Source organism: Acaromyces ingoldii (assembly GCF_003144295.1).
Source record: "Acaromyces ingoldii strain MCA 4198 unplaced genomic scaffold FA10scaffold_2, whole genome shotgun sequence".
Taxonomy (NCBI): domain Eukaryota; kingdom Fungi; phylum Basidiomycota; class Exobasidiomycetes; order Exobasidiales; family Cryptobasidiaceae; genus Acaromyces; species Acaromyces ingoldii.
Genome location: NW_020290248.1, coordinates 1,763,312 through 1,881,687, shown reverse-complemented (window position 1 = coordinate 1,881,687; position 118,376 = coordinate 1,763,312). Strand labels below are relative to the sequence as shown.

The 118,376-nt window shown below is 57.5% G+C and overlaps 49 protein-coding genes across 49 annotated transcripts in view; 24 read left to right on the top strand and 25 right to left on the bottom strand.

The window, feature by feature from the left end:
• Positions 1–1,099, bottom strand: part of FA10DRAFT_300386 (hypothetical protein) — a 2,537-nt gene extending 1,438 nt beyond the window's left edge. Inside the window, exons 1-2 of the mRNA XM_025524836.1 lie at positions 620–1,099; positions 1–542 (exon numbers count right to left, since the gene is read on the bottom strand). The exon at positions 1–542 is cut by the window's left edge and continues 1,438 nt beyond it. Coding sequence (XP_025379006.1) covers positions 1–542; positions 620–724 — 647 coding nt within the window. The 5' untranslated portion in view covers positions 725–1,099. The remainder of the gene's footprint in view (positions 543–619) is intronic.
• FA10DRAFT_250050 (hypothetical protein) lies at positions 950–4,235 on the top strand. Its single transcript, XM_025519554.1, has 3 exons — positions 950–2,291; positions 2,359–2,634; positions 2,704–4,235. Exons 1-3 carry the CDS (start codon positions 1,439–1,441, stop codon positions 4,002–4,004), a joined length of 2,430 nt encoding a protein of 809 aa, XP_025379005.1. The 5' UTR covers positions 950–1,438; the 3' UTR covers positions 4,005–4,235.
• A 65-nt stretch (positions 4,236–4,300) lies between these two features.
• Positions 4,301–6,723, top strand: FA10DRAFT_265644 (hypothetical protein). Its single transcript, XM_025521146.1, has 2 exons — positions 4,301–4,729; positions 4,798–6,723. Exons 1-2 carry the CDS (start codon positions 4,387–4,389, stop codon positions 6,621–6,623), a joined length of 2,169 nt encoding a protein of 722 aa, XP_025379004.1. The 5' UTR covers positions 4,301–4,386; the 3' UTR covers positions 6,624–6,723.
• An 878-nt stretch (positions 6,724–7,601) lies between these two features.
• Positions 7,602–8,683, top strand: FA10DRAFT_75690 (hypothetical protein). The gene is made up of 4 exons (XM_025525684.1): positions 7,602–7,668; positions 7,724–8,011; positions 8,070–8,311; positions 8,382–8,683. The coding sequence occupies exons 2-4, from the start codon at positions 7,822–7,824 to the stop codon at positions 8,604–8,606; spliced, it is 657 nt and encodes a 218-aa protein (XP_025379003.1). The 5' UTR covers positions 7,602–7,668; positions 7,724–7,821; the 3' UTR covers positions 8,607–8,683.
• A 508-nt stretch (positions 8,684–9,191) lies between these two features.
• On the bottom strand, positions 9,192–12,079 carry FA10DRAFT_75681 (hypothetical protein). Its single transcript, XM_025525683.1, has 3 exons — positions 10,186–12,079; positions 9,348–10,120; positions 9,192–9,288 (listed from the first exon to the last, which is right to left on the bottom strand). The coding sequence occupies exons 1-3, from the start codon at positions 11,971–11,973 to the stop codon at positions 9,225–9,227; spliced, it is 2,625 nt and encodes an 874-aa protein (XP_025379002.1). The 5' UTR covers positions 11,974–12,079; the 3' UTR covers positions 9,192–9,224.
• Positions 12,080–12,567: 488 nt separating this feature from the next.
• On the bottom strand, positions 12,568–14,729 carry FA10DRAFT_250048 (MFS general substrate transporter; the record flags this gene model as incomplete). The annotated part of the gene is made up of 3 exons (XM_025519553.1): positions 14,026–14,729; positions 12,719–13,959; positions 12,568–12,642 (listed from the first exon to the last, which is right to left on the bottom strand). Exons 1-3 carry the CDS (start codon positions 14,435–14,437, stop codon positions 12,568–12,570), a joined length of 1,728 nt encoding a protein of 575 aa, XP_025379001.1. The 5' UTR covers positions 14,438–14,729.
• Positions 14,730–16,939: 2,210 nt separating this feature from the next.
• FA10DRAFT_300381 (Cloroperoxidase) lies at positions 16,940–18,333 on the top strand (the record flags this gene model as incomplete). The annotated part of the gene is made up of 3 exons (XM_025524835.1): positions 16,940–17,266; positions 17,322–17,586; positions 17,652–18,333. 3 exons carry the CDS (start codon positions 16,940–16,942, stop codon positions 18,293–18,295), a joined length of 1,236 nt encoding a protein of 411 aa, XP_025379000.1. The 3' UTR covers positions 18,296–18,333.
• A 91-nt stretch (positions 18,334–18,424) lies between these two features.
• FA10DRAFT_250045 (cytochrome C oxidase copper chaperone) lies at positions 18,425–19,060 on the bottom strand. Its single transcript, XM_025519552.1, has 3 exons — positions 18,963–19,060; positions 18,661–18,893; positions 18,425–18,586 (listed from the first exon to the last, which is right to left on the bottom strand). The coding sequence occupies exons 1-2, from the start codon at positions 19,040–19,042 to the stop codon at positions 18,740–18,742; spliced, it is 234 nt and encodes a 77-aa protein (XP_025378999.1). The 5' UTR covers positions 19,043–19,060; the 3' UTR covers positions 18,425–18,586; positions 18,661–18,739.
• A 301-nt stretch (positions 19,061–19,361) lies between these two features.
• Positions 19,362–20,249, top strand: FA10DRAFT_250044 (ribosomal protein 60S; the record flags this gene model as incomplete). The annotated part of the gene is made up of 3 exons (XM_025519551.1): positions 19,362–19,430; positions 19,684–19,924; positions 19,995–20,249. The coding sequence occupies 3 exons, from the start codon at positions 19,362–19,364 to the stop codon at positions 20,021–20,023; spliced, it is 339 nt and encodes a 112-aa protein (XP_025378998.1). The 3' UTR covers positions 20,024–20,249.
• FA10DRAFT_300378 (alpha/beta-hydrolase) lies at positions 20,220–21,939 on the bottom strand. Its single transcript, XM_025524834.1, has 4 exons — positions 21,852–21,939; positions 21,476–21,788; positions 21,052–21,402; positions 20,220–20,957 (listed from the first exon to the last, which is right to left on the bottom strand). The coding sequence occupies exons 1-4, from the start codon at positions 21,894–21,896 to the stop codon at positions 20,362–20,364; spliced, it is 1,305 nt and encodes a 434-aa protein (XP_025378997.1). The 5' UTR covers positions 21,897–21,939; the 3' UTR covers positions 20,220–20,361.
• Positions 21,940–22,246: 307 nt separating this feature from the next.
• Positions 22,247–23,190, bottom strand: FA10DRAFT_284720 (hypothetical protein; the record flags this gene model as incomplete). Its single annotated transcript, XM_025523946.1, has 3 exons — positions 22,247–22,320; positions 22,390–22,600; positions 22,678–23,190. 3 exons carry the CDS (start codon positions 23,188–23,190, stop codon positions 22,247–22,249), a joined length of 798 nt encoding a protein of 265 aa, XP_025378996.1.
• A 205-nt stretch (positions 23,191–23,395) lies between these two features.
• Positions 23,396–24,599, bottom strand: FA10DRAFT_284719 (GroES-like protein; the record flags this gene model as incomplete). The annotated part of the gene is made up of 3 exons (XM_025523945.1): positions 23,396–23,639; positions 23,704–24,203; positions 24,267–24,599. 3 exons carry the CDS (start codon positions 24,597–24,599, stop codon positions 23,396–23,398), a joined length of 1,077 nt encoding a protein of 358 aa, XP_025378995.1.
• A 468-nt stretch (positions 24,600–25,067) lies between these two features.
• FA10DRAFT_239313 (putative endoplasmic reticulum calcium transporter) lies at positions 25,068–28,442 on the top strand. Its single transcript, XM_025519178.1, has 3 exons — positions 25,068–25,473; positions 25,538–28,063; positions 28,134–28,442. The coding sequence occupies exons 1-3, from the start codon at positions 25,123–25,125 to the stop codon at positions 28,329–28,331; spliced, it is 3,075 nt and encodes a 1,024-aa protein (XP_025378994.1). The 5' UTR covers positions 25,068–25,122; the 3' UTR covers positions 28,332–28,442.
• Positions 28,443–29,017: 575 nt separating this feature from the next.
• Positions 29,018–30,661, top strand: FA10DRAFT_265634 (lipase A). The gene is made up of 2 exons (XM_025521145.1): positions 29,018–29,616; positions 29,682–30,661. Exons 1-2 carry the CDS (start codon positions 29,136–29,138, stop codon positions 30,566–30,568), a joined length of 1,368 nt encoding a protein of 455 aa, XP_025378993.1. The 5' UTR covers positions 29,018–29,135; the 3' UTR covers positions 30,569–30,661.
• A 1,582-nt stretch (positions 30,662–32,243) lies between these two features.
• Positions 32,244–34,041, top strand: FA10DRAFT_265633 (hypothetical protein). Its single transcript, XM_025521144.1, has one exon. It carries the CDS (start codon positions 32,501–32,503, stop codon positions 33,830–33,832), a length of 1,332 nt encoding a protein of 443 aa, XP_025378992.1. The 5' UTR covers positions 32,244–32,500; the 3' UTR covers positions 33,833–34,041.
• An 846-nt stretch (positions 34,042–34,887) lies between these two features.
• Positions 34,888–36,545, bottom strand: FA10DRAFT_228150 (FMN-linked oxidoreductase; the record flags this gene model as incomplete). The annotated part of the gene is made up of 2 exons (XM_025518741.1): positions 34,888–35,286; positions 35,352–36,545. 2 exons carry the CDS (start codon positions 36,543–36,545, stop codon positions 34,888–34,890), a joined length of 1,593 nt encoding a protein of 530 aa, XP_025378991.1.
• A 345-nt stretch (positions 36,546–36,890) lies between these two features.
• On the top strand, positions 36,891–37,411 carry FA10DRAFT_284714 (14 kDa subunit of cytochrome bd ubiquinol oxidase; the record flags this gene model as incomplete). Its single annotated transcript, XM_025523944.1, has 3 exons — positions 36,891–36,905; positions 36,963–37,118; positions 37,190–37,411. The coding sequence occupies 3 exons, from the start codon at positions 36,891–36,893 to the stop codon at positions 37,409–37,411; spliced, it is 393 nt and encodes a 130-aa protein (XP_025378990.1).
• A 140-nt stretch (positions 37,412–37,551) lies between these two features.
• FA10DRAFT_75444 (hypothetical protein) lies at positions 37,552–38,642 on the top strand. The gene has a single exon (XM_025525682.1). It carries the CDS (start codon positions 37,695–37,697, stop codon positions 38,352–38,354), a length of 660 nt encoding a protein of 219 aa, XP_025378989.1. The 5' UTR covers positions 37,552–37,694; the 3' UTR covers positions 38,355–38,642.
• Positions 38,643–39,210: 568 nt separating this feature from the next.
• FA10DRAFT_278517 (hypothetical protein) lies at positions 39,211–40,673 on the top strand (the record flags this gene model as incomplete). The annotated part of the gene is made up of 4 exons (XM_025523464.1): positions 39,211–39,780; positions 39,854–39,882; positions 39,923–40,075; positions 40,611–40,673. The coding sequence occupies exons 1-4, from the start codon at positions 39,246–39,248 to the stop codon at positions 40,671–40,673; spliced, it is 780 nt and encodes a 259-aa protein (XP_025378988.1). The 5' UTR covers positions 39,211–39,245.
• Positions 40,674–41,658: 985 nt separating this feature from the next.
• Positions 41,659–42,544, top strand: FA10DRAFT_259106 (hypothetical protein; the record flags this gene model as incomplete). Its single annotated transcript, XM_025519948.1, has 3 exons — positions 41,659–41,818; positions 41,908–42,194; positions 42,275–42,544. The coding sequence occupies 3 exons, from the start codon at positions 41,659–41,661 to the stop codon at positions 42,542–42,544; spliced, it is 717 nt and encodes a 238-aa protein (XP_025378987.1).
• A 1,322-nt stretch (positions 42,545–43,866) lies between these two features.
• FA10DRAFT_292593 (hypothetical protein) lies at positions 43,867–44,663 on the top strand (the record flags this gene model as incomplete). The annotated part of the gene is made up of 2 exons (XM_025524401.1): positions 43,867–44,165; positions 44,209–44,663. The coding sequence occupies exons 1-2, from the start codon at positions 43,880–43,882 to the stop codon at positions 44,661–44,663; spliced, it is 741 nt and encodes a 246-aa protein (XP_025378986.1). The 5' UTR covers positions 43,867–43,879.
• Positions 44,664–46,163: 1,500 nt separating this feature from the next.
• FA10DRAFT_259104 (hypothetical protein) lies at positions 46,164–46,689 on the top strand (the record flags this gene model as incomplete). The annotated part of the gene is made up of 3 exons (XM_025519947.1): positions 46,164–46,320; positions 46,397–46,474; positions 46,562–46,689. 3 exons carry the CDS (start codon positions 46,164–46,166, stop codon positions 46,687–46,689), a joined length of 363 nt encoding a protein of 120 aa, XP_025378985.1.
• A 928-nt stretch (positions 46,690–47,617) lies between these two features.
• Positions 47,618–48,285, top strand: FA10DRAFT_265631 (hypothetical protein). The gene has a single exon (XM_025521143.1). It carries the CDS (start codon positions 47,868–47,870, stop codon positions 48,099–48,101), a length of 234 nt encoding a protein of 77 aa, XP_025378984.1. The 5' UTR covers positions 47,618–47,867; the 3' UTR covers positions 48,102–48,285.
• Positions 48,286–48,555: 270 nt separating this feature from the next.
• Positions 48,556–51,419, bottom strand: FA10DRAFT_265630 (hypothetical protein). Its single transcript, XM_025521142.1, has 3 exons — positions 50,818–51,419; positions 50,439–50,724; positions 48,556–50,368 (listed from the first exon to the last, which is right to left on the bottom strand). Exons 1-3 carry the CDS (start codon positions 51,327–51,329, stop codon positions 48,605–48,607), a joined length of 2,562 nt encoding a protein of 853 aa, XP_025378983.1. The 5' UTR covers positions 51,330–51,419; the 3' UTR covers positions 48,556–48,604.
• Positions 51,420–51,611: 192 nt separating this feature from the next.
• On the bottom strand, positions 51,612–52,567 carry FA10DRAFT_284709 (hypothetical protein; the record flags this gene model as incomplete). The annotated part of the gene is made up of 2 exons (XM_025523943.1): positions 51,612–52,206; positions 52,266–52,567. 2 exons carry the CDS (start codon positions 52,565–52,567, stop codon positions 51,612–51,614), a joined length of 897 nt encoding a protein of 298 aa, XP_025378982.1.
• A 958-nt stretch (positions 52,568–53,525) lies between these two features.
• On the bottom strand, positions 53,526–54,941 carry FA10DRAFT_265628 (alpha/beta-hydrolase). The gene is made up of 2 exons (XM_025521141.1): positions 53,867–54,941; positions 53,526–53,770 (listed from the first exon to the last, which is right to left on the bottom strand). The coding sequence occupies exons 1-2, from the start codon at positions 54,594–54,596 to the stop codon at positions 53,649–53,651; spliced, it is 852 nt and encodes a 283-aa protein (XP_025378981.1). The 5' UTR covers positions 54,597–54,941; the 3' UTR covers positions 53,526–53,648.
• Positions 54,942–55,002: 61 nt separating this feature from the next.
• FA10DRAFT_278514 (hypothetical protein) lies at positions 55,003–55,822 on the top strand. The gene is made up of 2 exons (XM_025523463.1): positions 55,003–55,540; positions 55,606–55,822. The coding sequence occupies exons 1-2, from the start codon at positions 55,306–55,308 to the stop codon at positions 55,701–55,703; spliced, it is 333 nt and encodes a 110-aa protein (XP_025378980.1). The 5' UTR covers positions 55,003–55,305; the 3' UTR covers positions 55,704–55,822.
• Positions 55,823–56,540: 718 nt separating this feature from the next.
• FA10DRAFT_284706 (alpha/beta-hydrolase) lies at positions 56,541–57,995 on the top strand (the record flags this gene model as incomplete). The annotated part of the gene is made up of 1 exon (XM_025523942.1): positions 56,541–57,995. The coding sequence occupies one exon, from the start codon at positions 56,541–56,543 to the stop codon at positions 57,993–57,995; it is 1,455 nt and encodes a 484-aa protein (XP_025378979.1).
• A 31-nt stretch (positions 57,996–58,026) lies between these two features.
• On the bottom strand, positions 58,027–58,596 carry FA10DRAFT_75325 (hypothetical protein). The gene has a single exon (XM_025525681.1). The coding sequence runs from the start codon at positions 58,451–58,453 to the stop codon at positions 58,058–58,060; it is 396 nt and encodes a 131-aa protein (XP_025378978.1). The 5' UTR covers positions 58,454–58,596; the 3' UTR covers positions 58,027–58,057.
• A 79-nt stretch (positions 58,597–58,675) lies between these two features.
• On the top strand, positions 58,676–63,275 carry FA10DRAFT_284705 (hypothetical protein; the record flags this gene model as incomplete). The annotated part of the gene is made up of 2 exons (XM_025523941.1): positions 58,676–59,613; positions 59,819–63,275. The coding sequence occupies 2 exons, from the start codon at positions 58,676–58,678 to the stop codon at positions 63,273–63,275; spliced, it is 4,395 nt and encodes a 1,464-aa protein (XP_025378977.1).
• A 198-nt stretch (positions 63,276–63,473) lies between these two features.
• On the bottom strand, positions 63,474–65,370 carry FA10DRAFT_265625 (hypothetical protein). The gene is made up of 3 exons (XM_025521140.1): positions 64,941–65,370; positions 64,742–64,859; positions 63,474–64,667 (listed from the first exon to the last, which is right to left on the bottom strand). Exons 1-3 carry the CDS (start codon positions 65,160–65,162, stop codon positions 63,598–63,600), a joined length of 1,410 nt encoding a protein of 469 aa, XP_025378976.1. The 5' UTR covers positions 65,163–65,370; the 3' UTR covers positions 63,474–63,597.
• Positions 65,371–65,844: 474 nt separating this feature from the next.
• Positions 65,845–67,793, top strand: FA10DRAFT_278511 (hypothetical protein; the record flags this gene model as incomplete). Its single annotated transcript, XM_025523462.1, has 4 exons — positions 65,845–65,924; positions 66,012–66,853; positions 66,935–67,235; positions 67,283–67,793. 4 exons carry the CDS (start codon positions 65,845–65,847, stop codon positions 67,431–67,433), a joined length of 1,374 nt encoding a protein of 457 aa, XP_025378975.1. The 3' UTR covers positions 67,434–67,793.
• Positions 67,745–75,207, bottom strand: FA10DRAFT_300360 (hypothetical protein). The gene is made up of 3 exons (XM_025524833.1): positions 74,853–75,207; positions 70,241–74,777; positions 67,745–70,099 (listed from the first exon to the last, which is right to left on the bottom strand). The coding sequence occupies exons 1-3, from the start codon at positions 75,004–75,006 to the stop codon at positions 67,801–67,803; spliced, it is 6,990 nt and encodes a 2,329-aa protein (XP_025378974.1). The 5' UTR covers positions 75,007–75,207; the 3' UTR covers positions 67,745–67,800.
• A 2,626-nt stretch (positions 75,208–77,833) lies between these two features.
• FA10DRAFT_223439 (RNA-binding domain-containing protein) lies at positions 77,834–79,168 on the bottom strand (the record flags this gene model as incomplete). The annotated part of the gene is made up of 3 exons (XM_025518580.1): positions 77,834–78,018; positions 78,507–78,662; positions 78,919–79,168. Coding segments are annotated over 3 exons (591 nt in total), but the record flags the coding sequence as incomplete, so codon positions are not given.
• A 2,191-nt stretch (positions 79,169–81,359) lies between these two features.
• Positions 81,360–83,609, top strand: FA10DRAFT_265615 (PR-1-like protein). Its single transcript, XM_025521139.1, has 8 exons — positions 81,360–81,856; positions 81,917–82,087; positions 82,159–82,354; positions 82,427–82,445; positions 82,502–82,552; positions 82,615–82,730; positions 82,804–82,826; positions 82,888–83,609. The coding sequence occupies exons 1-8, from the start codon at positions 81,774–81,776 to the stop codon at positions 83,189–83,191; spliced, it is 963 nt and encodes a 320-aa protein (XP_025378972.1). The 5' UTR covers positions 81,360–81,773; the 3' UTR covers positions 83,192–83,609.
• A 47-nt stretch (positions 83,610–83,656) lies between these two features.
• FA10DRAFT_300357 (hypothetical protein) lies at positions 83,657–85,253 on the bottom strand. The gene is made up of 3 exons (XM_025524832.1): positions 84,474–85,253; positions 84,123–84,402; positions 83,657–84,050 (listed from the first exon to the last, which is right to left on the bottom strand). Exons 1-3 carry the CDS (start codon positions 85,125–85,127, stop codon positions 83,677–83,679), a joined length of 1,308 nt encoding a protein of 435 aa, XP_025378971.1. The 5' UTR covers positions 85,128–85,253; the 3' UTR covers positions 83,657–83,676.
• A 263-nt stretch (positions 85,254–85,516) lies between these two features.
• Positions 85,517–87,549, bottom strand: FA10DRAFT_250029 (MFS general substrate transporter; the record flags this gene model as incomplete). Its single annotated transcript, XM_025519550.1, has 6 exons — positions 87,150–87,549; positions 86,894–86,988; positions 86,674–86,830; positions 86,409–86,615; positions 85,781–86,353; positions 85,517–85,724 (listed from the first exon to the last, which is right to left on the bottom strand). Exons 1-6 carry the CDS (start codon positions 87,536–87,538, stop codon positions 85,517–85,519), a joined length of 1,629 nt encoding a protein of 542 aa, XP_025378970.1. The 5' UTR covers positions 87,539–87,549.
• A 220-nt stretch (positions 87,550–87,769) lies between these two features.
• Positions 87,770–89,901, bottom strand: FA10DRAFT_265614 (MFS general substrate transporter). Its single transcript, XM_025521138.1, has 4 exons — positions 88,899–89,901; positions 88,771–88,835; positions 88,457–88,709; positions 87,770–88,393 (listed from the first exon to the last, which is right to left on the bottom strand). The coding sequence occupies exons 1-4, from the start codon at positions 89,890–89,892 to the stop codon at positions 88,053–88,055; spliced, it is 1,653 nt and encodes a 550-aa protein (XP_025378969.1). The 5' UTR covers positions 89,893–89,901; the 3' UTR covers positions 87,770–88,052.
• Positions 89,902–90,899: 998 nt separating this feature from the next.
• FA10DRAFT_284695 (UBC-like protein) lies at positions 90,900–92,202 on the top strand (the record flags this gene model as incomplete). Its single annotated transcript, XM_025523940.1, has 3 exons — positions 90,900–90,919; positions 90,980–91,268; positions 91,333–92,202. 3 exons carry the CDS (start codon positions 90,900–90,902, stop codon positions 92,200–92,202), a joined length of 1,179 nt encoding a protein of 392 aa, XP_025378968.1.
• Positions 92,203–92,259: 57 nt separating this feature from the next.
• On the bottom strand, positions 92,260–95,060 carry FA10DRAFT_300354 (RNI-like protein). The gene is made up of 2 exons (XM_025524831.1): positions 94,733–95,060; positions 92,260–94,650 (listed from the first exon to the last, which is right to left on the bottom strand). The coding sequence occupies exons 1-2, from the start codon at positions 94,934–94,936 to the stop codon at positions 92,419–92,421; spliced, it is 2,436 nt and encodes an 811-aa protein (XP_025378967.1). The 5' UTR covers positions 94,937–95,060; the 3' UTR covers positions 92,260–92,418.
• Positions 95,061–95,258: 198 nt separating this feature from the next.
• Positions 95,259–98,797, bottom strand: FA10DRAFT_300353 (hypothetical protein). The gene is made up of 6 exons (XM_025524830.1): positions 98,222–98,797; positions 97,851–98,153; positions 96,529–97,741; positions 96,250–96,471; positions 95,556–96,187; positions 95,259–95,478 (listed from the first exon to the last, which is right to left on the bottom strand). Exons 1-6 carry the CDS (start codon positions 98,790–98,792, stop codon positions 95,375–95,377), a joined length of 3,045 nt encoding a protein of 1,014 aa, XP_025378966.1. The 5' UTR covers positions 98,793–98,797; the 3' UTR covers positions 95,259–95,374.
• A 250-nt stretch (positions 98,798–99,047) lies between these two features.
• FA10DRAFT_228137 (glycoside hydrolase) lies at positions 99,048–100,475 on the bottom strand (the record flags this gene model as incomplete). The annotated part of the gene is made up of 4 exons (XM_025518740.1): positions 99,048–99,451; positions 99,512–99,680; positions 99,754–100,044; positions 100,107–100,475. The coding sequence occupies 4 exons, from the start codon at positions 100,473–100,475 to the stop codon at positions 99,048–99,050; spliced, it is 1,233 nt and encodes a 410-aa protein (XP_025378965.1).
• A 617-nt stretch (positions 100,476–101,092) lies between these two features.
• On the bottom strand, positions 101,093–102,901 carry FA10DRAFT_75036 (ABC superfamily ATP binding cassette transporter permease). Its single transcript, XM_025525679.1, has one exon. It carries the CDS (start codon positions 102,787–102,789, stop codon positions 101,491–101,493), a length of 1,299 nt encoding a protein of 432 aa, XP_025378964.1. The 5' UTR covers positions 102,790–102,901; the 3' UTR covers positions 101,093–101,490.
• Positions 102,902–103,060: 159 nt separating this feature from the next.
• Positions 103,061–104,177, top strand: FA10DRAFT_284690 (hypothetical protein; the record flags this gene model as incomplete). The annotated part of the gene is made up of 4 exons (XM_025523939.1): positions 103,061–103,309; positions 103,405–103,723; positions 103,788–103,871; positions 103,951–104,177. 4 exons carry the CDS (start codon positions 103,061–103,063, stop codon positions 104,175–104,177), a joined length of 879 nt encoding a protein of 292 aa, XP_025378963.1.
• On the bottom strand, positions 104,171–106,323 carry FA10DRAFT_265607 (WD40 repeat-like protein). Its single transcript, XM_025521137.1, has 2 exons — positions 104,510–106,323; positions 104,171–104,407 (listed from the first exon to the last, which is right to left on the bottom strand). Exons 1-2 carry the CDS (start codon positions 106,268–106,270, stop codon positions 104,231–104,233), a joined length of 1,938 nt encoding a protein of 645 aa, XP_025378962.1. The 5' UTR covers positions 106,271–106,323; the 3' UTR covers positions 104,171–104,230.
• Positions 106,324–106,419: 96 nt separating this feature from the next.
• Positions 106,420–108,430, top strand: FA10DRAFT_300348 (hypothetical protein). The gene is made up of 2 exons (XM_025524829.1): positions 106,420–106,785; positions 106,855–108,430. The coding sequence occupies exons 1-2, from the start codon at positions 106,480–106,482 to the stop codon at positions 108,373–108,375; spliced, it is 1,827 nt and encodes a 608-aa protein (XP_025378961.1). The 5' UTR covers positions 106,420–106,479; the 3' UTR covers positions 108,376–108,430.
• A 38-nt stretch (positions 108,431–108,468) lies between these two features.
• FA10DRAFT_265604 (60s ribosomal protein l34-b) lies at positions 108,469–109,461 on the bottom strand. Its single transcript, XM_025521136.1, has 3 exons — positions 109,428–109,461; positions 108,812–109,074; positions 108,469–108,737 (listed from the first exon to the last, which is right to left on the bottom strand). The coding sequence occupies exons 2-3, from the start codon at positions 109,072–109,074 to the stop codon at positions 108,671–108,673; spliced, it is 330 nt and encodes a 109-aa protein (XP_025378960.1). The 5' UTR covers positions 109,428–109,461; the 3' UTR covers positions 108,469–108,670.
• Positions 109,462–110,286: 825 nt separating this feature from the next.
• FA10DRAFT_265602 (acetate--CoA ligase) lies at positions 110,287–113,103 on the top strand. Its single transcript, XM_025521135.1, has 4 exons — positions 110,287–110,676; positions 110,936–111,085; positions 111,164–111,779; positions 111,845–113,103. The coding sequence occupies exons 1-4, from the start codon at positions 110,539–110,541 to the stop codon at positions 112,918–112,920; spliced, it is 1,980 nt and encodes a 659-aa protein (XP_025378959.1). The 5' UTR covers positions 110,287–110,538; the 3' UTR covers positions 112,921–113,103.
• Positions 113,104–113,387: 284 nt separating this feature from the next.
• FA10DRAFT_284685 (hypothetical protein) lies at positions 113,388–117,870 on the bottom strand (the record flags this gene model as incomplete). Its single annotated transcript, XM_025523938.1, has 2 exons — positions 113,388–113,466; positions 113,537–117,870. The coding sequence occupies 2 exons, from the start codon at positions 117,868–117,870 to the stop codon at positions 113,388–113,390; spliced, it is 4,413 nt and encodes a 1,470-aa protein (XP_025378958.1).
• Between the last annotated feature and the right edge of the window lie 506 nt (positions 117,871–118,376).

Here is a 118,376-nt window from a genome sequence, read left to right as displayed (position 1 = left end):
GCCTGACCCTTGAGCTTCTCCTCGGCTTCGCTGATTGACTTCTTGACCTTGCCAACGAGGTCCTCTGCCTTCTTCTCCAGGTCCTTTGCCACGCCCTCGCCCTGCTCCTTTGCCTGCTCAGCCGTTTCCTTCGTTTTGGTGCCAACCCGGAGGGTGGTCTCCTTTGCCTGCCTGCTCGACTGCTCCAGTCGCTCGCCCGCCGTCTTTCGTGCCTCCTGGGCCTCTCCACCCAGGGTCTCGGCCTTGTCTTGGACCTGGCCGGACACGCGCGAGACGGCCTCGGACACGCGCTGGTAGCCCGACGTGGCCGTTTCAAAGACCCTCTGCGAGTAGCCGCTGGCCTGGTTCGCACCTCCGCCGTCGATAAAGTCGAGCAGGCGCTCCCCACCAGGCACATACTCGCTAAACAAGTCAGCGTACCGTTCGTTTTGCTGCGCGTAATAGGCCGAGCCTCCGTAGAAGAGCGATGCAGTGAGCGTCGTCAGCACGAGAAAGCGTCGGAAGGGTGACCTTGAAGTCGGCTCAGCCTCTGATGCAAAAGTCTTTGGCAAAGAGGCATCAATGTCAGTCTCGAAGCTCCTGCGTTCAAAAGGGTCAGCGTTGAGGTTTTGAGACTTACCCTCGCTTGCAGGCCCTGGGCCCTCGCTGTCGCTACGAGCGGCCTCGACGACAGGCCAGCGGCGCGCCTCGAAGGGGCGAGGGCAGCAGCGGGAAGCCTGTTCATGATGGCTGGCTGGCTGGACACAGACTAGCAGGAGCTCGATCTGGAGCCGAAATGGAGATGTGCGAAGATTGGACTTGGAACAGCGTCGGCTTCTTCCGGTGCGTTCAAAACACGTGGCCCCATTGTCAATTTATTGGAGCGCTCTGCCCCGTCCAGTAGTAGTAGAGGGGCGACGTACGCCAAGCCATATATGGCACTAGTCTGACTGGAATCATTTTAAGGGGCGGGTCCATCCAACTGCTCCTACTTTTAGAAGCTAGGTCATCTTCGAGCCCTGACCCTCTCCCCGACATCCTTATCTTGGCCAGGTGTCGTCCCCCCGCTGCATCGCCGTCTTCTCTGCACCACCTACTCGCACTTACCGTCAATGTGTCATTGAGTTCGCAGGACGTTGCTACCAAACTCCACCAGGCCCACCAAACTGCAATTGTAATTCGGGCCAGGCACAGCCCCGGTAGCACTTGACGCCTGAGCGGCACGCGAGCCAGAACGCGCGCGAATCGCCTTGTCTCGACCGCCTCTACCACTACTGCCACAACTATTTTTGCTACTCAACTCCCTGGCGATAGACACACAGCCACTTTCCTTCCCTCGCTCGACACCCCACGAGCGCCTTCGTCTTTTCTTCGCTTCGCCCTCTACTCATCGACATCCGTGAATCCTCTGTCTGGTGTTCCTCGTTGAGTGGGGAGAGAACAAGCGGGATAGGAAAGTATGGCAAATCCCTTCTACCCGCCCAAGGGTGCTCGCCCGGACCGCGGCGACGCCTCGAGGGGCAGCATAGGTCACGGCGCCGACGAGGCACCTCTCCCGTTCGACCCCGATCGGAGGGGACTCTGGAACGGCGAGCAAGCAGGGATTCGAGGGCGGCGGCAGGATTCGAGCATGGCCTTTGAGGATCGCAATCATGCTCGCAATGGAACAGAAGGTCCCGGCGGGGCGGCTGCCTTCTACGTGCAGGATGACATCTACAGCGGCGGTCCTCGAGCCGGGGCAGCGCAACCAGGCCTGTCTTATCAGCCCCATCCCCACCACCCGGGCGCCTTTGATAATGCGCGCTACCCGCCAGTACTTCGAAGTGAGGGCCCCTCCCTGTCTTCATCACCGAGGGGACCCAACGCCACTTTGCTCCCGCATGGCCAGTACAACGGCTACGCCAATGGAGGTGGCTCTTCTCCGCAGAGGTATCCCGAGGCTCGTTACGCCTACGAGGACGATGAGGAAGACGACGACGACGACGCGTTCAGGGCAAAAGAGGCGCAAAGGAAGCGTGCAGCAGCAGCTGGCGGGTTGGGCGCTGGCCAGTCTGGCTTCACCGCCTCGAGCCTGGCACTAGACACGGCGAGGCTGAACCAATATCCACCACCGTCCGTGCACGACATCAATAGGCCGGGGACGCCAGGCATTTATCTCGATCGGCCGCCGAGGAAAGAGGCTCTCAACGAGAAGCAGAGGGAAATCTTGGCCACCTTCCCCGAAGATCTCGACGAGGAAAAAGGTGGACTGCTGACCAGCGCAAAGAAGATGGCAAAGAACTGGCGTGAATGGGTCCGATGGAAGTATGCGCGTAAGTGTCTTCTCTCCAAAGCTCGTTGTCTCCTTCAGAATTTGTGCTGATGACGCTGCCGTGACAGACTACTACATCATTCTCGTTTTCATCTGCGTGCTCGTCGCCCTCATGACCATCTATCACCGCCAGATCATCGACTGGCTCACGCCCGTCTCAAAGAAGATCAACAGCGTCTCGTGGGGCTGGGTCATTCCCGTCGCCATCCTCTTTGTCATTTCCTTCCCGCCGCTCTTCGGCCACGAAATCGTCGGCATCCTCTGTGGTGTCGTCTACGGTCTCTGGATTGGCTTTGGCATCCTCAGTCTTGGCACCCTGCTGGGAGAGATTGGCAACTTCTATGGTGGGTCACCAAATCCCCCTCTTCTTTACCTCTTGAGGCGCCACTGACCTTTTCATCCGCTCACCCTAGCATTCAAGTGGTTCCTCAAGAAGCACGGCGAAAGATATGAGCGGAAGTCGCTAAACTACGCATGCATGGCACACATTGTCCGAGAGGGAGGCTTCATGGTCGTTCTTCTCGCTCGCTTGTCGGCCATCCCCGGCCACTTCACCACGGCCGTCTTTGCCACGGTAGGCATGAACATCTTCGTTTTCACCATCGCCGCCGTCCTCTCGCTGCCCAAGCAGCTTGTCGTCGTGTACCTTGGTGTGGCCATCGAGCAATCCGGCTCGGGCCAGGAATCGACACAATCCAAAGTCATCAAGTGGGTCGTCTTGATTATCTCCTTTGCCGTCACCATCGTCGTCGCAATCTACCTCTACGACAAGATGAACAAGGCCAGGCCTCTCGTCCAGTCGCGCCTACGACAGCGACGATACACACTTCTCAGCGAAGCAGCACCGCCTAAGGAGCACGATTCTACGTCGGGCCCATACCCTCGCCAAGGCCAGGGCCATGCTGGCTCAGAGTCTCTGGGCGTCGACGACATGGCAGAGACGAAGATTGACATGTATGGCAACGGCGACCCGACGAGGAGGACACAGGACGCTCGCGAGGAAGACGATATGCAAAGAACACCGACAATCAAGTTTACTCAACAAGGTGGTTGGAGATACCGTGACCAGCAAAGACAGCAAGGAGTGGCACCTCTTCAGGCGACCCAATCGATTCTGCGAAAACCAGAGCAGAGGGCAGAGAGTCCGCCGAGTGGGGAGAGCGTCAGCTCACACAACCATTCTCCCACAAGGCCGCTCAACTACCAGCAGCATTCTCCTGCGGTGGATTACGACCCTGAGGCTACGATCCGCGTCGTGAATGGAGGCGCGTGGGACCATCGCTATTCGTCACCCACCCATAGCCAAGATCAGCATGTCTCCCCTCGCTTCGCGAATCCATACGATTCGGTTCCTCAGCGACAGCAGCAGCAACAACAACAACGACAGCAGCAACAACGACAGCAACAGCAGAACAACCTCAAGCCCAAAGAGCCAGCTCACTACCAAAGGGTCAGCGGGGTGGGCTCGGTGTACGAGCTGCCGCCGCTCGAGGTGGGCCTAGCAGATGGCAGCAGAAGAGCGCAAGACGACGGTGAGACATCACCCAATCGACCGCCGAGCTACCACACCGATACGGATCCAGGCCATCGGTCAGAGGATCAACATCAGCAGCAGCAGCAGCAGCAGCAGCAGCAATACCATCAACAGCAGCGCAACCAGATGCAGCAGGGCACTGCCTCGACTGCATCGTGGAATGGCGGATTGGCTCTTTGAGCATGGTCTCGCTCGCATGGTCTCGCAGGTCCAGCTAGGGGTGATTGTAACTTCTTCCTTTCCTTTCTTTTCAGCCCACGCTCTCCGTTTGTACTCTTTTCGGCCTCCCTTTTGTTATTACCCTCCTCTTCTCGGCAATGACGACGTTGCGACGATGGCCTTTGATGGCATTTCACGAAGGACCTTTGTTTTCAATTCAATGTTTCCAGGCGCGAGTCGTCTCCTAGCTCTGCGTTTTGTTTTTTTGACGCGTTGCTCTCGAGTGCCTCCACGCGCGACTTGCGAGAGAACAACACTTTGTGTTTCTTTTCTCTCCAGCAATAAGTTCACTCCGGTCCAGGACTTCCTGCGGTCCGCCAAGACGTGAGGAAGGGAAGCAGGCATGTCGCGCCGTGCGCTCCGCAACTTCCACGAGCCCGGATTGGGCAGTCGAACGGGTCTGCGAATCAGCACGAGCGTGCGACCAGACGATGTGCAGGCGTACTACGAGGCGGGCAAGCGCTTCATGGAGCCGCCGGAACCGACGCCGCCAAGCCGACTCGGCACGCCCTCCTCGCTCTTGTACGATTGCGACGAGGGCGACGAGGGCGACAATGGCGAGAATGAGCACAATGGGCGCATTCAGCCGCCGCTGACATTTGAGCAGGCCATGGAGCTCGATGCGCATCGGCCGCCGGTTGGTGAGCGGTCCTTTGTGGGCGTCTCTCTGATGGACATACAGACAAGTGAGAGTCAGATGCACTTAATAACCCGGTCTGAGGCTGATGAGTGGCTACTTCCGATACATATTAAGGCTCGTATTTGTCGCCAAGAGCCGCGCTCGATGCACAGAGAAGGTACCTGCAAGAAAAGCAGCAGCAGCAGCAGCTGGAGATGCAGACGAGCCGCGACGCCAGGCCGCTAGGAGAGATAGCGCTGAACGGGAACGGGGGCCAAGACAGGTTTGGATTCGAGTCTTCGACGTACATGTCGACTTCTTCCAGCTCGCCCGCTCGGAGGAAGGAGAAGCGGAGTGGGAGGACAAGCAGCCGGAGACTGACGGGATGGGGAGCAGCAGACGAGCTGCCCAAGTCAAGCGGATCGAGGCGAACGAGCTCGGTAGGAGCGAGGCAGTCTATTTCTTGTAGCAAGACGAGGGACGTGACAGTTGCCGGACGAGATTCTAAGATATTCATCGATGAGCAGCTGGAACAGCGGGGACAGTGGGACGAGGAGGTGGACATGTCGATCGATGTGGCCGACGAAGAACAGGATGCGATCTATGACTCTGTGGCGCCACATGATGATGGAGACGAATCCCCTTCACGCCTGGACTCACTGGCTGCAGAGAATTACTATCCTGACTTTGGAGGCGACGACGACGATGGACAAGGCCAGGGCATACCCGAGCTTATGCGTAAAGGGAGCAATGACCCGAGCGAGGAGCCCAACGACGACGCGGTGTCGAACATCTTGGCAGCAAAACCTTTGGCGTCAGTGGCCATTGAAGGGAACAGGGCAGGAAAGGCCGGGAAGAGCATCCAAAGAAAGGGAAAGTCAGGCCGATCGAAAGCTCCCAAGGAGACAGGGAGGCAGGGAAAGGCAAAGCAGAGGATGGCAGACCTGCAGAGCATCGATGAAGAAGGTCCTGACGAAGAGGTGGCTCGTCGTCGAGAGAGGTCCGCCAGTGTCCAGCGCGTGGTCCACAAGGTGCCCCGCGGGCAATCAGTCGAGACGATGACGCCTGGTGACGGCGTCAGACGCAGCTCACGGTACCGATACGCACCTCTGCAGTATTGGCGGGGCGAGACGGCTAGGTTTGGACGGCCCTCGCTTCCGGGCCCTCCAAGACAAAAGAGCGCAAGCGTGTCCACGACGGGCGAAGATGAGGAACACGTCGACGAGAATACCTTTGAGGATGCGCCGGGAGCTGCTCAGCCTCCTGTGCCCGTGCTCAAGGAGATTGTCACTGTTCCACGAGCAGAGGGTGAGGGTACCTTCACGGGCATGTGGCTCCCATCGTCGACGTCAGTCAGAGGACACAAGCGATCTGCCACTGTTCGCACGGGGACCGGAACGAGATCGGCAAAGACAAAAAGGCAGCCCAAAGGCAAAGAAGCTGGAGAGGACAACGACTTGGACCCGATGCAGCCGACGCAACATCCCGAGGACAGGTGGGACGACGGCATGCCTCGGATGGGCATCATCTTCAACAGCGACACCCACGAAGAGGAAGAGGCTGAGATCCTGTGTCCCTCGACACACTCGCGCCTTCGTCCGACAGCCAATGCCTCATTTGCCTTTTCAAAGACGTTTGCCATTGACGGTCTTGCCGCCTTTGGATACCTCGAGCTCGACGTGGGACAGACGAAGCCAACAAAACCAAGTCGGGACAACAACTACTGCTTCTTTGTCTTTGAGGGCGCCGTCAAGGCCCAGGTGCATCGATCCAACTTTCTCGTGGCGCCAAATGGAAGCTTCTTTGTGCCCAAGGGCAACACCTACTCGATTGAGAATGTAAGCGAACGAAAGGCGAGGCTGTTCTTTAGCCAGGTCAGGCACCCAGATGGCGACGAGGCCGCCATGGTGGCCGATGCAACAATGGGAGCCTGTACGACGACTGCCGATGTGTCTCGATAACAAGGGAATTGTTCGAAGCGTTCCTGAAGCCATCATTGATTAACTTGCTTCGCTCGTCCTGCTTTGTTTGTCACCTTGTGCTGTACAGTACCATCTGCTCTGTCAAATGCGACGTGATCCTGTCGTACTGCCGTGGCTTGTGCGAGCAATTCTCACCAGCAACCGTTTCTGTGATGATAAACACGGCCGAGAAAGCTGCCAGAGCACGCACGGAGCAGGTTGGCCCCGCCAGTAGTGTTTCTCGTAAACAGTGAGCGGGAGAGCCATTGCAGGGCAAAGGTGGCGTGATTCCTTTTTTTTGATCAGGCTGGAATCGGAGTAGGGGCTCCGATTCGAGCAGTAACAGAGGAGGACAGGGGTGGGACTCGGAGGAGCGATTACTGGACCACTCTCTCACCAAGCCTCTTGCATGCGTGTCTTTGGCGCGGCGTATCTTCTGTGTGCGCAGGCCCCAGGTCTCCGCCCTCTCGTTACAAGGAGCTCCGCCGTATTCTTTTCTTTTCTTTCTCTTTTTCGGCGCCGCTTCAAAGCAGATCAGGGCGCCGCTTTTAATGACAGTCACTCTACGCTGCGCACTTGTCCTGCCCGCGGATCGACGAAGCCGAAGCGGTGCTCCTCGTCTCCTTTGAGTACGAAAATACAGTGGCGCATGGTGGTCCCATTCTTTTGCTGATCTGAGGAAAGTGTATTACGAGACTTTTCTCTCCCGTCGCCCCTCTTCCTTCACTCAAGCGGTGGCGCACAGAGCAAAAGGTCCGTGTCCCTGTGTTCCTGGATCATTTGCTGACTGAGAAAGCATCTTGCAACTGAGAAAGCATCTTGCAACAAATGATGAGCAGCGGTCAAGAATGTTCTTGATTACTTGCGCGGACATAGCTGACTGTCACAACAGCATCAGTATGCTCGTGGAATCCCAGGCGCGCGCGCAGTCCCGTCTAGCCGCCCGGCGCACTCGCCCCGGCACGCCCACCGTCCTCTCCCAGCTCTACATCCCCGTCCTACGTGTTTGCGTTCAGGACAGAGAGACACTGCGCGTGAACTTCTCGTAAGGGAACGGTCGGCTTGGTCCAGCAATTCAAAGTCTAATCTGAGTGCTTCAGAGGTCTACAATGTCCCCCTGAAGCCTGCACTCGACACGTTTGACTTGGGCACAATTCTTGCAAAGGCATTGCAAGGGTCGGGGCGGGCGACACAAGAGATGAATCTACGAGGGCTTGCTGTGCAATCCAGAAAAGTCCGACACGGAGAGGACAGAGGCGGACGGGTCAATGGCGACAGCGGAGTCGCCTCAGCAACCACGGGCTTCCTTGTCCTCGCCTCGCTTAGCAAGAAAGGACGGACAAGCGTACTGAGCACCTCTCAAAGACAAGCTAGGCTCAAAGCTATAAATGAGTGACTCCTAGTCGAGGTCCTCCTTCTCTCTTCATCCCTCACATCCCCTCACACGTCTACCACAGCCCCAATCTTCAATCGGCCAGACCAAGTCCCTCCTTCTTTGGTTGACACTATCTATCAAGATGAAGACCTCTGCCTTCGCCTCTCTCGTCGCAGTCGCCTCCGTTGCACTGTTCATTTCACCCGGCCATGCCGCCTCAATCGCCCCTCGTGCCGATGTCAATACCGAGGAGTTCGCTGCTGTCCCATCCGGCGGTATTGCCTACACAAGTTCGAACGCTGAGGGCTCCAAAGTGAAGGTCGATGGTACAGCTGCTGCCCAAGACCTGTACGGTACGAGTTTGGCAAAAGGCGGGGCCAAAGGAGAAGACAAGGACAAAAATATTTTCCCTTTCGGCTATGGCCCCTACTTTCGCCCTTCGATCCTTGGCAATCCGACAGGGATCCCACAATCTCTCGAAAACCTTGACCAACTCACTGACCCTACCCAAGACAACCCATTCGCTAGCCCGGATCAGACTCTGCCCTGGCGTCGCACCGAGGCCTAGACAGCGACGTACACCAGCGCCCGATGGCTCGAACGCCTGACGTGGGCAAAGAAAGGCTTCGCGAGGCGCCCACCGCTCAGGCCCCTCTCCGATTCCTTCATCACCATAGCCACCCCTCCCCCTCCCCCCTCCCTGCCCTTGTCCACCTGATTGTCTAATACACGAACAATCTTTTCTCTTTTCAATCCATCCCTTACTCCAGCTCCATCTTTAAACGTTCCAATCTCCTTCTGCCCACTCCTGACTCGATGTAATCATCTCTTCTCGAGTTAGAGAATGTCAACAATCTTTTCTTTCCCCCCTTTAGTGTTTGCTCTCTGCACGAGACGAGGGATATGCTCGTTGGGCTTTTTCAAGCCACTGAACATATGAAAGCGCAGGCTCTCCGATTCGTGTGTGAACCGGTAACCGTTGCTTGCCAGTCGCGCGAGTCACCTCCAATTCGACACAGGTGCAGAGTAGCAAGAAAAGGTGCCAAGACTGTGATTTCCAGCTCAAGAGAAAGACCGGAGAAGATAATTACAAACAGAGTCGAAGAACAAAGAAGGAAGATGCAAGAGTGTGAGACGAAAGATAAGGTGCTGAAGGAGTAATGGAAACATGCTTTGGTCTTACAAGGCCGGAGAGTGGCAAGGGGGACGATAGAGCAGTGGCAGGGCTAGCGAAGCTCAAAGGAGGAGGAGGAACGTTCAGGTTGATGCTGGAGCGTGAGTTGTTGATAGCTGTAGGGGACCGTGTGAGCACCCATGAAGTCAGGAGACGGCCAAGTTCAGTAACTTACGGCTCGGAATGTTCGTGGAAGTAGAAGCCGCTCATCCTTCCGCTCGTCAGGCCTCCAAAGTCAAGCTGCTGCTGCTGTTGTTGCTGCTGTTGCTGCCATGTGAGGGTCTCGCCAGCAGTGGCCGATACTGCCTCGTCGACATCCATGCCAACAAGCGAGTTTGACAGGTCGTCGTTGTAAGACGGTTGTCGTTCGCGCGAGACCGAGGTTCGACCAGCCGTCGAGCTGCCTGTCCTTCTCCAGGTCGCAGTCCTTGCTCGGCCATATGTCGATATAGGCGCGTTCATCATCACAGGACCCGTGTTTGTCGACGAAGGTAGCGGGGGTGACAGAGGCGGTGAAGAAGGCGACAATGGCCTCGTCAGCGACTCGCCTCGTCTCCTCGAAGAGTCTGGCCCTCCTGCGGCGATACTCTGATCGCCAAGCTCTACGCAGACGTAGTAGAAGCCCGCGAAGCTGGCTCCAGTGATATCTCGAACCCTGTGGTCAGGAACCAAGAAGCGCTCTTTCCAGCGCATGAAGATGAAAGGCTTATTCATGTGGTTGAACTTGAGCCCGGGCTTCGTCAGGCTCGATCGTAGCGGTCGAAAGGGTGTAAATCGGCTCCAGTGCTTCATGTCCTCGGCTTCTGTGGCGCCCCATTTTCCTGTGACGAAGCCGTATTTGGAGCCAATGATCTCGGCATCGAAATACGTCGTCAGCTCTGGCCAATCGTCTGTGAGGCCGCGGATGTTGAGGTAGCCGCACAGGTGTGAAGCGGCTAAATCGACATTCTTTGAGGGTCGAACTTCCAGTGAGTATTTGACTGCAAGAATATTGATCGGATGGCAATACTCACTACAATTTGCACAGTCACGTCGTAGCTGTTTCTGCCGCTCTTCTGGATGCCGTTGAAGGTTGCACCGGGATAGAGGCAGCCTCTTCCTCTGCCAATGCACCGCAGCCTCGAGATGTCGGCTTTTGGGTCGGGTCTGGTCGCGTCAAACCATCGCAACCGGTCCATCTCTTCCTTCTTGTCCCCTTCTTCATCTACTCGTCTTCCCATCTCGACCAAATACGGCTGCTCGAATCTACTCGCGAGCATGGTGGAGAGCAGCGGTGCTGCAGGTTGAATGTCTGCAGTGACGAGATCTCCCAGCCTCGGCCTCGTCATCGTCTCTGGTCCGAACGGGTTCTCTGCGATGGAGGCTGTCGTCGAGAGGGCATCGCTGCCGCTGCCAGCATCAATGAGATCCGCAAACGAGATCGCCGTCGGCCCTTGAGACGAGCTCGAGCGACTCAAGCGGCGTGCATTGGACGGCCTTCGTGGTCTCGATGGAGACAGTGCGGTATTGCTGCTACCGTTTGCTACGCCACTTGTCGAGCTTGATGAGCTCCCGGCGCGTGCTCGTCCTCGAGAAGGGAATGACACGACTGGAGAAGCAGGCCGGCCGGATTCGACGACGAAGCCATTACCGGTGTTCGACTGGCTCCGAGTGAAGCTCGACTGTCTACCCAGCATTGGCCCTCCAGATGATGCATGTCCTCCGGGGGAGGTAGGATGGTCTCCCCGTCCACGTATGGTCGAGGGCAATGGAACACGAGGCGATGTAGCGGTGGGAGAGGAAAGAGACTGCGAGAGGGGTGGAAAGTCGCCCTCATCAGGCGTCGAAATAATGTCAGCGTCGCCTCCTGCTCCGATGTTGGCGACCGAGATGGATAAGGGCGTGGAGCTACCTTCGCTGGAGAGGGATCTGCTGCCTTGGCCAAGGATGCGAGACCAAGGCCCAGCTCTTCTCCAGGGATGACCACTCGAGGGTGTGGTGGTCGCAGTGTTGCTGTTGATGGTGGTGGTGGTGTTGGTAGTCGTTGAAGGGATTGTGTTGGCATTCGCTGCGCCGATAGAATCACTTGAAGGGGCGATCAATTCCCTTCGTTCGTCCGTCTGCGGTGCTTGTTCAAGACCCTGTCGACTCTGCATTCCTGCCGTCGGTGTGACAGAGTCACCATCTCCGTGGACAACATCTCCATCTGCGTCTCTCTCCACCGCCTCGCCCCTTGCCTGTCCTTCCGCGGCATGCTGGGCTTGGGTATATACATCGTCGGATGTCTCTACGGCGGCAGACGATGCCATAGCACTGGTGAGGCACGCGTGGCATACCTGATGGCTGTCCTCTTCAAGCGAGAGGGAGGCGGCAGTTAAGACCGATGGCGGCGGTTGCAGACCACTGTTGTCCGTCAAGAGCGCATGGTGCGGCAGCATCTGGACCGACGCGTTGCCAGTCCGACGGGAGGGCAGGGCTGCAGTGTGGACCGACGTGTCCACTCCCTCGCCTCCCATTCCACCGCCTGAAGCAGCCTCGAGAATGCGACCGCATCGCGTGCACGTCTTGATTCCTCCTGCCGCTGATCCTGAATCTGATGTGGAAGGCGTCCTCTGGTCCGCGCCTGCAGAAGCCCCTGCAGTCGAGGAGGAACCAAGGGGTGCGGACGAGTCGGCACTCAACACATAGTCCATCGTGCGGTAGCCGCTTGCAGCCTGTCCAGGCTGTTGTGCCTCTGACACGGACGTCTGCGCTCCCGCCGAAGAAGACGACGGTGAGGTCGTGGTCGGGGCTGGTGTGGAGAATCCTGGTGCAGGCGCCATCGTGACCGGAGTAGGCTGGACGGTGCGCTTGGTGATGAGACCGGACTTGCTGACGCTGGAGAGGAGACGATGAGGCGTATCAAGCCGTGCAAGGTGCGTGCATGTTGGAGCAGACGAGGACGGCGATGTTGACGAACGAGTCGGTGCGTGTGAGGGGCCGCCCTAGATCTTGAATCGAAAGAAATGCCAGTGCGTCCTATCTTCCTTTTCCTTGGCCCTTACAAGCTTACAAGGCGTCGTATAGCCAGACGGTGCAGCGGGGGTCCGGTCGGTGATGCGGAGGTCAGAGCGAAGAGCTCTTCCGATCGAGCAAGTCGAGCGCGTCAGAATGAGGGGGCTGGGGACGGCTTGTCAGATAGATCTCGCGACCTGTCGCCTCGCCCGGCAGGGCACTTGTGATCTCGACTCTATGCGTGGCACGTGGCAATTTTAGATTCTGTCATTTGCGTGGTGGGACTCGGACGTAGAGTTGTAGAAACATTGCAGTAGTACTCTATGACCATTGCAGCTGCAGCAAACATCTCGAGCTCGAATAGTTATGGAAAAGGTAGATGTACAGGAAAAGAAGATATCTTTTGACTCGTCGTGAGGACTCTAGTTGGCGTCACCAAGAGGAACAGCAGCGAAGGGAAGGATGATCGCGGTGTTGAAAATACCGGCAATCCAGAACTGTAAATTGTGACGAGGGGTGGTGAGCTACGACTGACACAAATTCACTTTTTCTCGAGTCAAAGACCCAACTCACCTTGCGGCCTAGCGTCCTGTTGGCCTTCAAACCGGGCTGGTACTTGTAGATGAGGGTGAACCAGAGGCCACCGATGTTGCCAAACCCGCCGACCATGCCCGCGACCACTCCGATGTTTTTGGGACGGAGGTGACCGTAGACTGCATACGCGGCACCGTTGGCAGCGAAGCCCGTCGTAGCCAGGGCCACCATGAAGCCAATGACGCCTCCAAGGTTGGCCTTGCCCGAATCGACGTAGAAACCGAGGCCGATCATGAGGACGCCTTGTGCCACGGCGGTGGCAATCAGAAAGATGACCTTGGCGCGGACACCGAGACCTCTGTGCCGGAAACGATGGTAGAGAAGGTCGCAGATGATACCACCAAGTGGTCGAGCATACAAGTTGCAGAGTCCGTATGTTGAGGCGACAAAGGCGGCATCGACGGCGGTGAAAGTCGGCGAAGCAAAAAGACCGTTGATGAGCTGGGGCAGGGCAGCGTCGAGGGAGGTCTCAAGGCCAAAGGTCGTCATGTAGCACAGCGCCACCATCCAGACTCTCAGATCAGTGATGATGGCCACAAACGACTTCATGGTCAGGGGCTCGCTGACTGAGGTGTCAACCGTTGTGACTTGTTGATTGCCGGTCTCCCTGAAGTCAGCGCCTTTCGCAGGTCCCTTTTCCATGCGTCCCGACTGGCTCTGCTCATACTCGCGCGCCTCGGAAGAGTCGAGATGGACGTCTCCTCCTTGGGCGACCTCTACAGCCGTTCCCGGCAACTGGTGGCGCTGAGACCACTTGCCAGCTGGGTGGTCCTTGCCGATAATCATCATGGTGAGGGCAATGAGGAAGAGGAGGGGCACGGGAAGAACGAGGAAGCAGATTCGCCACGCCAAGTGAGGCGAGAGACCGGCCTTGTGAAGGCGCTCGTAGAGGCCGATCATGACCGAGGGCGTCACGCCACCGCCAAGGTTACCCCAACCGCCCGAGAGGGCGTTTGCCGTACCAACGATTGTCTTGTCGAAAAAGGTGGTGGTCCAAGCCTGTGTAGGCACGAACGTGCCGCCGAGGATCGAGATGAAGAACCGAATAGTCTCGAGGCCGCCAATGTTGGAAATTGTCGGCACAAGCGCAGAAGGAATAGCACCAAGGCAGAGGAGCACCGCCATGACTTTCCGCGGTCCGTAGCGATCGACGGCCGTGCCAGCTGCAAATCGTACCAGGGCCGTGCCACCCAGCGACGCCAGATTGGAGTTTGTGATCTCTGTTTCGCTGCTGAGTGAGCAACGAGACGAGCGCGACGAGACAGGTCTGGACGCGGTCTACTCACGGTCCTGGGTCAGTTTCAGGTCCACCTTGACGGCTTCAGTGACGAGGGGAGCAAAGGCAAACCACGAAAAGAAGGCGCTGAAGAAGCCCAAAGTGGCCATCCAAAAGGCCACCGAGTAAGGGTCCCAGATTCGGAAGAGGGGCAACGTGTAGCTCTTGCCGTTGAGCGGGTTCACCACGGCCGGTTCCCACAGAGAAGCCCATCGGAAATTGAACTGCCCGGCTTGAGCGGCCCTCTGGGCCTCGCTTACAAACTCCTCCGTGGCAACGTGTCCGCCCGTCGTCACTGCAGGGGCTGGTGTGATCTCGTCATGGACCGAGGCTTTCTCCTCGTGACGCAACGATGAGCTTTGCGAGTTCGAGTGCAACGCCGCCTGCGCATCGCCGTGATACTCTGGCGGACCGGCAGACATTGCGGTGATGGCGTACGTGGGTCAACGAGGAAAGGGGATAAGGGAGATGGGAGATGGGAGTAGATAGGCTGATATGAGGCGAGGAGGAGGAAGAAGAAGAAGAAGAAGAAGATGAAGTTGGTTGTGTTAGGTGATCCTGAGAAGGTTGTGAACTAGATCCTTTTTATCTTCGTCGTTTTCCCTCTCCATCGAGGTACCTGAACCAATTGCCAGGGTCGTCGAGCGCGAAATTATGCCCTGGATAGCCAACTGTACCTTCCCCTTCTTGAGAATCGCTTCGACAACGATTTGTGCGTCGCGGTGGCTGAAAAAATCTACTCTCTCTCCACGAAGGGTGAAACCCTCGAGTCAGGTCCGCCATTTACAAATTCAGACCGGCTGAGATGAGGAGAGCAAGCGTTTGAGCATCTCGGCTCGCTCCTTTCTCGCATGCAACTTGCTATCGACCTGAGAGATAGCGATAAGCTGAAAGCACCGGCAGAACAAACGTCAGCACATCGAGCCAAGATAACAGATGTAGCCAATCACACGCGACTACAGTCCTTCTGATAAGAAACACGTGGTCCATACCAAAGCGCAGGCCCGATCTTTTCTCGAGATCTGAGGCCAATGAAGTGAAAGCGCGGATAAGGACGCGCCAATCCTAATCCGCTGCGCCACAATCGAAAAAGCTGACGACTGTGATTGCGAGACGAGAAGCGTTGCCGTCTCGAGATTAAGTCTAGCTCCTTGCTGTGCGACAGCGCAGAAGACGGCTTTTGCTGGCTAGCAAGTAGCCGGCAAGCAGCCACGCGGGACAGTTGCGGAGAGGGCAATGATCTTGCAGCTCATAATCTTATCAGTGAAAAAGGGTACCCGACGATATTAGGCCAGACCTCCTCCCACGTTTCTGACCAACATCTGTCAGGCCGAGGCCTTGTTCTGACGCTTCTGGCAGCTACCAAGGCACGGTCCCCCTGCTTGTGCACAGCGTGTGATCTACCTACTTCATCTAAATGATGCTAGCTTGATTGAGCGACCACCACATCGCTGCAATCTTATCTGCACCATGGTTTTGTGATAAGGATGAACGAATCACACGAGCCCATATCGTAAGGCGTTCCCGTTTCAATCAGTCGAGAAAGCTTTTCGATACCCGATCCTGTGCGCTAGACAGAATCACTCCGGGGCTTTGACTGTAGGACAAGAGGAGCAGCAAAACATTCGTCTGGCTAACTTGAAATACTCAATTGTGAACGGGACCATGTCGGAAGCACATCCTCTTTGTACTCTCTTTTTGCGTTTGTAGCCAGTACTTTGGCAGGCCCTTCTCGAGGAGGATGACTTTCCTGCCCTGCCCATCGTTCTCCATGATTCACACCGTCATCTAGGCCGCGTTTGACGGACGGAAGGGTCAACCATCCTCCGCTGATAGCACTGGCGCTTCTTCCCATAGACTAGTCTCGGGACAATTTATTAAATTAAGCTCACCATGACTGGCGCAATCGTTGAGCCTCCTTGGCAGGACCTGGGGAGAAGGAGAAGAGGATATAAATGAAAAATGGCCTGATTCTATCCGTCCCAAAAGGGTGTTCCAGAAGAAGATAAGAGTGTGTTGTGTGTCTCACCCCGAGTTGACAGGCAGGGAAAATTAAAGTAAGGGCCTCTAGCGTCCCCGTTACAGCGTTAGCATGGTCTACACATTCTCTCCTTTGGTCACAAAAATACACAGGTTGCAAACTACCGATGAAGATGGAAGGCGGTCAGTGCTGAATAGGCAGTATTCGTTGCCTTGAGGCAATTGCCCAAATCTCGCATATCTTCTGCACGGTGCTTCAACGTAGGTCTGTATCGCACAATGCCACTGATATATCGCCGGCATTTATGACCGACGGCGCATTGATAACATCATCGTCTTCGTCGAACGTTTCCATCCACCGACCTTTAGCGCTGTCCTTGGTGCTTCTCGAAACACTTTATCATCGTGCAGCTGTTATCTAGAGTGTTGCTTCCTGCTTAAGGGTACCGACGACAAACGCTCCAATCATCTTCTCTCAAAGAATTCTCCATCTTTGATTGTGTCTCTAATCTCTCCGGGTACCGTAAGGTTCGCCCGACGCCGTCGGACTGCAGGGCCATCGAGAGTGATCCGCCAATCAGAATTGTTGCATTTCGCTGTAGCAGTCAAGATAGCGGTCCATTGACTGCCTTCCGCATCCTATCGCAGTCGGCTATACTCTCGAGATGACGCTGTGTATCCTTATCGCGACCGTTGAAGGTGCCGGGAGGTTACTTTTCGCATTCGACGAGGCCTAATGAGGTATGGGATAAACAAGATTGTGACCATCAAGGATAGAGGAGAAGGGTATAAGAAGAGGTCCCACCGTAAGATCTTGTCGCACCCCCCATCAATCCCCGCACAACCACTTTCCCCTCTCCTCACTCCCCCTTCTCCGACTTCTCAGCTCCTCTCTCTCCTCTGAATCTACGACAATCGTTTTCTTACTCCCAGAACGCCTCACAATGAAGCTCACTGCCACGCTCTTGGCCCTCGCGGCCGGCCTGCAAGTGACATCTGCCTTTCCTCATTTTGCCACCGAGGAAAACTATCAGAAGCTCGCAGCACGCGGCATGGTCAAGCAGCGCGCCCCCTCCAACAATCCTGCTCGAAAGCTCGAAGTTCGCGATCTTATTGGAGGTCTCCTTCAGCCGCTCACCGGAGTTTTGGCCGCCATCGATCTTCCCACGCCTCAGAATCAGGTTCTGGAGCTCGTCCCTGATGCAGCTCATCCTTATAAAGCTCCTGGACCCACCGACATCCGTGGTCTCTGCCCAACAATGAACACTATGGTGAGCTGGCAATAAAGCTACCGTGGGGAGCCGGAAATTGACGAAGAATGTACAGGCCAACCACGGCTATATTTCCCGCAACGGAATCACCACCTTTGCCGAGGCCGCGAATGGTTGCCAGCAGGCGTATGGCTTTGGCTATGACCTCTGCACCTTCCTCTCGGCCCTCGGTCTCCTTGCTGGTGGTGACCTGGTCACGGGCAAGATGTCCATCTCGGGACCCGATGCTCGTGTTCCAAACACCTTGGGTCCAGCAAAGGGCCTCGACAACCACGGCCCTTTTGAGATCGACGGTTCCATGTCTCGAAATGACACCTACTGTGAGTCCTTCCATTTGCCCGAGAGTATCAAGTAGATGTCGCTGACCGTAACTCCAATTCTGCAGTCGGTGACAACCACTCGTTCCTGATGGAGCGGTGGAACACCATCAGAGACTTTGCCAAGAAGTACGACAACGGTAACTTTGGTAACGCCATGTGGAAGAAAGAGCGCAAGGCCACCTATGACAAAGCTGTCGCCACCAACCCGGAGTTCTACGCCGGTGCCAAGTACATTGCCGTCTCTATCGCCGAACGCGCCTTCATCCCTCGCGCCCTGCCTACCTTCAAGGGCGGACCCAGCCCTGGTATCCCTGATGCCTTCAACGTTGAGCCCTTCTTCCTCAATGAGACGTTCCCGGCCAACTGGTTCAAGCGTGGCGATCCATACGGCCTCGTCGGCCTCGCTGGTGACGTTGTTGATTACGTCACCGACCTCGACACTTTCACCAAACCTGGCCAGAACCAGGGCATCGGTAACTTTGTCCCCTTTAGCCTGGATCTGCCGACGGAGCCCTATGCTGCAGGCTGCTTCCTCTTCACGACCCTTGCCGACGTTGGTGCCGGCGGTCTCGAGGGAGAGGCTGTTCACGCCATTGGCCAGGTTGTGGAGCAGATCATGGCTCCCCTGTTTAAGGGCGCCTTCAACTGCGACTTTTCCGGTACCAACACGCCCTCGAGCGGCTCCGGCTCGGGCGTGAACGGCGGCTGATTTGTTCAAGAGCCCCTCTTCGATGTCCTGTAGCCCCCTACTCTCCTCCCCCAGCTCCCCTCCCCCCTCCTCCCCTCCCTCTCGAGCTCCGTCCCCTTCCCTTAAGTGGAACCTCAAGTTCTTCTCTATCCCACCCCAGTGTCAGGAGATCTCCGCTGTAGATTCTCTGTGGAACTTGCAACGTGATCGATCTAGCCCCTTCATCCTACAGACTGTCGCGGACACTTTCGGCGCAATGGTTTCGTAAGAGTGGTGGTGTTATTACAGCGTGCAGAGACAGAAGAGTTGGGTCTGATAAGGGACGAGAGATAAGTCTCTAGTGGCTCTTTGATGCGAACAGACCCTCGATAAGAAGATACACTTACTGACGGGCTAGCGAGATGTAGGGATAACTTTAAGATAGGTGATCAGAGGGAGTTTGGCAAGGGAGATGCAATGGGGGAGCTAGACCTTGAAGCCGAGCGAGGCCATGCATTCACGATGTTGCCTGACGAGGTCCTCGCACTTCTTTGCCGACTCTCCATGCTCCTCTACCGAGTGTCCGAATTTGAGAAAGCAATCATCCCGCGCCTGTTTCGTGTCTGGGCAGGCACAGCATCTAAGTCGGCAGAGGCGAGGAGGAAAATCAGCCTTGCGCAAAACCATGGACGTTGACGGTTGAGCTCACGGTTTGATTCCCTTGGGATTAAGCGGGTTGACAGCCTTTGGCGATGTCTGCGCATCGGGCGCTGCGATGGCGACCGGCATCTCTGCTAAGGAGGTGGGCTGACAGGCAAAGTCGTCGTCGTACTGCTTCCAACGCTGATGACCACCGGCGTTTACCTCATAAGAAAATCTGGTCGCGCCATCTCGGGCCTAACGTCCGATTTCCGAGGCCTCAAGAATTTCCACGCGAGCTCGCCGGACATGAACTTGGTTCTTCATTTGTCTAATTTTCCCGCGTGGCTCAGAACAGTCGGCCGAAATTAGCTGCGGCCCCTCGTCCTCCAGGCGCCGGTCATCTGAAGAACGAGCACGCACCTCCCTGAACGACAAGTCTTTCACCAGCATCAAAACCTGACCGAAAATGGCCTCGCCCGACCTTGCCGCTACTTACGCTTCGCTCATCCTCGCCGATGAGGGCCTCGAGATCACCGTGAGTATTGCGCAGGGAAGCGTGCGGTGGGCGTGGACACGCGAAGGATGGGATGGACGAGCGCGGAGGGGACGGGTAGCTGGAGAGAGGGCGTGTGACGTGGGAGAGTTGCTGGCTTGAATGAGCAAAGTGTAAGGGCGCCGATGATAGAGCCAGTAGGGCGGGAAGAGAGGGAGAGGCGGCTGGCGCGCTGGAGGGGAACCGAGGATGAAGAATAGCCGATACTGACCAAAGCATCTCACACCTCACACAGTCGGAGAAGATCGTCCAGCTGACGACGGCCGCTGGTGTCCCCGTTGAGCCCATCTGGGCCACGCTCATGGCCAAGGCCCTTGACGGCAAGAACGTCAAGGAGATGCTCACCAACGTCGGCTCGGGCTCTGGTGGTGCTGCTGTTGCCGCTGCCCCCGCCGCTGCCGCCGCTGCCGGTGGTGACGCCCCCGCTGAGGCAAAGGAGGAGAAGAAGAAGGAGGAGGAGAAGGAGGAGAGCGACGGTGAGCTGCTCTTTTGCTGCTTCTGCAAACCTGGCATATGGCTGACGTTCTCAACATCATACTTCGACAGACGACATGGGCTTCGGTCTCTTCGACTAAACGTTTCACTCGCTTCGATGTCTCGTCTACTCATCTTCTCAGCAACCAATTCATCTATCTTGGCCTACATCCCATTCGCCATTTGTAAAATGTTTCTTCACCGACCGACCCACATCATCTTTTGAGGCCTGCTCCGCGATTCGTCGTCGGCGCGACTTTGGAATCTACCAAAAGCGATCCCTATGCAATATGCATCCCTATTCGTGGCCCTCAGGTTTGGGTTTGTTGATTGATCCAACGGCAGTCTTTGGTACAGGAGGGTGGAGAAGGGGACAGAAGGCAGTCTCTATCTAGCCTCTTAGGGAGGAAAGGGGAGAGGGGCGGGCGGGAAGAATGACCTATGGTCGCAGGCTAACCAAGCGGGCCCAAGCCTCGATGGTGCTTTCTGGCACACCATTGTGACCGCCTTGCTTGTTGCGTATGAGGGCGCTCTTTCTGCCCGACTCGTCCGTCGTAGAGTAGATGTGACCCCAAGAAGTTTCTTGGACCGTGACGTCTTCTTCACTCTGACCTGCAGCGACGCGGGCTGTGTTGAAGAGAGAACGGCCATGGGTGTGAGGAATGACTGGGTCGTCGTCTGCATGCGCAACAATGATGTGAGGTCGCTTTCTGGCGAAGGCGCCCTCTATGTGCGTCTCTTGCTCTTCGTCCAGTCCGAACTGCGACTTGAGCGTCTCAACGTCGAGTGTGTGGGGCAGCGCCTCGAGCTGGAGCTGCTGAAGTTTTCCATGGCGCGGTGAAATGGCAAAGAGATTGCGGATGGCCTTGTCGGACTCGAATCGCGTGGTCAGGCTTCGGTCAGCCAGGTCAGAGAGGTACTGCCAGACGTTGAGGGGCCAGAGGATGGGGATCAAGCCGCCGAGCTTGTACGACGACAGGAGGGCAAAGATGGACGTGTAGGGTGCGACGAGGAAGATTGCCTCGGGCGGACGATCTTTTTTAATGCTTTTGTGTCAGCGGAAAGAGACGAGACATAGATGCAGAGAAAGCAGGGGATTTGCGGTCCGCGGGACAATAGCCGGACTTACCAACTCTGGCAAGGTCGAGCATCAGTCGACTGGCAATGCCGGTGCCAAGGCTCTGACCGACGAGATAGATGCCTCCTCCCTGCTCAAGAAAGCTCACGGGTGTCGTTGCACGGGCCGCCAGCTGATTTCTCTGCAGGGCGAGTCTGCGCCTGTGCATGACCCATCGCCAAGCAGCGCGTGCATCGCAGAGCACGCCCTGCTCGGTCGGGTGGCCCGTGGAGTCGCCAAAACCACGGTAGTCGATGGCAACGACGTTGAGACCACCTTGCGACGACACACTTGAGTTGGTGAGCTGACCGTATGCCTCCACTCGGAAGGGCGCGGCGCGATTCATGGCGTTGCCATGGAAATCTGTGGAGTGAATGAGGACAACGCGGCCAGTGAGAAGCGGCCAAGAGTAATTCAGAGGTACAGAGATGCTCACACAAGACAGTCGGCCTGGCGAGCAGGGCCTGATCGAACTCCTCCTCTTCGCTGCGCTCCTCGGATCTGGCCGTTTCCGTCTTCTTCTTCCAAAGATCCTTTGGTAAGAGGTGCCACGCTCCAATCTCTACGCCATCCGAAGACTTTATCCGAACATTTCGAGCTTGGCCAGGTGAGATACCTTTGGTCTCGGAAGGGTCCTCGAGGTTAGAGAAGGGCCAATTGATAGTGTGCAAAAAGACATTGTGCGCCTGGAACGAGGGTTGTGTCAGGAGGGCAACAAAGAGGATGTAGAAGCTGACGATGGCGATGGGCTGCAAGTCAGGGTAAGCTTTCGTGCTGACAGACAAAATCCGAGTCTATCAAGGGCTACTCACGATCAGGTTGGCCCTCCAGAGGAAAGACGAGGTCGAGGATGACATCGTGTCGTCTTTCGACAAACCCCCTAGAAGAAGAAGAGCAACGAGAAGGTTGTGAAATTGGCCAAGTGGAGCGAACGAGCACACGTGCACAAAGCTAGAACGACTTCCAGCTTTGTCTCAGAAGGAAGGCGGAGCGGCCAGGGGACAGAGGATGTCGGACAGGAGCTCACATCTATCCAGTAGCTTGCGTACGGCGCAAATACACTTGTGGCGTCTGGAACAGGCAAAAGAATGTGCGTGGAGGAGTTGAATGTGAACCTTGAAGGGGAGCAAGAGAGAGGGGTATATTGAAGGATGCAATGCACATGAGTACGGAAGGGGGTTCGTCAACCCAAGCCAGCTACGGTCTATCATGGTGAGACCACCATGATCGGAGAGGCGCCGCGCTGCCTCCTCCACCAATTGGTACGCTTAAGGACATCACCTGTGCCCCGCAATGCGGTCTCGACGGTCAATTCAAAATTGGCGCGAGTTCAAGCCAGGCCACACTCACCGTCAAAGAGAAAGGGAAATTTGCTGACGAAGTCTTCGTTGACCTCGTACGCCTCCGGATCGAAAGGATCATCACCATAAACAAGGTAGGGTGCATCTTCTGCGTGGTTGCCTGGCCGGTTGTTGCGGCAAAAGGCCTCGCGATTCAGCTTCCCACAGGCGAAGTGAGCAAAGATCCTTTCCCGCACGGTGGGCCAGGGAAATGCGAGATCCTGGAGAAATTCAGTCAAGTCAGTGAGCTGACTTGGTACGGGCGCATGCCGTCTTCATCCGTAGATGTGAAACCCACAATACATGGATGATGATCGATACGGGTCGCAAGCTGCGTGGGCTGTAGGTTACTCGGAAGCTTCTCCCAGTCGAACTGTTCCTGGCTCTTTGTGAAGATGGACCGGCAAGACCAGCAAGATGAGCCCAAAGGGCATGGTCTAAGAAGTTGCATTCCAGACTCCTTTAGGAGACGCTCGCACATCCCGTCAAAGTACTGCCGAGACGCGCCCAATCTCGTTGCGGCTTCGGCAAGGACCCGGATGAGGTCCCATCGAGGCTGCAAGACCACCTGTCGGCGCACGTCGTACAGCTGACACAACGGTACCAGAGAAAAAGATTGAGCCAGGCGGGCGTAGAAGTCGACGGCCGCCGTTGTTGTGGATTCTGTGACATCCTGCGAGCCACTGTCTTCTCCAGCAATTGTCGCAGCCAAGCTCGCGGGTGTAGAAGAGCCAGTGCGGTGTTGGCGCTTGCGCTCACGCCATCGCTGCTGCGCTATCCGGTTCTGCTCTCGTCTTCTCTCGCTCGGCATGGCCACCTTAGGGGGGGATCCTTGTTCTCGTTGCTGATTTATGTATGTGGGTGAGTGTCAACAATAGGGTTGGGTGCCTGGGTCCGTAGTTCCGTATGGACAGAGATCCTGCCCTAATCGCCGACGACAGGCACTAGCGCCGGCATCAAATAAAGTAAAGATTACAGCGTAAATTTCAGAAGAGAAGGGACCTATTCACTCGGGCTCAAGGGACTGCTACCACAATTCGTTCCCCGCTGACACCAGCATTGAGGGTTTCGAGAGCCTCGTTGAGCCGTTCAGCGAGCGAGGTCTTGGAATCCTTTTGGCCGACGAGCCGATATGGCATGCCTGAGAAAGCAAAACGGGGAACCATCTCGGGCTGCACCGTGAGCTTGTATTCTTCGTCATGGTGGTATTGATGTGTGCGCACGCCGATCAATGTCACGCCTTCGGGCACCTTGAGAGGGCTTCGGTGGGGCATTGTGTCAGTCGGACGAGCTTGTATCTGCATAGGCAGAGGAAGAAACTTACATTTCCGCCACGTCCATGAATACAGCTTGGGAGCCGGCGCCGGCGCCGGCACCGCCGGTGCGCCTGACGTAGGGCAACATTGCTGCGACGATGCCGCCCGGCCTGACAAGCCTCAGCGACGGCTGCAGCGAAGCGTCGACGTCTCCAATGCAATCTAGCACAGCTTCGAATCCCTTGCCGTCTGTAGCAGCCATGAGCAAGGTCGAAGCGTCGGCGCTATTGTAGTCGATGACGTCGAACGCGCCTAAACTCTTCATTCGGGCCACATGGCGCTGCGACGAGGTCGTGTAGACTCTTTCGTATCCTTGCAGCTTGAGCAGCTGGAGGGCATTTTGGCCAACAGAGGATGATCCGCCCCACACGAGGATGGGCTTGAGCCTGTCTCCTGCTCGAAAATCAAAGAGGGGCAGCCTGATGCCGCCATGGGTCAGCGACCAGACAGCTGTGACGAGGTTGTCGTTGATCGTTGAGGCTGCTGCAAGGTCGGCCTTTTCCTCGAGCTATTGTGGCATACGACTGAGCAACTACTCGACCATTTCCATGGACAAGATCCGCAGACACACCTTCGAGAGGCACCACCAAGGAACCACGACATACTGCTGGTGTGCACCTATGCCGAGATGCCCAGAAAAGCACGAGACAGCGACTCCAACAGCGAGATCGTGCCTGTCTACTACCTTTGGCCCAAGCGCAGCAACACGACCCGAGAATGCGCCTCCGAGAATCTTGGGAGTCTCGGTGAGCAGGCCTTGCTTTGAGCGCCAGATGTCTAGAGGAGACAGGCAGATGTACTGTACTTCGACCAGGACCTCGTCCTCCCCGAGCTTAGGCGTGGGAACCGTCACGTCCTCTAGGGGAGCACCGACTTTGGTCAGGACTGCAGCCTTGTGCGACATCTTAGATGGGAAAGAGAGACCAGAAGTTGAGGTAATGGTTGGTCTCTCTCTTGCGGTATGGATTGGCGCGCTTCTTATACCATCGCGGTCCACGGTCATAAGACCGAGCAGTTGAGGTAAGGCGAGACGCGCGCAAAGGCCGAATAAGCAGGCGTAAGCAGGCTAAGTAAGCCATTGATTGCTTTCCGAATCTGAAGTCATCGATACGGCCGTTCTACGCGGAGCCCGGAATCAGTCGTCCTCAATTTGGGAGAGGCTTGGCTCCATGGCCGGTCCGATTCCACCACCGCCCGACCTTCGCTTGCCACAACGACATGTTGCACTTTCCTCGCATGGTTCCACGTCATCAACCCGCGAATCGAAGTCTGTACTAAGCGGATGAACCAAGTTTTAAATTTTTTGTGGCTTACACGTGTGCGTAAGTGAGAACAAATCTGCGCTTGAGGGGGTCGAGGAACTTCTTCGTCCCTTGGCAAGAACCACTATCACCCCTGCCGTTGCTCGTATTGACGCTCTACAAGACATGGACGAGGCGTGGACAAAGTCGGCAGACGACGTCCTTTCGCACCTCCAGGTGGACGCCAGCAAGGGTCTGAGCCGCGCCCAAGTTGAAGAGCGGCGGGCAAAGTACGGAAGCAATGAGCTGTCTGAGCAACCCCCCACGCCCCTCTGGCGACTTATCCTCGACCAGTTCAAAGACCAACTCGTCCTCATCCTTCTTGCCTCTGCCGTCATATCGTTTGTGTTGGCCTTGCTAGAGGACAACGAGAGCCTGGGTACAGCACTCGTGGAGCCGACAGTCATCTTTCTCATCCTCATTGCAAACGCCACTGTTGGCGTGGTCCAGGAGCGTAACGCAGACCAGGCTATTGAGGTGGGTTCAATTTAGGGTCTACAGTGATACATGGCGACAGAGAAGCTAACGGCACCATCAACAGGCACTCAAAGAGTACTCTCCCGACACCACATCGCTCGTCCGAGATGGAAAGGCGATTCGCGTGCGCGCCGCCGAGGTGGTCCCCGGCGATATTGTCAGAGTAGCTGTGGGCGACAAGGTGCCCGCAGACTGCAGACTGGTCAGCGTCTCGTCTAGCTCATTCAGAATGGACCAGGCCATCCTTACCGGCGAGTCGGTCTCGGTCAACAAGGACGTCGACGTTGTCAAGGACGCGAGGGCTGTCAAGCAGGACATGACCAATATGCTCTTTTCCGGCACAACGGTAACGAATGGACAAGGAATTGCTGTCGCGGTGCTCACAGGAAGTAAAACTGCCATCGGCGACATCCATACAGCCATTTCATCCGAGGAAGACGAAAAGACACCCCTGAAGCAGAAGCTTGATGACTTTGGCGACATGCTCGCAAAGGTCATTTCGGTTATTTGCATCCTCGTCTGGCTCATCAACATTCGCCACTTCAACGATCCCAGCCACGGAGGCCTGCTCAAGGGTGCCATCTACTACTTCAAGATTGCCGTCGCTCTCGCTGTGGCTGCGATCCCCGAGGGATTGGCGGCCGTCATCACCGCTTGCCTGGCGCTGGGCACCAAGAAGATGGCAAAGAAGAATGCAATCGTTCGGCACCTGCCCTCGGTCGAGACGCTCGGCTCGACCAATGTCATTTGCTCCGACAAGACGGGCACCCTCACAACGAATCAAATGAGCGTCACCCGTCTGTTGACCTTTGGTGCTCACGCCCACGACATCGACGAGTACAAGGTTGAAGGAACTAGCTTTGCGCCGACTGGAACCGTCTCGAATCTCTCTGGCGAGTCCCTCACCGGTGTGCTTAACCACCCAGGCTCCAACATCAATGCCGTGGCCGAAGTGTGCGCCCTCTGTAATGACTCCAAGGTTGCTGTCGATGACTCCGGCAACTATTCTGCCATTGGCCAACCCACAGAGGCTGCTCTGAAGGTCCTCGTCGAGAAGCTACGCCACCATGACTCGAACATCAACCAGACTCTGTCCGACCTTTCGGTCAGCCAGCGCGCGACAGCCGTCTCGGACGCCTACGAAAGACAGTACCCCCGCTTGCTCACATTTGAATTTTCGCGCGATCGCAAGTCGATGTCGACGCTCATCAAGCGGGCAAATGGGTCCGCATCCTTGCTGGTCAAGGGCGCCCCGGACACGATGCTGGAGCGATGCTCCGTGGTCAAGCTCGACAATGGTCACACAGCGCCTCTGACCAATGACATGCGGCGTCTGATCACCGACAAGGTCTTGGACTATAGCAACCAAGGTCTGCGATGCCTGGCCCTGGCCGTTGTCGACGATGAACAGGTGGACGTGAGCAAATATCGGAGCCGGAATCCTAGCGAATATGTCAAGTTCGAGCAAAACATGACCTTTGTCGGTCTCGTCGGCATGCTCGATCCACCTCGACCGGAGGTGAGGGGCGCCATTGCAAAGTGCCGAAGCGCAGGTATCCGTGTCATTGTCATCACGGGCGACAACAAGAACACAGCTGAAACCATCTGCCGCTCGATTGGCGTGTTTGGAGCGAACGAGGACCTCATGGGAAAGAGCTTCACCGGTCGCGAATTCGACGACCTGACCGAGGAGCAGAAGCAGAAAGCCGTCCTGGACGCCAGCCTCTTTTCGCGAACCGAACCGAACCACAAGAGCGAGCTCGTCGACCTGCTGCAGCGGCAAGGCCTGGTCGTCGCCATGACGGGCGATGGTGTCAACGATGCGCCCGCCCTCAAGCGTGCCGACATCGGCATTGCCATGGGCACGGGCACCGATGTGGCCAAACTCGCCGCCGACATGGTCCTTGCCGATGACAACTTTGCTACGATCGAGTCGGCGGTCGAAGAGGGCCGCTCCATCTTCAACAACACCCAAGCCTTTATCCGCTACCTCATCTCGTCCAACATCGGCGAGGTTGTCTCCATCTTCCTCACCGTCCTCCTGGGCATGCCCGAGGCTCTGATTCCCGTCCAGCTCCTTTGGGTCAACCTCGTCACCGACGGTCTGCCTGCAACTGCCCTTGGCTTCAACCCGCCGGACCATGAAATCATGCGTCACAAACCTCGTCGTCGAGACGAACCTCTAGTGGGCAAGTGGCTCTTTGCCCGATATATGATCGTCGGCATCTACGTCGGTGCAGCCACCGTAGCAGGCTACGCGTGGTGGTTCATGTATTACGAGGGCGGGCCCCACATCACCTTTGAGCAGCTTACGCACTTCCACCAGTGCACCAACAGCTCGACGCTGGGTAGTCTCCTCGGCAAGGAGGGCTCGTCGCTTTTCCGCGGCATCGACTGCACTATGTTCACCGACGTCCGGGCAAAGGCAGCGACGACCGTCAGTCTCTCGATCGTCGTCCTCGTCGAGATGGCGAATGCCCTCAATGCTCTTTCGGAGGTTGACAGCCTGTTGATCCAGCCTCCGACCAAGAACCCCTTCCTCATCTTTGCCATTGCTCTCTCGGTCGCGCTCCACTTCATGATCCTCTACGTGAGTCTTGTCGACCTAGCCATCTTTGTTCTTGACTGGTTCTTTGCTGACTCTTCTGTTCGCGACACAGGTGCCTTTCCTGCGCGACCTCTTTGTCGTGACGCCCCTCAACTGGGAGGAGTGGAAGGGCGTTTTGGCCTTTTCGCTTCCCGTCGTCATCATCGACGAGGTGTGCAAATGGGCCACCAGGACGTTTGTCAACCCACCCGATGCGCCCGGCCTCATCGAAGAGCGCGCTGCCGTCAACGGCGAAAAGAAAAAGCAGTAATCATAGAGTATCATAGAAGGATGCTCTAATGTAAAGAGAGTGTTGCTCCACCATTGAAAGAAAAGAAATACTTTGTATTCATCAAAGTAGCAACAAAGGACACTGGTTGACATCGAATAGGGTCGCGACGAACTGTGCATGGTTCGGAGATGGTAGCCGAGGACAGGACACATGTCCGAGCAGGAACCGTCAGGGTGCTCTCAGAACGGACATCTGCGCATGCTAAGCTAAGTCTGAGGGCTCACTGCATTAATCAAGAGGGATCTCTTTCCGCGGAGATGCTTCTCCCCACAAAATCATTGACGCGGAAAGAGCAAAAGACGAGACGGAAGCGGACTTCGGAAAAAGACCGCGTTAGCGCGTCTTCTGAAAGCGGCTAGTTGCCTTTTCGTCTTTGCTGAAGGTTCCTGGCCCTGCCTTTTTTCCGTGCTGCGCTCAGGCCGCGCGTGCCCTCATCTTCTTCAGCTGCAGTAGAGATCTTTCATGTTGTGGAGCGACGGGAAATCTTCTGACAAAGTTTGATTGGAGCGGGGTGGGGTGATGATCACACATGACGAAGGAGCGACCGCGCGGGTGCTGCAACGGATGCCTCTCTAGACGCACTTTAGCGTATTGATTGCGTAGATGACAGTGATAAGCACGCTTCTTCTATTCGGTTCCCAGCTTCTCTTCTTAAATTGACCGGTCTTGCATCCGGAAAGAGCAGATGTCTCGAACATAAAAGTGGCCGCTCTTGTATCTCATCTCCTCTTGTTGGCGCCATCCCCTCTCTTTCTCAGAACACCCCCCCCCCTCTTTCTCGTCATGCTACCTTCGCTCCTCACGCTCGTTGCTCTGCTCTCGACTGCCGTGGTCGGCGTGCCTCTTGAGCCGCGACAGACCGCGGCAGCCTTTCCGGACCCTACCGTCGATCCTTTCTACAAGGCGCCAGCGAACCTCTCGTCCTACAAGCCTGGTGACGTGATCCGCAGCCGAAGCGTGCAAACTGTGGTCAATGGGCCAGACGTTGGTGCGAGCTACCAGCTCTACTACCGATCCAAGACGACCAAGCAGAAGCCGGATGGGACAGTCGCAACCGTCTTTGTCCCCAAGAAGCCTGCTTCGCCCACGCGCATCTTCTCGTACCAGAGCTATCAGGACAGTACGACACTGGATTGCAACCCCAGCTGGGCCTTTGTCGATGGTTCCGCCTCGCAGAACAAGGCAATCGTCACGCTCGACACACCAATCTACATCAACTGGGCTCTCTCGCAGGGCTACTACGTTGTTGCGTCCGATGATTACGGTGAGTGAGAGGGACCAATTTGGAACGTGATCTCTTTGCTTTCATCCTGACAGCAGCTTTCATAGGCTCCCAATCTGCGTTCATCGCAGGACGTCAAGAAGGTATGGCGGTTCTGGATGGGATCAAGGCGATCCGTGCCTATTCGAAGCTACCCAAGGACTCGCAGGTGGCCCTCTTCGGCTACAGTGGCGGCGCAAGCTCTACCGTCTGGGCTACGACGCTGGCAGGATCCTACGCGCCCGACCTCAACATCGTGGGTGCTGTCCACGGTGGAACACCCATCTCGACTCGAGACACTTTCACATTCCTCAACGGCGGCGCCTTCTCCGGCTTCGCAGGTGCAGGCCTTGTGGGCATTTTGAACGCCTATCCGGAGATGAACGACTACATTCTCCAACACGTCAATGATGATGGAAAGAAGCAAATTGCAGCTTATCGCTCCAACAACTTCTGCCTCCCTCAGGTAGTATCAACGTACCCTTTCCTCAACTTCTACCCAGAGATCGACGTCGATGACCCGCTCGACCAGCCCATCCCAAAGGCTGTATTGAGCCAAGAAACGCTGCTCCAATCCCAGGCCGATTTCAAGGTGGCCGTGCCGAAGTTCCCTCTGCTGCAATTCCACGCGCTCTTGGACGAAATCGTGCCGTACCAAGATCACGCCGACTACGTCAAGGAGCAGTGCGCAGGTGGTGCCAATATCCAATTCCAGACACTCCCCATCGCAGAGCACATCACAGGCGAGCTCCTGGGCATTCCGGGTAGCATCATCTTCCTCAAGCAGGCCTTCGAGGGCCAAACGCCCAAGGTCATCTGTGGCACAGGTTTGCCTGACTTCTCGGGATTGCTGTTCACGAGCCAGGCGGACGACGTGATGGGCAAGCAAGCCGCCGACAGCATTCGCGCGCTCAATGGAACGAAGTCCGTCTTTGGGGAAGTGATCAAGTTTTAGATTGATTCGATCGTCCCAGCTCCTTGCAGGTCCAGCTTTCTGTTTGCTTCTCTAATAAGGTCTGCTGAAAATGCCATAGCTCGTATCAGCCTGCGCGATGAAGATTGAGCAAATCTCAGACAAGGTGAAGCGCTTGGAAGCTTGCTGTATGCCCTTCCCGGCCAATGCGTCTTGAATCGGTCATACTACTACGCTAAAATCTAGCCTATTCGATCTCGGATCGTTTCTAGATCCAAATGGCATCTTGGGCATCTTCACCTATGTGTGTTAGACCCCCACAGCAACTTCTTTAGAGCGGCGTCCGTGCACTTCGCCTCTCTACCTCCTCTCCTCTTGCGCAAGTGACTGTCCTCGATTGTTTTTCCCCTCTGATCAGCATCTCACCAACCTTATCGTTCTTAGTTGATTGCAAGCTAGATTAATTTTGCTTTCCTCGGCCTTCTCTGCTCACCCTCGGGCTCAACGTTCGAGGGAGTCAATCCTCACTTTGTCGATTGCAAATACTTGAACGACGTAGGAACGAAGAAGACGTCATGTCTACCAAATGCTGCGTGCTATTACATCTTTCGATTTCTGTTGAGATCGGGCTGGCTTAGACGGCAGCATCGACACTACGGGCATTAGTGAATGACGACGGTAACGCTCCCCGGACTAACATTTAGATGAAAAGCTCCTCTGGGCCCCACCTCGAAGGATTGTCGTCATCACCATCACGTGGGAAAGCAAAACACTCGCGTGTTAAGAAGGGTACTTCGCCCAGAATCCCTTGCTTGTTTCTTCCCGCGAAATTCCCCCTAGCGGACAACTCCTTGCACAAAAAGTCGGCTAATTTCTCCATTGGTTGTGCAGAAAATTTACACAAATGAGCCAAATTCATGAAATTAACATCACAAACCTTCTTGCCCTTGCACCAACTCTATCTTGATTCGTGAAGTCCCCGTACTACACTGCACCACATCCTACCCACCGTTCCGACTCAAGCTTCTCGCTCAATCAGTAAAAACATGCAAGCCAGTATGCACTACTACCTACCACCACAAGCTGACCCTCTGGCCTGCTGCCGCCCTGCATCTTGGTCGTGTGAATCTTCCTTCCTCTGGTGACAGCTAACCTTTTTAGGTTCAAATTATTCATAGTGACGAAGCACACCTGCTTGCCGAGCTCCGTCATTGGCAAGGTGCTAGCTGAATGCTTGCCTATCGTTGAAAACTCCCGCAACGATGCGGGATATCTCCTAGACCGGTGGCACTGTGCGAGAGGCAAGGATCGACGCATGCACGAAAGAAAGCTCGTAGTTGCTTTCCCACGACAGGTGCGCTTTCGTCGCGCACGTCCAGCTCGTCGTGCACGTCCAGTCCGAGATCGATAGATTCGGTCTATACAGGATATACTACTAGCTACACTTCTGCTACAATATATGCCGGTCAACCCCTAGATTGTTACCAACACCGCTACGCACTACGTACTAGCTAACGTACTGCTGCGTCGTTTGACAAGTCAATCACAGGGGATCCCGAGCCGCTTACTGCAGATTGGCCTGGCACTGCAGCCTATCTTCCTGACTTGGCTGCAGATCGTGCGTGCGTCTCAATGCCGGGACTACGTACTAGTTGTTTCTTTCTTAGTCCGGTCAAAGGCAATCTGTCGAGCTGAATCACCTTCCGACCTCCCTGCGTCTCAATGAAAGTCCGGGAGAGGCTCCAGATGCCGCTGTGGCCAAATGCCCTACAGTCTTGACCGTGGCGACTTGTCCACGGTGAATTGATTAGGTTGGTGGGGTAGCATCGCAAAGGTTCATAAAGACCTCAGGCCCCGTCGCTCCCATCAACAGTCCTCCTAAACTCTCTTCCCCCCTTCTACACCTCTTCTCTCCTCTCCCCCTGTCCAGGATTTCTCTCTCCCCTTCCTCCCTACAACCCTTCGCTCTCCAAGATGGTTGACCACGCCTACTGGAATGATCCCGAGATCACGGCCAAGTGCACGCAAGTGGCCCAAACTATCAGCTGGCTCTTCGCTGGTGCCACCCTCTATGACTTCGTCCTTCAAGCGCCGTTCGACTGGTCCATCCTGACGGGCAAGCGCCAGCGACGTTGGCCGCAACTGGCTTTCTTCGGTTGCAAGATCCTCTTCATTGCCTACATGGTCATCAACTTCGTCGTCGTCTTCGGCACCAAGAAGATGAACTGCCAGGCTGCTTTTGACGTCCTCGAATTCCTCATGGGGGCCGTCGTCATCAGCTGCAGCCTTCTCCTTGCTTGCCGAACGGTGTGCGTGTACAATGGAACCGCTCGCACCGTCGTGACGACAATTATTTGTGTCTTCGCTGCAGGCCTCGTTGCCGCTTGGATGGAGGGCGTAACGGCCATCCAAGGACAGTGGACTCCCGGCGCGTCATCATGGGGAGAGGGTGCCTGCGCATGGGCTGGCGTCAAATCCACCTACTGGGTCAAATATGTCATCACAATTGTTTTCGACTTTGTCGTCCTCGTTCTTACCACGGTTGGCATCGTGCGCATGAGTGGCGGCTCGCGCATCGGTGAAATCCTCATTCGACACGGCCTTATCTACTTTGTCCTGACGCTACTCGCCAACCTCGTCGTTACCATCCTTACCGCGCTTCAGCTTTCGCCCACAATGTCGCTCTCGATGGCCGTCCCTCAATCGTCTATCTGCACAATTGCCAGCACTCGTCTCTATGTCATGCTCGCTGAGGAGGCTACCCCTAGGACCAATTCGGGCGTCACGTCGTCCCAGCTCTCGAGCGGCACGGGCAACAAGATTGCCAGCTTCTTCCGGAGCGGCAACACCTCCTCGCCAACCTCGGGCAACTTTTCGACCAAGCGCAAGTCCGGCGTCATTGACCTCGGCGCTACGAACATGAAGCTGGGAAGCGACCACCGCTCGCCCAACTCTGCGACGTCAAGCGAGGATCTCGAGAAGAGCCAGACGCTGAGCCAGAACACGGTCCACATTGAGCAGTCGCGTCGTGTCGATGTCGATGTCTTGCCGAACCACCTCGTTGGCCATCCCTTCCAGAGTGGCGCCAGCCTTCCTCAGACATCGAGTGACATCAACAACGGTAGTCGGAACGGCAGCAGCGCTGGTAGCTCCAATGCGAGTGACCACCACGCAGACGACGACGTCGAGGCTTCTGCCGCCCATCGCCGGGGCCAGCACTCGCAGTCTACCAATGGCGCCGACCACGCCCAGCTCATGGCAGCTTACCCTCGCCTCCTCGCCAACTCCCGCAAGCCTCCTCAGTAGATGAAAGCGAGTGAGAATCAGAGAAGGGCAATTGTATCATATTTCTTCACCTCCCCCGCTCTCCCCCCTTCCCACGTACGTTTCTTTTCCTTTTCCGCTCGTCCTCGCCTTACATCATCATAGTGTACATACCACTTTGCGTACCTCCAACCTTTCTCTCCTTGAAGATCAAGAAAGTTATGCAATCCAAGACACATCGAAAGACAAAAACTCAGCAATCGTGCGACAAGATCAGGAGTGCATTCATTCATCTGACAAAGTTGAGACTGTAGCCGCCATCTTGGCCCTTCTTCATCTGGAAATTGTCAGTGCTCAAGCCGAACCAGCCTAGAACGCTGTCGCCTACGCCCTTGAGCTTGGACATCATTTCCTCCTTTTCTCGCGCCGCCACCGTTTCGATCTCGCCAGGAAGGCGGGCAAGGGCTTCGAGAAGGCTGGGCCGAAGTGAGGGCGGGTGGTTGGGCAGGGCGAGGATGCGTTTGTAGTCTTGCAGTTCTGGATTAGCGGAAGAGCACGGACGAAGAGAAAGACGATGTGGTGACCTACCTTCTTGGGCCGAAGTGAGGCTTGTCCATGTTCCCAGCTTCTCGTTGGACTGTGCCCTCCGATGAAGTGCCTTGATGTAGTCTTTGTCATCGAGAAGAGACTGATTGCACGCCTCCACGGCCTCCTGCCACGATTCCAGCTTCATGCGGCACGCTGCCACATTGGCGTGGATGATGGCCCGAAGCGTCTTTATCTCGTTCTCAGCCTCTTCGTCATCGTCGTTGTTGTCATCCTCATCTTCCACCTGCCTCGCCTTGCCCTTGACATCCGCTTCGTCCGCATCACTCGCGTCGCGCTCCTCGTCGAGGCGCAAGGCTTCTCTCGGCGGTAATCGCGCCAAGGCGTCATTGTAATGGACAATCGCACCGTCGTAGTCGGCCTTTGCAAAGCATGAGTTGGCCATGGCCTTGAGCGTTTGGGCTTCTTCGAGAGCGGTCTAGCAAGAAAGAAAAGAGGGGATTGGGGAACATTGAGATTATTGAAAGGGCAACAGTACATGACTTGCTACTTCAACCCACTCGAAGTTTTTTGCGAGATCCTTCTCCCTCACCAGCGTCCCCGCTTTCCTGGGAGAGGAGGCTTCTTTCGCCGCGCGTCTGTTCATCTCTGATCTTGACAACGCCTTCCTCTTCCTGCCCTTCCTCGCGGCTCGTGTCCGTTCCCATCGCACTGCTCCGCCCGCTTTCCGTCGTCGCTTCTTCCCCCCTTGTCTCAGCACTCTTTCGCTTGCCCTCGCCTGCAAGCTTCGGCGGCCCGTTTGGCCGAAAGTACGGCTGAGCCAGCCAGTGAGGAACGTAGACGTAAGGAGCTGTGTTAGCGGTGATGATCGCGTCTGCCGAAGAATAGTCGTCGAGTGGCACTGCGGCCTTTAGCAGCCGCGAAGTGTATCGCTCATCCCTCCGATCAGCCTGATTGCTCAAGAGTATTTTAGCAGCAGCTCATCCGACTTGGCCCTCAAACACAACGAACGTACCTCTAAGCGACGTGAGAGTTCTGCCACAGCTTCGCGATACTGCCTCACGCCTTCTTCCCCGCTGCCCTCGAGCCTGGCCGGTCCAAAGACCCGCCGAAGGTCCGGATGCACCTCGAGTGCCGGCCGAGTCAATTTAAACATGTGGCCCTTCACAGACGTCGCCGAGGTCTTGGTCTTGAGCGAGGCCACAATGTCCAGGTACTCGTTGCAGAGCATGATTAGATCCGGAAAGGGGTAGATGGGCGCCAGTGGGTATAGAGGATCGTCGGTGCTCGGCTCATGGAAGACACAGGGGTTGTAGAGGTTGCCCTCTGCGCTCATGACACCGTCGGCTCCCGTCCTTTCGAGCGCTCTTGTCACGTCCTGGCGGAAGAGGATGTTACCATTTGCGAAGACTGGCACCTTGACGGCCTCTTTGACTGCTCGGATCTTGTCCCAGTCGGCCAAGCCCGACAGTTGGCCTTTCATCTCTCGGGTCCGGCCATGTACTGTGATGATCTGCGCGCCCGCCCTCTCGAGCATCCTCGCATAAGCCACTGTACGATCAAGATCGGTGAAGACGCGCATCTTTGCTGTGACGGGGACCTTGAGCTCGAGGTGCAGCGCGTTGATGAGGCGGAAGATGAGGTGCCAGTCGGACTGGAGAAAGGCGCCATAGTTTCCACGCTTGGCGATCCCCTGCGGGCAGCCCAGGTTCAAATCAACGGCGTCACAGTGCTGCTGGATGCTCTTTGCCGCCGCAAGGAGGGTGTCGGGGTCATTTCCGCAGAACTGTGCAAACAGCGGCCGGTCCGTATCCACTCCCACGTCGGCCACCTCTTCCCTTCCCTTGCCCTTTTCAGCCTTCAAGAGCTCAAATTTCGCGCAACCCTCTTCACCGGTCGCCTTGTCGAAGAAGCCAATCCTCGCCTTCTTGTGCTCCATGTACATCTTAGAATGGATCATTGGCGTGTAGACGAGGTCTGCACCATGCCGTCTCGACAAGATCCGCCATGCCAGCTCAGATTGGTCGACCATGGGCGCAACAACATAACGAGGCGAGCCGATAGAGCGGTAAAAGTCATAGCTCCCAAGCTTCTCGTGTTTCGGCGTGCCGGTGGGAGGAAACGACTCGAGATCGAGGATGGGCGATGTCGACAGGTCGTCAGTTCTCCGTCGAGCTCCTGAAGACGAAGACGAAGACGAAGAACTCATCGCTGGCCCTGACGTAGAGGACGAGGACGAGTTCATGGCGGAAGCCTGCTGAGCAAAAGAACTAGTCGGCATGACGCGCGACAATAATCTGCTCGCGCCGCTCGACGGCCACAGCGCAACGCGAAGAATGGTGACCTCTGACTTGTCTCCGAGAAGCTATCGGTCTTCTGAGAAAAAAATAACAAAAAAAAAAAGGAAAGACACACTGAGAAAGGTCAAATCGCACAGTCCTGATTGGACACGTGCTTTGTCATCGTCGGCCGAACGCCCTCCGTCGGCTCGACTCGGTTTGCACATCTGCTTCTCACGCATCGTCCTGCCTGACAACAATCAACAACACCCACGATGGCTACCGCTCTGGTGAGTATCACGCCATCTTCGCCGTCCTTTGCTTGTGTGGCTGACTGTACACTACAGGAGGGACTGTCGCTGGCAAAGTACATCAAGGCGTCGCCCGCGCTCTCGCGTCTGATTCGCCCCGTGGCCAATGCCTACGCTCGCGCCGCGGGGCATCGCCAGATGGGCCTCCGGTACGACGACCTGGTCATGGAGGAGAGGGAGTCAGTCCAGAAGGTAGGAGTTCATCTGTATCGCCTCGGTCTGTCACGCACACTGCCATGCTCACAGTGCTGACTCGTAAACAGGCCCTCGGTCGTCTCGACTCGCGCGAGGCCTATGACCGCGCCTTCCGTCTCAAACAAGCTATTCATCTCTCCGTACTCCACCGCGAGCTGCCGAAGGAGCAGTGGCTTAAGCCCGAGGAGGACACCCGCTATCTCACGCCCCTGATCGAGGAAGTTCAAAAGGAGGCGGAGGAGCGCGCCGCTTGGGACACGGTCAAGGTCGACAAGAAGGGTGGTCATTGAGTGGCCTTTGTCTTCTCTCTCTTTGGTCGGAGCTTTGGCAATGTTATGGAGTGAGGGTGCTATGGAACTTTTTCCGAGGGCATGACCTAAGAAGCGCTGGTAAGATGATGTTTCTAAATGTCCCGAGGACGGGCCGAAAAAGTCCGTAGGCCTGTTGAGGTATGGGCGTTTGCAGTTCGCCTTTCCCTCGACTGGACCCCTGCTTTTCTCGGACTGTTCCGAACAGTCATGGCCTGGGAGAGTGCAGACAAGCACGCCTTTGGAATGGGAAAGACATATATATATGAAGCTTTCTGACTCAGTTTTCCCTGTCCCTCCGTCCCTCGACCGTCATTTTTGCCTCCCCTCTGGCAAAAACCTCCCCGCCATGAAGCTGTTTGTGTGGACGCTGGTCGTCTGCTCGGTCTCCGTGACGCAAGTCTTCTCACTCCCGGGCCTCCCCATCAATCTCTCTGACAGCGTCCATCATACGCCTTCCCCCCCTCTGGAGACTGACAACAACCCTTCTACAAGTTTATCGCTGAGCTCTCCTGGGGGAAGTGGCCTTCATCGTAGCCCAAGAGAGCACAATCTGCTCAATCTCGACAAGTCGACTACCCCTGGCCCTTCTGATGGCCATGCCGCAGAGCAAGATGATGTTCAGCCCCTGCACTTAACTCATTTGAGAGAGCCCGACACCGATGACAACAACACAGGTGCTGAACAACAGCAACAGCGGTCTGGAACACGGGAGGCTGGTACGACTCGTAGCCCGTCTCGCTCTAGACGTGAGGGATCTTCGACGCTCAATCGCCGCGGCATGATCCTCTCCAAGCTCAGTGGAAAGGATGGGCAAAGTAAGAACGGAGAGTCAGAGAAGAGTCGCAGCAAGTCCGGTGAGTCGCAGATGAATGTGCTCTCCGTATGTCTCTCTTTCGATAGGTCAAAGCTGACTACTATGTAAAGGCGTTGCTTTAGAATGTCCTCCTTCTACTACTAAGACAGAACTCGCTGTCGCTTGCGCTACTGCTGGTGCTCACATGACTCATCCGGGCCCTAACATGCATCCAAGTCTCGGTCCGGTTTCTTATCAAGACCTTATTCAGGAATCTGGAGCCAACACCGATTGAAAGCAACTTCTGATCAGAAGCGACTAAGGGGTTCCAGGGCCATACGGCATCATTTTTTGGTCCTTTGTTCACCCTCCTGCCTTGCGATCCACTTCATACAATCTTGTTATGCCATGAAAAAGATACAATTCACTCAAGAATGCGTGAGAGTTCTAGCCAGCTTATGACGCCACCTCCAGCTAAGGGACCAGGCAGGAGCGTCGCCCCATTGATCATTTGTCAGGCCGGCGAAACGGGACGTCCGAGCCCAGCTTCGAGCTGTCTGATGCAGCCGACCTGCCACAGCCTCTCACCTTCAAGCTTGCGAATCCACACTAGCCCTTTCATTGATGCCTTGACGATGACTTCGCACCGAGTGACCCTTGTCCCCTTCTGTTCTTGCTCTGGAGTTGGCAATGTTTTGGAGTGGGCTTGGCATGATGTTTGACCGAGGGCGTGACCGAGGCGAAGCCGGAGAAGTGATGCCTCTAAATGTCCGAGGGCGTGCCAGAGAGAGGTAAAGCTTTCGCAGGCCTGCTTAAAGTGTGCCTCACCAATTCGCCTTCCACGAATGCAGTGCCTACTTCTTTTGGATAAGTTGAACAGTCTTTGGCAAATAAAGCACGCCTATTTGATGCGAATGGACCTATAAGTAGCAGGGTGGATGACTCAATTCCCCCCACGGACCCTTCCATCCCTCTACCCGTTTCTTTTGTCTCCCCTCTTGCGGGGAATATTCGACCGCCATGAAGCTGTTTGTGTGGACGCTGGTCGTCTGCTCGGTCTTCGCGATGCAAGCCTTCTGCGTCCTCCCCAAATTCTTCCGCGGCTGCCTCCACGGCAACTCTGATGATCTCTGTGCATTGTCGGACTCGGCTCTTCAGGACGGTGGCAGCTCTTCCACGGCTCCAGCTCCGCACTCTAGCAAGAAGACTGGCATTCCTCGCACTGAAAAGAAGCACAATCTTCAGGATCTGATGCCACCTCCCGAGCCATCCATCTGGGATAAGGTAGCCAGTAGCTTTCAGGCCCTGAGCTTCTGCGATCAAGCCTCCAAACATAAGCAGGAACCGACCGTCGTCGATGACGAAGACGACGACGATGAAACATTGGGGTCCAACCCCCTAAGTCCGAAACCTACGACCACTCGCAGGCAACATCGCTCGACGGACAGAGGAAAGGAGTCACTCGAACGCCGAAGCCCGCTTAAGTCCATGTGGGGTGGCAGCAGCAGTGGCCGAACAGAGGAGAAAGCAGAGGAGGAGAAGCCTCACCGCAACAGTGAGTTGTGATTCGAAATCTGCTCTCTCGACTTGTGCTTCTCTAGGACACTGCTGACACTGGCTCGCTCAAGGTATACTTCGGATCGAAGATGTTCCCAATGTAAAGCACATGCTCATTGACGCTGCAAAGAACGTCAAAGTCCGCATATCGGGTTCCGATGAGAACCTACTCTTACCTCATCTTCAGGCCCAACCTCAGACCCGAGGCCATGTCCAAGGTCACGGTCAGGGCCACGATCATTTTCAAGGGGCCCGATAATCCTTTTGAAGCGCAGCTTCTCCCCCCGTCAAGAGTAAGAGAGTAAATCTTCCGAATCCCAGGGGACGACCCTATAAAGAGGCACAGTGCAAATTCCCTGACACAGGATCTCGAAGTCCTTGGTTGCCCTCCCTTTCCCTTGTCGTCCCACTTCACATAACCTCATATGCTCTTCGAAGTAAGAATCTTCAACCAAATTGCGAATTTTTTCGAGTCTCAGCCAGCATATGACGCTGACGCCTCCAGCGAAGACATCCAGGCATGAGTGCGAATTTATCGATCGCTCGTCAGGCCAGCCGAGCGGGGCCGTGCAGGCACAACATTGCGCTGTCTGGTTTAGCTAATCAGGTGCAGCATTCAGCCGTCGCTTGTTATGGGATCGAGGTGGAATTTGACGCCGACGCATTGCACGATGTCTGAGCCCTGTGTACTCCATATTTTTCGCTCGCCCTTCTTTATTTCTCGTACCCGTGTTTACTTCCACTTCCCTTGTTTACTCGGCCCTCTTTCTCGGTCTTACTCGCCGTGCCGGAGGTCCAGAGCACGCCATTGACTGCTGCGCAGCGCAGCAAGCTCAGGGCGACCTCAAGCTGGCGCTCAACTGGGCCTTCAAGCACGAATCCCAGAGATAAGCCAGGCGTCACAGCACGACGCCTGCCTATACTGTAAAAACGAGTCGTTTTTCCTGTATCTTCTCTCTTCTCTTCGTCGTACAGATATTTTGTCAGCTCGTGTTTCGGGGCGGCTCCCACAAAAAGAACAAGTACAGGCGTAAGAGAAATCTGTACCGATCCGTCAGAAAGATAAAGCTATTCGCCCTTCTTGTCCAATCGGATCCACTTCCGTCCAGGTCCCACCAGAGTTGATGTAACAGAGTCGATTGGCGTTGGACAGCTCCCTCCTGCGGGCTACGACAAAGGGCGTCTGTATGGAAATAACACCTTCAACAACATTTTCAAAATCGGTGGAAAGAGGGTGACGAGGAAGCTTCACAATAGCTTGTTCATAGAATGTCGGCTGCTTATGAGTCCTTTGGAGAATGATGCGAAAACCCTTTTGAAAGCCATTGCATGGTGCTCGACTGGCGGTCGGCCTCCTTGTTCCGAAGTCGCTGGAGTACGAGCGTACACCTTAGTCCTTTCACCGAGTTGAGAAAAGCGCCTATTATGTTTACGTCTCTGAGGAGTCACAACATTGACTTAGTCGTCCGCAACAGACCGAGACAGCTCCTTTGCAAGAATCGGTCGTTGATCCGCTTCCTTTATCCAGCTCGCTATATTTGACAACGAGGCTGCTAAGAAAAGTCACCTGGCCCAGATGCTGTTCCGACTTGCCCACAAGTGTAGTCTCGATCGAGAAGGGCTCGCAAGGTGAAGACTCAAGCCCAAGCCCATGGAATGGCCTGGATCCGAGCGATCCATTGTCAGACATTGACAAGTGGCGCCTTGTACCGTCCGAACGGCTCAAATTGGGGTTTTTGTGCGCCAATGAGATAGATACTGCCTCAGACATCGGTGTTGCTCGGTCAAGGACCCGTGCAAAACATGTTGGCCTGGAATGGCCATGATGGTATATATATAGCCACTCTTCTATCCCCATTATCGACACAGAGACAAGATGCAGTCCCATAGCCTCCTCCTCTTTGTCATCATTGTCCTCTTGACGACCCGTCAGGGCTTCTCTCAGCCTCTGGCCAGGAGCAAGTGCGCTTCGGCCCAGGCGAGCGACGGTGCGCTGCACAAGCGAGGTGCTTGCCTTTCCTCCAAGAATAAGTATGGTAAGCATCTTGTTCTTCGTCACTGTCTCTTCCGCAGCACTTGCGCTTAAGGCTCGAAACGAACGTTTCTCAGAGTCTTCTATGTCCAGCTACCTCGGCCAACAAGGACACGAACATCAAGCACACGAACACCAAGCACACGAACACCAAGCACACGAATACCAAGCACACGAACATCAAGCACGCGAATGGCAAGGACGCGAACGTCAAGAGCATGAACGTCAAGGACATCGACCTCAAGGACGCGATCGAGGACATGATCATCAAGGAAACGAAGCTCAAGGATACGAAGCCGATCATTCTGGAAGCCCGAGCGATATGTCAGCAAGCCCTCCTATTCCCTCGCAGGGATCGACCTCCACAGAACATGGAGGAGGTAATGGCGCTCACGGATTGTTTCTCGACTTTGTTCCAGGACCAAATAACTCTCTCGTTGACTTTGACCCTCCTCGAGAGTCAGAGAGGAGCGACATTTCTTTCAACGTCAACGTTCCTTCAGATTATGGCCTTCACTCTGCGTCGTCCTCACCTGAGCGATTCCCTGAGCACTTCCCTGAGCACTTCTCTGAGCACTTCTCTGAGCACTTCCCCAAGCATTCCTCCGAGCACTCCTCTTCGCATTCCTCTTCGGACTCCTCTTACTTGAGCTATAATTTGGATCCAGATGGGTACATCAACGAAGGAACCGGAAACCTGGAGGGAGGCGATCATGGCAAGCATCAGTGACCTTTGCATATGAGGCAAGTGATGTTAGACTAGCAGGCAAACCACCCAAGCTGTTGTCCCAATGAAGAATCTCGAGCTCCCACCGATCTGCCCACGCTGGCCGCCTTTCTTGATACCTTGAAGCTGACTTCGCTCGCATTGGCGCAGAGCGGGCAGAGCCTGACAAATTCGGTCTAGCTGCAATTGTATACAATGAGAATATCGGGGCAAGACTGGATTAGACCATGGCCTTTAGTGATGGAGAAGATTGACCTGTTCAGGTCCGCGAAATGCGCGCTCTGATGATGATACCTACGTAAAAGATGGAAATGAGCATCCATAGATGATACTTTTCGCTCTGTATGCACTGAATCGTTGCAGCAGAAATGCCTGAACAGACCCACTCTCTGGTGGGCAACAAGCGATTGGTACCAATCGCTAGGCAAAGTGCCTTGCTTGAAGCTGCTGGGCGCGTCTCTATCCACATTGACATAAGGTAGTCAGTCAGTCAGTCGAGCACGAAACCAATCAAGAGCTCCCAAAGATGATAATTGATGACTGCACAAACATTTGGTCAATTCGTGTCTCAAGGCGGTTAGCACAAGGTAACAAATATACGGAAATAGAAGGGAGTTGTACTGCTCCGTAGAAACGGTGAGCCATTCGCCCGTCTCATCCAACCGGATCCAATTCCGTCCAATTTCGAATTAAGGCGGTGTAGCAGAGTCGCTCGGCGTCGCGGAACTTCCTGGTGGGAGATCTCTCCTGCGGGCGACGACAAAAGGGCCTTCGTGGAGATAATACCTTCAACAACATCTATGGTGGATGGAAAGGTGAACAATAGCTTGTTGAAAAGGAGGGGATGGCTGCTTATGCGTCCAATGAAGGATGATGCGAACAAACTTACGTTGGCCATTGCTCGTCACTCGACTGGCAGCCGGCCTCTTTGTTCCGAAGCCGATACCGTGCGAGCAATCATTCAACTCGTATCGAGAAAAGCACATGTAATGTTTTGACTCTCTATTCACGTCTTTGAAGAGTCACAATACTGACTTACTCGTCCGTCACGGACCGAAAAAGCTCCCTTTGCCACCAAAATCAGTTGCTGATACGACTCCCCTGTTCAGCTCGAAAAACTTGACGATGAGGCACAAAGTGTCACCTCATCCAGATGTCGTCACGACTTAGGACCACACGATTGTCTTGACCGAAAGGGGCTCGCGAGACGTAGTCTCAAGCCCAATCCCAATATGGGCTATATTGAGTGATTCTTTGTCAATGCTCATTGTCAAGCTTTGACAAGTGACGCTCGTATCGTCCGGACGGATTAGAAGGAGCTCTTTTGCGCCACTGACAATGATGCCATCTTCGCCATCGGTGGTGCTCGGTCACGGACTCGTCAACAACGTATCAGCCGGGAAAGTTCATGATACTATATATATAGCCACTTTCTGCCCTCAGTATCGACACAGAGACAAGATGCAGCCCCATAGCCTCCCCCTCCTCATTCTCATCATTGTCCTCTTGACGACCCGTCAGGCCTTCTCGCAGCCTCTCGTCGAGAGCAAGTGCGCATCGCCCCAGGCGAGCAACAGTGCGCTGCACAAGCGAGGTGCTTGCCTTTCCTCCAAGAACAAAGAAGGTGAGGAAGTTCTTCTTTGTCACTGCCTTTTCCCGTGTTGCAGCACTTGCGCTAAAGAAAAGGCCCAAACTCATCATCCCTCAGAAACATCTGATTCTAGCCTGGTTGGACCTCAACATCCCTCAGGAACATCTGGTCCCAGCCTGGTCGGACCTCAGCATTCCTCAGAAACATCTGGTTCCGGCCTGGTCAGACCTCAAGACGGCGAAAGGCAACTGCGCGGACGTCAGGAACGTACCCATCAAGGACGCGAACGTCGACGACGTGAACATCAACGACGTGAACATCAACGACACGAACATCAACGACGCGAACATCAAAGACACGAGCATCAAGGACGCGAGCGTCAAGTGCGCGAACGTCAAGAACGTCGACGTCAAGGACGCGGACATGGAGGACATGATCATCAAGCGAATGAAGCTCAAGGATACGAAACCAATCATTCTGGAAGCTCGAGCGACATGTCTACAAGCCCCCCTATGCCTTCTCAGGAATTGACCTCCACAGAACATGGAGGACATGATCATCAAGCGAACGAGGCTCAGGAATTGACCTCCACAGAACATGGAGGACATGATCATCAAGCGAACGAAGCTCAAGGATACGAAGCCGATCATTCTGGAAGCTCAAGAGACTTGTCTACAAGCGCCCCAATTCCCTTTCAGTGGTCGGCTTCCGCAAATAATGGAGGTGGGGATGGCGCTAGCGGATGCCTTGGAGAATGTCCTCCAACACCACATAACTCTCCCAATAGCTCAGGCCCTCTTCGAGAGTCAGAGGAAGGCGAAGCTTCGTTCAGATTCCACGTTTCTCCTGAATCTCATCGTCCGACTGAAGAAGGATTTCCCTGGCCGCCTCAACATGAAATTCGCTCTGCGTCGGCCTTCCTTCAGCACTCCTCTGAGCACTACTCTCTCACGTCCCCCAAACGGAGCTATTCTGTGGGCCCTGATGGGGTACTTGCAAAAGAAGTCGAGACACTTGAGGAAGGCGATCATGACAAGCGTTAGTAGTCATTCATTGTATATGATGCAAGTAGCTGGCAAGAGGTCTCGGGTCTGAGAATACGATGAAGTTTAGATTTTGGATAAGCCAGTATGGCAAATTTCTTCCGACTTGTACACGCGTCTCTCTTTCGAGTTGAATGACTTCCTCAATCACATCAGACTCACCGTTTGTGTTTCCAGCCGACGGGGCTTTTCCGGAGAAATTTTGCCGTCATGAGGTGTTGCAGAGCCCTCTGGCATCGCGAATTGTTTTCGCGTTGAGAGTTTCTCGGGGGGTCACACTTTGATATCAGGCGTGTTTGAGAATGACGCTTTCAAATTCGGTGGTTGAGTGTCATGGAAGTCTGACGATAGCCTCCTTGGAGGTTGGAAGCACTCGAGATGAGCCACGCTCGGTATCGGATCAACAGTCGGACTCTCTCGTTCAAAAGTCGTTGGCGCGCAGGCGTACATACAACACCGCGTCACCGAATCGACGAAGTGCCTGCAATCAGAATTGCAGGAGTCTGTAACTCATAGACTGAGATCTGTAAACATGTTTACGCTCCTCGCCCACATTATTAACGAACTCGCTACAACGGCTTGCTCGGCCGCGCTTGACCGAGGAAGCTCCTTTCTGACTTTCAGTAGCTAGAGTGCCTCCCCTTTCCGACTCCCAAACCATGACAATGAAAGTGTTTCGAAAGAGTACTGGTCCACATGCTGTCACTACTTGCCGACATATGTCTTCTTGGTAAAATGGAGCTCGTAAGATCTGCCTTAACGTGTTTGAATTGGCCTGGGCCTGTGTGGTCCGTTGTCGAGTGACGCCTCGTACCACCCGGACGACCCGAAGGGTGATTTTTATCCTAGACAGAATGCAAATCCAGTCATCGGTGGTGCTCTTCTGAGGACTCAGCCAACAAATGTTGGCCCCGAATTAATGGCCAATGGGCCGTGATGGCATATATATTGCCACTGATCCTGCCCTCAATCTCGTCACATAGACAAGATGCAGCCCCACTCCCTCCTCTTGTTCGTCACCCTCGTTATCTTGACAGTCCACCCAGGCCTCATTGAGCTTGTGGTTGGGAGCAAGTGTGTGTCGAACAGGGCGAGCAATGGTGCACTGCACAAGCGAGGCTCCTGTTTCTCGTCCAAGCGCATGAGTGAGTTACTGTTTTCCTGCCAGTCTCTTCCCTCGCATCGCAACATTTGAACTAAGAACGGAAGACCACTTTGAAGAATCTTCCGATGCTTCCGATGTCGGCATCGCGGGAGGGAATGATGCGCATGCTAGGCGAGTTCTCAGTCGGTCCCGTTGTAAGACCTCACGGCGCTAAATCTAGAGGACACAGTGCCGCCGGATCGAGTCGACGTTCCTCTCGGGATTCTGATACTTCAATCCAGCTTCCTCAAAACGAAACACCCTCTGTGATCTCGAGCACCGGAGCTACAGACACGCCTCAGACCATTACCCCCAGAACTTCTCTCCTCAGTTCCTCGCAAGGATCTCGCCACAGGTCAAGTTCCACTGATGATTATGGAGGGTCTAAGGACTCTCCTAGGAGCGGGGGTGATGCTGGCTCGCCTTTCAGTCCTAGTGAACAAAATCTTCCGCATGACGCTGAAGCTCCCCGCCACACGATCAACCTAGTGCCTCAAGAAGCTTTTCGCTTTCCGACCAGCCAACTTGACCCTGGACCCTCCTCGGGCCCCTCTAGCCTTGCAATGCCAAGTCCACATCTTGTGGTTTCGGAGAGCTTACTGGAAAGGCTCCGGTATCAACGGAGTCTTCTCGAACCCATCCCACCACTCGAAAGGAACGACAAAGGCAAGAGACCCGCAAGCGATGGACGATGACAGGGCCCAGAAGACTTATGATGCAATGAAACAGACAAGGTGACTCATATTTGCCTAAGAATACAACGAGGTACAGCTTTGAAGTAGCTAGAAGCATCGTTTGTCCTGCCAACAGATGGGGCCTTTTAGAGAGAGGCAGAGCCCTCGGGCAGTGCGTGTTATTTTCGTGTTGAGAGCTCCTTCTGAGGGCAACTTTGAAATGGGGCGTATCCGGGAACGAGGTTCTCACAGTCAGTAGAGGGTCACGGAAGTCCAATGACAACTTCCTCGAAGAATGGATGTTGCCTGTGGTTTCATTGGAGAATGATACGAAAGCGCTTGTGAGGGCCAATGCTCGGTACTGTACTGGCAGTCCGCTTACTTGCTCGGAAGTTACTGGCGTGCGGGCGTGCATACAACACGACCGAGTTGACAAAAGCGCCTGCCATGGGTTTTTACTCTTTGCTGACGTCTTTGGACCAGACTGCGCTACTCGTCCGCGACGAAGTGGGACAGCTACTTTGCGACAACTATTGGCTGGACCCTTCGCACTTTTCCAGCTCACAGGACTTGACAGAAAGGTTGCTAGGAGAGGCGGCCTGGTCCACAGGCTGTTGTGCTTTGCTCGCATATGTCGTCTGTGTCTGAAAATTCCGTAAGAGCCAGTATCATGAGTACTCGACTACTGTTGTCAAAAGACGCCCTGTACTGCTCTGACGGCCCGAAAGCTAGCTTACACCATCGACACGAAAGCTTTTGGTGTTGATCTCTTAAGACTCGGCTAAAACACGTTGGCCCCGAACTGCCGTGGTGACATACTGTATATATACCTGTACATACCCTCCTCTCCCCTCTGTCTCGTCACAACGACCAAATGCAGCCCCAACTCCTCCTCCTGTTCGTACTAATCGTCTTTTCGACGATCCATCAAGGCTTCACTCAACCCGTGGCCCGGAGCAAGTGCACGTCGACCCAAGAGAGCAAGAGTGCACTGCAAAAGCGAGGTACCTGCTTCTCTTCCAATAGCAAAGATAGTGAGTGGCTTTCTCCCTGTCAGTCTTTCCCCAGACGTTCCTTAGGTTTCACTGACGCAAGGACGTCTCTTTAGAACCCGTCGACGGCTCTGGTGCCGGCGTTGTAAGAGGGACCGATGCCGGTGTCGCTGGAGGTTCTGGCATCTCTCCCACTCCCATTGACATATCTTCCACTCAGAGTTCGACGGATGTTGTAGGTGGTTCTCCTCGCCGCTCGGAAACTCGCCCGGTCTATGGAAACGAGGAAGTATGGAGGAGGTGGCATCGCACACATTTTAGCGATCCGCCCAGCAACCCTGGGCCAAGCAATTCTCAGCACACCACGAAAAAGAAAGGTCGCACATGGCGCCACTCCCGCTCCTCAGGCAACTCAACTCCTCAACTGTTAACCTCGGAGCCGAGTACAGCCGCAGATTTCGACCTGGATTTTGGTTGGAAAGCACGTCATGCGCTATGGAAGCAAAGGAGGCGGGAGAAGTGGCCAATTAAATGGTTCACTAAAGGAGCCGATGCAAATATCAGACAAGTCTTACGATTAGAGTGATTATAATGTTACAATGAAGTCGGGGCATGTTCTCTATCCTCCCTCGTCGCTGCTCTCGTCGCTGTCGTCGAAAACGTCGATGACTTCGTGTGGCTGAGACCGATTTGAGGACTGTGAGTGGGCTGCTCGGCCTGCATGACCGCGAGGTGTGGAAATCGTGTGCGTTGGCGTCGCATTTGAGGCATCTTGTTCCAAGATCTCCAGAGTGGCCGCGTTCCCAATGCGGGAGAGCCTCTGATCGTGACTTTGGCTAGCGAAAAGGGGCTTCGAAGGTAGCAAAGAACATTGCGATGACGAAGACGCTGGCCTGATCTCGACGAGCTCGACACTGTCATCCCCCACCGGCACAGGAGCCTTTTTGGGCGTGACATCGTCAGACGGAGCGGCACGAGGCGTTTCCTCTTCCCTTCGATCCACTGTGCTGCTTGATGGAAAGGAGGAGTGGATGGGCATCTTTGGCGTTTTGAGGCGATCATCGCTGGGCCGGTTTGTCGACCTCGACAACGTCGGGCTGGGTGGAGGGGACGCGAAAGATGAAGATGACGACGAGGAGCCTCTCGCCTCCTCATCGCTGCTGTCGAGCTCGATTGAAGCCGTGGGTGACTGCCGCTGCCTTCTCTTGGAGGGGGATGCGTTGAGCAAAGACGAAGGAAGGAAGAAGCTATCAAGCCGAGATTGGCCCACCAAGGACGATGACGACGACGACGAGATATTAGACCCCTTTCGACCACCAAGACCATTCCTCTTGCGTGACCTCTCCTCCTCCCTTCTGCGATACTCTTTGAGGAGCTTGCTGGCCTTTGGACACTGCTCAATGACGCAGAGGGGGATCCAGACTCTCAGAGGCGTCTCTGGGACCACGTGTGCCTTTCGAGGGCTTCTATTGCTCGGCGAGCGAAACGCATCCAGTCCGGCATTGTCATCCTCTTGCAACGGCCTCATACGTGGAGCCTCGACGAGAGAAGACCTGGCTGCACGCACAAAGGGCGCCACATCGTACAAGATTCGCACCTCGACCTCGTCGCCTGTGCTTTCATGCTGCTTCTCACCGTGGACAGAGAGGATCGCGGGGCTTGCTGTCTTGACACTTGGTGTCTCTTTTCCGACACTGCCTGTGCCAGCTTTGTCCGCTGCCGACGAGGCACTTGCCACGGGCTTGATGGCGGTAAAGAAGCGATCGATCTGCTGCGTGGGCCGCTTGTTGGTCCTTCCAGGTGACAAAGTCGTCTTCCTGGCCACGAACCCCACATTGCTCCTCTGTGCGTTCCCGCGAATGTCTACATGGTCGTTTAGAACTCCCCCAATCTTTTGATTGGCAAGCTGACGGACGATGAGGCCGGGCCAGAGGTTGTTTCTCATTCTCTCGAGCGCCCACGAGGGATGCCAATTGAAGATGCGCTGTGCGACGCCAACGATCTGGCCAACATCGATTAGGCCGCACGCTCTGTCGTTGCCGCCTCGGTCGAGGGAGCCCACGACGGGCCAGACGTAGCTGGCCATGACGCTCAGACTGGCGTTTGTGCCGAGGAACACATCCCAGTCCGATGATCTGGACAGCGACTGATAACGTCTGCCCAGGTGGCCCGATGCATTTGTTGCCAGCTCGGTACGGATGGACTGAACCCATTGAGTGCGGAAGGCCGTCCAGCCAGCGCTTGGTGTCGGGCATGCCGGTCGCTGGCAGTGGTTGCTGGTCCGGTTGGAGGGATCCCTCGGAGAAACGGGCGGCGCAATGTGAGTGTGGACACCCGCGAGCAGAGAGTCGCCGTATCCACCTCGAGCGAGGGCAACGGCAATCTGTCGAGAAAAGAGAAGAGCTAGGTCAACTAAAATTCGCACAGTCCATAATCAAAGCAAGCGTCTCCACCTTGGCTCCACATCGTGGCAGTCCTTGGACATCGTAGTCGCCGCCAGACATGAGAGCGACGAGAATGAGACCATTGTGACTGAGACTGCCCTGGCTGCCGATGTCTTGGGCCCGGTAGATTGTGACGGTGCCTTCAGCGCCCTTCTTGTTCGTGGGTTTGGAGGGCGAGGCCTGGCTGCTGGCCGAGGAAGAAGCCGAGGACAGTCCCTCGTCATCTTCTTCAACCTCGGTCGTCGAAGCAACGTGTGCACGCCTGGAGACGTTACCACTGAGTTTGTAGCCCCAGCTGATGGAAAGTCGCATTTGTGTGAGCTTCGTGATGATGGCTGTGTCCCAGCAAGATAGCGTCACCAAGGTGGCTAGCTGAGCGACTACTCACTTGCGGACGACGACGCGAGCACCAAAGATGAAAGCGTCAACATCGTCGGTCATGATGGCATCGAGTGCTCCCTGGGCATTGAGCCTGGCCAGCTCTGCTTCAGCCTCGCCTCTCGCAAAGACGAGGGCGAATCCAAAGGCGCTTGCCAGTTCCTTGAGCTGCTCGAAGCCATCGAACGGCCCCCCTGTGCCTGCCACGATGACCTGCCTCGAACGCTTCTCCGAAGGACGCAGGGGCCCGTCGAACACGAGCGTGACGTCGAGGTGGGCCTGCGCGAGGAGCTTGCAGAAGCGAAAGAAGAGGAGGCGAAGCGCAGGCTGGGCTCCACCCTGCGACTGCAGCGCATGGTAGAGCCAGGCAGAGACGTCGATGCCCAACCGGAGCTGGCGAGGCGGCGACTCATGCCCATCCCGTGAGGGCTGCTGCGACTTGACCGTTGAGTGGTTGAGATGGTGCAGCGAGACATCGTGTCCATGGGGCTGCAGCTCCTTCCATAGCCCAGGCACGCCCATCTCAGCTCATCGTCGCGCTTCGTGCGTCAGCGGCGACGAGGTGAGGTTGAGAACACAACTCCCAGATCCCAGAAGAAGTAGTCGTAGTAGTGACAGGCAAGTGGAGATAAACACTGAAAAAATCTCAGAGTAGAGGCGCGTCTCGGTCTCGCGTTCAGAGGACAGAGGGCTAGCTAGACCTGACCAGCAGGCCGGGCGAAGTGGTTGGAGCTGGGTATTGTATTGTACAAGTGATTTTGGAAGCACAAATGAGCACATGGAGAGAGCGTTGAGTTGCGACGGTCACCGCCAACCGTGATAGTTGTTTGAATAAATCGGTTTCGCCTCCTTCTTCTTCGGATTCGGGTTAGGGATATAGGTCATGCTCGTCATGCTGCCACCGCTTGCTGCCGCGTCGCCACCGAGAGCAGGATTGAAGTAGCCATATTGACTTTGATGGCTGTGGCTGTGGCTTGGTCGGCGGATCCTTCGGTCCGACTCGCGGTCATCTGCAAAGCTGATGGACGGGCTATGCTGCTGTTGACCTGGCGCAGACCTCCTTGAGGAGGCAGTCCTGGGCGGCGTGATCACACCGTCGGTGGGCAGCATCGACGGCCACGAGGCGACGGCCGGAACTGTCGGAGGTACTGCAGGGCCGACCGAGGGAAACGACTGCTTTTCATCGACGGACGACGGGCTGGGGAGTGGGGTGGACTCGGGTCCTACCTGTGCTTTACTGCGCCGCCTCCTTGACCGGCCCGCTCGAGAGGATTGCGAGGACGAGGGTGTGATTGCTCTGATGGCGCCCGTGACAACGACGAGGATAGAGGATGTCATGGCGAGGGCGACTGAGGCTCGTGCCCGTGGTCGTGCCGTCAATAAGTTGGCGTTTTCGAAGCTGCCGTGGGCTATTGTCAGGTGGCGGCGCCAGAGCGGCATAGAGGCTGCACGGCTCACCTGTAGTCAGAAGGTTTGACCTTGGTCCAGATCACTGAGCCAGCAAGTGACGCGGCCAGGGCTGTGAGGGCTGCTACGATGGTGATGTATGCTGTCCAGGGCCTCTGGCAGTGAGATACGAAGAGCACCTCGAGGAAGAGGGCGAGAAGACAGGCGCTGTTCGACGCCAGCAAGAGGCCTGCACCTATCTGAAGGTACGTATGACCACTGTTCTGCGTTTCGTTGACGAGTTGCGGAGCGGTCAGCATCGATGCAGTGAGACCCAACGAGGCAATGCTCGACGACATCGACAGCGCGAGCATCGCGGCAGGCAAGAAGAGCACAGGCAGCGACAACATACCTTGTGGAATGAAAGAACAGCCAAGAGGACGAGAGAGAGACAGCGGCCTGGTCTCGCGCACTGAGCAGCCCAGCTGAGTGACAGTCGGAGCGGCAGAGGTCAGGGCGAGATGCCAACTGAACGACGCCGTTGTCTACCTTTTATAAAAGATAAAAAAGTAAAGACAGAAAACCAAAAAATCAACTCTCTCTCTCGCTCCCTCCGACAAACATTTGATCGAGCCACACGGATCGAGCCACGGTGCCACGGAGAGGCCTTGGGCTTTCACTTTATGCAGCAGCACACGACAAAAGGTCCGGGCCCCGAGGCTTTTTGACAAGGCAAATTGAACAACAGCACATCCTTTTGCAAAATCCGGGATCTCAAAAAAAAAATTCGTGCCGGGCGTGGCTTGCGCGGCAGGAACACAAAGCTCAGGAACAGACGGCCCAAATTATTTATATTCTAATATTATGTTCAGCGGGTTGTTAATTACAGATTCAAAAATGAACTGTATGCAACCCAAGATTCTTCACGCCCGTCCTCTAATATTAGCAAATGGGCTTTGGCAAAGCCCTTGAATGCTCTTCTTTGCTCCAGACAGGAACCAAAAAAAAAGTAAATAGGGTAGCCAAGAGCTGGCTTGGCTTTTCGACCCCGTCGTCTCTTAAAGCCGAACAGCAAAAGGCAACGAGCATGAAACGTGCTCGTGCCAAGCTTGTATTGATGCTCGGGGAGAGAAGGAAGACTTGGCATGGCCACGGAATCCCTTCTGAGCATTCACTGCCCAGGCAGGGTAATCAACCGCCATGCAGACTGACCACACCGCAATAGCTTCGCCTCTGATTCACGCTCTTGCGTAGCACCTCCCAGATGCAACCCTGGACCTGGCGTGTATGCTATACATTGTAACCTAGCTAAGGAAGAGGAGGAGAAGTAGCATGTACAGGTGCGGCCCGAAAAAGAGGAATCGGAGGGAAGCGTCCGAGACGTAGACGAGACGAGCGACAAAGATAAGGCGGGATTAAATTTGAGAAGAAAAAAAGGATTGAACATTCTTGGACCTAGCGACCAGGCGTTCCCACGACGCAAGTGAACTGCCGATCGGGTGTATTCTGGATGGCGTTCTGTACGATGTTCCAGGTGTTTGTGTCGTACGCTTCGCTAATGTGGCCCACGATGGCATCTAGACCAGAGGAGTGCGGATCCGTGTACACCGTCAGCGCGACAAGCTTCGGCCAATTAGATGCTCGCCAGTTCTAAGAGCACGGCGGACACTCACCGTTGGGACACACATCTTGTATGAGGACGTTTCGCACTCCGGCCTCGCTGACAAACGATGCCGCAGGTGCAGGTGTGACGAGCTCATCCGCCTTGGAGGTTATGATTGTATACTGAACGCCCGATTGGGTGATTCCACCGTTGTTCAACTTGTTTATGATGGGGCTTCCCACGACCAAGTCGGCACACGCATCGCATCCAAAGAGATCGAGCACATCTTTGGTCAACGTCGTGCCGGCAGGTCCGAGCGCCAGGGCAAGCTTGTACAGGCTCGCAAAGTCGGTCCCGTGGGAGGGAGGTGCAATGGCAGCCACCCTGCGCACCTTACCCTTTGCATCGAACTTGGGCAGGTACAGGGACATGAATCCGCCCTCGGAGTGTCCGATGAGGTCGACCTGCGAGGCTCCTGTCTTTTCCAGCACCGTTTCGATGTAGGCGCCGAGCTGTGGGGCGCTCTCATCGATTGCCTTGAGCCCGCCGACGTAGGGAAAGCCGTCGTAGGCTCCGTAGGTGATGCTGAAGGTGCAGTAGCTCATATTTGAAAAGTAATCCTGCATGAAGTTGAGGTCCTCATAATACGTCGCCCCCAGTCCATGGAGAAAGACGAGTGGGCGTTGATCCGCCGAGGATGGCTTACACGAAAAGTCATTGACGCCACGCCGTGTCAGCGGGGCTGCCACGGTAGCGCTGAAGGCTGAGAGAGCGACGAAAAATAAGGAAATGAAGAGCATACTGACAGGCAAGGACTGAAGAGCAGATGAGAAGGGGGAATGGTGGAAGAGAAAGATTGTGCGTGGCAAGGCGGGGGCATGCTGTAGAGCAAGCGCACTCCTCTCACTATATACGAGACATTGACTGGCCGGAAGAGTTTGCAGAAAGGTTCCAGATGAGGGGGAAGCGAGGAACACGGAGCCCATCAACGGAAGATAATTGTGGGCCTTGCGCCCTTGACTTTAACCTCCGGACGGTGGAGGTGGCCGACACTTCTCCCACCTCCGGAAAGAATGAGGGCTTCTTCTGTGGGATATTTGTTTCTATCTCGAATACAACATCATGTTCATGTGGTTCGTTACCCGTTCTTATCACTGACTACGCTGCTGCTTCCACACTAACCGTTTAATGACCCCATTTAAGACAGGGTCGGTGAGCAGCTAGGCAGCACCACGTGTTTCTGACCCTGGCCCACGCGACTAGGATCAGACCCGTATGCTTATTTTCGAGTCGAGGCGCCATGGCGCCACTACGTCATCGACGCTCTCGCTGCTTTGCAGCAGTCGATGCGGGGGTCTGTCATCATTGACACCGCATCGCAGTCCCAATCCATGCCTCTACTGAGCATTGGCGTAATTTGCTGCAAATAAGACCCTGGCCTTGCCATCCACCCTCTTCCATCCTTTCCTCCAAAGAAAGGAAGAAGCAATTGTAGTCCAAACGACAAACATGGCATCCATCACCAGCTCCATCTCCTCGCTCCTTTCGGGCATCCAGAGCATCATCTCTGGCCTCATTGAGTCCATCCTGGCCGTCGTGACGCACATCTTCAACGCCATTTTTTCCATCTTCTCCACGGCTTGGAGTGCCGTCGAGGGCCTGCTCAAGGCGCTCGTCGACGCGTTCAGCGGACTGATCAGCACCGCGACTCACGTTGTGGGCGACCTCGTCGGCATTGTCACGGGTGAGGACATTACTTTACTCAAGCGGTGCAAGGCGCTAGAAAACTGACACGCAATCCCTCAACAGCCAACATCGTGCCCATCGCCGTCGTCGGTGGTCTGCTCATGGCCATAGGCTTTTTCAGCGGAAAGCAAGGTGCTGCTACAAAGCGAAAGACCAAGTAGTAGGCAGCCGTGGACGTCCTTCGATGATCCAAAGAACTGCTTGCGAGCTATATGATGTATATCACTCAGATCGTTATCGATACCTCTTGCGTTCCTAATCGAGATCTCTGCCTTCCTTGCCTTTACTGTCTCGGCAGTTCTCTGCGCCCTGCAACACATCCGAGCTAGAATCGAGAAGATGAAAAGGAAAACCGAAGGCCGCAGACGAATGCCGAATAGCATGAAATTTGTTTGCTGTTCGGCACTGTTGTCAAATTCCGAAAAGCAGGCGCGGCCGGCTATCGCCGCCTGTTGGTTGCCCCTGGGGGTGACCGGCGAAAACGCGCGTCAATTGTGGAGGGAGGTTGGTGTGTGTGTGCAATGGGATGTTTTCGAGATGCCGTCGAGTGGCTTCATCGTATCGGCGCCTTGTGTCCGACTGGGTTAGAATTGCAATGGCGGGGAGAGGAATGAGCACGGAGGTACTTAAAAGGGAGGGTGGACGGAGTGCAAACTGGCATCGCCAAGGTGGCCGCCAGGGTCCGCTCGATTGACACGGAAACCATCTCCGCCAACATGCTCCACTCCAAAGATCACGACCACCACCATTGCCACCCACAGGCGTCAGCCAATTCGTACCACTGCTGGCGAGTCGCAATCCATCACCTGGCTACCAAACCAGTAAAAGCGAGGAAGGCGATATCACGAACAGTGAGCGGTGAAAGCAGCCGTCGCAACGATCATCACAACATCAAGAGCAACAACAAGAGCACTGCTAGCGAGACCGACGAAGGCGGGCCCATTAGCAGAAAGAGCAGACGAACCAAGAGGTACAGACTGCGGAGAACAACAGCAGCGATGCAAGGACAGGAAACACCCGCGCCTTCCTGGACCGCCGGTCTGACGACCCGGGCGCTTGGCTTTGTCCTGCAATTGCCCAAATTCGTGCCGACGCAGGTGCTGAGGCTGACGAGCCCAGAGGGCCCATACCCCGCCATCCTCAATCTGCCTTCGCGCGACGCAGGACGCACGATCCCCATCTACGTTTTCATCCCCCCACCCCAGGCGCTCGCCTCCTCGCAGCTCTCGGCTCCCGTCCCCAACGCCCCTGCTGGCGCCAAAAGGGTGCCCGTCCTCGTCGACTTTCACGGCGGCGGCTTCATCTATGGCGAGCCACTGGAGCAGGCGCCCTGGTGCGCCTCTCTGGCCCGCTCTGGCATCCTTTCCATCTCCGTCTCCTACCGCCTGGCACCCGAGCATGTATTCCCTGCTGCGCTCCATGACTGCGAGGACGTCATGCATGCGGTGCTGGAGCCAGAGAGCGACGCCGGCCAGTTCCTCCGTAAAGAGGTCCTTGCGAGGTCGACGTTGCCCGAAAACGCACCTGTGGGAGACCGAGGCGATGCAGCAGCAGCAGCAGCAGCAGCAGCAGCAGCAGCAGCACAGGAGTCCAGCAAGCCATTCCCAGTCGATCTCGACGAGAGGCGGGTCGCCATGTCGGGCTTCAGCTCGGGAGGCAATGTCGCCCTCAACATGCTACTCTCGCTGCCGGCCCGGCTCTCGCAGTGGCCCAACAAGGAGACGTCCGCAGACTGGCCCTCGCCCTTTCCTCCTTCATACCCCAGCACGATTCCCGCGCTCCTCTTCTACCCCTCGCTCGACGCGAGGCAGGCGCCCTACGAGCGCAAGCGGCCTGCAGGCATGGCCGGCCCCTCGAATCTGGAGCTGTGGATGGGAAAGTCGCTCAAGAATGCCTACTTGTCGTCAGACCTCGTCGCCAATCTCCGGGCCAGCCCCGGCTTGGCTCCCCTGGGCGTCGCAGGGGGTGCTCAGGGCGAGGTGCGCGTCCGGCAAGCCGCTCACCAGGGCCAAGATGCCCGAGACACGCTCAAAGAGATGGGCACGAGCATCAGCCAGGCCGGCGGCGGCGACGACAAGAACAAAGACGACGACGGCTTCGACAGCATGCACCCAAAGACGCGAGCTCTTCTCATTCTGAGCGAGTTTGACACGCTAGCCGAGCAGTCCGAGACGTGGGTCGAGGTGCTGCGCGCGGCCGACAAACTCGTCGATGACCAAAAGACGTACGACCCCGATGACGTGGGCCTCGGCATTGACCACCCTATCCGCGAGAGGCCGGACCACAAGGCGCAAGTGCGCGTCCACCGCATCAAGGGCCGGAATCACGGCTGGACCCAGATGCCCGATGCCTTTCTGGGCGAAGATGACCGGAAGAGCAAGGCGTTGGTCATGGAGAACGCCAGAAAATTCGTTGTGAACATGTTTCTCGAGCAGCAGCAGCAGCTGAAGTAACGACCACGTTAGAAGACACAGTGTACACAGACTTGTCGATAGCACAAACTTGTAGATTATCATTACAGTCCTCTCAAACCATTCACGGCTTGCTCAAATCTTTGAAGGGGCGATGCGACGATGTAAAGCAGACGCGTCGCTCTCTCGTGTGATATTTTTTGGTCTCGGATCTCTCGATTCGATATCCACGCTCTCCCTTCTTTGACTGGAGTTGGACTCTCGTCCCGGTGGTTTTCAACGAGACGACGTAGAAAGGGAAGCGTTATAGGACTCGTATTGTCGCAAGGAAGAGGCCAACAAAGGACCAAAAAGGCCGCTATTCTTTCTTCGCTCGCTGTCGTCGGATTTTGGGTCCACGTCCGGTTGGCCCATTGATCCGTGACTCTCTGCTTTCTGGGGGCGCGTCGTGGTTCGTGCCGAACACGGGCCCGTTTGCGGGACGAAAACCTCGCATGCATCGGGACTAGGAACGCAAAAGGGACCAGGACGAGGAACGACGCACGAGGTCGTCTCGAAGAAGCGAATCGGGCGTTGACGACGTGGCTGCTTCACAAGAGGACAAAGGTGGGTATCTCTATTATCTCCTTCGCGAAAGCTCCATCCCCGCAAATGTTGAATGAATCTTTTGCCCCGCAGCCATCGTCAAAGACTGTGACTCGACGGAGCGATCCTGCTCCAGCATGGATGCTGAGGTGGGGCTGGCCTCGGTGCCGCTGGACAAGCATGGGAAATTCGAGGATGCATCAAATATGGGGTCCAGAGACGCTTCGCTGCGAATAGATGCGGCAGCGGCGCCACCGCCATCATCGGAAGGGCACGCTGCTCCAGAGAAGACGTCAAATGCGCCATCGTCGGCATCGCTCAGGGTCCAAGAGAAGAAACGGTCTCAGAAGGAGGCGGCAGAAGGCAGCTCTCTCGAAGTGCAAAGACCGAGAGGCAACGGCAGGCTGCGTGAACGTCTTGGCGTCTCCATGGGGCAACCCTCGAGGAATAGCGCGCCGCCCTTGGCAACCGATAGCGCGGTCGAGGCTGTGACGGCCACCACCGGCGGGCCTTCCCAAGCTATCGCACCAGTTGCATCGACATCGTCGCAGCTGCTGCGGCCCAGCACTCATCAGAGGTCCACGAGGAGGGTTCGGTCGTCATCACCAAGCATGGACCAAGATCACGCAATGTCCGCCAATCGATGGGCTGACACTTCGTCAAATCTGGCTACCGAGGTGCTGCCTGCCCCTCCTTCGCTACCCTACGACGTTTTGTATGCACCTCTCGCCCCCCCTGCGGGCATTGATCCGAAACTACTGGCCCAAGCTGGAATACCCGTCGCCAATCTCTCCGCCTTGGCGCATGGTGTCCACCCAGGGGCCGCAAATGCGCCTTTTTCGACCACATCAGCACCAGGACCGTCGCCTGCCTCGGCGGCATCCACAGTCAACTCCACTTATTCAGCACCCAAGATGAAGCGCCTGGCCGCCAAGCAGACACTACAGAGCCACATGGCCAGCGAGAAACGGGGTCAGATGCCCATGCCCTGGGGTCTCCGCACGACGATTCTCGAACGCAAGAGGGCCAACGGAGCCACTGCCAAGACGAGGATGGGCACCATGAAGCGATTTCCGTGAGTATTTTGGCCCTCATACATCGTCCACTTAGCCTACCCCAGTGGCCTGCTCGGCCTGCCCTGGAGCAAAAGTGAAACTGTCGGACGCGCATTCCGTTTTTGACTTTTTACCACCACCTGCTTCCTCAATTTTCCCTCTCTTCTAATCTCTCAAACTTTGGCCTTGCATTCCCGCTGACGACTTCGCCCCCATTCGGCACAGCCCACCGAGCGAGAGGACCAAAGTCACGCTCACAAAGGGTGCCGGCGGCGAAGCGGTCAGGAACAAGGCTTTTCCTGGCGCAAAGCCTGGCGACATAACAGCGGCGGATCGGAGAAGCGAAGCATCGCAAGCCCGACCAGGTGGAGCGTCAAGGGTCACGGCAGATGGTGCAGCTGCTCCGCAAAATTTTTCTTCCTTTGCCGTGACGTTCCCAGATGGGCAGACGATGAAGAATGGGGCAATAGACGCGCAAACGCTCCAAGCATCCGTTAGGGACGTCGACCGCAGCGGAGGCGGCGGCGATGATTCACAGGCAATGACGCCTGTCGTGCCGCTTCTAGAAATCGGGCAGGACGAAGACGACGAGGAAGAGGAAAGGGAGGATCAAATTGAAGGTGGAGGATCGAGAATCATTGCTCAGGTCAATGGGGACGCGAACAAAGTCAACGGCGGCGCAGCTTTAAAGGCAAATGGAGAGCAAAGCAGCAGCGAAATGGAAGTCGACGAAACAGCTTTTTCGTCGCCCGTTGCCCGCAGCCAGAGTGGAAGCCGGGGTACAGGCCTGGCGAGCAGCAGCGAAGGCGCCGATGCGGAGGATGCTTCCCTCATCGAGATGGACCTCGCCGCAGTGGCAAAGAGGGCCCACCCACTGCCGAAAAGACCGAATACCAATGGCACAATGACGCCGACTGTCGAGGCCATCACTGGCGTTCCTGACCATGGGACGAGCCCTGATGCTGTTCAAGAGCTGCCTAAGCCAAAAGAAGAGGAGACAGAGACGGACTTTAACACATCAGCATCTCAGAGGCAGGAGCAGGGCGCGGCGGCGGAAGCAGCGGCGTCGCAGGGCAAGAAGAAACGAGGCAGGCCAAGAAATGGTCAGATTGCCACGCCAGATTCTGCTGCCGCAGCGAGCGCTCTCGGTCTCGTTTCCGGGTTTCACTCTGTGGACTCGTCATCGTCGCCATCGACGGACGACAGCACGCTAACGAGAAGGCCACGCGACGCGCACAAGAGGATTCGACTTAGCGGAGGCTACTATAATAAGGGCAAACTCACGGCAGCAGCTTCCTCCCCGTCTCCATCGCCCAAGCCGCCTGCTACGGCTGCAGAGGAAGACAGAGGCACTGATGGAGACCGCTCCACTCACGAAGCTGATGCCGATCCGGCTGATTCTGTCATTCTCGACTCTCCAGCTCCAGCTGTGTCAATAGCGGCGACTGTGGCAACGACGGCAACAAAGAGGTCTGGAAGGAGCTCGACACCGGCCTTCGTTGAGTCCAATATCACGCCGACGTCTACAAAGTCATTACGGGGCATGTCAGGGCAGCAGTCATCGAGCCCAAGCAAGCTGATCCACGCCAGCGGAGGCAAGGCAAGCGGCAAGCTTCGAGCTGGTACGCGAGGCTCATCTGCAGCCTCATCAACGTCCAAGGCCACGCCGACAAAGGGTGCGCACGGCCTGGTGGCCGCAGCCAATGGACTGGACGACACCGGTGGCAACAATGAGTTTTGCGACACGTGCGAGGGCCGAGGCCATTTCATTTGCTGCGATGGATGCCCGCGCAGCTTCCACTTCAATTGCGTCAACCCTCCGCTAGAGATTGACGAGCTGCCCGAGGGCGAGCACTGGTTCTGCCGCGTGTGTCGAGCAGAGGGAAAGGATGGGAGTGGTAGCAACAGCGCTAAGGACAGGCACTCGGCGGCGATGGCAAAGAAGAGAAAAGCTGGCAAAGGGGTCTTTGACGCCCTGTTGCGCCACACCGAGGTCAGCAATCCTACCATCTTCAGCCTCCCACTCGAGATTCGAAATTACTTCAAGGGTGTGGCCACGTCTGCTGATGGATCTTACACCGACTCGTCGATGCTGAGGCCCATCAAATTGAACAAAGCCGGCTTCGTCGATGAGAGAGATCCTTACAGGCTAAAGGACCGAAACGGAAAGGCAGTCCTTTGCTACCGATGTGGAGGCAGCGCGCTGCCGCAAGACGGCGTTCCGCTTCAAGTCAAAGACGAAGAGCATGGGCATGAACAATCCTCGACCAACCGAGGCGGCGTTCCTGGTCGGAGGGCGGCCAGGCGGGCGCTGAGCATGATAGCCAATCCCGAGGCAAGCTCCATTCGTGGCAAAGGTCGGGAATCTTCGGCCCAGGAAGCCATCGAGAATTCGACCTCTTCGACGGATCCCTCTTCTCACCCTCAGCTGCTCGGAGAGCCCTCTTCCCGGCAACGCAGAGAGGAGCAAGGGTGGCGAAAGATGGTCAGCTGCGATTTCTGCTCCTCGCACTGGCACCTCGATTGTGTGGGACCCGTTCCCATGGTCGGGTTGCCGAGCTTGGCCAGAAAGTGGATGTGCCCGAACCATACCGACCACCTCGTACGACTGGATCGAATCCCTAAAAATGTGGCAAATGCAACGACTGTATATGACCTGCCAGTACCCAGCGAGAAGACGGTGGGTGCTGGAAAGCACTATCGGACCCGCGTCGTCAACGACGGCCTCATCGACATCATCCCAGACCCACTCGATACCTTCTTTGGTGACGAAACTGGCACCGGGAAGGGTGGTGAGCGTGGGTGGGATGCCGCACCGGGAACCACGTCGGTCGTGGACGCAGCTGCTTCGTCGAAATCCATCGGCGCTTCAACGACGCCGCCTACTTCTTCGATGGTGATTCCAATTGCAGCAACCCAGGTCAACAACAACGCCAAGCTTAAGTTCAGAATACCGGAGAAGGTCATTCGACTGGACTGGTGGCAGCGCGTCGAGGAGGACCGTAACCGGCAGCAGCAGCTGCGCGAACAACGGGAAATGCAACGCGAGACAGGAAATCAAAATGGCGGCAGACTCGAGAGAAGACCTGGCCAAGACGTCCTCGTCCCTGCTGGCTACAATGGGCTCGATCTCCTCGCCGTCATTGCAGCTGCCAACTCTGCGACGTGTTCTGACGGAGCTGTAAAAGGAAAGGAGAGGGATGACAGCGTCTTCGTAGATGGGACCTCGCCCGCAGACCTTGTTCGACTCGCCCTGACGCCGCAGATTGCGCCAAGGTACAGGCCGACAGAAGACGACCCCAGAGCTTCATTTCCGTCTCGAAGAGAGAAAAGATCAGCGCCCGGAGAGCCTCAGCAAGAGGAAGACGAGGACGTCAAGTGGTGGAAAGAAGGAGACGAAGAGGCGAGCTCGATCCGAAGCAGCTTCCGGCCGGGCGAATGGGAGGGCGACTTTGAAGGCGGAGACGGCGGCGGCTCTTCTACCAATACTGCGATCTCGATCTCTTCCCCAACTTCCTCGAACACCTTTGCGAAGAAGGAGCCTGTGACGTCAACGACGGCGCAGCACCTCTCCGACGATGCCGCTTTAGATTCAGAGGAACTCAGGAGCCTGCGCGCGGTTCGGCAGCTCTTGCACGTCAAGGGAAGCCAGAAGCTGCTAGACTTCCTGATGGCTCCCTGATGTCTTTGTATCCTTCCTTCGCTCTGATCTGATCATCTTCTTTGCCTTGTACCTCGATCTCCCTTCGCTGAGATGTCTTCTCGCTTCCTGTTTTGTCGTACTTAATCACTCCTTGTCGAAGCAACTCAAATGTAAAAGTATTTTGTCATCTTTTCACAGAATTTCGCCAGGAAAATCCTTTCTGCTGCCTCTTCGGCAGCCTCCGTTGCTCCTCCTTCTCATTGCCGCCAGAGCCTCCAGTGACACACTTGGCACGCTCGGCGAGAGAACTCGCTTCGATTTCTAAAGGTATACTAGTACAGCGCTGGTAATGTCCGGCGACCTAGGCAAGGCCCTCAACACAGGTGATGGCCTCCTGAAGCAAGAGGGCGAGATGGTCGCCATCGATGGCTTCCTGTATCCGCATCCGTGCAATGCTGCCTGGGGGCGCAAAGAACTCCAGCAAGCAGTCATCGTCCTCTTGAACGTCTCCCTCTTGGCCATCTTCCGGTCCTGCTGAGACCGCAGGACGACGAATCTCAAGGGCCGACAATTTCCGCCCATTGTTCTCTTCAACGAATCGGACGACGAGCCTGACGGAGGACTTGCTCGATTGTTCCTCTATTTGCTGCTGTTTTGACTTCTTCCGCTTTGCTGGGCCTTTTCCAGCTCCCTTGAGTAGGTCTTTGGCAGCGTCTGACAGGAGGACGCCAAGTGTCATCTCGAGTGTGAGGCGGTCCGTTGAGGAAATTGAAGACAAGGAGACGAGGCTCTTCAGCAAGCCCAGAGTGGCCAGATTGACCTTGCGTTCTTCGTCCTCGTCTCCTAGAGCGGCACCATGTCGCCGCTTTCGGCTGGCTACCTGTTGCTGTTGCTGCATTTCGGCGGCGAATCGCTCGACCTGAGAACGTTCGGCCATGAGTCGGTCCAGCGCCTTGTGACTCTTGGCCAGCTCCCGCTTGGCTTCTCCGGCCTCGGATGCCAACTTCTCCTTGGCATCCTCTAGCCATACGATTGCATCATTCTGTCGATCGCCAATCTTGGCGAGCTCGTCTTGCGTCAGTGTGCCTCGACGTGGGGGATCGAACAGGAGACGGGGCAACGGGCAGCTCTCGCCTGCGTCATCAACTTCAACACCGTGCGACGAAGAGAAGGATTGGTCGAGAATTGAGCCAAGGTGGCCATGGTCGCTGGACGCGCCACCGTCTGTACCTCCGCCAACGACGCGCAAACGGGCCAGCTCGAGCTCCATGTCGTCAATTGATCCTTGCAGCTCCTCGACAACCTCAAGATCATGCCGCAGCTGGTCCACTTCGCTAAAGCGCGCCGCGAGGTCCTCGAGTGCCTTTCGTTCGGCTCTGAACATCTCTTTTCGGTCCTTGAGCTGCCTTTTCAGTTCGCTGGCTTCTCGTTCTGAGTTTCATGATCAGTCAAAGCTCAGCGATATATCCGGACGAAGGGTAAAAATCCCCCACCACTCAACTCACCGAGATTGGCCACATCGGCAGGCTCAAAGAACTCCATCTCTTCATCGCTGATAAACTTGACAAAGAGATTCTTGGTCTCCTGCTCAATTTGTATGAACTTGAGTCGTCGAAAATAATCCTGTTGCGTCATAGGGTGCGAGGAGAGCGTCAGATGCCGGAGGTACCAGAGAGGTGTCTCGAAAAGTCAAGGTTAACCCACCAGAAGGCTTTGTTCCTCCAGCTCCATTCCTTGTGGCCAAATCTTGAAAGCGTCCCAGTCAAGGAGGAGCTCCGGATTTTTGGTCTTTGAGGACGATTGGCCAGAGCGCTGAAGATGCTGCACTTCCAGCAGACCCGATGTCGAGGCATCCGCATCCGCATTGGAGATCCGCGCTCTTGAAGAGCTTCGCGCGGTGGAGCGGGCTTGCAACTTTCGGAACATGCTGTGTGCATTGAGCTGGCTCTCGCTTGCCTTTCCCTCTGCTCTGAGAAGCGCAGAGAGGCTGTGTCGATGATCTTTTCAGCAGGTAACCTACACGGGCGAGCTCCATGCATACACTTGAACACACCTCTTGACATAAGTCTTCTCTTGCTCACTAAATGCTTCGCCCTTGCTTGAAGGCTCAGCACCCAGCGCTGCTGCCACTTCTTCCTCCTCCTGCTCTGCAACGACTTGCTTTTGCGGCGATTCCAACTCCTGCTCATGCCCTACGTCGGCGTGGCCATTGGCGTGCTTTTGTCCGAGAACACTCCGGTCAGATCCCTTCATCCCTCTGCCTGCTGCTGCTGCTTTTGCTCCTCCTCCGGCGCTCTTGCGCCGTCCTGGAGATTCAGAGTCCGTCATAATTGCCTTGGCGGACCGGGGCGATGGCTCTGTGGTCGCAGCTGAAGAGCGAGCACTTCGACGAGGCGGCATGGTTATCGGTGATGTTGTTTTGTTGCTCGGAGATCAACACTCTCTCGCGCGCGTCAGACGTCCGAGCGCGTTTCGGCCGACGATAATTTCAGATTTGTAAGAGTGTTGGTCCTCGCGGAGACATTGACTTCAGCAACGACAACAGCGACGGCGACGGCGACGAGTGCTAGTCGCAGAGTAACGAGAGAGGACGCAGAACGCTGGCGTCATGCTGGCGGCTTCTGTGCTGACCTCTTCTCCCAGCTCGACGCTCAACGTCGCGGGCCCTCCAAGTTCTCAACTTCGCAGGTCCGTGTCGAGTACCGCTATTTATAGCAGCAACGAGGCAGGGTCCAGCAAGAGATGCATAAGACGGCCGTCGCCATGCCTTATCAGACCCTCGAAAGATGACCAAGATGACTGCTTCGATATCGATGAGGACGACTGCGAAGAAGAGGTCGTCTTCGCCAGAGGCGCAAAAGAAAATCCGATCTCAATCTCCCCGTCGTCCTCAAAGTCGAGCCAAGAAGTGTCGCCAAGGGCAAAGCGGAGGCGGTCTGCTCAGCCTCGCTCACCATCAAAGGCATCGAAGCTGTCACTTGGCACTAGAGAGGAAGGAGAAGAGTCTGTCAAGACCAGACAGGCGCCATCTTCGAAAGGCAAACAGCGGGCAACGGCGCGACCACTCTTGGATGGCGAGATCGATCTGACAGATGAAGAAGACGAGGGCGAGCCAACAAGGTTTAGACGGCACCTGAGCGCTTTCAGGATGCAGGAAATCGATGACAGGCATAGCCCAAAGAAGGTGGTTCGCGCGTTCGGTCTCGCTCGAGACGCTGGCGCAAGGACACCGTCGCCTGTCAAGGGCCACTGGACAAAGAAGGAGACGGCATCACCGAGCAAGGACGCAGAACGGCCATCCTCGTCTTCTGCATCTTCATCCTCCTCGAAGTCGTCCACTTCCTCATCGTCGATGCCACTCAGCATGCTGGCGAGATTGAAGCAGCCTTCTGCGCCAGTCCCAATCGAGCTTCCCACGACCATTGTGCCATTACTTCGACGAATGACCCGCTGCCCATTGTGCGCGTTGGACTTTGAGCCAAATGCCTCAAGTATCGATGGCCCGGAAGAGGATTCAAAACAGCATCAGATGGAGAAAAGCATCGCTTGCGACCAAGATGGTGACGAGGTTGCCTTTCGACCTGCTAAGCTTCCTCAACGTCCGCTCTCCAAAGAAGGTTTGTCCGGCAAACCTGCATCAAAGGTCAAGACAAAGGCCAAAAAGAGAGTCCCTAAGCCAAAGATACTGACGGGACCAGCTCGACACGGACACATTCAATCGTGTGCTCGACAAAGGCAACAAGAGCAACATCGAGCGAATGTGCAAGCCTTGAGCTCGTGCAAGGGAGTCGACCGAGCAAAGGACGAAGAAGAAGCAGACCCGCAGATCGTCATGGACGTCGAAAGCGTCATGCGAATTTTGACGAGCGAGAAAGATCGCTTAGATCGCCTGGAACGTGTGAAGGAGGTGGAACGCCAGCAGAAGCGGAGCGTCTGGGACGATGTGCTCGGAAGCCAGCAAATGGCCATCACTTCGGGTCGTGGAGCAAAGACGGGCAAGTTTGCCACCTCGACCACCTCAAATACTGGCAATGTCGTCATTAAAGGCAGCGGTCGAAAGTCGTCGCCTTTGAAAAAGACGGTCGCTGGAAAGGGGAGCGGCCGGAGGTGCGGAGGAGGCGTAGCCAGCACGACGGTCTTGGCGCCCGGGTCGACAAAGGTCGAGGTCTACCTCAAGTGCGTTCAGCTCTTTGGTGAAGAGGTCCAAGAGACGGAGAACGACAATCTCTTTGACTGGACCTTTGCTGAGCATCATTCGACATTCGGTGCGCAAGCGATCTCGCCAGCATCTGCGCCAGTCACACAGCACCGCAAGAACCTTAAAAGGGCGGTCAAAAGACAGCGCTACGGCCTGGGACTGGGTCAGTCCGACAGAGACGAGGACGAGCGCGAAGCAAGGCTGTCGATGGGCCTCCGGCTGGCAGACGATATTGCAGCTCGCTTCATCGCGGGCAAGGAGTGAACGTACTGTATTTTATCTCACCATCATGTTTGACCTCTCTTCATATCATCATTCTTCTCATCATTCATGTTCATTTCAATGTCAAACACCATCACATCAATACTAAGCAGCAGCGCCCACCAGCGCCCTGCAATACTCCATGGCCGATGCCTGGAGCGCCTCTGTGTCGACTGGCAAGCCGGACTCGATCCCCACGTTGTCGACTTGGGCCGCGTCGTCCCTTGCGCCAAAGTCGAGAGAAGTAAAGACCCGCTGGAGGTTTTGGAGCATCGTAAGCATTTCGCTCTTTGCCACTCTCCATCCCAGCATCTGTCCGTCCTCGTCTCCCTCGCCGTCGTCTTGCTCGGCCGAGGGATGGATGACCCACAGGTCCTCGCTGACAGTCCGGATGAGCTCGCCCACACGCCTGCCGAGCCTCTCCAGACGCTCGTCGTCCTCATCCTGCTGATATCCATGCGCATGCTCAAAGGACCTTGCCGGTCTCACGCGTCGCTTTGCCATCAGCATCGGCAGGTTCCTCAGGCATGCCACGTAGTCGACCAGCACTTTTCCTCCGCTCTCCCACCCTGCCAGCTGATCCATCGACACGGCCGCGTCCATAAGAACGCGCTGGATGGGCTGGAGGAGCTCGAGGATCAGATCCAAGTCCGATCGAATCAGGGCTTCGGGCGCAAGGACCGAGACGACAGTCTCGTGGGCCCTCCGCAAGAGCGACAGGCCTTCTTCCTGGGCTGCCTCGGCTTCGTCGTCACCCTCGTCTTGCGCTTCGTCTCCTTCGAGCTCCTCTTCGTCCTCGTCGACTTGGCTGTACCGCGCCAGCACAAACGACGCTGCGGCGCCCTCGAGGCAGAGTTGGTACTCCCGGTACCGATCCTGCCGTGTGGCCTTGGCGTGGTCGGCCTTGGCCTCGCAGAGCCACGGCTGGGGGATCCTCAGCTTGGCCAACAAGAACTTCTCGACGTCGTCGCTGTTGCTCTCCAGGCTCGACACGTTCCTGGCAAGAAGCGCTTTGATGGCTGTCCGTCTTGACGAGGCCAGCTCGAGGTGCAGCAGCACGTAGGCGGACCAGGTCCAGAGGCCCATCGATTCAAGCTGGTTGGCATAGGCCGTCGTGAGGTTGTCTGCCCTCGTCGAATTGCCCTCGACAGATCGTTGCCCATCAACGACCTGCATCGCGGTGTCCACTTCGACTCGGTCTCGAAAGTCGCCGGCAGAGAGGACCCTCGAAAGGAGCTGGTAGAGGTGCCAGGCGAGCCTGACATCTTGGCCATTGCCCGAGTCAAACGACAGCGGCTCGCAGATGTTCTCGAGCGGGTACGTGCGATCGGCGTAGAGTTTGATCAGGTGGAAGAGAACGTCTTTGGGATACGTCGAGGTTTGCAAGAGCTGTTTCAGCCTGATCGAGCCCGACTTGTCGAGGTGGGGCGGTAGCGGCGCAGCGGTCGTCTGGCCCTGGGAAGCCTTGACCGCCTCTTCGTACCGGCTTACCGCCACCTCGAGCGGCTCGTCGGGAGAAGACTGGTACCACAGATGAAGGCCCATGGCCCTCTTCCAATCGAGGCCCTTTGCGATCAAGAGATCTGGGACCTGGTCGATTGGATCCTTGACTGACCTGCTCACGCTGCCGGGGCTCACCGTCACGTTTCCCGACAGGAGCTCAAAGAGCTTGCGCGTGTGCTCGTCGATGTGTGCATCCACCGCCTGGGCCCGCCACGTCGCCAGCTGCTGCGCAATCTCGGCGCGCGTGTCATCGTCTGCGCTAGACGCCTGAGCCACGAGCGTGGCCAGACGCACATCCCCGGACTCGAGGCACGCCACGCAGGCTTTCTCGACCTCGTGCGCCGTCAGGTAGCTAAAGGCGACCGCCGAGCTTGGCCGACTTGCCGCAATGTGGCTCCGGGCCTCGCCCTCGACCGTCGCTGACACGGCGAGCCTGAGCCAGCCGGAGAGTGCCGCCTTGCGTCGAAGGGCCATGACGGCCCTTGGGTCGGGCCCGCCCTCTGACTGCTCGACAAGCTTTGAGAGGTCCAGATTGGCAACCTCGTCAAACAGGGCATGTCCCAGCCGAAAGATGAGCGACTCGTGGGACCTTTCGCCCGAATCAAACGCAGCGGCAAAGTCGGCGAAGCGCAGACCTCCATCGGCGTACGCGACGGGGCATCCACCTGCAGACCTTGACTTTTTCTTATAGGCCTGTCCTTCGTCCTCGAGCTCGTCGTCCATGGGACTGCCACCTTCGACGACGGTCTTTTGGAGCTGCAGTTCGAGCAGCCGCTTTGCCTTGCTGCGATTGATCTCCTCATCGGCGGGCTCAAAGACGCGGGCGCGTTCCATAGTGACCGTCGAGAATGCCTCGAAATGAGCTGCAAAAGCCGTCGTCGATGTCGACCCTTTCTCGCTCCTTTTGGTAAAAGACAGGCGAAGGAAAAGAAAAGCAAAAGAGTGTCAATACCATCCATTCCATCGCACATTGAGTTTTCATAGGGAGAAAGAGAAACAAGCAGAAGAGAGTGGGAGAAATAGTCTGATCGGCAGCGCTCACCTCAGAGTTGCTGGTCGTCCACTGTGCGCAAACAGGCCGCCGGGCCCCCATCCCACACGGAAGCTCCTGCCGAGACTTGCACCGGCGTCAATGACGAGCGACGTTGCGCTCTGGGCAATGACGCTCTGTGCCACATCCGTCCTCAAGAGCTTGCGGGGCGGCGGTGGGGGCACACCAATCGTCGAGGCCGCAGCCGCCGCTGCCGCCGAAGCAGCAGTGTCCCTCTGTGGATGCGAGGCAGTCATGGGCGCCGTGAAAGCTGGCCGCGATGCCAGCGCGTCTTCTTCGGCCCGCTTCTCGCTCGAGGTGAACGAGCGCAGCTGTTTGCGTGTAGTCTCACCCTGCTGCTGCTGCTGCTGCTGCTGCTGGCTGGTCTGCGGCTGGCCAAAGAAGCTGGCTTGCATGACCTGCACACGCTTCGGCTCCAGCCCCAGGCTCGCCGCCCACGGTTGGCTCTGCTGCCGGCTGCTGGGCTGGGGCGTCGCGCTTGTGCTCCGTCCTCTCCATCGACTGGGCGACTCGGCCACGGGCGTCGCATCGCGCGAGGTGGGCGTTGCCTGTCGCAGGTGGCGGAGGCGTTTCCGCTCGCCTGGCGCTGGGCTCCCCATCTCACTCATTCGCATGACGCCGCTGCTGCGCTCGTCGAAGCCGTCGCTCTCGCTCGTCGCCTCGTCTTCTTCGCCCTCCTCGCTGTCCTCGTCGAGGGCCCGCCGAGGCGGTGCGCCATCCGACTCCATCGCCTCGTCGTCTTCGTGGCTTGGCTGCTGCTGCTGCTGCTTCTTCTTCTTTTGGGCTTTTCCCTTCGCCGCGTCACTCGCCTCCTCGTCGTCATCCTCCTCGCTGTCATCGAGACCGTACCGGCTGAAGTGCTTGACCCGGAACGTCCATTCGCCCGGCCCAGCCTTGTAGTCGACAAACTCAGCGTCCTGCCTTCTGGTGAGCTTGCTCACAAACTGCTTGACCCTGGGGTGGTCGGCGTCCTTGATGGGCGCCCTCGTGGCGCGGTCGGTGGCCCAGCACTGGAGCAGCGAGACGACGGCGGGCTGGTTGAGGCCCTGGCCGCGCTTGGCCTTTGCGATGCGCCGCGGGTTAAAGCCCGGCTGGACACCATCGCGCTCCTCACCCGTCTCACCGTCAAAGCACTCGTCCTCCTCGGGGTAGACGAGGCACTCCTTGAGGCGCAGCTGGACAATTCCTCCCGGAATGTCGCCGAGCTCGGGCACGGTGGTGAGGTCGACTGGCTCGAGGAACTCGATGGAGCCGTAGTTCTTGCGGCCGACGACAAAACCTTCGACGGAGCGCAGCTCGGCATTCGACCACTCGCGCAGCTCCGACAGTGGGGGCTCGGTGTAGTAGTCGAGGGGAAGCAGCACGTCTTCCTTTTTGTTGTTGTTGTTTGCAGTGTTGCTGCTGGTGATGCTGCTGTTGAGGCCGCCTCGCCTCGTCGTCGCACTGTCGCCAGACGCGGAGCTGTTGAGCTTGCCGGGCTTGAGAGCAGGCAGGCTCGTGTCGGCTGCATCGCTGGCACTGCCAAAGCCGCGCGAGGGCGACTCGTCGGGAGCCGCACCGAACAGGCTCGTGTCGGGACCAGCCGGCGTACCGTTCCTGACGGTGGTCGAGGCCCGGGCGGCGGCAGACTCGAGCGCGGGGCTGAAGGCGACGCGGTTGGCAGCAGCGGAGGCAGAAGAAGAGGCAGCAGCAGGAGGCGGCGTGCCGCGGAGACCACTGGTGCCGCCAAACAACGACGAGGAGCGAGTCAGATTCGAAGCTGGCAATCCACCGTCGTGGTCGTCGAGCACAAGCCTCTTGACGCTCGGCCTCGAGACAAAGGCCTGCGGCGGCAGCGACGAGGGCGTCGACGACGAGACGGGCGCAGAGGCCTCGCGAAGGTGGCGTGGCTGCTCGTCACTGAGGCCACGGAAGATGCTGGCATGGGAACTTGGCAGGCCGGCAGCAGGGCTGCCCACGCGAGCCGAGGGCGAGTGGAAGAGGCTGGTGCTGCTGCCAAGCGCAGGGCTGCCCTCGCGACCGGGCGTGCTCTCGCGCAGGCCGAGGCCGCCGGGCGTCGTGCCTCGCAGGCGCGTGATCCTCGTCGAGCTGCGTGGGCTCGGCCGGAAGGGAGCCACAATCGGAGGCGGCTTCTTCGTCGAGCGCTGCATCGAGACGTTGAAGGGTAAGTGGCCCTGCTGGTTTCCCAGCTGCGACTGCCCGAGCGACGCAGGAGAGGCATTGGCCAGCGGCCCTGCCTGTCCTCCAAAGAGCGAGTCTGTACCGTACGGGTTGCTCGCAAGGCTCGCCTGCATGTTGAAGCCAGGCTGCTGCTGCTGCTGCTGGTTGGCCTGTTGCTGCCCAGCGCCAAAGAGGCTGTTGCCGCCCCCAAAGAGGCCGCCCGACTGGTTGTTCTGGTTGCTGGACGCATTGTTCGACTGGCCAAAGCTGAAGTTGGACGATTGGCCAAAGAGACCGCCCGTCGAGGCGCCTTGCTGCTGGTTGTTGTTATTGTTGTTGTTGCTGTTGCCAAAGAGGCCGCCGCCACCGCCGCCGAGTTGAGTGCCATTGTTGGCACTGTTGCCAAAGAGACCGCCTCCTCCGCCGCCCGGAGCGCCTCCTGCATTGCCAAACAAGCCCCCGGTAGAGGCAGTGTTGCTGTTGTTGTTGTTGCCAAAGAGCGACCCGCCGAGGCCGCCTGGCTGCTGCTGTTGCTGGCCTGGCTGCTGCTGCTGGTTGTTTTGCGCTCCTAGGCTTCCAAAGAGGCCTCCGCCTGCCGGCTTGTTTTGTCCAAACAGGCTGCCCGTGCCCGCGTTGTTCGCCGTCGTCGACGCTCCACCGCCACCAAAGCTGAAGCCTGTGGATGCGCCCGCTTGGGGAGGGGCCGCCGAAGCGCTGCCAAAGAGGCCGCCGCCGGTGGCAGGCTTGTTGCCAAACAGTCCACCGCCGCCCGTGCCAAAGCCACCGGCCGTCTGGCCAGGCTGTTGGCCCTGCTGCTGCCCCTGCTGCTGGTTGCTGTTGTTGGCACCCCCGAAGCTGAAGCCGCCGGCGCCGGCGGTGTTTGCCTGCGTGTTTCCAAACAGCCCACCGCCCGGCTGGCTCGTGGCTGCTGCCTGCCCAAACAGTCCGCCAGTGGGTGCCGCCGTCGATGTCTGGCCCGGTGCCGAGGAGGCAGCTCCAAAGCCACCACCGCCGCCAGCACCGCCAAACGAAAACGCAGGCTTGTTCTCCGTCTGGCCGGGCGCTGACGAGGCGCCAAAGCCGAAACCCGTGCTCGCACCCGTCGTCGAGCCAAAGAGGCCGCCCGTGGCTGGCTTTTGCTGCTGCTGGCCCGTGTTTCCAAACAGGCCGCCCGAGCCAAATCCGCCGGCGCCTGGCTGCTGCTGCTGCTGCGGCTGCTGTCCCTGCTGGTTAGCGCCAAAGGAGAAGCCGCCCGAAGCAGCTCCAGTGGGCGCGGATCCAAAGCCACCGGTCGTCGACTGTCCAAACAGCCCCCCACCCGCCGGCTTGTTCTGCTGGTTGGCCTGTCCAAAGGAGAAGCCCGACTGCTGCTGGGGCTGCTGCTGCTGCTGCTGCTGGGGCTGGCCAAAGGAGAAGCCGCCCGCGGCGGGCTGCTGCTGTCCAAACAGGCCGCCAGTCTGCGGTTGCTGCTGCTGCTGTTGTCCAAACAAGCCTCCGGTCTGTGGCTGTTGCGAGTGGGGCTGCTGCTGCTGCTGGCCAAAGAGACCGCCGCCTCCTGTGTTGCCGGCCTGTCCAAAGAGACCACCGCCGCCGCCGCCCGTGCCAGCGCCGAAGCCAGTAGCGCCCTGCTGTTGTCCAAAGAGGCTGTTCGTCTGGCCCTGCTGCCCGAATCCTGTCGCTCCAGCCGGCTGCCCAAAGCCTCCGCCGCCGGGTCCCACGGTGCCCGTCTTGCGCCCCTGCTGGTAGTCCTGCAGACGAAGCTCCTCGAGCGACGCAGCACGGTACGCGGGGAGGCAGGAGATGGACGTGTAGTGGTAGTTGGTCGACCCGCTTCCCGTGGCGTCCTTTTCGTTGCTCAGAAAGGGCGTGTAGGCCGGGTTCGAGGTCCCCTGGGTGGGCATGCCGCCCGTGGCCGCGGCTCCGAGCCCGCCGCCGGCTCCAAAGAGGCCGCCGCCCTGGTTGGCTGGCTGCCCAAAGGCACCCGTCTGCTGGGGCTGCTGCTGCGTCTGTGCCGCGCCAAAGAGGCCCCCACCACCGGCGGGCTTGGCTCCGAACGTCGTCGTGGATGCGCCGCCAAACGGCGAGCTCTGCGCCTGGTTGGGCTGCTGCTGCTGCTGCGCCGTCGAGGCACCAAAGCCGCCAAAGCCAGAAGAGGGGGCCGTCGAAGCGCCAAAGCCACCAAAGCCACTGCCGGCGGGTTTGTTGACTTGCTGTCCAAAGGGCGACGCACTCTGCGCACCACCGGCTGGCTGGCCAAAGGTGAAGCCGCTGCCCGAGGCAGCTCCTGGCTGCTGCTGCTGCCCTTGCGCACCGAACAGCGATCCGCCGCTCGTCGAGGCGCCAAAGCCGCCCGTCTGGGTGCCGAAGCCTGTGCAGAATCAGTCAGCAATGAGTGTTTCCATCCTCTTCCCACACAGGAAGTGCCTGCCTGCCGGTCACTCACCCCCAAATCCAGACTGAGGCTGCTGCTGCTGTTGCTGCGGCTGCTGCCCAAACAGCCCCGCGGGTTGCTGCCCCGGCTGCTGGCCCGCTTGCTGCTGGTTGGCATTGTTCTGCTGGCCGAAGCCGCCAAAGCCCGAGCCTCCCGAGCCAAACATCGTGTCCTCTCCAGCTGGCTGCCCTCCTTTGCTCGCTAGCTCTGGCCCTGTTTTCCCGTCCCGTTCCCGTTCCTGTTCCCGTGCGATGCAAAAGAAGACGACGGTGCGTGGAGACCGTTGGAAGGGTGGGAGCACGCTCGCGCAGTGGACAGTGTCGTTCAGGTGCAGGTGCAGGTGCAGATTCAGAGCCGAGAAGAAACAGCGGCGGTGGGCTCCTCTCGCGCGCGCGCGACGAAGAGGGAAAAAGAAGACGGACAGACGCGACCACGTGTGTTTTGGACAAACCCCCCCCCCCCCCCCATTAAACGGCGCAGCGCTTTGGCGCCCCTCTCATTCAGCAGCTGCTGCTTACGGCTATTGATTTCTCATTCCGTTTTATCTCGTACAACTAAAAGGACAACGGAGAAGAGACGACGGAACATGATGAATTGAAGTATTGGAAACGATTGCGTCGGAGGTACAGATTATTGACGATGATGGACGGGAGCCTTCTTTGTGAGAGAGAAAAGTCGATTACTACAACACAGAAACGTGAGGGTCAAGGGAAGGGGGCAGATTCGTGAGAGGGATGTGAGCCAATTATTAGAGGAAACTGGGAGGAGAATGGGGATGAAAGCCTATTTGCGCGAGTATGTGGCTAGTTGGTGTTGGTGGTGGCGTCGTCGACGTTGACATTGAGAGCGTCGGTGGAGCGGCCGACGCTTCCTGCGCTGCCAGCAGACGAGGCGCCGTCGTCCAGTGCGCTGCCGCTGAGAGCAGCCCGGACAGCGTCGAGGTTGAGAGGGTCGTCGGCGGAGGAGGAGGAGGCTTCGGGCGTGAAGCTCGTTGAGTCAGCGAGGGGATGCTGGACCTTTTGCGCCTGGCCTCTGATGTCGGCCGCTGGCATCAGCTGCGACGTCGGTCCCGGCCTCGATGCTCTGCTGCCACTGGAGGAGCTCGACAGGCTGGGCGAAGGAGCGCGGTCTCGCTGAGCCAAGGCTTTCTGTGCGCTCATCTGGGCAATCTTGCGCGCCAGCTCTTCCGTCGTCGTCGCACCCGCGGCCACGGCAATGTCGGGGATGCCAAGGTTGCTGCTAGGGTCGACGCGATTCTTCTTGCTGCTGCCGCCAGCTTGGCTGGCCGAACCACCGCCTGCAGCGCCGCTCCTCGCATCAGCCATCGACCCGCGGCGCTGCTCGAGACCGGGAGACAGGAGGTGCGCTTCGTTTGGGCGCTTGGCGCCTGGCCCTTCGGGCATCGGGCTGCCTGCGGGCGAGTTCGTCGACGCTCGACGCTGGAGCAAGGCGGAAGAGTAGGGCTGTACTAGCGGAAAAGGGTATCCTTCTTCTTTTGGCTTGTCCAATGCGGAAGTCTGCGTCGATGAGTCTTTGTCTGTAAGCCCGTCTTTATCCTTGCCGTTTGCGTGCTCCTCCACCCCGACCTTGTCCTCGCTTTGCTCCGATTCCTGCTGCTGCTGCTGTAGTTGTTGCTGTTGTTGAGATCGCTGCTGCTGCTGCTGCTGCTGTTGTTGTTGTTGCTGTTGCGGCTGTTGCTGGTACCGCTCTTGGCCGTTCGAGGCCGACGGTGCCTCTGGCTTCTTGCCCTGCGGCCGCACAGCATTATGGGGTCCACGAGGAGGAGGTGGTCGCGGTTGCTGATTCCAATGCGGCGAGGTGGGCATGGGACCCATGGGCGTCATTCCACCACTTGGCTGGCCTGCATAGCCGAGCGAGGCATACGTGGCGCCGACGGGTGGGAACATGGGGTTGAAGCTCGAGGCAGCAATGGGTGTGGTGACGGCCTGCTGCTGCTGCTGCATGTGCACAGGAGCACCTGGCGCCGGGTTGATGTAGGGATTGAAGGGCCCGCTGGCCGCGCCAGGTGTCGCCAGTCCACCGAGGTGGGGACTGCCAAGAGGGGGAGAAAAGGGCCCCAAGCCAGGCGAGAGGAACTGGGTGTAGACTGGCGGCGTCTGGGGCATGGCATGGAAGGTGAAGCCGGGCATGCCAGGCGTCATGGGGACCGTCATGCGCGAGTGCAGAGGCGTGAACTGGGCGGCATTGTTGACGCTGGGAAACGCGTGCGGTGGCAGCTGGATGCGTCCTGGAGGGGCTCTCGACGTGCTTGGCTGGCCGTCCTTCTCGCTTGCTTCCTGTGCTTTGCCGCCCGCTGGAGGAGCCTCAGCGGAGTCAGCCGCCGCAGACGTGCTTGAAGACGGTGGCGCCTGCTGCTGCTTAGTGGAATCTCGCTGCTCGCTCAGGGCCGAGAAGCTCTGCAGGCCACTGCCGCTGCCACTCCCAAACATATCCGTTGGCCCACCCATAAAGACCGACATGCCAAAGGGATTCGACTCGTGCGTCTGTTGGTATGGTTGGGATGCAGGCGCAAATGGCCCTTGCTGCTGCGGCTGCGGCTGTTGTTCTTGCAGAGATCGCTGCTGCTGCTGCTGCTGCTGCTGCAAATGGGACTGGAGCGGGAGCTGTGGCTGATGCTGATGCTGATGCTGTTGCTGGTGCTGGTGCTGGTGCTGATGCTGAAGGTGGGGTTGCAGCTGCGGCTGCGGCTGCTGCGATGAGCTGCCCAGCGGAAAGACATGCTGGGGCGCACCGATGCCGGCCGAGAGCTGGGACTGGAACTGCTGCTGCTGTTGCTGTTGCTGCTGCTGCTGCAACTGCGTCTGGGCAGAAGGCAGTGACGACGACGACGACGACGAGGTTGTCGGTGGATTGGCCGCTGCAAAGGCGCCCGTGTACTGGCTCGGCGTGCTTGGCAGCTGTCCGTGGGGAGGTGCAGACATCTGGGCAAAGCGATCAAAGTGCACCTTGAGCGTCCGGCCGCTGTATTCGTAGCCATGGTAGATTCGAACAGCATTCTGCGCATCCTCGGCGGTGGCAAAGAGGACAGTGCCGAAGCCTCGGCTGCGGCCATCGGGGCCCAAGGCGACATCTGCGCGCTGGATGTCGCCTGCGGCGCGAAAGAGATCCTTGAGGTCCTGCCACTGGCAATGGAAGGGGAGATTGCCCACAAACAGGACTCGACCATAGTAGGCATTCGGCGGTGGCTTTTGCGCACCTGCACCTGCACCTACACCTGCACCTGCATTGATGCCTTGGCCGAACATGGCAGCGCCGGTCTGTCCTGGAGGAGCAGCAGATCGCATGCCCATGCCCATACCCATGCCACCACCCATCCCCATCATGAATTGTTGTTGTTGTTGCTGCTGCTGCTGCTGCTGCTGTTGTTGTTGTTGTTGTGGAGACGGGGACCCCATGGGCATCTGGTTCATGACGTTGGCCATCAGGTGTGGGCTAGCGCCCATCGATGGAGACGGCTGTTGCGCGTACAAGGAGGAGCTGAACTGGCTGGGTGAGGGTGCAGCACCGATGGAGCTCCTCGTCGATGCGCCAAGAAATGGATAGAGGGCTGGCGAGACGCCCTGGGGCAGCTGCTGCGGCAGAAGGTGCTGCTGTGATTGCTGCTGCTGCTGCTGCTGCTGCTGCTGCTGCTGCTGCTGCTGGGACTGCTGCTGCTGCTGCTGCTGCTGCTGCTGCTGCTGGGACTGCTGCTGCTGCTGCTGCTGGGACTGCTGCTGCTGCTGCTGCTGGGCCTGGAGTGGTGGCGGTGGAAGAGGCGAGCCAAGCGCGGCATGGAGCTGACTCGAGTGTGGTTTGGCAGGACTCGCTGATGAGGGCGGCGCCACGGCGGCCACCGCGGCCACGGCGGCGGGCGAGAGCGGCAAGGGAGTAGGCGATGCACCAAAGGCGGCCGATGATGAAGAAGAAGAATTGGGGACTTGTAGGCCTTGCTGCTGTTGCTGCTGCTGCTGCTGCTGCTGCTGCTGCTGTAGGTGATTGAGCGCAGGGCTGCCTGGGCTGTGCGAGAGGAGCGACGTCGTCGACGAGTTGGCCAGGGCCACGCCCAGAAGCGTGCCACTTCGATCGATGCGCACCTCCAGCGTGCGGCCTTGCCACGTGAAACCTCTAAACATTTCACAGGCCCGGGCAGCGTCGTCCTCGGTGGCGAGGAGCACCGTGCCATGGCCGCGGGATCGATTGTCGGGCGTGAGGCTGACGTCGGCGCGCAGGACGGTGCCGGCCTTGCGGAAGAGATCCTTGAGATCCTGCCACCGCACTCGATAGGGCAGATTGGACACGAACAGCTGCGTGCGCGGGTCAGATGCAGACAGTGGGCCCGTCGTGGGCAGCGAGACGGGGACCTTGTTGAGGGCCGAACCGGACGAAGAGGAGATGTGTGAAGGCGCAGGCGAGGCAGGGGCCCCTCCACCACCACCGCCACCACCACCAATGCCAACGCCATTGATCAGAAAGGGAGCGCCGTCGGAGAATGACTGGCGGACAAAGGGCGGCCGGGGAAGCGACGAAGCCCCTGCTTCGCCGTAGGGAAAGGTGCCAAAGCTGCCGGAGCGGCTCTGTCCCACGCTACTCGTGCTGCCGTTGCTGCTGACCTTGGACATGGACGTGGCCATCAGGATGGCGTGCTCCACCGTCTGGTCCGAGATCTGGGAGCGCGCAAGGGCCGCGCTGAGGTTGCTGACGACCTTGCCACCACTCGTAGCACCAACGCTGCCGTTGTATGCAGGTGCAGACGGCCGCCGGCCCATATTGGCGAGCGAAGGACCGGCGCTGAGGGTGCTGCTGCCAGTCATGCTTCCGGCTGCAGATCCTCCTCCGTATGCGCTCCCGCTGGCGCTCGTGTTGCCGTGGCCATTGCCCGTGCCTGCGCCAAAGATGCTCCCACCCGCACCTCCGCCACCCAGGCTCGACGCATAGCCACTCGAGTGTCTGCTGTGGTCACTTGCCCCGGACGAGGCATTGGCCGCATGCAGAGCGGGGCTGCCGCCAAGCGAGGAAAACGTCGGCGCGGCGCTGCTGCCCGGCCGATAGTAAGGGTAAGGAGCAGCCTGACTGCCAGCGGGGGACGACAGGGCCTGGCTGGCATCGAGCGGTCCCGGTGACGGCGACGGCGTCCGAGCTGAGGCGAGAAAGGGCGATGAGATAATCGCAGATCCGGGCTGGGTGGGCGACGGGAGGTGCGACTTGGCCTGAGTAGATGCCATAAGATATCCACTCCCCGCGCCACCACTGCTTCCTTCTCCCCCTCCTGCTCTCCCTCCCCCTGCTGAGAACGGACCGCTCCTGCCGTCCATGATCTGCGCGGGTAGAAGGGTCTGTTTAGCGTGTCGTCTGGCACGCGTAGCAGCAGCAAGCTCACCTGTCCCGGCTTCAAGTTAGACAACGAAGTCGCCGGTCATTTGAGTTGTCCCTTTCTTGCTTGTTTCCCGAGGCGAGAAGTTAGATGCAGATGTGAGCGATGATGTGTCAAGCGTTGCCTAGCCCCGCCCGTCGTTGTCCTTCCTGCTCGTCGGCCCTTTTTTTTATTATTTAATCCACTTGCACGGTGACCGCGAGAGACCCAGCCCAAAGAGAAAGGAGGAAAGGAAAAAAGAGCGAGCCTGCCTGAGTGAGAGAAGAGACGAAGAGGTGACGCCCGCAGCCCAAAAGAGAGAGAGAGAGAGAGGAAGAGGAAAGGAGAGGTCAGCGGGAGTATGACCAAGGGCAACGATCGGCTCGGTCGCGCAAGACGTATGGTACGGTCCGAGGAGGCAGAGGGGGGGGACGGCCGTAGGTCATTCTATATTTGCGGACGTCACTAAACTTACGACCACACGCGTGGCATTTCGTCATTTCCTTTTGATGCGGTGGCTGGCCCTCTCTGCTTCGCTCGCGTGCGCTTAGACTAAGCGCCCGTCAGTAGCTTTTCTTTTTTTAGAGACAGCGGACTACTGTTGATGACAGGGCTAACAATGCGGTGCCTTGCAGCAGAGAGCACACAAAGGGCAGCGAGAATCAGTGCACCCCACCAGCTGAAGAAGAGCTCGTGAAGAAAAAAGGGAGCAAGAGGGAGAAGGGAGCAAGACGTCACTCCGCCCTCAAGACTAACGCAAGCACCCCGTCCCTACTCGGTCCATGCCTGCAGACCTGACACAGGTCAGAGGGAAGCACTGCCTCTATCTGTCGTCGCAATTCGTTTGTTAGCGGATCAACGCAAGTGCTAGGGCCGCGTCCCAGGGACAGGAATGACAGAGAAGGAGATCCCCGCACGCTTTGGTGTTGTCGGCAGCCCAGAGCCCGGTCATTTTATGCCTCTTCAGATCGAAAAAGCTTGGCTCATTGCGACCCGACCAGCAGCTGGGCTCGCGGAGACCGCCTCCCCCGCTCCTGGGCCTCGCTTTGCGCCATGGCCCCCGCGCGGAGTGTTATTCTTCATCTTTGCAGCAGAGCGGCGCAGGCCAGCCCAAAGTGGTTAGTGTGCGTGTACGTGCGTGTCGCGAGGGAAATTTGACGGGGGGTCCGCATCTCCGTCCCCAGTTCTAGCGCTGGTGTTGAACTGCAGCTTCTTACGCCGTCTCTCTAGCTTCGCTTGCCTGCCCACTCGCACAGACACCGCACAAGCGTGCCGCCGCCCTTGCCCTTTTTGAACGCAGATAAAGAGCGTCCGGTGCCCCTTTTGTCCCTCCGTCACTAATCCCCTCTTCTCCGTCAACGCCGCTCTCGCTCTTCTCATTTTCCTTCCCCGTCATCCATTTCTCCCGGCCACAGCCCCCTACCACCTTCCTTTTCTCTTTGTAGACGACGACAACGACGACGACACAACGACAAGCTCAAAGTCGGTCGCTATCTCTCTCTCCCTCTCTTCCTTTCACCCCTCCTTTTTCCAGCAGGATTTCTCCTCCCCTTTCCTAGATCCTTCATCAACGCCGCGCGGAGATGGTGGCCTTCGCCTTGCTATTGGCCATGTTGGTCGGCCTCGTCCCTTTCGTCCTCGCCCGAGACTTGGGCGGTGCTCAGCAGTGCGTAGCACGAGATCTGACTGCCTTTCCACATGAGCCCTTGCTGATCGGCACTCCCAGTCTCTCCCTTGGAGCAGCCAGGCGTCAAGCTCGACGTGACCTTGACCCGTATTCTTCTTTGAGGAGCCTCTCAGGCGGGCAAGGCTATTCGACCCCACGAGGAGCGCGCGGTCGTTCAGCAGGCGAAGCTGGGCTGACTCCAGCTGAAATTAAAATGCTTGTAGACCTCCAGTAAGTATGAGCGGTCCTCTGCCAAACACAGAGACTCGCATCCTGATCCGCGCATCACTATGTCCACGCAGCAACGAAAGCCGTGCACAGTGCGATGCGGAAAATCTTGTCTGGGACCACGACCTAGCTGTTCATGCATACGGAAACGCCAAAACCTGCCAGTACGGACACTCCCAAGACCTCCAGAACAAAGCAGGCGAAAACATCGCAGCAGGCTACGGCACCGACTCCCCGATCAAAAGTCTGTTCGACGACTGGAACAATGAGGTTAGTTTGGCTTGTCTCTGTCGCCATTCATCTTGCATGCATCCTTGACTGAGACCTCCGGTGCTTCTTTAGTTAGCTACGAACGGGGCTGGTATGTATTATTGCTCCGATATTCGGCAGGACTTGTCCACTCAGTGTCTCCTTCAGACGCTTGCTTGAACGGCTTCAACGAGAAGTGCGGCCACTGGACCCAGGTCGGTGAGTCACGCTCTCGACTGACTGGAGCTGGTTACGAGCAACTCGTTAACATATCTCCCCAGTCTGGAAGCGAACCAAAACGATAGGTTGCGCAATAGCGCACTGTCCGGCCTACAAGCTTCAACTCGATCATTCCCGTCACATCGCCGTATACCTGGTCTGCAATTACGGTCCACCAGTGAGTGAAGTACTGCTAGACTTGCACGAACTCCGAAATGTAGCATGCTGAAGCTTCCCATCTGCTCACACAGGGTAACGTCAACGGCCAATACAAGTAAGTGTCCAGCTCCGGGGCATCTCGAGCGAACAAGCTGATGAGAGGGGCGGCTACACAGACAGAATGTTCAACTGCCAAACAGCGCCGGTGCGACATCCTACGGCAGTCACAAAAACGGCCGAAAGGGACTTGGCCCTGGATCAGGATATAACAGGTACGCAAATTCAATCACTAGTACGGGACGCCTTCCAACCAAGCTTCAAGACTTCTCTGGAGAGGGCACCGGCATCCAGGCCCAAGATGGTGGCTGGAAGAGCTTCCTTCGCAAGCTATTAACAAACAGCGGCTTTAGCTTCGTCAATGACGAATTCAGCGACATGGAGAAGCGTGACGAAGAGAACATCGAAGCTCAGGATGCGTAAAGGGTCCTCATCTCCTATCCCCTGTCTTCAGGGCTTCCTTCTCTACCTATCAAGCTCCCAGATAGAGGCCGGTCCTCGAGCTCCTTTAACGGTTTCCATCGGTTCACCTGCGGTGTACCCGTCCTCATCCCCTCTTCTGGTCCCCTTTCCCCCTTTCCCCCTTTCGCAGACACTCAAGGTCAGCGGACTACAAGGCAGGATCCACCATTGTCCGGCTTCGGATCCCCTTTCTCCACCTCTTTCTCATTCTCGGCAAACGTTCGCCGAGTCCTCTTGTCACGTCTCCTTGTCCAGGTATGCTTTGCGCTGGTCCTCGCAATCCATCAATGGTATCAGAACCTCTTTCCCTCGTGCGCTCGCCATGATTCTCGAGCGTAGGTGTGTCATGTGATGATTCTGTAAGGCACAAAGCTTGGACTGTTACTGTACACGGCCGTTCGTATTCCCCCCCCCCCCCCCCACCAAAAGGCGCGAGAGCGTTTGGTCTAGTCATCGTCCCAGCTTCGAGCTGGAGAGGCAGCGCCGTCATCCTCACGAAGGTCCAATCCACCAGGAGCAGACGACGAGACACCCTCCCCGCCGTTCTGTCCCAGCTTCCAACCAGCGGGCGGAGCCCAACTCTCTTCGTCGTTCATCATGATGAGCCTCCTCATCTTTTGCTCTGGCGTCTCGTTGCGCCTCCTTTCCTCCTCTTCGCTGTCCAGCTCCTCCTCTTCGCCGGCCTTTTTCTTGTCCTTGGATGGGATTGGCGCGCGAGATGGTGGGGGAGGCTTGCGATTCAGGTGCAGAGACGGAATTGTGACCCGCTTGGAAAGGACTGGTCGACGGACGGACGATGGTCCCAAGAGATTCTTTAGAGCTACGTCGATGAAATACCGTGATCAGCGCGCTTCGACCTTAGAAAGCCCAAGATAGAATTACCGGCACTCACGCTTGCCTGAAAAGGACCGACGCATGCTCTCGGGTGTCCTTGTCTCGCGCTCCATCCTTCTTTGTTCGGCAGCACGGCTGGATGAGGACGATGACGAGGCCGTGGTCGACGCCGTCGCGTCGACCTTACTCAGACTGGGCGTGGCTGGGTGTATTGCGGAGGAATGGGTGTTGGTCGTGTCGCGTAGTCGCGGTGAAACGTCGATAGATGTTTCGGCCTCATTTGAAAGTGCCTGTGGGGGAGAGGAACGAGCTGCTGCGCTCTCCTGCTTGTTGGACGGCTTTGATAAAAACTTTTGCTCATCAGAAGGCCATCGTCAAAGCGCATACAGTGTTCTCTTCAGCTGCTCACCTTCTCCTCCTCGTCACTCGCGTCTTCCTCCGACTCCTGTGATTGAGCCTCTGTACTCTGACCCTTTTCGATCTTTTCCCTTTCCCGTCTCTCCTTGGCTGTCTCCCTTTTCTTCCCCTTCCCGGCCGGGGCCTTTCTCCTCTTAGATTCTGGGCCCTTCTTCGATTGTCTGGGAGCCAGCTCCTTTTTTTGCTCCTCATCATCGTCTTGATCGTCGCCACTGAAGCTGACGTCATCGTCATCGGTATCTCCGTCGTCGAGGTCTTCGAAGTCCTTAGTCTTGGCACGGATAGTCGGCGTCGTTTTCATACGATTGCTTGGAGTCGTGGCCGTCTTGCCTGCTCTAGTACTGGTGCGAGTACCGCTCTTGCTTTTCCGCGAATTCATCGAGGCGCTACTGTTACTGCGCCTATTCTCTTCCGGATCGACGATGACCATGACGTTGCCGCTCAGCACTCTGGACTCTTCGTCTTCTCCATCTTGTTCATCGTTTGACTCCGCTCTGGTATCTTCGTCAACGTCGAGAGCGTCGTCGAGAGCGTCCGAAGGCCTCTTTTTCGACTTGGTAAGCCCGTGCCGGTCTTTGCCCAGGCTCGTGCGGGGACTTTCGAGTATCTCAAAACCGGGCTCGTTGTCCGAGCCTCCAGCCGTCATTGCGATGTCTGCTGCTCCTCTTCCAAATACTTTGGCGACGTGTGACGGAGGCTTGACTGTAATGATCAAGGAAGAAAGGAGAACAAAGGAGGATGGATGGCGGAGGGCGGAGGGCGGAGGGCGGAGGGCGGAGGCAGAATATGCCAAAGCGCCGCTGCGCGTCGAAACCAACACCAGACCGCTCAGAACAGACGTGACGCGCCACGTGTAGACAGGTGGCATCAGCATGTATGACTTGTACTATTTTACACAAGAATTGCAGGTTATTCTATGGGACTACGATCATCTATGAATGTGAGGTGGGTTTCGAATAGAGTATCTTCGAGAAAGGAAGGGAAGCAAGTGTCAGCGTTTTCATGTTTCAAATGAGTAGGTTGCTCGGCTGTCGCTCACTGGTAAAAGAAGTAGGGTAGTGGCGAGATGGCGAGCGATATGAAGGCGAGAATCGACATGGACCAGCCAATGCTCCATTCAAACATCTGCCGACCGTAAAGCGGCGCAATGGCCGCAAGGAGCGACCGTGACATGGAGGCGGCCGCCAGAGCGCTGGCTGCATATCTTTGCGTGCACTCGACAACGTAGGTCGCAAGCGAGTTGCTAATACCATAGTCAGCCTCTAGCTGGAGAAGGAAAGATGACGAGAGGAGACTCACAAAAAGAAAATGAGGCCGATACCAACGGGAATCTCACCCAGCATCGGCACAATCCAATGGATGTCTTTTCTGGCGGTCCATCCCGTCCAGAGAAAGCCGAGGATGAATAGCGGTGCGGCATAGGCCGTCATAATAAGCCTAGCCTCGGGCGCCGGACCCTCTTTCTCGTCACGTTTTCGCACGTAGTAACGATTAAAGTAAGCAACGAAAGGCAGTGATGCAACGATGCCGACCGCCACCGGCAAGAAGGCCAGTCCTGACTCTCCCGGGTTGAAGCCATAGACGCCACTGAAAATGACCGGAAACGCCTCAAAGAAGATGAAGAGCACCAGGTAGGCAAACGACATTACGAAGCAGGTGTAGGCGCAGGGAAGAAAAGTGACGGTGAGTCGAAGAGGGCGCGAGACATAGACGGTGAGAACCTCTTTCAGGTCCACTTTCGCCTCCTCTATAGGCGCCACAATTGTACTGTCTCCCCTCTCTTGACGTAGCTTCTTGGCTTTACGAGCGAGCAAGACAGGCGCGTACGTTTCGTGTCCGATGACCATGATGGAGGCCAGGGTGAAAGCAGAGCTGAGGAGCAACTTATTAGCGGAGACGTACTAGGCCAGCAGAGGACAACACTAACGTCAAGGACAACGTCCAGAAGATCCAGCGCCACGACGTCGGCGAAGCAGTCGAGATAAAGCCGCCGATGAAAGGTGCCAGAGTTGGTCCGCATAACGCCGACACTGTGTAAGTCATCATTGGCCACGCTCTGACCCGCGGCGCCCACATGTCCGAGATGGTTGCTCCAGAGTTAGACTGCGCTGCTGACCCGAAGAGACCGGCGAAGCTGTGCAGAGATCGACCTTGAGCCGTGTTCAGACACTGGTCAGAATATGAACACTCACAATCGAAGAACCAGGAGAGTCCGCGTGTTGGGTGCCAGGGCTCCTCCGACATTCCACAAACCAAGGCCAATAGTCGAGGTCAGATTGACGATAAAGCGTCCCCGTAGCTCCGAGAGAGGCGCCCAGATGAGGGGACCAAAAACGTAGCCGAGGACATCTGTTGGTCTGGAGGTCAAAAACACTCTTTATGATTACCCAAATAAGCTTCGAGCAAGCTCACAGGTAGTGGTGACGAGACTAAAGACTTCCTTGCTCATGTCTAGGTCTTTGCTGATCGCTTCCGCTCCTCCACTGGGCATTGAAGCGCCTAGAGATCTGTCATGTGAGGCAGAGCAACAGTGAGCATCAACACAATCGGGTTCACAGCAATAGCTCTCTGGGAGCGAAAAAGCGCGGGTTGGAAGACGCTCACGTATCTGTTGAGGGAGAGAAGAGGATCAGGAGGGCGCCCAGGTAGTCAAATGCGGACAGCCGACTCACTCAGGAAGCAATAGGAGGCCACGATGGTGATGACCCACTTCTTCGTCTTCGGCCAATTCAATGGATTCTCATCTCCCTCGAGTCTCAGCAGATTTTCTTTTTCGCCGTCTTCACGTTGCGCCGAGGTGCCTCCATTCTCAAGGGTCGGTGACGAGCGCGCTGAAGAATAAGTCGACCCGGACGTTCTTCTCCCCTCATTCACTGATCTTGCACGCTCCTGCCCGACGTCTGCATCGGCTACTACAGCCCTTTTTTCAATGTCAATGCTCTGCCGCTTAGTTCCGGCGCCTCCTTCGTCGAGATTGAGTGACGTCAAAGTCGGCGTCGAGGCGTTATGCCCTATCTCGCTGCCCGCCAGGCCCCGTCGCGGAGGAGAAGAGGTCATGTCGGTAGGTGGTCAACAGAGAGACAGGCTTTAGGTTCCGCACTCTCATAGGGGACAAATAGGCAAGTGAGGGTAGATAGTTCGTATCTTTGCATGTGCGATAACCTCGTACAAACTTCATCCGAGGCTTACGCACGCAGAGAGATCGCTGAAGGATCGTCGAGTCAACGCGTAAATTTTTGCCGGGTGTTTCTTCGGCCTGTTGAAAACCCAAAGGCAAGGCGATTATTAGCTGCTGCAATGTGAAGCACGTTGAATTTTCCCGTCTGCAAATCTTGGACTGCAAGGACTTTCGGTCAGGGACTAGGACGTGTGTCCGACGTTGGTGCGTCTTGAAGGATGCCCGAGGCGCCGGAATTCAGAGTCAGACCGTGCGTGACGTTTCTTCGATGTGACATCAGAGTCGCGGTGACAATATTTTACAGCTGAACGATAATGATGAAAACGTGTATGCACAAGTACAAAGTGGATGACAGCGAGACGGACATCACTGGGGGAGTCGTTAAAAAAAAGGTTACTCTGGGTCAGTGGCGAAGCGGCTCTTAGCCCGTAGCATGTGACCGTATCGGACAAAGGCGATGCTTCCGAAAGAGAGGATGAGAGAGAGGCAACCCAAAAAGGTGAAGGTTGCCTGCACCGAGGTCTTGTTAATGACATCGCTCATGAATAAAGGGAAAGCAGCTCCAAGGAGCGACCTTGAAAAGGTACAGGCGGCCATAGCCGAGGCGCTCGATGCACCGTAGCTGTCGGCAGCGTACGACAGCCAGGAATTGAAGACGACCTGCATGCCAAATGCGAAAATGATGAGGGCAAAGCAGGGGATGATGTAGTGGACGTCGACAGGACCAACGAGGGCTGCCAAAGGAAAAAGAGCGGTGAGCTGCGGACTCTCCATGTCGAGGATTAAACACAGCTCACCGTCGTAGGGTGCAGTCCATGCAAACAAGAATAGGCCGAGCGGAACGGCGAAGCCAGCCCATGTTGCTGGACCGATTCGAGTTTCGGGGACATAGCGATGCTCATCGTAAGCCCTCTTAAATTGCCAATCCTGCAAAAAGCATCCAATGATGAGAGCTCCTAGTGTGAAGCCTCCCAGAATCGAAAGGTAGGTCAGGCTGGCGTATTCGGGTGAACGTCCGCGGATCTCCTGCCACACTACGGGGAAGGCAGCCTGATTCCTCTTTCGGTCAGTGGAAAGCAGCAGCATTGAGTAGCGAGCGCGGGTGGCTCACCAGAGTGCCGTAGAGAAGTCCGTATAGAAGAGCCGTGTACAAGCCTACAATAATGATGACGGGCTCTATAGTGAAGAGTCAGCGTCGTTGAGTCTACGTGAAGCAACCCTTCGCTCAAAAGCACGTACCCGTGAACATGAAAACGAAGGGCCTTTTGAGGGCGATTGCGTATCGCTGACTGATAGACAAGCTGGGCATCTGCTTGCCATCTTCGCCAAATTCCTTCTCCCCCCTTCGTCTCCGCTGCCGTCTCAGGAGAGTGGCACGATGGCTTTCCGGCACTGTGAAAGCGTACAGTGCAAGAACAACGGCAGAGAAAATGGGCAAAGTCCTGAGGTTCCATCGCCATCCCACCTCCTCTGTGATAAAAGTCGCCACCAGCGGCCCCAGAGTTGGTCCACCAAAGCTCACGAGGCGGTACGCGACATTGTAACGAAGCCGGTTGCGAACCCTGGTCATGTCGACGATCGAGGAGGCGACGTTGTTGAGTGCCGAACTTCCGCATATGCCTCCGAGCAGGCGGAAGATGAGAAGGAGCTCGATATTGGGAGCAAGACAAGCTCCCAGGTTGAATGCGGTGAGAAGAATAAAGGCGCCAACGTACACCACCTTGCGACCTTGAAGCTCAGAGAGTGGTCCGAAGAGCAGTGGTCCCAGCGCGAAGCCGAGTACGTACAACGACGTTCCGCAGATGGCGACGTGGTAATCGACATTGAAGGCATGTTGGACCTGTTTGGCCGACGGTGCAAATGCCGAGGAAGAATAGGTGGTGCACAAGATCAAAAGGCAGTACGTCGTGTTCGCCCAAGCTTTATACCATTCCGGCCACTCAAGAGGATCGGTTCCAGGCTCAAGCGATTCTGGAAGCGGGGTGCGTGATGGCGTATGAGACTTTGAAGGGAGGGGCGGAAGAGAGTGGGTGCTTGCTGTCTTGGAGAGGCCTTTCTCAAGATCGACCGCAAAGCTTAACGCGGGCATTTCCCCGTCACGCCCTTGCCACGGTGGCGTCGATTGGAGGGGCGAGCTCTTCTGCGAGGATGAAGCTGATGAGGACGAGGAATGGGACGACCCTGCTTCGGCCGCCGATGAGAGGACGAATGATACCTGGCCAGAGGTTGTCATGGTGGGTTGTGCGTAGAAGAATGGGAGAAGACAGAACCCTTATCGTGACCTCAATCTCTTGCTTCTATCTTTGGATTCCCAAGCTTACTCCTTATATCATCGAAAAGTGCAGAGGAACAGGGTGAGCGGATACAGCTGGCAACCTCCTCGTTTGCTGCACGGCCCGCTCCCTGCTTCACCTGGCCAAGATCTCAATTTACCAAACTCAGAGCTAATTGGGACCCATTACAGAACCGACGAGGTTAAATCTGTCAGCAGACGACAAAGGCCAAAGTGGTGCTCGTCGAGTTCAAGATAGGGAATAGCAGCGGGCTGCATAACCGAATCGTCGCACATGCTCTCATGATAGCAAAGCAAGAGGTGACGCGCCCGGGAACTTCTTTAAAGTTAGCGAGTTTCTCGAAGCCGTCGGCCAACGGCGACATCATGAGCGAATCGAAGGGGCGTGAATAGACCGCCCGCCAAAGCGCAGTTAGGCAAGAAAGTCTCCGATAAGGGTGATTTGCACGCAAGTCGAGATGCCAAGCAACATCCTCTCATATACTATAAATTGCAACAAACGAGCTGATGAGGAGGCTCGCCCCTGATTAGACGCGCAAGTTCAGTGCTAAGAACCAAGATTTCAATTAGACTCACATCCCAAACTTCCTGTCTTGGCTTTTTTCTTTTTTGGAGGTGTAAAGAGGGAGCTTGGCCTGGCGGAGCCTAGCAACATACGACGTCAATGCTCCAACACGGTGTAAGGAATGAGATACTATACAGATTGCTCCGACTGTCCTCCGACACGGAAGACTCTTATCAAGGCAGCCAAGAAAGTCATCAATGCTCGCACGCAATGGGGTCGGGGCTTGGGATGACCAAAGTGTTTTGTAGACAATGACGAAGATGCGGCACGTGGTTATATTGTGCACGGACTGCCAATTGCAATGGGCGCCCGCGCTCATGTAGGCAGTGCCAGACCCTCTTCAACCCTGATCCATCTCCACTGCTCGTCTCAAGAGAGCCAAATGGCGACGACTTCGTCCCAGTGGGTAGAGTCACCCTTGCATGTCTGCTGAGTGAGTGCTGAAGAGGGATCACACAACAGCAACAAAAAGTCGTCTGCGGTCAAGCGCATCCTAAGCGAAGCTCGCGAGCTGTCGGACGATGCCAGCACCGAGTACACCGCCGCGCCGCTCGAGGACAACATCTTTGAATGGCACTACACGCTCCGGGGACCGTCTTCGAGCGAGTTCGAGGATGGCATTTACCACGGCCGTATACTCTTGCCAGCAGAGTATCCTTTTCGGCCGCCGAATGTCATGATCATGACGCCCAACGGCCGATGGGAGCTCAACAAGAAAATTTGCCTGACCTTTACGGGCTTTCACGAGGAGGTGAGACTCGCTTTCGATCGAAACCTGACTGCCAGAGTGAGCATGCTGAAAGCTTGTGGTGCAGATGTGGCAGCCCGCTTGGGGCATTCGGACGGCGCTGCTTGGCGTGCAAGCATTCATGGGTGCTCGAGCCGAGGCGGCTGTCGGCATAGGTAGCCTCGATTACCCACCAGAGGAACGAACCAAGCTGGCACGCAGGTCGCGAGACTGGAGATGTCCCGTCTGCGACAAAAGTAACGCGGAGATCTTGCCAGATGCAGAGAAGGGTGATGCACCAACCCGGAAAGTCGAAGCACTGCCCGACGGCCTCACCATCGACACGACGGTACGAACGAACGAGGCTGAGAACAAGCAAGAAGAAGGCAGCGGAGCAAAAGCTGCAGACGATACCATTTCGAGCAACCTCAACAACACCGCTTTATCGAAGCCCACCATTGAAACGGGATTCGGACCACAGGGTCCTCGGGCCGAATTCTTGGCCTCAGTGGTCGGAGCACAGTTTGAGGAGTCTCACCAGGCCAGCTCCATTTCCTCAAGTCAGGTGACGACGCCCAGCATTCTCACCCCAAATCGCCATCTCGACGTTGGCGCAAGTACGCCGAATCGATCTCTGGACCTCGGCGCGGCAGGGAGCAGCAGTGGTAGCTCCTTGCGAGCTCGAAAGGTTTCATCATCGGTGGACTCTGCGTTACCTCCCCCTGCATCCTCCTCCTCCTCCTCCTCTGCGACGCAAGCTCAACAAGATGAAGCTCCAGGCAGAGCTGCGGGACCGGCTCCGCCGCTCCAGCGCCCCATCCCTGTCAGGCCAGTCGCATTGGCCGCGACATTCGAGCCAGAACGGACGCTGGCCACGCTCGATCGGGCCATCGTCACTGTCATACTCCTCCTCATCGCCTTGGTCGTCCGACGAATCCTTCATTCCTTTGGCTTCTAGATCAGCCTTCCCATCATCACTATCATCCTATCTTCATCACTCAGATCACATGTACATGTAAGCGTAGCGACAAGTGGCTTCTCCTGCCCCTTTTTCATTCGTCTCTCATCCTTTCTCTCTAATGACATGCTAAAGAATGCGACGATTTCGTTGATAAGGTATACACTTTCTTCCCACACCTTCTTCATTCCCTCTCCTCTTGGACAGATTGTCACTTTAGCCCCTCAGCAGCTCACGGACGGCGCCCATGGCTGCGCGGAAGCCTCGCTTCTTCTTTGGCGTCTCCTGGACCTGCTCCTCTTCTGGCTCTTTTGCCGACGAGCCGGCCTCGGGCTGGCCATTGGTGGATGATGCCTCGGCCACAGCACTGCGTCCGCCGTCCTGGCCGTAGAGTTCGCCAGAGAGGTCGACGGAACCTTGGGTGGCCCTCGAAGTGCCGCGACGTCCATGCGATGCGGCGGCGGGGGTGGTTGTGGTAGCAGCAGCAGCAGCAGTAGCAGCAGCACTTGTAGGCGCAGAGGCAGCCGTCGAAGCCGAAGACGCGGCAGGCGCGGGGCTCTCTGCGTCCACCTGCTGCTTTTCCGGTGCCGACAGGCTTGCCTCCTGAAGCTGGTCTGCCAGCGAGTCAATCTGCTTGTCCTTTGCCTCGGTCGAAGCGGCCGTCGTCGTCGTCGATTCGATCGCGGCGGGCGTGTCGGCGACGAGCGCAGCTTCGACTGGCACGGCTGTGGCAACAGGAGCGATGGCTGCTGCCTCCTCCTTCTCCTCCTCCTTCGCTGGTTGGGACTCTGGAGCATCCTTTGTGATTGAAGAGCTGGTGGGCAGCGCCGCCTCGGTGGCTTCCTCTCTCGAAGCCGGAGCAGAGCTAGCTGTCGTTGCGGCAAGAGCACCAACACCGAGTGCACCCGCAACAGCAGCCCCAGCGGCAACGGCTGATTCCTGCGGAGCCGATTCAGAAGCCTCGTTCTTGTCGGTAATCTCCTTCTCTTCCGGCACCTCTTGAGCAGACTGCGAGACTGGGGCCGCCACTTCCGCGCCCTCCTTCTCCTCGGGCACCTCCTGGGCGCTCTCTGCAACGTCGGCCGCTACCTCTGCCCCTTGCTTCTCCTCAGGCACCTCTTGCGCGCTCTCTGCGACCTCTGCTGCGACATCTGCACCCTGCTTCTCCTCTGGCACTTCTTGTGCGCTCTCTGCGACGTCGGCCGCTACCTCTGCGCCCTGCTTCTCCTCCGGCACCTCCTGGGCCGACTCAGCCACGTCTGCTGCGTCTTCTGCCATCTGCTTGTCCTCTTCCCTCGTCGTGCTGGTGCCAGACTGCTTGTCACCCTCTTTGTTGGCCCCTTCTTCAGCATTCTCTCCCTTGGCGCCACTGTTGCTGCCGCCCACGACGGAAAGATTGGCGAGCTTGTCTTCGAGGCCGCTCTCGGATACAGCACCTGCCGCGGCCGCTCCCACCACGGCAGCAGTCGCCGCCGGTACGGCGACTGCGGCAGCAGCAACATCCTCCATCTTGTGATCCACTTCCGGCGCCTCTTGCTCGTCCTCCTCCTCCTCTGTTTCGTCCTCCTCCTCCTCTTCCTCTTCCTCGCCATCGGGCTCCATCTCGTCGAGATCACCAAGGGCATCCTCCTTGCCCGTCTTGGCCAGCGCAGCCTTGATCCTCTCCACGCACTCGTCCTCCTCATCGGCAAAGTTGCCATTGATGTCGATCAGCTTGATAGCCGGCAGCCTGTCCTCTTCGAGCAGGGCGCCCAGCTTGTCGAGGCCCGCACGGTCCACTTCGTTGTAGGCGAGGTGGAGCTCCTCCAGGTCGGTATTCTTTCCCTTGGCGAGCGCTTCAAACACAAGGGCGGCACCCTTGGATCGGACGAGGCAGTCGCCGAGATGGAGGATGCGAAGCTTGGGCCACGAGGGCAGCAGGTCCGCCAGTGCCTTGCCTCCCTTGAGCAACGCCGTGTTGTCGTTGAAGTTGACCTCGCGCAGGTCGGGACAGTGCGCCAGGCCGTCGCGGACGATTCGCTCGATGCCGTCCATGCGGATACCGTTCTGGAACATGCGCACCTCCTGCAGCGTGCCGTGAGCGGCAAACGCCCTGGCCCAGGCCTTGGAGCTGCCGTCTTCGAGCCGGTTGCGCGAGCAGACGAGCGTGCGCAGGTTCGATCTGCCGCCTTTTGCCTTTACCTTTTCAGCGGCATCGAAGAGCGCGTCGGCCACAATGGTGCCGCCCTGGGGGCCGAGGCCGTTGTTGTTGAGCTTGACGATGGAGATGGCGTGGTTGTTGCTCAGCAGGTTCACCATCGGCTCCGAGCTCCGCCCGCCAAAGGCATTGTCCGACAGGTCAATCTCCTCGAGGTGCTCGTGCGAGACGAGGCTGTCACAGAGCGCCCGCAGCGCCGTGGGAATCTCGCTGATCAGCCGTCCCGTAAAGATGTCGGCAAAGTCGGCCACCTGTTATCTCTCCGGCCCTCAGCTATCATCCTATCACCAGCGCACTTCTGTAAAAAAAAAAAAAAGGGGGAGTGTGACTGACCTTGAGCGTCTTTTTCTTGGACAGGATCTCTCCAAATGCCTGGCACGCCTCGATGCCCAGCGTGTTGCCGCCCAGGTGAATCTCCTCGAGATCCTGCACCTGCTCGAGCTCGTCGACGTACGGCTGCGCCTCTTGGCGCGTCGTCAGCTTGAGATTGCGTCCATGGAGCGAATAGCTCCTGCTCTCAGAGGAGGAAGTGGCCATGGTGTGTGTGTGTCTCTCTCTCTCTCTTCTCTTCTTCCTGTCGCAGATGATGAAGCTGATGTCAACGTGGCGACCTCTGGGCGATCCGTGATGACGCAAAATTCTTCCTGCCTGTCCGAGTGAGGTAGGTGTTGCTTGCAGTCCAAGAGAGAGGAAAAAAAAAAAAAAAAAAAAGGAAAAAAGAAGCACGACTGAAGCAAGGCTAATCAACACTTCCCGGTCGCGTGGCGCGTGCTGCCTTCCAAGAGGATTGGGGAGCATGGGCTCGCGCAGGCTAACCGCTGGCGAGCTTGGACACAATAGCTCACATACGCAAAAGAAGATGGGAAAACACATAACCTATTACAATATGGAGGGAAAGCGGATCTTGAACAGGAGTAGGTGGTACACCAATACACAGTGGGAGGGTAAGGAAATATTCGTCGGTCAGTGAACCATTTAGGACTGGGGAGGTCCCTTGTCGGTAAAGATGCCATTTTTTAGGAGCTCGGGTGAGACGACTGCGATTCCCAGCTGTCTTGCGAGGCCCTGCGCTTGCCGCACTGCACAGCACAGACGATCGAGAGATTAGCAGATATTTTAGAGCAATGCATTCGAAAGACGGACAGGCGGAACTCACCACCAATGGGCCACGTCTGGCCGTAGAGGCAAAGCGTGTTGAAGATGAGATCGATGTCGCCGCGAAGGTCCTGCTCCTTCTCGCTCGAAGCAAAGTTACCCAGACCGGCGGTCGGAAACGACTCGCCAGGGGCGAGGCCGACCACGACAGGGCGGGCGGGCGATGTTGTGTTGGAAGAGGGCGTCGTTGACGACGGCACCGAGCTAATGCCGCCGCCTTCGGGATAAGTGGCAAAGTCGCGTCGGATCAGCTCCAGACGACGAGCGAGCGTCTTCCCGGTGAGAGTCATGATGAAGCACAAGGCGGCCGGGAAGCTGCACAGGTTGGCACCCGAGGTGATGAGCATGCGCAACACGCGCAGGATGCCATTGCACGCCGTCTCGCAGTAGGCCGCGCTCTCGTCGTGAAGGCGGAGGAGAGGGTCGTGGAGAAGCAGCGTGCAGGCGTGAGGAGCAATCTGCAGCATCACCCTCTCGACCTCGATCTTGTGCTGGGGACCGTAGATGGAGTTCATCCAGTCTGGCGGCACCGACATGACAAAGGCTGAAATCTGATTGTTAAGGCGGTGGAATGCTGGGGTAAGAGCCTGTTCGACTGTCGTTGCAGATGGCAGCTTAGAAATGTACGTTCCGCTGTTTTCACTCGAGGCATTAGTGCGGGAAAGGGAAGAAGGGTGCGAGGGAGCTCCACTCACCATCTCCCCAGAAGGATCAGCGCCTTGAGGAAGCAGTTGGCGGGATCGATGTGATTGGAAGTGAAGAGATCATTTGACGAAAGCCGTTGTCTATGTCCTGACTGCGTTCCAGTCTCATTGCCATTGTTGAAGTCGACTGTAGTAGCCATGGGCAGCTCGACAGCCACATCACTTTCGTCCAAGCTGCTTGCCCACAACGTCGATGCAGCGGCCGTCTTGTCGCTTTTGCAGAGAGCATTAGTTGTCTTATCAAAAGAGCAATGACGTTTGCAAACTCACGTCACCAAGGCAAAATACATCAACCGCCTCCTTTCCTCCTCTTCAATCCAGTCATTCGGCGGGCCGAGCAGAGAGAGACGAACGGTATCAATCGTCGCCCTGTCCTTGATCACGTCCCGCGATCGATTGAGACCTAGGACGATGGACATGCGTGTGGCGCTCGCCGAGGCCATCCAGGCGTCAAAGAGCTCGCCACAGAGGTACTTTTTGTTGCAGAGGAGCAGCGTCGCTCTGAACACGTCAAAGATGTTGCCACCTTCCCACGAGCCTTGCGTGATGTGGAACTGGGCTCGATCGCTGTGGAAGCCAGCCGAGCCCGTGCGTGCTCTTTCACGATCCAGGCGCGAGTCCATGGCCAGCTGCAGGCCGGCATAGGTGCCCTTCTGCAGGGCTGGATCATCGTGCGGCCGCGAATGGGCCTCGTCGTGGCGACGCTGCACCTGGGCCAAGAGGGCAGCCTGCTGGGTCTGGTGCTGCGACATCTGCCACGCCGGTGCTCGCACAGGGTCCAGGTCGGGGCGAAGATGGTAGGACATCGAGAACATGACATGGAGTACGGCCGGGGCTGGGTATTGAGGCGATGTCGGGCCATGTGACAGGGCGGTGAAGAACCGTGCAGGCTGGAATAGACCAAGCCAGGAAAAGTTGTCAAAGAAGGTATTGACCAGCGTATCGACCATGGCAGGAGGCGGGAAGTCCGAGGGCCAGCCAGAGAAGACGAGCTCCAGAAGCGGATCGGCGGCCGCCTCGACGCCCTGCTGGTTCGAAGAGTCGGCAGCGGCAGCAGCGGCCGCCGCCGCTGCTGCTGCCGCGGCCACGGCTGCCGTTGCATCGTCCATTGAAGAGGTGTTGACGCGTGCCTTGGTCTCACCAAGCAGCAGCGGGTCGATTGGCTCGTCCTCGTTCCCGCTGCTCGTCTTTTTACTCGCAAAGGGTAGCGGGTGTGGGTAGATGGTGTGGCCCTCGCCGGCAAGGTGCTTGGCGACTGATGCTCCATGCGTGCCCGTGAGGCTGCCGACGAATGAGTCAAACGTCTGAGCCTGCCTCGAAGGCGTAGTGGGCGCCTGCGACGACGAAGCATCCCCGGAACGCATCGTTGTAGCGAGCATCTCGGCAATGGACAGCTCGTCCGAATTGGGCTGGAAGTTGGGCGGCAGAGGTCCCTGCATGTTGAGCTGCTTGGAGCTTGATGCGAGGCGAGCACGCAATTCCGCTGGCAGTGCGTGCAGAGGAAGAGGAAAGAGGCGGAGGGGAAAGAGATAGTTCGTCTGTCAGCATGAGATCCCCCACAAAGGAACAGAGCACCGTCGACGTCTGCTCACCAATCTCCCGTTCCATGCGCTTCTTTTCCTTGTTGGCCTCCTCCAATGGCGACAGGCTGCTCTCTGCCAGCTGTGGCGATGGCCCACCGCGGTCTTTCGCCTTGCTTTTGTTCTTTGCCACACGGCCCGGGCTCGGGCCTGATGCTGCTGCTGCTGCTGCTGCACTGCTTATGCGATCCTGCTTGGACGGCACGTCGAGGTACTGGCACGGCTGCTCGAAGTTGGCCAGGTCCTCGTCCCTCACCTTGCCCTTGGTCACGAGCGTCTTTCTCTTGGACGACCACGCTCTCGCACATTGTCCGCCTGTTTGTTGCCCAGTCAGCAGGCGAGACTTTCAAGAAACGCGCAATGGGGGAGACTACCAAACTCACAGATTGGACGGGCACCATCGCACTTGAGCTTGCGCTCGCGGCAGCTCTGGCACGCGCGGTTCCTGCCCAGGTGCTTTGAAAAGGGCGTGCTGGCATTGAGAGAGGCAGAGGCAGGCGAGGCATTCCTCATGGGCCCGATGCCTCCCTCTGTGGATCCATTGCCGATTTCGTCGTGTTGCTGCTGCTGCTGCATCTGGTATGGATGGTGGTGAGACGCGTGCTGGTGTTGCCTGTTCCGGTCGCTCTCGGCGGCCGCCAGCGCCGTGGCCGCCGCCCTGGCAGCCTGAGAGACGGCATCGGCGGATGCTTGATCCGTGTCGTCGCGGAAGCTGGGGTCCTGGAAGCTGTGCTCGTCAAACTCGACACCGATGGTGGATTCGTCGTGTGCATGCGAGGGAGCATCAAAGAAGTTGGCGTGCTCAGCCGACGCAGCCGGGGGCGGTGGCGGTGGATGATTGTGGTAGTGGTGATGGTGGTTCTGCTGCTGGTGTTGCTGCGACTGCGACGACTGCTGTGGATGCTGCTCCTGGCCATAGCCAGGATAGCCATCTTCCTGCATCCTCGAATCCATCGTCGTTGTCGGAAATGATCCTTCGTGAACCTGTGTGAGCCGATTCCCGTCTCCCAGAGACGCGTGCGTGGGACCCGCTAGTGCTGGTAAGGGCCCGGATTTTGATTTTGATTTTGATTTTGATTGTTGTCGGTCACACGGCCGGCGGGCCAGTCTTTCTCGAGGGCAGATCAAGTGTTCATTATCCATTGCAGTCGTAAGGCAAAGGCTCGAAGAAGACGAGGAGGAGGAGAGGATAATTATATACAGTAGCGATCACGGGTGAGAGCAGTTTGGAAGCGTGAGGCCAGTCTTGAGCTTGCGGTCCGCAGTAAAGAGGCCCCAGTGAGCCTCGACGCCGCCGTACATGGCGTCCTTCCACGTCTCATCGCTGAACTCAAAGAAGAAGTACTTGCTGAACTTGTCTCCTGCCGTGATGTTCTGGTTGGCCTGGCAAACGTATGTGTCGAGGAAGGTGTTGAGCTCGGGAATGCCGGCTTGAGCGGCGCCCAGCGTCTCGAATTGCGTGGCATTGGCCCCAGTAGGCCACCCTGTCTCGGCAATGAAGAGCTCGGGAGCGGGGCTGGCCTGCAACGCGCTCGCTGGCTCTTGGTTGGCAGTGTAGGACCACACCCAGCCAGCAGCTTGGTCTACCGGGAGCTCGCCAAACCATGCGTGGACTGTTGGTGAGATGCGAGTGAGCAAAGATCATATACAATGAGGCTCGAGCCAGCACTCACCGTTGGCCATCACATAGTCGGAGCCCTGGGCGAGCGAGGTCGTTACCATGCTGCCGGCATCGGCAGTGCCAACGGGAATCGTCTTTGGCAAATTCAGGCCCTTGAGTGTGGTGCGCATGTCGGCCATCTTGCTGATCAGATCGGTCTCTGAACCGCCGTTGAGGAGGTACTGGAGAGGGATAAGGGTCAGACTACGCCGCCACTCTTGATCTTGGCGCGTGTTTGCTCAATCCTCTTCTCACCTCATTGCCGACAGTGACACCATCGACGTGATCAACACCGTACTGCTTAATAGCACTCGTCAGTTCGCTGACCTGACGCTGGTAGGTCGCTGTCGCATCAGTCGCAGAGGGTTGAGGGAGCCAGGTGGCGAGGTAGACGGTCATGTTGACCTTTGTCTTCTCGATGGCCTCGAGGACGAGCGAGGGGATGCCGCAGTCGGCGCCGTACAGGCGCAGGCGGGTGGTCAGCTGCGACATGAGCTGGACGTCTTCGATGACAGCATCGATGGACGCCTTGCATCCCTGGTCGTACTGTGGTTATTGTTTGTTAGTGACATGAAAGATTTCGGCGCCTCTCGAAAGGTGCAACATACCTGAGCGTCCTGAGGAGTGTAGCACATTGCGTAGAAGGACTGGTGAAGGTCGGGGTCCTTTTCGAAATTGCTCGGGTCGTTCTTGTCGCTCTTGACCGCACCTGTTGCGCTGTCCTTCTTGTTGCTCTTGCTGACGGCGATACCCACGGCAACGGCGATGATTGCCACAATCAACAATGCACCAGCAATCCACCACCACTTCTTCTTCCCGGCAAAGAGGCCATTCTTGGCGCGGTAGGGCGGCACGCCTTGGTCGTATGCTCCGCCAGCGGCAGCAGCCTTCTCATTGGCCTCCATCCGGTTGATGTATCGCTCGCGCGCAAACACCTCTGGCGAGAGGTTTGTCGCCGAGGCGTTCTTGTTCGACATCAGAAAGGCATCATCGTCGCCCGGCGTGGCGTTCCAGGCGTCCTCGTCGTAGTAGCTGTTGCTGGCGCCTCTGTTGTTGTTGTTGTAGCTGTACCGTTCATCAGCGCCGCCATTGTCGTGGGGCGACAGGTGGTAGGACGACTGGTACATGGCTGATCGCGGACGGTCGAGGTCAAAGGACGGGGTAGAGTAGGGCGCTAACGGTGCGGTGTCGAAGGAAGGGTGTGAGGGAAACGGCGAGCCGGAAAAGTGGCTGGAGAGACGGTGGGGCGGCGGCACCTCTGTCGTTTCGCGGAGAAGCAAGATGGCAGTGAGAAAGGGGGGAGGGTTCGATTCAGGTAAAAGAAGAAGTTGTTGGAGGAGAGAGCGCCTACTCACCTCCGTCCAGGAAGTCGTTGGTATCGGCATCGACCATGGCGAGTGGCTGCCTCTCGCTGTATTGGGCCGAGTGTCTTCTCGCGCTGCTGCTGCTACTCATCTTGGCTTTTGTGTCGCCTTGTTGAGACACGCCGGGGGAAGGGCAAGTAGCACACTACTACTTGTAGATGTTCCGATTTAGCAGCTCCGTTATGCGAGAGGAAGCGCCAGAGAAGGAAAAAAAAATTAAAAGGCTCCGTGCCGCTGAGGGCGAGCGCGTCTTGGCTTGCAGGTGGGTGCAGGCTTAGGCTGTCGGGCTTCCTGCGTCCGGGTTCCTTGGGTGCAACTGTATCTGGAAATGGAGACTGGCAAGGCTCGGCTTCTTCCCGTTCTTGGCTCGGCCGTCGTACGTGATGTGAGACGCTGCAGCTGTGGCGAAGCGCAGGCAAGCAGGTGGATATAGCTGGTGAAAGGGGGTGTTATGTCGAAGGCGATGCAGGCGAAGGAGCTCCTGAGCGTAATTTTAGCCTCATCTGTGTTTAGGGGCTGTGCCTAGAATCCCGCGTTGCCTCACGTGAACCGATGGACCGACGAGGGTCGAGGCCCCGATAAATGCGCCTCGATGGGCAACGATGATGAGGTTTTTATTACGACCTTGTCAAGTCTCTGGCTGCTTGCTGTTGTACAGAGAGACAAGCTCATCGACGGCCCGCGCTGCGAAAGCAGCGTCATTAATGTGCAAGTCAACAGGTATCAAATGCTCGCTACTAGCATCGCCCAATGCGCTTCTGATGCCGTCCAACAAGGCGCCCCTGGCCTCTTTGTCCTCAAAGCTGCCGCCTTCGATGTCGATGCCACTTGTGCCCTTTGTGGGGAACAAGATCTTGAAGGTACTTCCCTTGACCTTGTTGACTAGCACCTCCCCCAGCTGCCGATTCTCTTCGGCGTTGGTCCTCAGCAGTGTGACCTTTTCGTTGTGGGCGTGCAGCTTTCTCTCGCGGAAAGCACCTGGCACGGTGTCCAGTGACCCAAAGTTGCACATGTCGAGCGCACCCACCGAAATGAGCTGTGGGATGTTCTTCTGGTGAGCGGCCGTCAATCTCGAGGGCCCAGCGGAGAGAACGCCGCCAAGTTGCTCGTCGGCCAGCTCGGTGGTGGTGAGGTCCAACACAGCGTCAAAGAGGCCCTCGTTGATGAGGCGCTCCATGCTCCGGCCCCCTACTCCGCTGGCATGAAATACTACGGGCTCGAAGCCCTTCTCGGAGAGCAGCCTGCTGCACTCATTGACGCAAGGCGTGGTCAAGCCAAACATGGTCAGGGCCACGTGGGGCTTGCGGCTCGCTTGCCTGACACCACCGGTAGGTTGGCTTGCCCGGAGCCGCGCCTGGTAGGAGGCGGCCAGCGCTGCAACAGCATGGCAGGTATTTGTGAGGATGAGTTCCGAGATCGAGTTGAGCCTGCCCGAGATGTCGACGATGGAGGGCCAAAAGACAATGTCGGTCTCGCCTGCATAGCCGGCCACGTCGCCGGCCATCATCGTCGTGACGGCAACCTTGGGGAAGCCAATCTCGAATACAGCACTGCGCATGATCCAAGTGACGAGCGACGTCGTCTGGCTCCCGCCAAAGCCGGCAAGGGCATGCAGCCTCCCCTCGTGCTTTAGTGCGCCGAGGATCCGCAGCGCGCCGGCCCGCATCGCCTCGGTTCGCTCTCCGCGATCGAGAGCATTGAACGAGGCTGTCGAGATGATCTCGTCGAGCACCTGCCGCGGAGAACAGTGCGTGTCGCTCGCGTGCCCCTGCCTGTCGTCGTCCATGTCCCTCGTCGTCACGTCCAGCACGACGACATGGCACCCCAGCTCCTCGAGCTTCCTCGTCGCAAACTCGTACTCGGCTCTCTTGACGTCGAGCGGCCCCACGAGGCCGACGCAGCACCTTGCCTGTTCGACAGTGCCCATCTTCTTTTCCCCCTTTCCTTACTGCATCCACAACGCAGGCTTGTTGTCGATGACAGCCAGGCTGTTTTTGGAAGGACCCGCATGGACTGTTGGTCTAACACGCCTGTGGTGGAGTGGAGAAAGTGGGCCCGTGCGGGTAAACTTCTTCGCAAGATCTCCCCTTCCTCTCCTCGTCCTGCAGGAGAAGAGCCTCAAGGGCCGAGCTCGCTTCTCAGCACAAATAGCAGGTATTACCTACACCTCACCTCGCGAGGAGGCAGGCCACCCTACCATGAAGCAAACGTACTCGGAGCCACCCAAGGACGGCCGGGAGGCGCTGCAGCGGCTCCGAGACACGCTCGACGCGGGCGGGTGCATCTTTGGTGCAGGCGCCGGCATCGGTCTCTCTGCCAAGTTTCTCGAAAAGGGCGGCGCGGACCTGCTCGTCACCTACAACTCTGGCCGCTTCCGCATGCAGGGCAGGGGCAGTCTGGCGGGCATGATGCCCTACGGCGACGCCAATGGCATTGTCCTCGAGCTTGTGAGTGTCCTGTTTCCCTTCGCCCGCCCAACCTCCGTGCAGCCCTGTCCAAGACACGCAAGACAGTAAGACTCACGACCCAACACCCGCAAAAGGCCAATGAGATCCTGCCCATCGTCGAGCACACGCCCGTGCTCGCGGGCGTCATGGCGTCGGATCCCATGCGCTCGATCCCGCGCTTCCTGCGCCACCTCGCCTCGCTCGGCTTCGTCGGCGTGCAGAACTTCCCCACCGTCGGGCTCATCGATGTCGACAGCCTCTACCGGCGCAACCTCGAGGAGACGGGCATGGGCTACGACACGGAGGTGGACATGATCCGAGAGGCCGTCCAGCTGGGCCTGCTCACGACGCCGTACGCATTCAACGTCGACGAGGCGCGGCGCATGGCAGAGGTCGGTGCCGATGTCGTCGTGGGTGCGTCTGTCTTCTCTTCACTCTTCCTCGAAATGTATGCAATGACTAACAAGCTTGATGGCAGCACACATGGGCCTCACGACGAGCGGCTCCATCGGTGCGCAGTCGTCAAAGACGCTCGACGACTGCGTCAAGGAGACGCAAGCGAGTGAGTCGCTCCTTCTTTTTTTCCCCCTCTCTCGCTCTTTTCTCCTGACCGTCGATTCCATTTCGATACACCGCGACAGTCGCCGATGCCGCGCGCGCCGTCAAGCCAGACGTCATCGTCCTCGTCCATGGCGGGCCCGTCGCGGCGCCCGAGGACGCCCAGTACGTGCTGTCGCGCACCAGGGGCGTCCAGGGCTTCTATGGCGCCAGCAGCGCCGAGCGCCTGCCAGTCGAAAAGGCCCTCTTTGAGCACACGCAAAAGTTCAAGCAAGTCGGGCTTTCGACGACGAAGCAGGAGGGATCATGATACGAGGAAATCTTGCACATTGAACAGTACTATACAGAATGAGGAGTGGATTTCTACTTCGACTGGCCTCCTGCCTCGCCGTTGTTGTCGCCGTCGTTTTCGCCGTCGTCGTTGGAATAGATTGGCTTTGGCTGCGTCTTTGCCCACGCATTTGTCCACTTCGGGTCCGCGTCGGCCTTGTCGGCGTACTTGAGCAGAGCCTCGCGCGGGTCCTCGCTCCGCGAGTTGTCCTGTGTGAAGTGAATGCATTCGGTCAGTTTGTGAAGTGAATGCAGTCGGTCAGGTTCTCTCTCATATCATTCAGACGGGTGAGGCGAGGCAAAGACACATACCCGAAAGATGCCCTGGACCATGTGCTGCGTCGCGGCCGAGCCGATGCGTCCGCCCTTTCCGGGCCCTTCGAGGGGCTTCTCGGGCATCCTCGTCGCCCTCGGGTCCTGCCGCATCTTTTCCAGCTTGCGCTTCTTGGCCATCTGGCCCACGCCCTGGCCCCGGTCCGCGGCGTTTTGCGCGCCGGGCGTGATGATGGGCCCGTCAAACTCGTTGGCGGCCATGACGGCATCCAGGTCGCGCCTCGTCTTGGCCCGCTTGCCCACACACAGCAGCGCGCCGCGGACCGACGACGTGGGCGAGTAGAAGACGTGGGCAGTGCCGGTGGACGTCGAGGCAAACAGCTGGTTGATCTTGGGATGCCACTGCAGCTTGATGACGCTCCCGCCTGTGCTGTTAGCCGTTGCTGCTGCTGCTGCATCACTCGAGCCACCACCACCGCTGCCATCGAGGACAGGGATGGTGCGCAGCGGGGCCAGGTCGGTGCGCGAGAGGACGCGGATGCTGCCGGGGCCCCTGTCCTCGGTCGTGCCCGTCAGGACGGCGCTCTCATCGAGGCTGAAGATGACGCTCGTCGCGCTGTACTTTGTCGGCAGGTCGCCCTGCTCGGCCAGGGGCTTCTTGAAAGAGCGAATGTCCCAGAGCTTGACGCAGTCGTCGCCGCTCCCGCCGCGCGTGGCCATGCACCGGCCGTCGTTGGTGAAAGCCAGGCTCGTGATGCCGCTGCCCCTGCTGTGTGCGCCCTCCACCGTGGCATTGGGCCGGCTGTATGTGCCCGAGGTGGACCAGATGTGCAGCGCGCCGTCCTCGCAGCCGGCAGCGAGCATCTTGCCGTCCGAGGCAAAGCCGCACGTTGTCACTTTCGTTCGCGTGCCCCGCTCCTTGCTCTTGACGACGACGACCGTCTGCTGCTTGAGCCGCTCGTCGGCGTCCCAGAGCCGCACGGAGCTGTCGGCGCTCGCCGTCGCAAACACATTTCTCAAAGATGGGTGCCAGCAGCACGACGTGATCTCGGCGACGTGGCCCGACGTGTGCTTCATGTCGCGGATGTAGACGTCGCCCTTCTTGTACTCGGCCAGCAGGCCGCCCTCGCGGTCAAACAGCTTGGCCTGGGCGGTGCCCGAGGTGACGAGCAGGCTGTCGCCCGAGTGCGACCAGGCCAGATCGGTGACGGGGTACGACCCAGCGGGCTCAAATGTCTTGTGGGGGCGGAAGCTCGACGACATGCCTCCGAAATCCCAGAGCTTGACGTCATAGTCGAATGCACCCGTGGCGACTCGCGCCCCCGATCCGTCGACGCTCATGGCCGTGATGGCCTTTTTGTGGTCCCGCAGCTCAACCTCGCTCTCCAGTGGGATACCTGCGGACGAATCAGGCCCCATAGGCTCAGGTCCGAGGTCATCTTCGTCATCGTCATCGTCGTCGTCGTCGTCGTCGTCATCATCATCGCCTGATCCCTGGGCCTCCATTGCTCGCCGATTCGCTTCCCTCTCTTCCGCAGTCAAGCCGTCGTCGTCTTCGTCTTGATCTTGCTGCTGTCCCTGTCTTTCCATTCCATTGGTCCCTGCTGATGTTTCCCTCTCCCCGTCCTCGTCCTCGTCGTCCTCATCGTCCTCCTCTTCCGCCGCGTCGCCTCCTGGTGGCCGAGTCGGCCCCTTGACGGGCGCATTTTGGCTCGCCGACACAGGCGCAGGCGCAGGACCCTTTCGACTCGCCTTGCCGAAGCTCATGGGCATCATCGCCCTCAGCGCCTCGTCGTCCATCGTTGCCCGGCTGCTGCTGCTGTTGCGTTGCTCCACTCAGCCCAATCGTAACGTCCTTGGGTTTAGGAAAGAGGCGCGAAATTTAGAGGTGGACGGACCACGTGAAGTGACGCGCGCGCCCGCTCAAAGAAACAGGCACACTTGGGTGCCACCCAACATCGTCGCAGTGGCAGAGCCAGCGTGACTTTGCGCAGTGCGAAGGGACAGTCATGGAGGCCGAGGAGAGAGACAAGCTTGAGAATGGGAGTGGAGACGGACTCGCGGTACTGCGCCTGTCTTTTCCGGCGGCATCGGCTCCAAACGAGGCGCATCCTGATCAACAGCAGCATCATCAGCTCGTGTCTTCTCTCGCCGTCGCCTCGCTCAAGCACCTCCTCTTTGCCAAGGGACAGGTCGCCAAGCCCGTCGCGGCGCTCTCTCTCGAGCGCGAGCGCGAAAAGAAGCTGGCTCGCGGGGGCTCAGGCGCTCGACGGGGAGCTCTGCGGAGTGGTGCCGGGCGAAGGAAGCGAGACAAGGTGCGTACATGCTCTCCATTCCAACGAGTTCAGGCCATGCACTGAACGAAGCTGTGCCCATTGCAACAGCTCCTCGACAATATCGACGCTGCCTCGAGACACATCGAGGCCGCCGTCGAGGCGCTCGCTGCAGGGAGCGGGTCTGAGCAGGACGATGTGGCCCTCATGATTGCGCTGGGCCCCTCGCTGATGCTCCCAAAGGAGCTCTACCATGTCAAGATCAAGGACGGCCTCCAGCGAAATCACCGTGCACCGAATCATGCAGCAGCTACCGAGGAGAATCCCGTGCCCATGGCCAAGCCCAAAGCGAAGACGGCGAGCCTGATGGAGCGCAAGCTCGTCCGGTTTCTCGTCGAGCGCGCCTCGGATGAGCAGCAGGGGCAGGGCGGGCTGGCCGAGGCGTTCCAGAGGCACCTTGCGCCCACGAGGGCCCATCTGCTTCTCTTGGCCCCACCAGACTTTTCGTGCCCTGGCTGGATCCCCAAGCGACACCTGAGGCTGGACACGACGGGCACAGGCGTGCAAGTTGGGCCGGCAAGGCGGCCTACGCCGTCCTCTCCTCAACACCCACAAGCACAAGTCGGTGAACTGGGAGGCAATGTCCACAACAAAGGCACGGCAGCAGCTGCTTCGTCGTCGTCGTCGTCGTCGTCGTCCATCCTCTCAGCCCCGATGAACTTAGTCAGTGCTGATGCGCCCATGCAGTCCCAATCTTCCGATGCCGCTAGCGAGGATGCCCCCTCCAGGAGCCCCTCTGTCGCCTCCCTGCGTCATTCCGGCACCTCGACACCCACAAGCCAGGCCAACTCGTCCTCGGTATCCACCGCCGAGCCCAGCAGCCCGACAAGCGCCAAGAGGCACGAGCAGCAGCCAAGCCGGACAGACAGCCACACGCAGGAAATCACCGAGCTGTCCGAGGCCCTCAGTCCGCTCAAACGTAAGATGAGGACTGCGCCGACAGCAACAACGACGAGCAAGTACAGCAGCAGCAATAGTAGCAGTAGCACCACCGTCGACGGCAGTCCAGCCAGCAGGCTCTTTTCTCCGTCTGCCCGTCAGAGCCAGGGCCACGGTCGGCCTAAGCTAGGAGACGAGGGCTTACGGTCGTCCTCGTCGCCTTTTGGTTCGTCGCCGTTTAGTCAGACGCCGTCGAGCAGACGCTCGGCCGCGGCAGACCCTACCAGGCGGCCACTCTACCAAGGCAGAAGCCTCTCTGACCTCGTCCTCAACCCGCATCAAGCAGCCGAAGAGAAAGGGGCTAAGTCGCCGCTTGGGCCACACGGCGAGAAAGACGAGGCAGCGAAGCAGCAGCAGCAGGCCAGCATCGAGGAAAAGAGGCGCGCAAGGGCGCTTCAGAGGGCAAAGCAGCTCGGATCAAGGCGCCTCGACCCAAAGTCCACCTCAATGGCCATCGTGCCCTCGGGGCGGGGTAAAAAGGCCCCAGCGGCTGCGGGCTTCGTCATCCACTGCCGCCGAGGCGGCGGCGGTGGTGAGGATGGCGGATGTGCCAACCATCACGACGACGAAGCAGCCGGTTGCGACAACCGCATCTGGTTCCTCTCCCGGGCCACCTTGTCCGGCTTTCAGTAGCAGAGCAATTGTACTTTTAGCAGCAACTATCACAATGAGACACTAGCATAGTCCCATCATCCCTCCCTCCCTTCTCGCCAAGAGCTGGTTCGCCGATCAAAGAATCGTAATTGTGTGTGTGTGTGTGTGTGTGAGGTTGGCCTACAGGAAGCCTATGATCATACAACGAGGCAGACGGCTTCGTCGCGCGCGCCTCGATTTTGGGGGGGTGGGATGCATGAAGAGATGAGTGCGTGTGTGGGGTGTATGACGGAGCCGAGTGTGGAATGTGCAATGGATCAGTCGAAGAGCCAGTCTACTTCTTGCTGTTGACAAGGGCCTTGACGATCTTTGCCTCCTCGACGAGGAACGCCCGGATGATGCTGCGGGGAGGGGGACAAGGTCAGTGACCGTCCATCGTGAATCGTGATCTCGGAAATGGAAAGTCTCTACTCACCGAGTCCTGACGCAGTTGGCACACCTGTTCCCGCCGTACGCACGCTGCACCGTCTTCTTGGTCTTGCTGACCGACGAGTATTGGCGCGGGCGGAGGGCCTGGACACCGGGCAGGGACGTGTGGCAGTCGCCGCACTTGGGCGTCGAGGCCTGCTTGCCAATGAGGTGGTACCTGAGCTTGCCGCCGGGCGTCTTGATGACGCGACGACGGTTCGACTTTGTGTTGTAGGGCGTGCGGGTGGGGAGCGTGACTCGTTGCGCCATCTGGAGGGAGTGTGCAGCATGTTAGTTTCCAGTCTCTCTGCTCGCGATGCAATCAGGCTTTCCCCTGCCCTTCCTTCCGTCCCTCCTCTCCCGACGATCAGACCACGCATTTCCCCCGCCTCTTTTCCCAGTGCTCTGCTCTTCCCAACGTCACAGGCTAAGCTCCCCCCTCCGCAGTCGCCCTGCTCGCCGCCATCCTCTTCTAAGGGCAAGCGCGACATCCAGCCATCCTTCCTCGTAAGCCCCCACAGCCGAACCGTCTTTGCGACAGTGAATCCTCGTCCTCGTCCGTATCCTTGCTCGTGCGTCCCCTCCCTCGCCACTCGCAGCATCCACCTCCTTGCAATACTCACTTTTGCCGATTGGTGACCTTGAGAAATGGACGACGAAGCAGCCTTCTCCTCGAAGCGCGCCCAAAAGGTTTCGTCCAAATCGGCCGGGAGCTTCAGCGCGCCGCAGCTCTGTGTGCCACGCGACTGTCCAAGAGAGGAAAAAAAAAAAAAAAAAAAAGAAGAGGCAAAATTCAAATTGTGTTTTGTCATTTGTCCATTTTCAGTCATGTCATGAGACGCGCACTTCCCTGTCGAGCCTCTGAGCTTGAAGTGCAAATGCCGCCTGTTCGTGACTGCTCGCTCGAAGCTTCTTTCCGAGAGATTGGTCATGGACAACCTTGGAACTCCGGTCCCCGAATATACGGCAGGGCCGCGAATCTGCTGCTCGATCAGAGAGCAAGCGGAGCGCCAATCGAAGCAGGCATGGTCCAACCGACGGCGGACCACGCTTTCGGCATGTGCATGGTCACGAACGGGGTCACGTGTCAGGGTCAAGAGCGCATTGGGCTCCTTATCTCAGTTGACCAATGGCATATTACACAAGGCAAAGAGGCCTTGTCAAGCGTTTCTTTTCTTGGCGTGTTGGAGAGACGAGTGCAGACAGGACTGCTGCTATGTTGCCCGCTGACTATACATTGATTGCACTGCGAAGAGAGATTGGGACGGAGGTCCAGGAAATAGAAGAGAGGATCCTCCACCTCACGCGCTTAGAAGGAAACGATGTGGGGTGTGGCGTGCTCGCACGGGTAAGTCGGCCCAAGCAGAATCAGTCAGGCAAAAGTCCACTGCAAGAAGCCAGCCTTGTCGACGTTAATTGAGGGCTGGGCAATGCTGATTCGCCGCTTTCCCAATGGAAATTGAGACAAGGCCACTCCACTCCTGCTTGCACATTTCTCTCCCACATCATCCAGCGTAGCATATACAGTACAGTACATACAGCGACCAGCAGCTTGCGGTGGATCCACTCGTTTCTTATTTTTCCCCCGCTTGCTCCGATCCCCCTTCCACGAAAGGGAGACAGTGCCTATATTATTAGAGCGTACCCTCCCGTTCTTCTCTTTCCCTCTCCTCACCCACATCCTTTGCTCTATTTCCTCCTCCTCCTCCTCCTCCAACTCATACCCAGTCGACCATGGCCGAGTACCGAGACGCACCCACGTACGACATCCCCAAGAGGCTGCAGGGCAACCCCAAGCCTCACATTGACGCGGACACGTACAAGAAGACGTACGAGGCCTCGATCAAGAACCCAGACGAGTTCTGGGCAAAGGTGGGTAACGGACTCGAGCCGTGATTTGGGGAACACGTCGGAGCGCTCGAGTGCGTTTCGATTGTATGCGCTAGTACCAGTGCTCGACAGGCTTTCTGAGGTGAAGTGCTTCACTCGGCATGCCCCGGCATTGCGGCAGAGCGGGGCGCTGAAGATTGCTGCTGCTTGCTCCTCTCCGCGGATGCGCGTCCGAGCGCTTGGCAAAGAAAAATGATGAGCTGAGCTGAGCTTGGACGCTGACTGTCCGATGGTCTTGCAGATTGCAAATGAGACAATCTCGTGGGACGTTCCCTTCCGCACCACACGCGCCGGTGGCTTCCAGAATGGCGACGTCGCCTGGTTCCCCGAGGGCCAGCTGAATGCCGCGTACAACTGCGTCGATCGCTGGGCGTTCAAGAACCCCGACAAGGTGAGTGGGCCCGAACTTCTGGGCCTTTCTTTTGTCTCGGCATGGGCACATGACTAAACACGTCTTTCTGCTGGACAGGCTGCCATCATCTACGAGGCCGATGAGCCCAACCAGGGCAAGACGCTGAGCTACAGCCAGCTGCTGCAGCAGGTGTGCCAGCTGGCCAATGCGCTCAAGAAGCGAGGCGTCAAGAAGGGCGACACCGTTATCATCTACCTGCCCATGATTCCTGAGGCTGCCGTTGCCCTCCTTGCCTGCGCCCGTATTGGTGCCGTCCACTCGGTCGTCTTTGCCGGCTTCAGCGCAGACTCGCTCCGTGACCGGACTGTGGACTGCGAGGCCCGCGTCGTCATCACGACCGACGAGGGCAAGCGAGGCGGCAGGACGATTGCCACAAAGTCCATCGTCGATGCCGCACTCAAGGACTGCCCCAAGGTCGAGCACTGCCTCGTTGTCCAGCGCACGGGCAACGAGCAAGTGAGCATGACAAAGGGCCGCGACGAGTGGTACCACGAGATCACGGCAAAGGAGAGCCCCTACTGCCCACCTACGCCCGTGGCCTCCGAGGACCCTCTCTTTATTCTCTACACGTCTGGATCCACTGGCAAGCCCAAGGGTGTCGTCCACACCACTGCTGGCTACCTCCTGGGCACTGGCCTGACTGTCAAGCACGTCTTTGACGTTCACGAGAATGGTGAGGCGCTTCCGATCGTGACTCCCGGCATTACAAAGCAGAAGGCTGACTCGAGAGTGTCATAGACCGCTTTGCCTGCATGGCCGACATTGGCTGGATCACGGGTCACTCTTACATTGTGTACGGCCCGCTGATGAACGGCGTCACGTCGCTCATCTTTGAGAGCACGCCCGTGTACCCGACGGCGTCGCGCTACTGGGAGGTGGTGCAGCAGCACAAGATCACCCAGTTCTACACAGCCCCTACTTCGATTCGTCTCCTCCGCAGGCTCGGCGATGACTTTGTCAAAGACCACGACCTCTCGTCCCTGCGTGTTATTGGTACCGTGGGCGAGCCTATCAACCCCGAGGCTTGGAACTGGTACAATGAGAACGTAGGCAAGAAGGAGTGCGCCATCGTCGACACCTACTGGCAGACCGAGACGGGCTCCCACCTCATCACGCCCCTTCCTGGCGCAACAAAGACGAAGCCCGGATCGGCCACCGTGCCCTTCTGGGGTATCGAGCCAGTCCTGCTTGACCCGACGACGGGCCAGGAGCTCACCGGAAACGAAGTCGAGGGTGTGCTTGCGGTTCGACAGCCGTGGCCGTCGATGGCACGGACCATCTTCAATGACCACCAGCGATTCCTGGAGACGTACCTCCACCCTTACAAGGGCTTCTACTTTACTGGCGATGGTGCTGCCCGAGACAAGGACGGCTACATCTGGATCAAGGGACGCGTCGACGATGTTCTCAATGTCTCTGGTCACCGTCTCAGCACGGCCGAGATTGAGAGTGCGCTGATCTCGCACCCGGGCGTTGCAGAGGCTGCCGTCGTGGCTATGCCCGACGAGACGACGGGCCAGGCCATTTGCGCCTACGTCACAATGAAGGCCGACTACGAGGGTGGCGACGACCACGAGTCGCTCAAGAAGGAGCTCGTCGTCACTGTCCGCAAGTCCATCGGCCCCTTCTCGACGCCAAAGATTATCAACATTGTCCCCGACTTGCCCAAGACGAGGTCGGGCAAGATCATGAGGCGGATTCTGCGAAAGATTGCGAGCAACGAGGGCGACCAGCTCGGCGACATTTCGTCCCTCGCCGACCCATCGATTGTGGAAAAGATCAAGGACCAGCACGAGAAGAGCAAGCCAAAGTAAATGATGACATGGGTTCTTTTTGCGCTCCCCCACCTCCCCAAAACTTAATCTTTTTCGCGGTCTGTTGGCATTGGGTCGGATCCGCACCAGTATTGTATCCTCCGTCCCTTTCGCCCTTACTCTTGCTCTTTGCTTGTCTCGTTCGTGGCTTTTCGGTGAAATAAATAAAGCAAATGGAATGGATTGTTGCCTCCCGGGGAACAGAGAGATGCTTCGGCAATAAGGCGGAGAAGAAAGGTATATTGCACTTCGAAAAGAAAGAGGAAGGAAACACAAGACAAGTAACAGAGAAGAGGGCTTTATAGGAAGGACTATCAAGAACAAGTAAGGGTAGAAAGGTATTGAGTCTGGTAGGTGGTATTCTTTGCGTTCTTCGTGAAGAGATATTAAGAAGAAAAGGTAAACACTGGAAGAAGAGGACGTGCGATTCGTGAAAAGGTGGTGTCGTCAAGAAAGATAATGGGTGATCACCGATTGAGGTAACCTCCGAATTTGCCGGGGTTGGCGCCATTGCTCGGTTTCAGGGCTCTTCCTCTGTCCAACACGCTGTAAAGGGTTGCAATCGGGTGAGCTGGATGATACCTCCTTGGGCAGGAAAGGTCTTGCAAGGACTCACCTCAGACCTTTGAGGATGGCTGCTTCGTTGAGGGCCTGAATCCGCTTCTGCTCTGCGCAGTTGCACCCGCACGCACTGCATTGCGGGATGGGCGTCTGGAGCGGCGACGGTGGTGCAGGCGCACTGAGATTGGGGCTCGGTAATGGCGTTGGCTGGTCCGAGGCCGCATTGAGTGACGTCTTGGAAGAGCTACTGGGCAGGCCAGGAGCCGGCTGCTGGCTGACCAGGCCCATCTCGACAGCCTGCTGTCGAAGCTGAGCCAGCTCGGCGACGACCCTGGCCATTTCCGCCTCGAGCTCGATGGCCTTGTTCCGGGTAGAGGAGATCGCAGCGGCCCTCTCGCCGGCGTTGGCAAATGCCGCGGCCGCATTAGCGCCCGTGTTGGGTGTGGCGGGGAAGCCGTTGACGAGACCCAAGGCGCTTGACGAGGCATCGCTCTGGTCCGAGGCTGTACTGTGAGGCCGCTGCTGCGGGTGCGAGCTCAAGTAGCGGGCATTTGGTGCCGATTCGCTGACTCGCGCAGCAGCACCAGGGTCACCGCTGCCGTCAGTGGTCGCGTGGCTGTGAGCGCTCTCGAAGCCGGGCGATTGCGCAGATGGAGATGGAACGCCCTGCCCCTTGCCCTTGCGATATGGCGTGGCCACAATCGCAGCCGGTGCCTGCACGCGGTCCGACAAGGTAGGACGGGCCCCGTTTACCTTTTGCGCTTCGTTGACCGTCGCTACCGTTTCCTGCGCGTCTTCATAGAAGGCCTGCGAAGATGTCCTCGACACCTCGCCTACGCTCCGGCTCGTCATGGCAGGAGAAGGGGCCGAAAGCTGATTGGAAGGGCCTGAGAGTAGCTCCAAATTTCCTTGAGCTCCGCCTTCGGCGATGGAATCTAGCGCAGTGTCGTTGCTATCCGGCTTTGGCGCTAGCAAATCCGCGCCAAAACCACTGAACATGCTCGACATTGGTCTCAGCTGGAGGGCAGGTGCCACGAGGCCAAGGCCCTCGCTGTGGTGTTCCGTCTCCCTAGCAGCTGACGATGACAAAAGCATCGACGGCATCGCTGCGTCCTCGTCCACGGCTTTGTTGTCCTTGTTGAAAATCTTCAAAAAGCCGCTCTTCTTGTTCTTGAGAGAAGAGGGAGGATGACTGGCCTCGAGCGAATTGCCGTGACCGCTGTTGGTGTTGCTTGCACGTTGGCCGCCGTCAAGGCTGTTCGTGGAGACGGATCTCTGAGCGTCGGCCATCCGTTCCCTGCTCTGGTTCAGTCGAGCCTGCTCGAGCGAAATGAGCTTGTAGGGAACGCCGCCATGGTTACCCAGGCTGGGATGTTGCTTCATGTCCCCGGCACCAGCCGTTATGGGAACGCCGGACAGGCTGGACCTCTCTTGTGCCTCGCTCGAATCGCTCTCGTGGTTCGAAGACTGCGCATTTGCTGAGACCATTGCTGCCATGCCCACAGCCGCCGTAGGTGTGGCAGAGCCCGCACGGGCCTCCTCTTCGTGGGAAGAAACGCTCAGGCCCTGACCCTTGGCAGAAGGCAGAGCCATTGGCGTAGGGCGAGACTGGGTATGAGCATTCGAGCTTGAAGCCCTTGACTTGCCCTCCTGGCTTTCATGAGTTGACGTGCTCAGTTGCTGATGCTCCAACGTAGCCATTGTCTTCCAGGCAGGAGGAGGGCTGCTGGGCGAAGTCCACTCGCCGGTCGCCTGGGCTCGCTGCTGTTGCTGCTGTTGGTACGAATAGGTGCTGTCAGGCGTGAAGGTCGAAGTCCGCTTGTAGGAGAGCGAGGAGGGCATCCTCGGAGTTGTCGCTTGAGCAGGACTCGTTCCTTGGGAGGAGGCTTGCATCGGACTGCTCTGTCCAACACCCAAGGATGGAGAACGTCCATTGGCGGCCATTTTCGTCTTGGGCGTGAAAGCCTGGTCTCGATACTTCTGGTTGCTCGTCACCAAGAGCTCCGAGAGATCCGGCTTCTTCGCAGGCGACACCATGGGGCTCGTGCCAGCCGATGAGGCTGTGGCGCCGAGCGAGGACGACATCGTCGACCCATTGGTCAGATTGGAAATAGAGCCGTTGTGACTTCCCATGCTACCGCTTTCGCGCTCGGCCGCATCTCCACCTGTGTGGTGGGCCCGGTGGTTCTTGGGCGTAGCTTGATTCGCTGAGGTAGACGACGGCGCAGAGACATTCTCGTGGCTCTCTCTCCCGTCCCGGGCAAGGCTCGAGTGGCTCAAGGCACCTGGGCTGGACGTCGTCATGCTGTAAGGAGATGATGGCGGCTGCATTTTGTTGCTGTTATTACTGTAGTTGTTTCCTCCAACAAAAACGGCAGGGAGCTGCTGCGGCTGCGGCTGAGGGCTCGGTGGCATGTTGGCAAGGTGAGCGTAGTCATCCGAGGAGATGCCGGCACTGAGGCTTAGCGGTCCCTTCTTGGACATCTGATCGGCGTTACTGCCTCCAATGCGGAAAGCTTTTGCGAACTTGTTGCCTTTCTTCGTTGGCGGGGCAGCGCTCGAAGCCAGGCCGAGACCTTTGAGCACGCCAGCGGCATTGCTCGAGATGCTCTTGCTCCTGCTCCGCCTTGACGCATTCGACGCTTGCTCGGCCGCAGCCATTGCAGCAGCCACGACAGGATCGGTTTCGTCTGGAATCTGACTCGAGGTCCCGTTGGACTTTTGTCCCATAGAAAGCGGCGACGGTGCTGGCATAGGATCGTGGTCCTTGTCCTTCAAGTGGAACGAACGTCCGCGGAGCGATTCCATGCTCTGCCTTGCCCAGCCTCCGCCGCCACCGGGCTTGGTAGAAGATGGAGGGTTAGGGACCGTTTCATGCGAAGTCGTCCTCTCCCTGTCAGTCGAAGGCCTGGCCAACGCGCTCCATGGAAAGTCACGCGACGTGCCGCTCGATGAGTTGCGTGGCAAGCCTCCCATGCCGTCATCTGCGTCGTCGTTGTCATCGAGTTCCCAGGGTGCTGGGCTGTTCTTCTTGAGCCGCGGGCCTAAGCTGCTCGTCAGTCTACCGGCATGGTTGTTGCTGTCGAGGGCGTGGACGAGACGTTCTTCCTCTTCGGCGCCTTCCTCGTAGCTCAAGACCGGCGATCGGTTGAGCCGTCCCTTTTTGCTTCGCTTTGTGACATGCAGAGGAGCTGTCGCCGATGCAGTGGATGATGATGACGAAGAGCTGGTCATGCCCTTTGCTGATGTTCGTGTGGGAATCGGTGGCATCTTGGGGACGACTGTCCCGTCTGGCAAGCGGCGCGGCTCGCTCTTTGCGTGCGCCGTCATTCCATCCGCGCGCTTCGATACTGGCGGCGGCGGTAGTTGTGGCGTTGGTGATGACGGGCCCACTGGCGAGGTCGGCATCATCTCAAAGTCATCATCGCCCAGAGCAGCGAGGTCGCCCATGCTCCGGCCTGCAGGCTGACCATTGTTCGGAGCAGGGTCATCGGGCGAGTCATCAAAGTCGGAGCGTCGATCGTCGTCCAAATTGGCGGGGCCTTCGCTGTACATGCTGCTGGTCTCCGCCATGCTGCCCCTCATCGGGTCAAAGGTGTGACGCGGGCGAGTGGGGAACATGGGCATGGGCGGTGCATCGGCGCCGTCGAAGCGGTCGGCCTTGTTGGCGCCTCGGCCGGCCCAGATGCTCGACCCCACGCTCGTGTTCCTGCCATGGCCGTGGCCTCCCCCGCCACGTTGCTCGTCGTCTTGCTGCTGCCCTTCGTAGCCCTCTTCCAGCTCATCGTCATCGTGGTGACCTTTGAGGACTGTGCTTCGTGATTCGTTCTTGAACAAGCTCGGAGAAGCAGCCTTTTTCTTAGCTTTCGCTGCCTTAGAGTAGCTGCCATTGGATCGAGGCTGCGTGCCTGAGGTGCCCTTTCGCCTCGTCTGTTGCGCAGCCACATCGCCATCGTCATCGCTGAGTCGATCTTGAGCATCGGCAAAACTCGTCGCTTCATCGACATCCGTGTCTCCCTGGCTGCGGGTGCTCAGGCCTGGACTCGGCAGCGGCGGCGCCACATCGCCACTCCAGACCACGCTGGCTCCGCCCTCGGACCATGTCGAGTTGGGCCTGTACTGCGAAAGCGTCTGGTTGTGTCCTTGGTAGGCCACAGCTCTGGCCAATTCTCTTGACTTGGATGTTGACATTCCTTCGCTGTCCCTCATCGTCGGCGTCGGTGAAGACGTTGGCAGAGCCTCGCGATTGTTTCGCTTTGGGGACCTGGGCGGCGCGTTGTGCATTGGCGGAAGCGCCCTTGCCTTTGCCATTGCGCCGCTGCCGCTGCCACTGCTTGATGAGGGCAGGGGCGGCGGTGGCCGCGAAGGCGGAGCGGCGGCCACCGACATGCCTCTAGTCCTCCTTCTATATCCTCTCACTTCTCGATCTGTGCGCTGCGCGATCTGTAGTCGCGATTGTCCCGGTGGTGATGACAGGCGAGCAACGATTCGCGTTCGTACGTCGTCGTCGTCGTCGTCGTAGTAGTAGCAGTCGAGGATTCTCAGAAGCGGGAGAAGTGAAGAGGTTGCACACGCGCACGCGTTCGCTGCTTTCCAGGTCCAGGTAGAGTTGTCAAGTCGCCCGCAACCACTAAAGCTTCAGGCAGTTGAACCTTGCAGGAAGGAGAGGAGAGGGTTTGCGTGTCCTAGGCCTTATTTTCCGCCCTTTGTGTGAAGGCTACGGAGGTATGCCCCCGGCGACTGCTGAGATGCGCGGAGCACACGTAGCGCATACAGGGCTTCGATGCTGCCTCCCATCTGACCGCCGTTATCTGCTAGGCCCAGCCAAATGTAAAGTTCCCCCCCCTTCCACTACTCTACACTAGACTAGCTTCCTCGTGCCCTTTGCAATTCCT

Coding starts and splice junctions, on each gene's coding strand:
- FA10DRAFT_300354 (XM_025524831.1), bottom strand. CDS start 94,936: ATGGCCACTTCCTCCTCTGAGAGCAGGAGCTATTCGCTCCATGGACGC. Junction 94,651..94,732: donor CCAAGAAAAAGACGCTCAAG/GTCAGTCACACT, acceptor GAGAGATAACAG/GTGGCCGACTTTGCCGACAT.
- FA10DRAFT_239313 (XM_025519178.1), top strand. CDS start 25,123: ATGGACGAGGCGTGGACAAAGTCGGCAGACGACGTCCTTTCGCACCTC. Junction 25,474..25,537: donor ACGCAGACCAGGCTATTGAG/GTGGGTTCAATT, acceptor CACCATCAACAG/GCACTCAAAGAGTACTCTCC. Junction 28,064..28,133: donor TCCACTTCATGATCCTCTAC/GTGAGTCTTGTC, acceptor TTCGCGACACAG/GTGCCTTTCCTGCGCGACCT.
- FA10DRAFT_75325 (XM_025525681.1), bottom strand. CDS start 58,453: ATGCATGCGAGGTTTTCGTCCCGCAAACGGGCCCGTGTTCGGCACGAA.
- FA10DRAFT_75690 (XM_025525684.1), top strand. CDS start 7,822: ATGAATCTACGAGGGCTTGCTGTGCAATCCAGAAAAGTCCGACACGGA. Junction 8,012..8,069: donor AGCTAGGCTCAAAGCTATAA/ATGAGTGACTCC, acceptor ATCCCCTCACAC/GTCTACCACAGCCCCAATCT. Junction 8,312..8,381: donor CGAACGCTGAGGGCTCCAAA/GTGAAGGTCGAT, acceptor GCGGGGCCAAAG/GAGAAGACAAGGACAAAAAT.
- FA10DRAFT_300360 (XM_025524833.1), bottom strand. CDS start 75,006: ATGTTTGGCTCGGGAGGCTCGGGCTTTGGCGGCTTCGGCCAGCAGAAC. Junction 74,778..74,852: donor GCCTCAGTCTGGATTTGGGG/GTGAGTGACCGG, acceptor GATTCTGCACAG/GCTTCGGCACCCAGACGGGC. Junction 70,100..70,240: donor GGACGACCAGCAACTCTGAG/GTGAGCGCTGCC, acceptor TTTTACCAAAAG/GAGCGAGAAAGGGTCGACAT.
- FA10DRAFT_265631 (XM_025521143.1), top strand. CDS start 47,868: ATGCAGCCCCAACTCCTCCTCCTGTTCGTACTAATCGTCTTTTCGACG.
- FA10DRAFT_265634 (XM_025521145.1), top strand. CDS start 29,136: ATGCTACCTTCGCTCCTCACGCTCGTTGCTCTGCTCTCGACTGCCGTG. Junction 29,617..29,681: donor TGTTGCGTCCGATGATTACG/GTGAGTGAGAGG, acceptor CAGCTTTCATAG/GCTCCCAATCTGCGTTCATC.
- FA10DRAFT_265607 (XM_025521137.1), bottom strand. CDS start 106,270: ATGGACGACGAGGCGCTGAGGGCGATGATGCCCATGAGCTTCGGCAAG. Junction 104,408..104,509: donor TGGTCCAGGGCATCTTTCGG/GTATGTGTCTTT, acceptor CACTTCACACAG/GACAACTCGCGGAGCGAGGA.
- FA10DRAFT_300357 (XM_025524832.1), bottom strand. CDS start 85,127: ATGACGGCTGGAGGCTCGGACAACGAGCCCGGTTTTGAGATACTCGAA. Junction 84,403..84,473: donor CGAGTGACGAGGAGGAGAAG/GTGAGCAGCTGA, acceptor TTTTTATCAAAG/CCGTCCAACAAGCAGGAGAG. Junction 84,051..84,122: donor TCGGTCCTTTTCAGGCAAGC/GTGAGTGCCGGT, acceptor TCATCGACGTAG/CTCTAAAGAATCTCTTGGGA.
- FA10DRAFT_265644 (XM_025521146.1), top strand. CDS start 4,387: ATGTCGCGCCGTGCGCTCCGCAACTTCCACGAGCCCGGATTGGGCAGT. Junction 4,730..4,797: donor TCTGATGGACATACAGACAA/GTGAGAGTCAGA, acceptor ATACATATTAAG/GCTCGTATTTGTCGCCAAGA.
- FA10DRAFT_300378 (XM_025524834.1), bottom strand. CDS start 21,896: ATGTCATCCTCGACCTCGTCTTTCCTCTGGAGGGCCAACCTGATC. Junction 21,789..21,851: donor TCTGGAGGGCCAACCTGATC/GTGAGTAGCCCT, acceptor CCTGACTTGCAG/CCCATCGCCATCGTCAGCTT. Junction 20,958..21,051: donor GCTCGACCTTGCCAGAGTTG/GTAAGTCCGGCT, acceptor GCATTAAAAAAG/ATCGTCCGCCCGAGGCAATC.
- FA10DRAFT_265614 (XM_025521138.1), bottom strand. CDS start 89,892: ATGACAACCTCTGGCCAGGTATCATTCGTCCTCTCATCGGCGGCCGAA. Junction 88,836..88,898: donor CTTCGTTTTCATGTTCACGG/GTACGTGCTTTT, acceptor TCTTCACTATAG/AGCCCGTCATCATTATTGTA. Junction 88,710..88,770: donor GACTTCTCTACGGCACTCTG/GTGAGCCACCCG, acceptor AAGAGGAATCAG/GCTGCCTTCCCCGTAGTGTG.
- FA10DRAFT_250045 (XM_025519552.1), bottom strand. CDS start 19,042: ATGCCGGTCGCCATCGCAGCGCCCGATGCGCAGACATCGCCAAAGGCT. Junction 18,894..18,962: donor AATCCCAAGGGAATCAAACC/GTGAGCTCAACC, acceptor CTGCCGACTTAG/ATGCTGTGCCTGCCCAGACA.
- FA10DRAFT_300348 (XM_025524829.1), top strand. CDS start 106,480: ATGGAGGCCGAGGAGAGAGACAAGCTTGAGAATGGGAGTGGAGACGGA. Junction 106,786..106,854: donor GGCGAAGGAAGCGAGACAAG/GTGCGTACATGC, acceptor CCATTGCAACAG/CTCCTCGACAATATCGACGC.
- FA10DRAFT_250050 (XM_025519554.1), top strand. CDS start 1,439: ATGGCAAATCCCTTCTACCCGCCCAAGGGTGCTCGCCCGGACCGCGGC. Junction 2,292..2,358: donor GGTCCGATGGAAGTATGCGC/GTAAGTGTCTTC, acceptor CTGCCGTGACAG/ACTACTACATCATTCTCGTT. Junction 2,635..2,703: donor AGAGATTGGCAACTTCTATG/GTGGGTCACCAA, acceptor CGCTCACCCTAG/CATTCAAGTGGTTCCTCAAG.
- FA10DRAFT_265615 (XM_025521139.1), top strand. CDS start 81,774: ATGGTGGCCTTCGCCTTGCTATTGGCCATGTTGGTCGGCCTCGTCCCT. Junction 81,857..81,916: donor GACTTGGGCGGTGCTCAGCA/GTGCGTAGCACG, acceptor CGGCACTCCCAG/TCTCTCCCTTGGAGCAGCCA. Junction 82,731..82,803: donor TCTGCAATTACGGTCCACCA/GTGAGTGAAGTA, acceptor CTGCTCACACAG/GGTAACGTCAACGGCCAATA.
- FA10DRAFT_278514 (XM_025523463.1), top strand. CDS start 55,306: ATGGCATCCATCACCAGCTCCATCTCCTCGCTCCTTTCGGGCATCCAG. Junction 55,541..55,605: donor CCTCGTCGGCATTGTCACGG/GTGAGGACATTA, acceptor ATCCCTCAACAG/CCAACATCGTGCCCATCGCC.
- FA10DRAFT_265628 (XM_025521141.1), bottom strand. CDS start 54,596: ATGCTCTTCATTTCCTTATTTTTCGTCGCTCTCTCAGCCTTCAGCGCT. Junction 53,771..53,866: donor ACAAGATGTGTGTCCCAACG/GTGAGTGTCCGC, acceptor CCTCTGGTCTAG/ATGCCATCGTGGGCCACATT.
- FA10DRAFT_265602 (XM_025521135.1), top strand. CDS start 110,539: ATGGCCGAGTACCGAGACGCACCCACGTACGACATCCCCAAGAGGCTG. Junction 110,677..110,935: donor CAGACGAGTTCTGGGCAAAG/GTGGGTAACGGA, acceptor ATGGTCTTGCAG/ATTGCAAATGAGACAATCTC. Junction 111,780..111,844: donor CTTTGACGTTCACGAGAATG/GTGAGGCGCTTC, acceptor AGAGTGTCATAG/ACCGCTTTGCCTGCATGGCC.
- FA10DRAFT_300353 (XM_025524830.1), bottom strand. CDS start 98,792: ATGGATTCGAGGATGCAGGAAGATGGCTATCCTGGCTATGGCCAGGAG. Junction 96,188..96,249: donor CTGATCCTTCTGGGGAGATG/GTGAGTGGAGCT, acceptor GAGTGAAAACAG/CGGAACGTACATTTCTAAGC. Junction 95,479..95,555: donor CCAGACGTGGCCCATTGGTG/GTGAGTTCCGCC, acceptor TGTGCTGTGCAG/TGCGGCAAGCGCAGGGCCTC.
- FA10DRAFT_265625 (XM_025521140.1), bottom strand. CDS start 65,162: ATGTTCCGAAAGTTGCAAGCCCGCTCCACCGCGCGAAGCTCTTCAAGA. Junction 64,860..64,940: donor TGGAGGAACAAAGCCTTCTG/GTGGGTTAACCT, acceptor ATGACGCAACAG/GATTATTTTCGACGACTCAA. Junction 64,668..64,741: donor TGCCGATGTGGCCAATCTCG/GTGAGTTGAGTG, acceptor CATGAAACTCAG/AACGAGAAGCCAGCGAACTG.
- FA10DRAFT_265630 (XM_025521142.1), bottom strand. CDS start 51,329: ATGGGCGTGCCTGGGCTATGGAAGGAGCTGCAGCCCCATGGACACGAT. Junction 50,725..50,817: donor GCTCGCGTCGTCGTCCGCAA/GTGAGTAGTCGC, acceptor ACTTTCCATCAG/CTGGGGCTACAAACTCAGTG. Junction 50,369..50,438: donor TGCCACGATGTGGAGCCAAG/GTGGAGACGCTT, acceptor TTTTCTCGACAG/ATTGCCGTTGCCCTCGCTCG.
- FA10DRAFT_265604 (XM_025521136.1), bottom strand. CDS start 109,074: ATGGCGCAACGAGTCACGCTCCCCACCCGCACGCCCTACAACACAAAG. Junction 108,738..108,811: donor GCCAACTGCGTCAGGACTCG/GTGAGTAGAGAC, acceptor CCCTCCCCGCAG/CATCATCCGGGCGTTCCTCG.
- FA10DRAFT_75036 (XM_025525679.1), bottom strand. CDS start 102,789: ATGGGCACTGTCGAACAGGCAAGGTGCTGCGTCGGCCTCGTGGGGCCG.
- FA10DRAFT_265633 (XM_025521144.1), top strand. CDS start 32,501: ATGGTTGACCACGCCTACTGGAATGATCCCGAGATCACGGCCAAGTGC.
- FA10DRAFT_75681 (XM_025525683.1), bottom strand. CDS start 11,973: ATGGCGCCTGCACCAGGATTCTCCACACCAGCCCCGACCACGACCTCA. Junction 10,121..10,185: donor ACGTGACTGTGCAAATTGTA/GTGAGTATTGCC, acceptor CGACCCTCAAAG/AATGTCGATTTAGCCGCTTC. Junction 9,289..9,347: donor TTCCACGAACATTCCGAGCC/GTAAGTTACTGA, acceptor GGTCCCCTACAG/CTATCAACAACTCACGCTCC.
- FA10DRAFT_75444 (XM_025525682.1), top strand. CDS start 37,695: ATGAAGCTTTCTGACTCAGTTTTCCCTGTCCCTCCGTCCCTCGACCGT.